The 144,179-nt window shown below is 34.6% G+C and overlaps 1 protein-coding gene across 1 annotated transcript; it reads left to right on the plus strand.

Annotated features, from left to right (window-relative positions):
- Positions 1 to 54,619: 54,619 nt before the first annotated feature.
- On the plus strand, positions 54,620 to 95,908 carry Ppp1r3a (protein phosphatase 1 regulatory subunit 3A). Its single transcript, XM_020179396.2, has 4 exons — positions 54,620 to 55,464; positions 87,495 to 87,553; positions 87,647 to 87,771; positions 89,686 to 95,908. The coding sequence occupies exons 1-4, from the start codon at positions 54,677 to 54,679 to the stop codon at positions 92,047 to 92,049; spliced, it is 3,336 nt and encodes a 1,111-aa protein (XP_020034985.2). The 5' UTR covers positions 54,620 to 54,676; the 3' UTR covers positions 92,050 to 95,908.
- The last annotated feature ends 48,271 nt before the right edge of the window (positions 95,909 to 144,179 follow it).

Below are 144,179 nucleotides of genomic sequence, written 5' to 3' on the forward strand. Positions count from 1 at the left end.
AATGAATAATTTTTTTAAAAAAAGGAATTTAAAAAAAAGAGAAAATAACAAGCTTTCCACTAATTCACTGTGCCATTAGTATTTAAACTGTGGTTATATTCCATTTAAATGAGATGTTTTCCAACCAGATGAAATAGTAGGCAATTGTGGCTCAGAAATAATGCAAGGCAGGAAGAAATAAAGAAATATAAAGATTTAAAACAAAAAAAGAGGGTTGTTATCCTCAGCTGGGCTGGGGCAAAAATTCTGCTAGATGCATTGGTTCCAGAGCTGACAAAAAAAAAAAAACAGTTATTGCTTCCCTGAACTTTTAAACTTCTTTTTTCCGAAATGCCTCTCCTAACCTGGCCCCTTTCCAATTAGCCAACTCCCTAGACTGTAAGCCCAAAACTTGCCCAATCCAGGGGTAGGAGAGGGACAGCATGGCATCATATAAAAGCCCTGTAGCCTTCCCATCTGGCGTGCATGTAGTCTTCCCATCATGTCTACTAGGTAGGCAAACATCCTAAAAATAAAAAGAACTAGAAAGGCTACAGAGCAATCAGAACTCTTCAACATTGGCAGGGAGAGTGGAAAAAGGTATAAAAACTCTGAAGAGAAATTTGGCAATACATGGTATAGTTGAAGATACATACGCCCCAAAGTGAAGAAGATCCCTGTTGATCCTAATATGACCACAATTAAAAGCTATTGCTCTCAGGGCACATTATTAGAGCTCGATATAGGAGGAGTTATTTGTAGCTTCAGTATCACACTGTGAACTGCTGCCAAATGAAATCACCATCAAGAGAAAGTATAGGAGCCACTTCTAAGATACAGGGCTGTCAAGGGAGCCATGCCAAAGGTCGTCAGCAGATCCTCTTCACATGGTGGTGCCTCTGGTGCTGCTAGAATAAGATGGTGAGGACTTGAGTCACCACCTCTTTCCTCCTTTTCATTCTAGTGAATGACACATATCAATGAGGGAAGACCAGAGATTGTAGGATTTCTCTGATGGCAGTTTACCTTGAGATTCAGTGACTACCTAGAGGTTTATATGAAATAATAAAAAAGACCTTGAATCATAAGCCAACCTTCAGCTTCCTGAAGGAAGTGGATAGGTTTGGAGAAAGTAAAGTAAATTTAGAGTAGATTAATTTTAATATTTAATGGAGTTATTCAGTATACCTATCCAATGGCTTACCTATAACTTATGATAAAATTATCTTCTAAGAAATACTTTATGTTATAGGATCCAGCTTTAGAACAATAATACGAAATACCCTATCTAGCTCATTCTATAATTTTCCCACTGATTTAACCTCTTCCTTTACCTAACAGGTGAAGCAGAAAAGGTATGTGTTGTATTATGAGAAAATGGGTAGTTACATTATGTTCTGGTTATGTATTGTTGTATAACAAACCACTTAAAATTTAATGGCTTTCTACCTAATTGTTTTCTCTAATTCTCCAGATTGATTGAGATTATCTGGGTGGTTCTCATTAGCATCTCCTGGGTTTCAATCAGCTGGACATCATGGCTAACATCTCTGAAGGCTGGACTGGGCTGGATGGTTCATCCACACAATGGCAGATGCTGCTGTTTGTTAGCTAGAAACTCAACTGTCAGTGTTGACATAAATGTTGATAATTGGCCTCTCCATGTGATTTGGTTTTTTCACACTATCATGGCTGAATTTTAAAACTGAGTGTCCCATGAGCGAATGTTCAAAGAGGCAAGAAATGGAAGATGCCTGTAATTTTTAAACCTGGGCTTAAATTCCCAGAATATCACTTTTGCTTAATTTTATCAACCAATATAGTAAGTCACCATCCACTTTCAAGAGTATAGAAAATAGTATTTGTCCATTGAAGGGGGGGAAGTGAAAAGGTCACATTGCAAGTCAGTGAGTGGGATAGGAGTTATCTTAGTTTTTGTTTTTTTTTCTGCTGCTATAATAGAATACCACAGACTGGGTCATTTTCAAAGAAAAGATGTTTATTTCTCACAGTTCTAAAAGCTGGGAAGTCCAATATCAAAGGCCATATTTGGTGGCGGCCTTTTTGGTGCATATAACATGGCACAGGCCATCACATGATGAGTGAGCACAGAGTGACAGGGTAGGAGAAACAGGTGAGCTCACTTTCATAACAGGGCCTGTAAGGGAGGTAGAATATCTGGAATGTTTGGTGGGATGTTCTATTTACTGTAATATGTTATTTTAAAAAAGATAAAATAATAATTGCAAATTAATTCACCCTCATAGCTTTCAAATCTTATAAAGTGAAGTGATAGACTAGTCTCAGATGTCTCTTTTTGGCTATAATGCATATTATTGGTAGCATGTCTTCTTGGTATGTAAGAGTAAATTTTGTTGGATTTATTAGGCCAATAATTGCTCCTGGTCAACTGACTAGTATTGTGGTATTTTATAAGTGATGGGAAGCTACAAAATTCCCACATAACTTCATATTATGATAAGGCTATGGGATGAAATATGTAATTGTTCAAAGGATATTCATACTTGTCAAAAGGAAGAAAAAAATGTAACTGAACTCTAGGCTATCTTTTTCCCACAGTCTCTATTTTGTTAATCCCTCTGACCAGCTGAAAATACTTTTTTTTAAAGTATATTAGGGAATGGGATAGCATTTTGGCTATGGATGTGTCAAAATGATTGTGATTTTAAAATGGCAGCTTATAGGACAAAAGGTTGTTTTCTGAAATAGCATTTGGAACAATCTGGGAATTGAGATTAGTAGATGGAAAAGTCTTTTGATGAATGGGAAATAGAAAATCATTCTGAAAAATAAATTTATTTGTGTTTGTTGTTGGGACTCTGGGGTTTGTCCCCAACAATAAACACACACACACACCCCACACTGTGTGTGGGGTGTGTGTGTGTGTGTGTATATTTATTTACTTTTATGTGTGTTTGTGAAGTCTAGACAGGCACTGTGGGAACTGGGAAGTCCAATCATAAGATGAGGAATATTTAGGCCTTCATAGCTTCATTTACTCAATAGGTTTATCATTTTTCCCTTAGCTCATATTGACTTCAAAGTATTGAAAAGTAGTTTGGCTGCATTGTCATTTACTAGATTTACCCTCATGTGGTGCCCTTGGGAATAACTAAAAGCAAGATGATACATAGATGCACAAATTCAAAAGCAGCGCTATTCCATCCTGTCTTCAGAGAGAATACAGACAAAAATGTTAGTAATAAAGAACATCTAAATAGCACATATGAAAAATAACCAAAACTCAAACTTTGATTAAAATATCAATGAATTGATACAGAAGAACAGTTCCCAGTCAACTTGAATTGGAATGGATTGGTTAGAAAAATATCGTGGGCTGGGTATACTCAGTGGGTAGAGTGCCTGCTTAACACATATGAGGCTCTGGGATTTGTCCCCAGCAATAAACACACACACACATAGGTGTATATATTTATTTATTTTTATGTGTGTTTGTGTGTTTGTATATGTGTGTGTGTGTGTTTGTATATGCACATATATAACTTTTAGAGGAGAACATAAAAATGAATTTTGTAGGCTAGTGTATTAAAGAGTTGTGAGTACATTAATTTTTTATTACTAAACATCTTAGCAATAGCTTTATTGAGATATTGTGCACATACTATGTAATTCACCTATTTAAAATGGAAAGTAGATGGAACTGGAGATCACCAGTTGACTGAGACAAACCAAGCTCAAAAAGTCAAGATCACATGTTCTGACTAACTTGCGAAACCTAGACCTAAAATGATGCTGATGATAATAATAAAGGGACATGAATGTGAAAGGCAGATGGTCTGGCAGGGGAAAGGCAAAAGGAAAGGATTCTGAGAAGAGAACCAAAATATGCTACATGTATATGTTTGAAACAACATAATGAAACCACCAAACACTGTATAAAAAGGGGGGAGGGAATGAGAGTACAATGTTCAAAGTATGCACTATACATGCGTGGAATTACCACAATGAAACACACATATATTATTAATATATACTAATTTAAAATATAATAGAATGACAAAAGTGTACAATTAAAATGGTCTTTGGAGCCAGCAGCTCATGCCTATAATCCTAGCTACTCAGGAGGCAGAGATCAGGATTGTGGTTCTAAGCCAGGCAAATAGTTTGTGAGACATTATCTTGAAAAAACCCATCACGTAAAAGGGCTGGAGGAGTGGCTTAAGGTGTAGGCCCTGGGTTTAAACCCCAGTACTGAAAAAAATAAAATAAAATGGTCTTTGGTATGTTCACAAAGTTATGGAACGATTAATTCCATTAATTTCAGAACATTTTTATCAACTTCCCCTCCAAAAACCCATGCCCATGAGGCAACCACTAATTTTCTTTCTGTCTCTATAGATTCGCATATTATGAATAATTTCAGGTAAATGGGAATCATACATTATTGTCTTTTGTGACTGGCTTCTTTTACCTATTAAAAATAATGATTTTAGGTTCCTCTACATTGAAAGTTGTATCAGAACTTCATTCCTCTTCAATGTCAAATGTTCATTTGGATAGCTGTACCACAATTTATTTATCTATTTTTAATTAATGAATATTGGTTCCTCCCACATATGTTATTATAAATAGTTTTATTATGAATATTCACTTACAAACATTTGCATGAACATATATTTTCATTTCTCTTAGGTATATACGTAGAGGTAGAGTTGGGGAGTCCAGTGTGAATTACATTAAAGCAATCCTATGCTGCTGTAGTGGACAGAGGACAGAGAGAGAGTTAGAAGTTGGGAACCTGGGAAGGGAGGTATATCAGACACCTAGGTGTCTGATGCCTGCAGAGGCACCAACAGTTTTACAGAGTGCAAAATATGAACGATAGTCTGTGATGCATGAAGGGAAATTCAGGAACTGAAATTATTTCCACTGGCTAAACCTATTAACTTCAGGCACCAAATAGATTTATTTTCTTTGGGAACATGAGAAAAGTATGAGGTTGAATGTCTAAAAGTATAGGACAAATGTCAAGGCTCATTTTTAAAAGCCAGCAAGGTCATTCATCAATGCATGCATTCATTAATTCCTGTGTATATTTTTAAACACATATACTGTGGTAAGTCCTTTCCTTGCTGATCAGGGTACATCATTAAACAATAGGCAAGTATTTCTGACTTCATGGAGCTTACTTTCAGTAGGGACAGGTGATGTGTTATAAACTCATTCCTCAAAACTGATGGTTGGAAAAAAGTGTGGTTTGTGTATATCAAGATACCTTTATTTGTACTAATACATAAAATTGAAAAAAGTCTCTAATCAAGAGGCAAATTATTCATTATGTAATTAATCAGTCCTATCGATCTAATTAATCCATATCTAATCTCACAATTAATCATAAATCATCACCTAACTAATAATTCATTTGTATATTAAATAAAAAATTTTGAATCCCTAATTCTTCTGATCTTCCTCTAGTCCATTTTTCAGAGAGAATGTTTTAGTCTATACATTTTCTTTCTTTCTTTTTGCAATGCTAGATGTCAAACCCAGGGCTTTGTGTATGTTAGCAAGCATTCTATCACTGAGCTACGTCCTCAGCCCTTAGTTTTTTGAGACAGGGTCTGGTTACATAGCCCAGGCTGACCTGGAACTCTCAATTCTGCCTCTGTCTCCCCAGTGCTGGGTTTATAGGCATCCACTGCTATGCCTGGCTTGCTTCTATACAAGCCTTTATAGACATAAACTATAAATTTTTGGTTCTAAGAGGCCACCAGTAATAAGATATAGTATTTTAGCAAAAGTATATTAATAAAAGAGGTATACTATAGAAAATGTACAAACACATCGCAAGACACATTTCAGAGCTTCTTGGATTTGAGTAACTGCTATATGAGTGACTTCAGTAGCCTCATCTTCTTCACCTTTCCTCTAGGTAGTTAGGGAACTCCAGTTCTCACACAGTATTTCTGTGCAATTCTTTTTAGGGTGTTACTGCAAATTATTTGTTCATACTGATTGCTTACCTGAACCAGCACTGTCTCAGTTAGTTCCACTGCAGTTACAGTTTACTGGACACTTCCTGCCAGTGTACTGATTTTTCTCATTCTCTTTATTAGGCTGGTAGCTTCCTAAGCTCTTTCTGACCTCTTTGATTTTTTGGGTCTCAGAGCTTCAACCCTTTATCTGTTAGAATCCTGGAAAGAAAAGAATGCTTTGGAATGTAATGTAGTTTAATCCCCTTCTCTGACTCAAGTTCTTTACAATGAGGCCTGAATAAGAAGTTCAAAGTATAGTTAGCTTTAAAAATATTAATTTCCCTAATTTACACATATAAAGGTTTATATGCATTAAAAAACACAAGTAGAATCATGTACCCAAATTACATATGTGTACTGTGTATTTTGTATAATTAAATACAGGATACAGGCAATTACATTATCTAGTTTCCTCTCTCTCTAGGTACAGAGAATTGAACCCAGTGCATGGTGCACACTAGCCACGTGCTCTAAAACTGGAGCTCCTGCCCTTACTCTTTGTATTTATTTCTTTATTTAGGTGATACTGAATGGTTGAACTTAGGGCTTAGCAGTTGCTAGGCAGTAGCTCTACCATTTGAGCCATGTCACCATCCCTTTTGCTTTGTTTATTTTTGAGATAAGATCTTAATTTATACTGGGGCAACCTGACCATGATCCTTCTATTTGTACTTCCTGGCATAGCTGGATGACAGATGCGTGTCACTTCACCCAGTTATTGGTTGAGATGGGATCTTGCCTACATCCATGATTCTCCCACTCTTTGCCTCCCAAGTAGCTAGAATTAGAGGCTTGAGCCACTATGTACAGCCTAAATTTTATTTTTGAGATAGGGTTTCTCTAACCTTGCCCAGGCTGGCCTCAAACGCATGATCTTCCTACCTCTGCCTCCTAAATAGCTGAGATTGCAGTGTATGCCACCATACTCAGCTATCTCTCCCAGATTTCTGGGTTGTATAGTGTTCCATTTCATGAATATATAAAATAGTAATGCACAAATATTTAGGTTTTTATTTTGTTATTAAAATATGGCTATAATGGACATCTTTTATAATAAGTATCATGTGATATAGATATTTAATAGCCTCTATTCATCTGACCTTTCCTAATTCTTTTCTCAGTAAGGATGTTTGCTTGTATACATTTTATTTATTTATTTATTTTGGTGGTGCTGGGTATCAAACCCAGGGTATTGCACATATTAGACAAGTGCTCTACCAATGACTGACATCTGCAGCACACAGATGTATATATATGTGTGCACACATTTTTGAACACTAATGCAAGTGTATTCATTGGTTAAATCAATACACAGCAGTGCATCTGTCAGATCAATGAATATATATATGTATTTGAAAATTTCAGTATTTTTGGCCAAACTAACTCTCATTTAACTCTGACAACAATTCAAAAGTACTAAAGAAGAAGCTGCAACCGGCCCTGTGACTATGTTGTGAAAAAAGCATGAGGTAAAGAAATATTTAAATATGTTTTTGGAACAAGATTAATATATTATTGATTAAAAATCATAGAGAGTGTAATAATTTTGGTTTAGTGATTTGGGACAACCAAAAGGACACCACTCACAAATACCCTATCAGAATACTTTTCTATGTGTCTTCTCTTAGTAGAATAAAAGGCTGCCACTGTCATAAGGAAATATTTTATAGCTGCTGATAAAATCTAAAAGGTGACTTGGGGCATGACAGTAATATTTCAACTTAAGATTTAAGGCCACATTCTAGTCCTATTTTCACTTATGGAACCTATTTTTTGTATTTGCTGTGATTACATATACTTATATACAACTTAGTAAATCCATTTTTTTTTCTGTTTTCAAGTATCTTCCTAAACATACATATAACGGCAGAAGATCAGCTTGACACAGATATCTGTGTGATTGCACTGCAGCGTACTCATCAAGCTGAGTCCTGAATTATTTCATGATAAGATAATTTTCCTTCAAGTCTTAATACCATAGAGGTCACATGGTCTGGTGATATTCATGAAGGAACTGTCACTTTCAGGCTCCTAATATCAGTCACTCTTCTATCTATATTTGGTTTATGGATTCAGGAAAGTGTGATAGCAATTATTAGCTGCTCTCAGAAAATTCTCTTGCAAGATAGACTTATTTTCTGATTAATGATGGAAATGATCCAGTATTAATTTCAGTTTTTCATATCAACAATCTTATGTTAACATCATTCTTGCTATGTTCACCTTTCAAATTAGTGTGATCATTGTAATGATTAAAAATGATCATTTGATTTTGATTCACTCTGCAATTACCAACCCAAATATGTCTGACATTTCTAGCTAAATTTAGGTACATAAGTTTGCAACTCCTGGACCAACAGAAGATTTTCATGTAGAGGAATTTTTTTCTGTGAATTCACATCAGATTAAAGCCCATAAAACCAGGGAAGTAGTATTCATCATAAATTCTATCTTACCTGAACATGATTCTGTATAGGTGCTAAAGAATATTTTTATTTCTTTTTACCTTGAAATCAGGATACCTTATTCAATCTTTTGTTTGTGAAGCATATTTGTCAATCTTTATTTCATAATAACACAGAATTGCTTTGTCTATTCCTATATGTTTAAATTGCATTCTTAGATAATTTGACCTTACTATTCTATGTTATTCCCTATGATTTATGAAAATGAAGGCTTTTAATTACAGCAGAAGAAAAGTACTTCTGGATACTGCCCACAGAGTATACTAATCACCTTAATATATCTTACTTTTATATCTGTTCTGTTGAAGCAAATCAATGAAGGCAGCACATAATTGCCAAAAGTTGTTGAATGTATTTGTTTAATATTTATCTACCTTTGCTTTAAAAAATTTGAGTTTTACCTGAAAAAATCATAAATATTTAAGGTATACAATGTGATAGGTTGATACCTGTATATATTGTAAAATGATTTCCATAATCAAGTTAATTAATATACCATTACCTCACAGTTACCATTTTTTGAGATGAAAATGCTTAGTATCTCCTCTTTTACCAAATTTCCAGTATACAATACAGATTATTAACTAGTCACTGTAGCACATTCATTCTCCCAAACTTACTCATTTTACAACTGAGAATTTATACCCTTTAACCATCCCTAACCCATGCCACAGATCCCAGCAACCACTGCTCTTCTTTCTATGTGTTTGATTTTTCTTAAAGATTCTATGTGTAAGTAAGGTTATACAATATTTTCTTTCTGAATTCAATTTATTTCTTCCAGCATAATACTCTCCCAAATTTTCAAAATTATCATAAGTAGCAGAGTTTCCATCTTTTTATGGTCACATATTATTCCACTACACACACACACACACACACACACACACACACACCCACACACACACACACACAAAACACCCTAAATTTTCTTTAGGCATTTATCTGTTGATGGACAGACAATTATTAGGTGTTTTTGTATTTTGGCTATTGTGAGTAGTGCTATAATGAATGAAGGGTCATGGATATGACTTTGACATATTGATTTAATTTCTTTTGGATACCCAGAATTGGGATAGCTGGATCATACAGTAGTCCTTTTTTAAAATTTTTTGAGAAGCCAAATGCCATACCATTTTCAATAATGGCTGTACTAATTTACATTCCAGCCAACAGGATTAAAGGATTCTATTTATATCCTCACCACCATTTATCTTTTGCCTTTTTGAGAATACTCATCCTAACAAATGTGAGATGACATTTAGTTGTAGTTTTCATTGTATTTTCTTTATGGTTAGTGATGCTAAGAGCTTGTTCATTTACATTTTGATCATTTGTATATCTATTCAGGTCCTTTGCACATTAACTTTATTTTTCTTTTTTTGCTGTTGAGCTGAATGAGTATTAACGATAATCAATTATATGGGTTGCAAATACTTTCAGCCATTCTGTAGGTTGCCTTTTAATTTTGTTGATTATTTCCTTTATTGTGCAGAAGCTCTATTTTAATACAGTCCTACTTATTTATTTTCATGTTTATTGCCTTTGCTCCTGGGTTCATATCCAAAATTATCAGTGCTAGACCAATATCAAGGAACTTTCCCCTATGTTTATTTCTAGAACTTTTATGACATCAGGTCTCACATTTAAGTCTTCCAGCTAATTTTTCCAAATTATGTAAGGTCCAGTATTGTTCTTTTTCATGTGAAGTCCAGTTTTCCCAGTCCTTTGATTGAAGAGACTACTCTTTTACCATTGTGTATTTGTGGCATCTTTGTTAAAGACTATTTGGCCATAAATACTTGGTTTGAAATAATTTCTAGATTATTTACAATAATCTGATTGCACTTTAATGCAGTTTAAATAGCTGTTATACTGCACTGTTTGGAGAGTTCTGACAAGAAAGATGTCTGTACATATTCACTACAGACAATTTTTCTTGAATATTTTCTATCTGCTGTTGGTTGAATCTAATGGATATCTAAGTGATGGATAACATGGTCAGCTGTATTTTGGTGAAGATTTTTGCATGTATATTATCATCAAGGATGTTGGCCTGTAATTCTTTTCTTTTAGTATCCCTGTCTGGCTTTGTCACTAGGGTAGTCCACCCTAGGAAAACACGTTTGAAAGTGGAACAATTTGAGCAGAACAGGAACTAATTACTTAAATATTCAACAAAATTAACCAGTAAAGCCATCTGGTCCTTGAATTTTCTCCCTGGGGAGGTTTTGATTATTGATTAAATCTACTTGTTTTTGGTCTGTTCATATTTTTCTATTTCTTCTACATTTTATTCCCCTTTCCTGTCTTTTCATGCACTTTACAGCACATATAACATTTTTCTATATTGTGTAGGCACTGGCAAATTACTCTCGCTACAGTTATTTTAATATCTTTGTTGTTTAACTGTAATACTAGGAGTTAAAAGTGATTATAATGCTACCATTATAGTATTAGAATAGCCTGAAATTGATTCTATATCTATCTTTACCAGTGAGTTTTATGTTTTATATTGTCACTTTAACATCCTTTTGTTGTAAGTTGAAGAATTTCCTTTATTGTTTCTTATAAGATAGGTTTAGTGGTGATTAACTCCCTCAGAATATATTTCCCTAGGAATATTTTTATCTCCTTCACTTCTGAGGACAGAATTTCTGGGTATAGCATCTTGGTTGACAGTGTTTTTTGCTTGTTTGTTTGTTTTTCCATTTCATCCCCTTGACTGTTTCTACTCTTTTCTTGCCTGCTGTTTCTGCTGAGAAATCCACCAAGAATCATTTGGAAACTTCTTTGTATATGACAAATCTCTTGCTGCCTTCAGTATTCTACCTTTGTCCCTGTCCTTTGGAAAGTTGCTTAAAATTTATTTGGGGATAATCTTCTGTGGGTTGATCTTGGTTGGTGATCTTTGAGTTCATGAATGTAAATGCCTGTATCAATCCCAAGATTGGGATTTCAGTCATTAATTATTTAAATAAAATTTTGACTCATTCTTTCTGAGAATTCCATACTTCATACATTACTTGATTGTGTCCATAGATCCTGTATATGTTCCTTGGTCATTTTGTTGTTGTTATTCTTATAATTGGATAGTTTCATGTTGCTTATTTTTTCACTTATTCTTTCTTCTGCATGATTGAATGTGCTGTCGAAGCTCTCTATTGAATTCTTTCATTTCTGTCATTGTATTTGTCAGTCCTGGGATTTTGGATAGATTCTTCTTTATGTTTTCTATTTCTTTATAAAACTTCCAATTTTTTTTAATTGTTTACTTATTTTATTTAGCTGTCTGTCCTCTTGTATCTCATGAGCTTCATTACGATGATTGCTTTGATTTCTTCATCAGCAGTTCATAGATCTCCCTTTCTTTAGGGTCAGTTAATAATTTACTTTACTGGTGTGGTGTTTGCCTGATTCTTCACGGTCAGTGTAAGCTTGTGTTGGTGTCTGTTTTAGTTTGTTTGGGCTGGTATAACAAAATACCATTGACTGGGTACTTCAGAAACAACAGAAATTTCAGTTCAGAAAGTCTGGTATCAGAGCACCATCAGTAGCTCTGGTTTCTAGTGAGGGTTCCTTATTCCTGATAGGCAGTACCTTCTCACTATGTGCTAAATTGGTGGATGGGAAAATTAGCTCTGTAGGGATTTTTTTTTCTTTTTCCTTCCTTCATTTTTTTTTGTTTTTTTTTTTTTTTTTTGGCAGGACTGGGGTTTAACTCGTCTGTATGCTTGCAAAACAGCCACTCTACCACTTGAGCCTTACCTCCAGCCTATGTAGAGATTATTTTATAAGACAAATAATCCTACTTATGAGGGCTCTGCTTTCATAATCTAATCACTTCCCATCCCCACTCTCACCTTATAATATCATCATATGAGTGATTTGGTTTTAACAAATGGATTTTAGAAGAATATCAACATTTCAACCATTGTAGTATCTGTGTATTTGAAGAATCAAGCACCTCTTCTAGCCTTTACAGGCTGGCTTTGGCAGGTGAATGCCTTCTGTTGGGTGCTCAGACTGATGGGATTCCTTGCTGGATCCCAGTTAAGTGGAGTTGAGCCTGAATATGAGGCTGCTGCTGTATCATGTTTGGTGGGTTTGTTACCAGGGGTTCATGTGAGTACTGATTATGTCTGATCTTCGGTAGATTGGCCTGCCTTCAGGACACTGGTCAGTAGAGCTGGCTATGGGATAAGACAAGAGTCTGCTTCTGGCCTCACATTTGGGTCTGTACATTGTGAGCTTATTACCATATTCTTGGGAAGATGTGGTTCCTTCTGGCTATAGCTATTTGTCAAATGGGAGTCTTTGAGCTGGCAGGACTGACCACAGACCACCCCTTAGTGTATCTGGAACCTGATCACAGAGCTACTTCAGGATCCATAGCAAAGAATGAACTCTACTGGCCTCTTCTGGAAGTATATGGTGGTATAATTCCTGCAGGATTCCTGGAGTGGCAGAATCACTTTTGTACTGCTATTGAGAGGGGTTAGAGGTGGGTTATAGGGCTGATTCTGATTCATGATCATGTACAAGACTAGGTTGGCAGGACTGCCTCTGTGGGCACAGATAGTCATGTCTCATAGGGCAAGGATGACTATTCCCAGACAGAAGCATACAAGGGCTGAAGTCAGGTTATAGAGAACTTCAGAATCTTCTGAGGGACTGAGGTCTGCAGGCTTTCTCTGGAGACATGAGCAGGTGTCTTCTGACATTTCCTAGTGTGGGAAGGACCAATCCCAGATTACTATAGGGTTGGATTTGAATTACAAGTCACTTCAGGGTCTGTAGTTAGGACTAAGTTCAGTGGGCCTGTCACTCAAGGTACAGGTTGTATGAGTTCTCCCAGGTCCTTTGGCAAATGGTGCTGGTGACAGGATGAAGACCAAACAAGGTTTTATGTGTATTTACAAGGACATGAGGCTGTTTCTAGGTTTGTTGCCAGGACCACAGTTGACAAACCTGCCATCTAGGAATGGGCCTGCACTTTCAAAGTTTTCCTTCTTGGTCCTGGGCTCTACCCAAAGTTTCCAGAAATGCACTTTTTGCCTGTGTTGTTGCTGTGAGGGGATATAAACTCCACATCCTGCTGGTCCCTCCTCTGAATTTTGTATTGTGATTTTTTCCTGTTATTCAGTATGCCATAAGATTATTTTACATTCTTTTTGCTTTGTGGAATTATGTAAGTGTAAATGGCTAATGTTTGTAAAAAATTGTCAAGTATTTAAGGTGGATTATATTCTACTATACCATAAAATATTCCTTTTGTTAGGCCTGATTCAAATTAGAACTCTACCTTTTTTATTTTTTGTTTTTTCCCAAAAGTGACTTAGTGACTGCCAATACTAAGGTTATTAATACCCATGAATCATTTACACTTTTTGATGTTCGAATTTTGAGTTATTTCTTTTAAAAGTTCATATTCTGCTTTCAGTGCATCAAATACATCACCTTCAGTGAATCTTCATTATGGGAACATCCAGGGTAACTTTCACTTATTCTTTACATGTTGGATTATAACTGAATTAAGAAATTGAAGTTTAGTTAAATAAAATGCTCTTTTAAGGGCAATGTGAGTCTTGTGATTTGCTGGCTGTAAAAAAAGCAAAGAACATGAAGAATTGCAACTACATTGAAATTTAAGAATAGAAATTATATTTTGGAAAGTTTGCTCTCTTATGGTATTTCCGCACAAAATAAATGAAGGGGTCATCAGTATTTATCTTTAATTTTCCTCAATGGGACCAGTGCCACCAACTCATAACCGCTTCCTGAAATACTTCCTGAGTATTGCTGACAGAAAGAATTTCTTAAGGTAGAAAACAGTCCCCACCCTACCTGAATAAACCTATATATATATATATATATGTGTGTGTGTATATATATATATATATATATATATATATATATATATATATATCTGTTATATTAAAGAGAATTTTCTATTGAAAAGCAGTATAGGTCAAATTTATACTTTTCCTTATTTGAATATACTTTTAATCGTCATATATATTTAAAAACAAAGTGAAAATAGCAATTCAAATCACACCAGAGAGGACAATTTAGGGAGAAAAATGCTCATTTAGTAAAGATATCACTTAATGCTCAGAACTCTCTTTCAAGCTGATTAATTTCTAAATTTCAAACCCAGAAGACAATATCCATCCTCTTACATTACATTCAGTTTATCGACTCACCGAGTGGAATTGGAGACGATTGCAAAGGGTTCATAAACTTTAATAGATGACAAGCTGGGTTAGCTGCTGAGTGGGAGAGGCAAGCCTGTGATTTCAATTCCAGGTTCTTAGTCAAGTGTTCTATTATAAAAATGCTTCTTTGACTCCAAAACTCTCCCTCCCATAAGGCTTCCTTGCTTGTTTAACACAGCCTCCTGGATCTCCAGCTTAGTTTGTATTTTAGCCATTAGCATCTTTTGTAAAAGGTTATACTTAATTTTAAATTCTTCATTTCATATTTAGAAACTTTATAAATATTGATTGTTAGTATAATCTTAAATATATTCTTTTACTCCTTAACCTAAATGATATTCTAATATTATTCTGTGATGCTAAGTTTGTGTCACATTGCTTTTACTTTCTGTAATCTTGAGGTCAATATAGGAAAGTTTAATAATTTTAAAAACAAAATAGTTCATTCTTTTCTTTTTTGTCTTTGTAAAATATGTATAAAATGAGCAATAAGTAACCAGTATATAATGTTTGTGGTAAGAAAATAATATATATAATATATTGCAGATTTTCTCTTTAATTTTTCTACTTTCTTTTGGCAATGACACAATACTGATTTTTATTCATTTCAGATATAGTCTCACTTCATTTCACCAAATTTTTCACTTGGTACATTTCTTCAAGTGGTCTCACTTTAGTTTATACCTTTTCTAGAAATTATTCCTTTTAGTTTACATTACTTGACTTTCTTGTTCATTGCCACATTAACATTTACAGACAGCTTACCATAGCATAATTGAATCTTGTTAAGTTTTCCTTTGCTTGCCTTCTCTTAGTGTGCAGCTTACACTGTGGTAAATTATACGACTGGTAATGTTGTTTGTACATTTTTTCCTTTACATCTGTAAGATTTGATCTTATGTGGATAATCTCCCTAACAAAATAGTAAATTTTAATTTGAAATGTTACATTTTTATATTAGCTTCTCTCTTTTCTCCTATCTACTCTCCTGTTACTTATTTTATTGCTCAAAATGATTAGTTTTTGATCTACTGAAATATAACTAGGAATTTCTCTATAGTTTATTATTTTGACAGAATATGAATGCCAGCTCCAGATCTGGAATGACTAGAAAGTAAGAATTAAGATGTACCAAAATGGATGCTAATAAATACCAATACAAAAATAAACATAAACAGTAACACTATTTTCTTGACTTTGAATTCCATAAAATAATGTAGATTACTTTTTTCAAAAGAATATATTTTGCTTTGATTTTAAATATATATATTCATCATATATACTTAGTGTCAGTTATATGACTGAAGAAATAGAAAAGGCAATTTGCAACATTGGTTCATTAGCATACATAGACTTCAAACTTAGATCTTTGCCTGAGTCACAGGTATTTTATCTGGGTAAGCCTCTGAAAAGATGCCTAGTCCAATTTGCAGGTAAGGTAGAACCAACCTTTTTTTTTAAAATCTGCTCAGTTTAATCAGCCTCTTATTGCCTCCTCAATCACAAAAGTGGCCCACTCACCTAAAAAGAGTTTTCATTGTCACTAGGCAAGTTTTAAATGTTTATTTTTATTAGCTTTTGCAACATTGATATCCCTTTAAAAGCAGTAGCAAACATCCCAAGGCACTGTTAAATCGAGGTAGTCTTCTAAGCAGCTTATGCTACACTTGGTCCAGAAAAGAGCACAGTGATTTAAAATTTTTATCTAACCATCTAATAGCACAGCTACTCTGTTTGTTACATATTTTAGTTAGTAACTTAATAAAAGATTTTATTAACTAACTTTATTGAATTAATAACATGTGTTCTATATAGGATGATCTATTTATTTGGGGTGTTTGAAAATGTTAATATGTAAGATTTGGTATTGATGAACCTAAGGCATGCACTAAATGTCCTATTATTTCTCTAAATAACAGGATAGATGATATTAAAAATAACCAAAAAATAAATGCAGTACTAATAAAACTAGCTTTATGTTTTCATCTTGTGTAACGTGATGAATTAGCATATTTAAAAGAATATGGTTATTAGTTTTATATAATTAAAAGGAAGTCATCTTGATTAAATTATTTAACTGCATTGTATGGTACACTGAAATTTTATTTATCTAGCACATTTTTAACAAATGATCAAAAGGTGTACATTATTTATATCTTCATATGCATTTTCATAGAAAGAGTATATGAGAAAGAGCAGAAATAAGATGTATAAAATTATACTTGTATTAATTAAAAAATATATTTAGTATGGTTAGTAGAATACATTGAATAATTTAAAAATTATTAGTAGTCTTATAAAAGTAAGCATACAAATTATGTACATCTCCCATCAATACAATTAAGTGAACTTTCTTTAAAAGACTATTTTTAAAAAATGAAATGTAATATACTGCATTTCAGATTTACCTTATGTAGCAGATTGTCAAAGAAAGATAACTTTCACGGTTACTCATAAAAGGATGTTTTACAACAGAAACATCACAAATGGCTTTCTTGTTCATACAGATTTAAATGGTTGGGGAAATTAAATGATTTGATTTTTTACTAAGTAGTATTAGGTTTTACAGCTATACACAGATCTTCATAGTAATAGCTTAATTGGTTTTTCTTACTCTTCATAGCTCAGTACTAATGATGATAATTTTGGTCCAGGTAAAATGTAGTTGTCATTATCCTTGAAACAAGTATTTCAAAATATTACATTCTCTTTTTTCTGGCAGTATTGGAATTTGAACTCAGGGCTTTGTGATGCTAGGCAGGTATTCTACCACTTGAGCCATACTTCCAGACTTTTTTGTTCTGGTTATTTTGGAGACAGGGTCTTGCATTTGCCAAGGCCAGTCTGGATCACAGTCCTCCTATTTTATGCTTTTTGCTGCTGCTGGGATGGCAGGCATATACCACCATGCCCAGCTTTTATTTTTTCCACTGAGATGGGGTATCACAAAAATTTTTCCCAGACTATCCTCAAATTATGATCCTCCTGATCTCGACCTCCCAAGTAGCTAGGATGACTGGTGTGAGCCACTGACAGCTGGCTTAAAATATTATATTGTTTGTTTGTTTTGAATTTGAACTCTGGACCTCACTGTGATTTGAACTCTGGGCCTCACACTTGCTAAGCAGGATCTCTTACTGCTTGAGCTGCCCTGTCAGCCCTAAAGTATTATAGTCTTAGTGCACTGTTAATTATTTTGCTGGGCATGTTGGCATGACCTGTAATCCACAGGTACTCAGGAGGTGGAGGCAGACTTTAAGATCGACTGAAAAGTTAGTGAGAATCACAATTGCCATTAAGGTAGGATTGCCTGTGTGACTTTTTTCATTTGTACTATTCAAAAATTATTGATTTGCAAAATATTCAAAAGTGACACCAATAAATGGGACTCTGGAAAGCTTGAAACACTTTTTTCTCATCAACCCCGACTGAATGTCTTCTGATCACTTAAAACTATATATTCAGGCTAGAGGAATGACCCAAGTGACAGATTGCCTGCCTAGTAATCAGGAAGCCCTGAGTTCAATCCCTAGGACTGCCAAAAAAAAGTGTATCTTCTGTCTTTACTTTAGACATCACTGATTTATACTGAGTTTTTTTTGAAGCATATAAAGCACAATTCTATAAATTGATCTAATCTGAAACTTGCATTTGAATACTAGGAATCTGTACTAGTAGTGAGTCATATTCTTTTTATGCCAGTGTTAAAATGATGTATTAAACAAATAAAAAAGAACTGTTGATATTAAAATTTTGAAACTAAAAAAACTACAATATAGTAAGCATAAAGAGAAAGTCAGTTCAAGATATTAATCTTCCATATTCTTATACTCTTGGAAAAATAATCAGAACCTTGTTAAAATCCTGAGATTAATGAGAAAAATTGTAGTAATGTCATGGAAGAATTTAATACTTCACTGACATGCACAACCCATGAAAGCCATTGCTTCCATTTCTGTTCTGTATATATGCAAATATCAAATATTTGCCTTACATATTTAAGAAAAACTTTAAGAAATGAAGTATTCTGCTAAATCCTATAACTATTGATAACACAGAATCATTAACTAATCATGTCTATATCTTGTAGGTATTAATATATTAGTTCTTCATAAGTAAAACAAACTTACTTGGATCATTGCACTTCAGGTCAAAAGTTTCTTGAGGAATTCAAGAAATAACTAATAAAAATATTTAAGGTCTAGTTGGTTTTGGAATTCATAATACTTTGGAGAAAGACATATGTAGTGGATAATTATGACTGACAAATTTATTGATTGAGAAACATTTAGAAGATTAGAGAAGCAAACTTCTGGGTATGTCTGGAGGAGCCCAGATGGAACAAAAAGGGAAGAAGGAAGAAGCTTGTTAATATAGGCATTCTCTCTCTCTCTGTCTCTGTCTCTCTCTCTCTTTCTCTTTGCTTTCTGACTGCTGTGACGTAAGCAGTTGTTATGTTTTGAATATGATATGTGCTTCATGGACTCACGTGTTGGGGACTTTGTCCTTAACTGGGGAGGTGGAGCCAAACTGTAGAAAGTAAGCTCTAGGGGAAGGTCCTTGGGGATACACTAACTCTGGTTCCTTCCTGCCACACTCCCTGCTTCCTGTTCGCCATGAGGAGAACACTCTCTGCTACCACATGTTGTTGTTCCTATGACTTTTCTGTCCAAGCATATGAAGCCAAGTGATCATGGACTGCACCCTCTGAAGCTGTGATCCAAAATAAACTTTTTATCCTCTTAAATGGCTTATGTCAGGTATTTGGCATGGTGATGAAAAAAATCTGACTGACACAGAAGTGGTGTTATGGCTGTGACTATACCTGCCATGTGGTTCTTAACATTTTGGAACTGGTTTGTTGAAGAAATTTGCAACAGTTTGGAAAAGTGGGCTAGAGAAAGCCTACAATGCTATAAGCAAAGTGTGTTAGGCAATTTTGGGGGTGTTCAGAAGACTAGAATACCAATAGAAAAGAAAAGAGTGAAAGCTAGGCTTTTATGGTTTCAGGCTGAAATGAGGATTCTATCAAGAATTGGGATTGAGGCCATTAACATTACATTCTAGGAAAGAATTTGTCTAAATTTTGTCTGTGTCCAGAAACCTTTAGTGAAACTGAATTTAAAAATAATGGACTAATTAATTTGGTGGAAGAAGTTTCAAGACAGCAAAACATTCAAAATATGGCATGATTATTGCTAGATGATTTTAGCCAGATATACAGTGAGAACTGAGACCAAAAAGCAGAGTGCAAAAATTTGAGAAACATGCAGTTTAGCCAGGAAAGGAGCATTTTTAAAGCTGGGACTAAGGAAGGATTTTTGAAGAGATTAGTTCTATTAAAAAGAAACCAAACATTTTGCATCTGGACAGTAGTAAAGATGACTTGATGACATCTCAAAATTAGACAGATCCTTACCCATTGAAGACTCAAGGTTATAAAGATTTGAACTTATTTGAAAGACTTTGCTTTGAGAAGAGAGATCTGGAGTACCCTGCTTGCACAAGGCCACCTGAGGAAATGTTTCCCTATGTTTAGTCATCCAGGCACTCAGAGGCATCTGCAGCTATAGTCCACTAGGGTCTGGTACTACTAGAATGGGTATAAGGCATCCACATGGTGCTTGTTTTATAGGTATGAATGCAAGCATTACAAGATCGTGGAGGTTTCCACACAGAGTTCAAAGAAAGCTTGAGTGCCAAGCAATGTGTGGCAGGGTTAGAGTCCCTGTAGGCATCTCCTAAGAGAGTAGTTCATAAAGCTGCAAGGGTAAAGCTTAAGCTACAGTGGAGACTCTGGGAAGTTAAAGGTGCCAGGAACACAGAAAATCTGTTGAGGAAAGCCACAAGAAGTGAGTGCAGCCAGCCTAAGAGAGAACTTATTGCAAGGCCACAGGAATGGGGAGACCCAAATCTGGTGGAGTGCTCACATGCTTCAGATGCCAAACGTGTAGCTATAAGATTTAATGTTTGCTTTGTTGTTCAGTCTGGCTTTGTTCCATACGCCATCTCCTTGCTTTTGGAATGGAAATGTTTACTCTGCACATTATATATCGGAAATATGCAATTTACTTTTTGATTTTAGAGGAGCTTACAGCTAAGTGTTTGTCTTGTCTCAGAAGATTTTGAATATGAACTTGTGAACAATATATCAGTGGTTAAGACTTTGGAGACTCTAGGAAATGTATTAAATATGTTTTGTAGTATGAGATAAACATTAGCCTTAGGGAACCAGGGGCAGAATGTTATGGTTTGAATTTATGTCCTTTTCAGGTTCATGTGATGAGGGATTGTGGACATGCACTCTAATTTTACATAGAGTGTCCAGCTTCCACGTGAACCCTTTCTTTGCCCAGCCCATTTCAATTTCTAATGCCACGTTGCTGTGACATCATTGCCTCAGAAAAACATTTCCCTTGTTTTTACTCCCAGACAGTATTGGGTGTCTTGTTTCTGTATTAATTCTATCTCATAGATTTTTGCAATTTATTATTTACTTTTTCATTAGTTTTTGTTAGGCTATGCTACTACAACAAAAGAATCTTAAATTTCAGTGGTTATTTCCTACCCATTATATTTTAGCTGTAACAATTGCAAGACAGTGGTGGATCTGGTTTTTCATTCAGGAGTGACCCATACTTGGGACATGCTTTTCTTATGGCAAAACGAAAAAATGAAATAGGCAAAACAGATAAAGTTTCTTGAAATTTCTCCTTGGGTATAGCATATATTTTTTTATGCTCATGTTCTATTGGAAAAAGTAAGTTACATTGCCAAGCCAAAGTCATAGTGTGCAAAAGATTCCCACAATAATCCTTGAAAACACACAAGAGATGTGTGTGAATCCTCTTTAGGAGGAAGAAGAGTCACTGTGAGCAATGCAGTCTACTACACTTGTATATCATATATAATACACTGTGCTACTCAAGTTAAATTTTTTGACTTTCATCATTGTATTAGTGTTGAAATACCTGAAATAATAGACTTATAAAGATAAAAAATTTAACTTTGGTACACAATTTTGGTCAATTTTTTATCGACCCTGTTAGTTTGGGTGAAGCAGCACAAGACAGCAAAAGCATTTGATGGAGTTAAACTGCCCACTTCCTAGTAGAGAAATGAAAGAAAGAAAGAGGAAAGGACCAAGGTGCTACAATCCCTTTCAAATGCATACTCCCAATGACCTAAAGGCATCCCACTGGACCCCACATCCAAAAGTTTCTATCACCTCTCAATAATGTCTCCCTGGATACCAATTCTCCAAAATGTGGGACTTTGGGGGACACTTAAGATGCAAACCATATCGTCACCAAGAATAGCTGCTAGTACATAACAGCAACTAGAGGAAAAAATAAGTAAAATTAGAAAAGAGAGAACTAAGACTTTCTTAGTATCATTGTACGAGATACCACCATGCTTTATTTCTTCTATGTTACAAACTAGATAAATGAGATTCCCAGGAAAAATGACTTGTGTACAACACACAATTAAGATTTTAGCTCCAGTCTGTCTAATCCTAGAGCTGCTTTCTACTTTACCATCCCATCTTTGTAGAACTGTATAAACTACAAATTTTATCCAGTGATTCATTAATATTAAAATAAAACTAGGAAATGGATATGGTATTACTATGAATGGTGATTCTATTTATGCTTCAAATATTACATTGGACTTATTTTTATTATATCTTCCATCATTTTTGTATTTCATGTTTGCTACATCACATTTAATTTTCCATAACGCATTAATTATTCCCTTCTTTCTCTCCATTCTATTCTATGTAAATAGTATTTTTAAAGCATATGTTTTATCATTCCTTCCTTTGCTCAAAAACATAACAAAGTTTCTAATTATCTACACTATGGCATTTGGCTTATACTTTTAACCCACGTGGTCTCACTATTCTTTCTCAAATACCTGCCCTGAATTATGCATATCCTTTTGACTTAATCTTTGCTTTTCCAAATAAATACTTCTCTCTGCTCACTTCACCTGAAGTAACCCTCTTTTTTGCCTTCATTTATATAAATATTTTTAATTTAAAGACAAACATTTATGCCATAAACATAGTCCAGTCCACTTCTGAAAATGATGCACTTAGTAGCTATAAAATTACTGAAATTGTCAAAGATATTTAGATTGTACAAGAGTGGACATCAATATGACAACTATCTTTAGATAGTTGATGGGCTGTCTGCTGGTTGAAGAATGCACTTACTGTTTGTAGTCCAGAAGGGAAGAAAGTCAAGCAAGGGTACCTTACAGAGGAATGGGTTTCTGTAATTTCAATATCTGCTTCAAGGGAATGTTTAGACAAAATTTGAATGCTCCCAGATATTGATAGTATGACTTGAACATATTTATTTATGTTCGAGACTCATAAACAAGTTCTTTGAGAATAAGGACTTTTGTCTTGTTAATATTTGTGTCTCTCACATTATTCATTATGCAAAGAATGTATACACACACATAATCCTAACACTAGATGATAACAATTATAAAATACATTTTATTGAGAGAAAACTTGCAAGCAAAGAAGTAGTAAAATGCATATAACCTCTTATCATCCCAAAGAAAGTAATTCCAAAAGCTTAGACTGTGAAGTTTGTCTGAGTGTCCCAAGGAAATTGCACTAGCTGAAGGGGCAGAAGTGGTAGGGGACATCTGGTTAAACATAAATTCCCAGCTAGAGGATCCGGTCATCTAAGAAAGGAGCTTCTAGATCAGTGTATCTTTTATCTTTTGATCTATAATCTAAGTGATCAAAAGTATTGAAAAAAACTAGTCATCAGTATACTACTAAGGTCTATTTCTCTTTACGCTTGAAATACCTTTGAATGAAAACAAATACTGTCCACTTGAAGTATTGAAAGAGAAAGAATATAAATAGCTGTCTATCATTTTCATATTTTTATTTGAACCAGAAAAGAGGGTAGAAAATAGGGGACAAAGCTCTTTTGATGTTTGTGTCTAGTTAGAAACTGATAGTTAATGTCACCAATAAGGAGGTGTTTTGATTCCTTATTATTTGTAATAAATAGAAAACAATGATTCTGGAAAACTACCAGAAGGAGACAGGTGAAATATTGCAAGAGAGCACTAATAGAATTGAGAGAATAATTAGAGGATTAAGCTAGTGAGGTGCAGAAACCAAGGCAGAGACAGAGAAATAAAAGAAGGGCAGATAGGAGTTCTCTGGGGACAAGAAAGTCTAGTCAGTAATGACAATGTTAAAACAAGGATGAACCTCAAAAACATTATGCAAAATGGAAGAAGCCAGACACAAAAGACTGAATATTTAATGATTCTATTTATGTAAAATACCCATCATATATAAATTCATAGACTGAAAACAGACTCATGGTTGCCAGGGCTGGAAAGCAGAGTGGATGGTGAGATAACTGCTTTACAGGAATAGGATTTCCTTTTGATATAATAAAAATGTCTTGAAGCTAGACAGAAGTAATAGTTGTATGACACTGTGAATGTACTAAATGCAATGAGTTGTATCATTTGAAATGGTTAATTTCACATTAATCTTATAAACATTACTTCAATCAGAAAAAAAGAACAGACAGGTTGGGGTTACTCTAGAAGGAATGAAATTCCAGCTTCTCCATTTTTTGGCTCTACTGGTCCAAGATCACAAGTGTTTAGTTTGGCCAAATTTAGGTTCATGTGTCCTTCTTACGGTGTGGGGGCAATGTAAGGTATTATCTCCTCCTTAAACTTCTTAGTGAGGAGCAGGCTCCAGGAGTTCATGGATCACCTATTTGATGGAGAAAATGGAAAAGATGTAGTTTCTGAAAATAATAACAATGTGTTAGGAATGGATAACAGATATTGGTTATATAAAAATACTCCTGAAAAATCCTGATAGAAAAGTCAAACAAGCTAACATTTTAAGCAAAACTGGTAAGATTTTAAAAAGAAACCAGAATCTTCAAACAAAATTACTACTATTTTTAGAGTGTAACCTTTTCTGAAAAATATATGTAGTTGCTCTGTATACAACAAATGCTTTAGAATATTTAGTCAGTTAAAATGAAATTGTAACTGGCTGCTGGTGGCTCACACTTGTATTCCTAGCCAACAGGAGGCAAAGATCAGGAGGATTGCAGTTTGAAGCCAGCCCAGGCAAGTACTTCATGAGACCCTATTTCAAAAAAAAAAAAAAACTCTCTCAAAAAAGGGCTGGTGGAGTGGCTCAGGTGTAGGCCCTGAATTCAAACCCCAGTACTGAAAAAAAAAAAAAAAAAAGAAATTGTAGCTCCCTGGAGTAGTTACTAGAATATATATTGTGCAGCATTCAGTGGACAAATTGAGCAGGCATAGGGTCTCTCAGAATGAAATACATATTTTGAAAATAATATGGAAAAGGGGCATAGTATTTAATTTACACTTTTCTATAATTATAGCTTTTAGACTTCTTTATGGTATTGTTTTGATTTAAAATTTAGGTATTTAGATGGGTTTCCTTGAGGTGTTTGAAAATCTAAAGGAGATCTACTGAGAAACAATAATGTTAAATAGCCATTTGATTTAGGGACACAGGGGTATAAAGAATTCATCTGCAGTTCACATCTGCTTTTGTTTCTGTATCTAGTATGTAGTGTGCTATGATATAATTCTCCATAGAAGCTGAGAAAGTTGCACCAGAGGAAACACTTAAATGTTGTATAAAACTGAATGTGGTCATGACAACATGCCAGGTTTAAGTGTTAACTAAAGAGCTTGGTTAGGTAATACTTCTTGTAATAAGAATTTACCTGAAATGCAGAAAACTGTACTGTAATCTTTTTATTTTAGTAATATGTCAGAAAAGCATTTATCCAAATAGGGAGGAGGTTAATTTCATCTTTCTAATGTACAATGCAATATTTTATTACTGACACACAGGTCAAAGTACAGATTTGGATATAAATATAACAGATTAGAAGGATGAGTACTTATAAATTCCAAGACCAGATTTGAGAACTGAGTGCTACTGACTATCTTTGCAAACTGAGATGGGTCATCTGATTTTCCCACAACATAGATTCCTGCCATAACATGAAAAGTAACCTGAAAGTGACATTTTGTTATGATGTACTTCTTGAGTTTTTTTGAATGGTATCTTCCTCAAGAGAGAGCTATATTTACTCAAAATGCTACCTTTAATACTGTTTGAGGTAAAATGAATGAATAATAGAGGCAAGTTAATGATCCAAAATACCAATTTTAAGAATAATATTATGCTACAAAGTTTTTGCTCTTTCCATTGTCAAAATTGTATATTTGTTACTATTATGGAAAAATGTAATGACATCACTAATATATTTGACCATGTTTTGTTACCAAACTTCACCTCTTATTGTCCTCAAAATATACTTCACAAATATTGGGCTCATTTTACAGTGGTTCTTGGTTCTAAACTAGTTATCTTCCATGACATAATTTCCAATATTAAAACAAAAGTGAAAAAATAAATATAGCATGAAATATGTGACAGGTTACAGTAACAGACAATGGACATGGGATCTGTAATATTATATAAGCACAGATGGAACATGGAGAGCCTTCACTTGTGCTATGGATGGTGATAAATGAGGTGAGAAGTGACAGGTGTGTGGTAAAGGGGAGGGAAAGACTAGAAGGACTGGGCTGCAGGTGAACAATGGGAGGACAAATAGTATCAGTATCCAAGCTCAATTGGCTCTACTTAGATTCTATTTTAGATTATTTCAAATAACACTCTTATCCATGTAGCTGTTGGGAAGCTTACATTTAATTAGTGAATGACAAGTAAGGAATAGCAAGGTGGTAGGGAAACACATAAGAATAAAGCCATCATTATTTCTTGCTTTGCAGTTTATAGTTGCAAAAGTTTTAGATTGTCCTTTATTAAACAATATTATTTTCTTCTAATTTAATATTATTAAACAAAAATATTATTGTCACAATATTACTGTGAGAGAGATGAATTACAAGAACTAACTACTCTCTTTTTCTTGTGGGCTAAACAAAAGAAAATTGGTTTGTAGTTAAGTAAAAATGTCTCTGCTAAAAAGACCACATCTATGCTAAAAATGAATTGCCTGTTTTAGTAAATGACTATTGAATTTACTAATTTTCATTTTTACAACAAGCCATTTTTAAGGCAAGGTGATTACATTATAAGACTCGAGATTGAATGTAGACATAGAAGGCAAAGTAATCTTCCTAAATTGTATGTTTAATACTCTTTTGCCCTCAAGTTTTTCTCCAAAGTACTGACACATTTCCTGAAATTTTTACAATATTCTTTTTTGGGGTGACGAGTCAGTGAAGCTCCACGCAATGTAAAATAGTATCTGGATTACAGTGTACATTAATGTTAGCCATCCACATTTGTGTTAGATAATTTTTCAAGGTAATTTCCAGTCATCTAGAAAAAGTACGAGGGAATGAGACATAGGACAGATAATTTTCAGTGGAATGAGAAAGTGTATCAAGAGATTTAAAATAAATGTTACTGGGTGAAATAACCTGGTGGTGGTTTATGAACATAAAAATCTCTAGTGAAGGTAGCCAAGCATTTGAGTTGGCAGAAGGCATAACCGGTAATTGGATTATTCAATCAATAAATATTAATTGAACCCAAATAAGGCACTAGGTGCTGTCATTGGTACTGGAATAAAGTAGCTCATAAAACAGCTAAAAATCCTGTCCTTATGGAGCTTAAATTACAGTAGGAGGGACAGACAACAAATAATGGAAACTGAGCAAGATGTATGGTATATAAAATATTGTCATGTGTTACGGAGAAAAAGACAGCAGCAGGGAAGGGGAGGGTATAAAAAGTGTGTGTATGTCCCAGAGAGGAGGGTTATCATATGTGAAGTTTAATGAAGCAAGGAAATGAGCCTTCTGAGAAAAGATCCTTCAAGCAGAGGAAACAGTCAAAGGTACTGAGTAATCTCAAAAGGGTAAAATAAAAGATAAATTTCAAAATGAATTCAGCACAGAAAAGACTTTAAAATTTTTGTTAAATGCGAGTCTTGCCTTCATTGAACCACCTCGTTAAATGTATAAACAGACAGATGGCTGACTTGCATTGTCTCTTCACTCACTTGGCTACTCTGGCTTTCACTTTAGTACTAATATCTATAAGCACTCTTTTAGAAATTTCATCTTTTCTCAGCCCACGCCCTCATCTTTCTTTGTTCATCATCTAACTCTTGAGTTCCCTATCTCCAGAAACAGAGTCCAGTCCTCTGTCAACTGTTGGGACCATACTACTCTCTCCCAATACCTTTGATTTCTATATCCTTTCTTTTTGGAAGATTCAGTTTGTAACTTCCAACCTGTAATCATTCCCATTACCCTCACTTTGGATTAGTTCTTCATCTATCCTCTGGATGATGACAATGTCTTTTTTTCCTGATCATTTCCATATCTACCCTCTCTCAACAGTTCATCCCTACTCTCATATAGCACCACTGTGCTCTTCTGCACAGCAGTTGCAGTGAATGGATTGGGTGGAGGGGCCTGGTCGAGACACTGGTATTGATTCTTGTTGTCACATGATACTGCTTGGATGCTTTTCCCTCTTCTCATTGAAAAACACACAGGTCTAGTATTGCTACTAGCTGTCCCAGATCTCTGCTTAACTGTTACTAAGCTGGGTAGGGTTCTTTTGCTCTATCCAGATAGAAATCATGGGTAGATGAGGAGACGCTCCTCCAATTACTCCAGGTTCCTTGATGGGTATTTACATGCAGTGGAATGGATGGCACATAGCAGTCAGCCATTTTGACAGCTATGTCAGTCACACAGGATTTAGGGCTTTAATTGTTACAGCTCCAGTGCCTCTTGGCTCTTTTAGGGTCCTAATTGTTACAGCTCTTTGTCCTTCAGATGACCTGAGTCACTAGTGTTATAGCTCTCTGCTGCCTGCTCTTATTCTCTACTTCCAGCCACTGTCTACCCTATCAGTTTTGCCCAGGTTGCTCTGCTTGCCCTCCTTACTGCTGCTTTGTTGGCAGAGCAGCTTCCTCCTTGCCACAGCTGCTGCTTCTCGTCTTTTTCTTTACACTCAGCACAGGTGGGGAAGACCACTTGAGTCTTTGTTGGGACTGGATATTATAATATCAGGGGGATAGCAAGAAGAGTTTCTCACAGCTACTCACAAATTGAGTTGATCGGCCTACTTTCAGCCTGAAGGAGTGCGACAAGGGTACCTGCACCAATCAAGACAGGCCTCATATGTTTGCATCAATCATATAATAGTTTATTATGTAAATGAAGGATTGTGTTTGTACTATCACAGGTATTCTGTTGGGCCAAAGTACAAACTCCTCCTGATGACCTGGATGGAAGTGGCAGTTATGGCCATTGGTCTTCTGTTGAGCCAAAATACCTTTCAGAAGGGTGTTTACAACAAGGACTTATCAGAAGAAATACTTTAATAATATTTCATAGTGCTATAAAAATACTTGACTTCTGTCCAGGTGTTCCATGGAGAGGTAGGGGACATCCCTAGTATCTGTACTATAACTTTGCTAAGCAAGAACAATCCCATTCCCTTCTAGGAGGTTTGGAACTCTTTATTGTCATATTTCTTTGCATTTTCAGTGTGCTGGCTGATGCCAGGAATTCTGGATAAGGTCTAATACCAGAGCAACATTAAAAATTATTTGAGTGTTTTAAAAAGAAAACACCCTAGCTATTGTGATGCTTGTCTACTTTTGTACGGGAGGCTACTCACAGAGACTATTCATCTTCTAAGGGAGATTCCAAGTAGGATGACTTGTTCAAGCATCCAAAAATATTTTCCTTGGCAACATTATCAGTTGAGACAATCCCCATCCTGTGCAAATTTCATGTCTCAGCTTCATCAATATTAAAAGTGAAGTGTTCAAAGTTTCCAGGGAGTTTATAATCTAGATGTGAAGGCTAGGTTATACTTACTCTAAGGATAGGGACACAGACTTAGGTTTCCTTAGAATCTCATCATTCATGGCTCTCAAGTATTTGGTGAGAATATTACTGCATAAAGTAACTAAGAAAGAAGACCATGTGTTAATTTTCAGATCTGTAAAATCTACTATATGCCACACAAGAGGAGATTTCCAAATAGATTTAAAAATCTGTATGAAAGGCATGGGCAAGTTCTTTGGACCTCAAGTACAAATTATATTGTCATTTATATACCAATGAGTGACTAAAAAGACTATCATGTTATATTAGAAGAAATTAGTTCTGAATGACTACCTGGTGTGCCATCAGCTAAAATAGTAAGTCTAGAAGAGAAAACATTTTTGGAGGGTGTGTAAAAAATTAACAATATAATTTTGGAAATAGCTTAATGTGAATTTGAGAATTAAAATAAATATATAACTCTTGAGTGTTTGAAAAGGGTAAGGAAAGAAATACATGGGAGTTAACAACCTATGAGTCCATGTGTCTATAGTGGCAGTGCAGAATGGCTTGAGGGAGCAGAAACATATGTTAATTCCCAATATTTCTATCTGTATCCCAAATAAAAATAATGGAAGAATTTTCACTTGAAAGATTTATACTTTCTCATTCTTATGTAAAGGTACAATAAGATTTTATAAAATATTGTTATTTTTACTAATATACAATATAAACAAAAGTAGTTACTCATTTAGCAAAAAGGTAGCTTTAACACATACCTCCTGGCTTAACCAGGTTTCTTTCCTTAATTCTCACATTTGTAAAATTTTGAAGCCACTGTATGTCTAATGGTGGAGTTGGAGTCTTCTGGACTATCATTTTCAACAAACTATTTTAAGATTTTTATGAGTTCAAACCAAAATGTTCAAACAGGCCGTTGTACTTTCATTGGCACTGTTAGGCAGTATATATGATGAATCATGAAGAAATTACTTACTTCATAAAATTACAGAATCAAAAGTAACAGAACAGAAGCAATGCATTATGTGTTTCTGAAACCTAATCATAAGCCCACATTTTGCTGTAATGGTAGCAGAAATTTATATTATCAATTTTGAAATTTTTTAAATGGTACTTTTAGTATTTCATTGACCAATTAATCAAACACAATGTTTGTATTTAGTCATAATGCATTGCTATCTCAGTTAATTTTTCTGCCTGTCTCAAATTCATTCATATTATCTCACTTTGAATTTAGCAAAATGAATTTTATATAAAAGTTAATGTTGATGAGTTAAAGGAAGAAAATATTCTTCTTACTCTATAGAGAATGATTGTTCATTATATGACGTTTTTAAAATTTTATTTTTTAAAAACTTTTCTTGGGGTGCTATCTGATTTATGAGTAATGACTAAATACTTTCTCACAAGTTTAAAATACCTACTAGTCAGGCAATTAAAAGTTGTAGTGATCTTTGTAAATTAAATTTTAGTAATAAAGTTTTATATCAAAATATGTCCTATTCCATGTACAATATTTCAATAAACTTTCCTGTACATCTACTTGTTCATCACTTTTAGCTTCTTTCTTCTCCTGTAGTACAATTAAGGTACTAGTTACGGTACCACTGTGACTATCTGTACAGCTGGGTTGTTAAGGCACAAGTATAGAGATTAATCCTGAATTTGCTTTGCAGTGATTGACTTTTATAATTTAGAATATTAATTTTTGCACTCCTTGCTGTTGTTAACGCCTTTATTCTCACAAAATACATGAGTCTTACTGCAAGCTAAAGATGCTTCATTGTATGTTTGTGACTTGCTTGATAGCAGGTAGTGTGTCATTTTTTTATAACAGCCAGCATAATTCCTAGCATGTAATGGATGAGAGTTAGTGGAAGAGTCTGATGTTTTTCACACTAATTGGGTATAAATAACAATTCTCAAATTTTCTTGCTATAGTTACTGTTCATCTCCTGTTGAGGAACTGGTCACATAAAAATATGCTTCATTTAGTAAGAAATCACTGTTTATACATTTTAAAATTGAGTCATTCCTAAAGATATTTGGACAAATATTCCTTTTTCTTTCTAGATTCAGCTCAAAGTTATCTTTTCTGAGAAGCATTTTGAAGTCAGAACTGATCATTCACCTCGATCTATCCAGCAAGCTAAAGGACTATATGTTGAACATCATTAATGTGACTTTCTCTCTTGCCTTTCTGAATTATATCTCATTTAAAAAGATCCTTTTGCAGGCAGGAAGGTAAAACAGGTCCTGGGAGGGAGAGGGAGAGGGCAAAAGGAGGGTGCAAAGGAGGGAGAATATGATGGATGTATTTTTTTTCATGTATGAAAATAAAACAATGAAACTTGTTGAAATTGCTCTAAGTGCGGGAGGGGAAATGAGGGAGAACATGGAAGAGCTGAATCTAATTAAGATATGTTGTAAGCACATATATGTAAATGTCATAAGGTATCCCTCCTGTACCACTATTATATGCTAATAAAAATGTTTTTTAAAAAGAGATCCTTTTGCTTTGATGTAGAATATGGAGGTAATAATTAGTATTCAAGAACAGAATTTGCAGCAGGGCAATAGTCTTGATTTTCAGACATTGTAAATTGGACTTTGCAAATCTCATTTTATCCATCATAACCATAAACTTGGGAGCCCAGTTCATAGAGTTTTACTAAGAGTTCTAGACAGGAAGGGAAGGGAGGAACGGCCTGCCACCTTCTAGTCCTGGGGAAATGTAGCAAGAAGAAAGAGGCATGGGAGAAAGTAATGAAGCTATAGATCCTTTCTATGGGTAAAGATATCACTGAGACCACAGCAAGGCTTTGCTCCTGTACCCACTTGCCATTTAGGACACTGGGTAGGAGTCTTCTCATACTTTTCCTTGTATTATCCTGGCTTGACTATTCCATAACAAAGTAATTTTGAAGCATAGCCAGACATTTTATTTTTCACAATTTGCCCTTACCTTTTCCTGTGTATAATAGGCCCTAGGGTAGCTAAGAGTTTGATTGGCAGCTAGCCAAGCCTAGGTGTGTTTTGTGGTGGACCACCTAGGCTGGCACACAGCTTAGTGTTTATAGCAAAAATATGGGCAAAGTCAAACTGAACCTGCTAGGGAAACACACTGGCACATGTGTAGAAGAAAAAAAGAATGGCTCGTGATTTTCTGGCTCAGATTTCAGTACTGGAGGACCACATAATATCCAGACATCAGGCAATTATGGAACATTATTAGTTCCTGCCACCTTTAAATCCTACCAAAAAATCATGTTGGAGAGAAGCCTGGGAAGTGGTAGAAAAAGAGTGAGAAATTTGAGAGACTGAAAACTGTTTCCTGGAATTACTGAATCTAAATATACTGCCTTATTGTCATATTGGAATAAGTTTTAAACTGTATTGGACAATTTATTAATTCTTTTCTCAATAAACCACAGATGGTGCCCTATGAAGGAAAGTTGAGCAGCTGCAGATGAAAATAAACTATATATTTTCATTTTTATTGAAGTTGAAATTTATTATCCCCAAATATTTAATTTTTTCACCTATTAGTCTTTTATATTTTTACATTTAAGTGATATGTATATCTATCTCTGTATCAGCCTTCAAGGGTTGTCATAATACTACAGCTTAGGTGCTTAAATGATAGTCATGGAGGCTGGAAGTCCAAGATCAAGGTACTGGCAGGGTTGGTTTCTGTTGAAACATCTCTTATTGACTTGTGAGTGGTGGCTTTTCATTGTGTACTCAAATAGCATTATTTTATGTACCTGTACTCCTGGTGATTCATCCTTTTCTTATGAGAATCCCAGTCCTACTGGAGTAAGGCCTCACAGTTAGAAACTTATTTAACCCTAATTGTGTCCTTCAAGATCCCATCTCCTATATTTGGAGTCATATTGAGACATGGGGCTTCAACATAAATATTTGTTTTTCAGTATTGGGGTTTGAACTTAGGATTTTGTGCTTGCTAGGCAGGAACCCAGCTCTTGAGCCATGTCTCCAGACCTTTCTGCTCTGGTATTTCGGACATAGGGTCTTGCTTTCTGCCCAGGTAGGCCTGGACTGGGATGTTTCTATTTTATGCTTCCAGCTGTAGCTTGACTGAGACGTGAAAGCCATCATGTCCAGCATTTTTCTGTTGAGATGGGGTCTTGTGAACTTTTTTGTTCTAGCTGGCCTGGAACCACCATCTTCCTTATCACAGCCTCTCATATAGCTGGGATGATAAGGGTGAGCCATCAGTGCCCAGCTAATGTACAAATGCTTGCAAGGCCACAAATGAGTCAATCACAGTGTCTATAATTATATTATTTCTCTAAAGACAAGGACCTCATCATTATGTCCATATTTTCTAACACGATAACTGACACATAATAGGTGTTTAACAAATGATGAATACACACCAAAGAAAGTAATATGTGTATAATATAGTATAATAAGTTAATTAAAGGATAGGCTTTGAGACTTTGGTTCCAGTTCCTTCTATCCCACAGTAGTGTCTATGTCTTTAAGATAACATAATAGTAATGTCTGTTTTTGAATTTTTAGAAAATTAAATGAGCATCTGGTAAGTTATTGATGTTCAGTAAATGCTACTTGTGGTTGTTATTTAACTTTATCAGCTTATTTTCTTTTGCTCATCAGCCAAACCTTTCTTGCCATCAATACCTTTCCTGTTTGATCAGCAGGATCAGAGCAGGTATTATCTAGGGTTCATTTCTATGAGCTTGGAGGGGATAATTTGGTCCTCATGATAGCAATATTTTTAGTGTTTTCAGGCAAAGTTAGGCTAAATTAATTTTAGAACTGACCCACTTACATATTTTTTACTTTATACTAGAGCAGCTGAGCAGTTAAATTGGACAATTTACAATCTTTATTATGGATTATATGGGGCAAGCCACTCTCAAAATAGGTTTAAGAGACCCAAGATTCTGAGTGAGAGGTTGCTTAAAAGATTCAAAATATCAATTAAATCCTTAACCCTTGGTCTTCTGCTAGATAGTTCACCAGTTGGATGGGGAAGAAGCGAGAACAAAGTGTATTCTGGTTGCAGGAATCAAGAGAGAGAAAGAGAGAGAGAGAGAGAGAGAGAATCAAATCTAGAATGACATTGAGTAGTTAATTAAATAAACAGAAATTAGAGCAAGCTTCAATTCCACTGAACTATATTTACTTGCTAAATTTAGATTGCAAAAATTTGAATTAGTTTGGTAAGCCTGCAGGCTCTTCACATGTACAAACAGTCATGTAGGATTCATTCTTAGCCTCAAATCAGTATTTGTGTAGTCTCTATCTCCTCCTTGAATCTTAAAAAAAATCCTTTAAACTAAAATGATCTTTTTCTCTGAGTTCCAATTAGTGCTTTTCCTGTAGCCTTTATGTGTCACCCTTATCATTTAGTGCAATATGAGGTGAGCTTGCCTCTACCATTTCCTTACTCTACTGTCTTCCTTGAAATCAAGATTTTTTCAAAAATCTGTGTATGTTTTACCACTTTGCACATTAAGATTTCCACACAATAGTTGTTGGATAAATAGTAATTAAATAATCTTTGTAGATCTCACTCCTTGCCTCTTACTCTTATGCAAGATTCCATTATAACATTTTTTTTTCCAATTGAGATGGAATTTTTCTCAACTGTGCTCTAGGGAGCCTCTGTCAGCTGTACTTGTGTGAGAATGAAATCTCTTGCCATTCTGGCTCTTGCATTTCCAGCCAGAGATTTAACCTTGAATTTTAATCATCCATCTAAATCCTTGCTGTTAAGGATAAATGACATGAGGTGTTTTCAAATCAGGCCAAAGCTATCAATGGCACCTAAAAAAACCTCCTTCCTATGCAATTGGCTACCTTCCCCATGGATTCTGCATCCTCAGATTCAACTGACAATGGACTACAGATATATAAATTGGAAAAAATTGCTCCCATACTGAACACATACAGACATTTTCCTTTTCATTATTCTCTAAACAAAACAGTATAGTCACTATTTACATGATATTTACATAGTATTAGGTATTATAAATAATTTAGAGATGATTTACAGCTTGAAGAGGATATTCAAATATGCAAATACTGCATCATTTTGCATGAGGAACTTGAATCTGCAAATTTTAGTATCCACAAGGGTCCAGAAACCAATCCCCAAGAATATCGATGGACATCCATATTGATAACAGGTCAAAAATACTATTTTAATGTAGGGTAGACAGCAAAATCCTTTCAACAATAGTTGTTGTGACTAAATAAATGTAAAATAAATACTGCTAAGTATTATGAGTTATAGTATGTTAAATCAGTTTTTTAATCATTAGATGTAAGGATTGTCTTGTTTTGATGGGTTTTATTTATGAAATAATTCCAAGATACTTGTTGTCCATTCCCATTGTAGAAGTTAGATTATTGACTACTATATTAAAGATTATAGACATTTCCATTATTCTGCATTTATTTTAAATTATTTTAAAAGTAGTTGGATAATATTATAATATTATAATGTTCTTAACAGTAGTTATATAGACTCTTGTTTATAATTACCTTTTAAGGATGGACAACATTAGTCTTGCTATCCATTTTTATGTGCATCTGTTTTTCTGTCCCATGTCAGGGACAATTTTATGACTCTGTGTTTAGCCATAAAAATGTTGGTGTTGGCTACACTCAAATGTACATAGAGAGAAAGACCTTGCGGTAGACTTAGTGCTCGCATTAGATCAATTAAGAAGGCTCATAACTAACATTATCCTATGTGCAAGTCAGCTGGGAGTTATGCTATCCTCTCACTTTCATGGAGAAGTCCACAGAGATGATCATTGACTTTTCTAATTATACGATGCCTTTATACTTGCATATCCTAATGATACTGCTGCAGTTACCAGGATCATTGATGCAGGAAAGAAATGAGGACAGATTATCTACCAAGAAAGAATAACACCAAAATAAATAAATAAATATTGATGATCAAATCTGAAAGTAGTACTTTTTTTTCAAATGACCAAGGCTAGTATAAAAAGTTTTATGTATTCTTCTTAGAACATACATTAAAACCATGCAACCATATAAAACTTTAAATGACATTAGACAATGTCATAAAAAACTATTTAGAAGGAAATTTAAGGATATTAAAATTTTTTTCTTACTATTTCAACTACAGAACAATATTACTTCACCACCTAGGATTTATTTATTGGCAAATAAATAAATCTTGTCAAAACTTTTAATAAGCTTAATAAAAATAATAGTAAAATCAATACTAATTTATTGAATGACTTCTTTCTACTTCAACTTCCTTCTCATGAAGTAAACGAGAATATTTCATTTGATCACATATTGAAAGAAAAACAAAGTCATATTTACATATAATCAGTGTTTGCTGCTATACTTTGGCCTTGCTATTTTTCTAAAGCAAGGAGACATTACCATGAAAAAATATTTGGTTATTATATGTTTTCTTTTAAATTAATTACTAAACCATTTTATTCAACTAAAGATGTTTTAGAAGGCATACTAAGGCTTCTGATATTTTTTAAAATAGTAAATACTTTAGTCAAAATCCTGAAGTCATAAAAATGTTTCTCAGTGATTATCAATAACATTGGATTGATAATCTGATTATCAAGCACACTTTGATAGTATGTCACTAGTAACCACTGTACATAGTTCTTCTAATATGGGGGAGGGGGATGCATTAAAATGTGCTCATTGTTATTGGAATTTATTGTCTTTAATCTATAACATGTGAGAAATACTTCCAAAATACCTTTTAGTGTAGATTGAAATCTTTATTCACTGACTATTGAGAAAATTAGATAAAATAACTTTTCAATATAAAATAAAAACTCTAAAATTCAGAAATGAAGCACAAATGATATTTGAAATTAAAATTACTGAAAAATGAATATAAAAATTTTGCATGTGTAGACTGTTTTCATTCTTAAAGAACAAATCACAAGATAACATTTTACCTCATTACTACAAAAACAGTGTCCCACATCTTTTATCACTCTCAGAAAAATAACTTTAAAAACTGAGATCACATTAGTTTTCAACTTTGTGTTTCTATAACTGTTGAAAAAAAATATAACTTGTAAACTTGAAACATTCTGAGAGTTTCAATTTATACTAGTTGTGAAACTATTTGCTTTTTGTTCCTGATCCTTTTAGCTCTTTAGGTAGATGAATTAAATATGTAAAAAGCAGAGTGATACCACAGGACGTTAAAATACCAAAACTCAGCTTTGCCTTGAGCACTGCCTTGTTTTTGAACCCCATTTTGTTTTCAGTTTTGTCTTTGTACTTGGGACATGTTTGGGGCTTCATATGAAGACCTTTCAAAGAGTCCATGCATGGTGCACGCCTGCCACATGCTGGGCACTATAATTATCTCTATTTTATAAGGGTTGAAACTGAGATGCAGAAAGGTTAAGTCATTTGTGAGAAAACACATGTAAGTAAGCATTCTTTGAGATGGAGACAGAAACCTTTAATCAAGAAGAGGTTAAAATGTCAGGATTCCAAATCTGAAATAGATGGTCTGAAATGGCAGATTCTTAAGAGAGAATAATTAAAGGAGGGGATACCTCATTGTCTTTAACGATATTCCTTGCTGTTCCATCAAACCATTGAAGAGATAAGAGGTGAGCAATAAGGTTCAGGCTGATCTTTTACGTAGCCAGATAATTTAGACAAAGCTCAGAGGGATGGTGTGTAAAGTAAATTCACCTACCTGGACTCTAAACTCCTCAAGTTTGAGCAGACAAAGTGATTGTGCATTTTGGTCACCTTTTTGTGATTTGTAGTGTCAGACCACAGACCGTGTATACTGTGGTGACTATAGTACTTTGAATGTTAGAAATGGAGATTAAAAAGCCACTTCTGAATTTTTAGACTGGGCAAATGAACTTTATTCATATTTTATTTTTAGTTCACTTATGCTTAGAATATTTAACCTATAATTTTACAAAATGGTTAATCCTCATAATTTACAGTGATGGTGATCATTTCCAGTATTTACAGGGTGGAAGAAAATGTCACATTCCAAGGTAGGGCATACTTTTTTAGAACCTTCTGTCCATGGATGGAGAATTTCTGCATCAGAAAACATGAGAGGCACCTTCACTACCCCTGATTTAAATTCTACTAGTCTTCTAGGGAAAGGAAATAGGCCATTCCTAAATTTAAAATCTTTATAAGCAAATGGAAGTAGTGACTGTATGTATTTATCACATCTTCTTTAATTCCCTATTAGTTTTTAACATGTCATCTTTCTTATATCTTCATATTTTATATAAAAATTAACTTGAGAACAATTGTTTACTTGTCCACAGATTCTGTTTTCCATTTGTGTTGTTTTGATAAGTCTATATAATTCACAATATACACTTATCCTATAGGGCTTCTCATATATGTAAATATATAAGCTTCATAATCATAAAACTTGAGTTGTGGATGCTTAGTACATTAAGACCTGTATAATTATTCTTTTAAAAGGTTATTTGAGAAAATAAGGAAAATGTTTTCCTTTAGTGTTTACAGTAAGCAGGGGAGAATCTCCTCCAAATGGAGATGCACAGAAAGACAAGTATCCCCTATAAACTGAGGAATTATTGGACCGTCTCCTTGACTTGGAAAAGTGATAGTAATCCCTTTGTGGTTTGCTAGGATTAAGTGGAAAGATACCACTTCCTTTCAGGAGACGTCCTTAATTCTTAGAGTTGATTTCATAGCCATCCCAGTCTTAAATGTGGTTACAATAAAAACATCTACAAAAAAAGATCCAATTACTAGTGTGTAGGAGGGCAACTTTTGGTAGGGACATATTTTAAGGAGTTGCCCTAATTACTCCACAAGTATCTACTTAATGAGTTCAGGGGAGAGATCTTTGAATTGTGAACCAGCTGACGAACTCCTAGCTTTGCTTATACACTAGTATAGTATCAGGACAACAAGAAACTTCCCTTCTTCTCTAAAATGAAGTTGAGGGACTAAATGATCTCCAGAGTCCTTTCTAGTCTGAGTATGTTGTAGGAGACAACATCTGCTGAGAAGGCTGGGTGATTGGAGCTGGGGAAGATACAGTATCACGTATTCATGCTTTTAACAACAAGTTCTCACTTCATCAAATCTAAAAATAAGAGACAAAGTTAACCCAAAACTTTGAGCCAATTATACAATTTATGGGATCACTGGAAGGACCCCATAATACTGTCTGATCTGGACCTGGTGATGCCTCTGACACTGTCCCCATTGGCTGTTTCTTGGTCACACAGATTGTGCCATTTGCATAATAACCCAGTGTAGGTCAATCTGACCCATCTTTAATGTAGATGACCTAAAAAGCATGTAGAAAGCTATCAACTAAAATTTCAAAAAATTAAAAGAAAACCACAGACAAAATTAAATCATGGAAGTTATATGTTATATTTTCTGGGATAAACTATGGTCCTTTTGAGAATAGGGGAAACTTTTATTTTCAATTTTTATTAGCATATATTAGTTGTACATAGTTGTTTCATTGTGACATTTACATATGTGCTTAAAGTGTATCTTAATTAGATTCATTCCCTCCTTGTACTCCCTCATCCTCCTTCCCCTTTTCCTAGAACAAATTCAACAGATTTAATTGTTCTATTTTCATGCACATATAAGAAATATATTGACCATTTTCACTACCCTTCACTCTCTTGGTTTACCCTCTTCCCTCTCACTGGTACCCACCCCCAGAAGGACCTGTTTTACCCCCCTGTCTTTCATTTTTTAAGTATATCTTGATTATTCAAGAGGGTTCTCTTTGGTATTTCAGAACTGTACACATAGTGCTGTAATCAGATTAACCTCTCTATTATTAACACTCTTGAGGCCAGGGAAACTTCTAGTCATCTTCCTGTGTAGAAGGTCTAAAATGGAAGTTTAGAGGGGCACACTATAGTGCCTGTGCCAAAATATGTATGTGTACACACACTGAACAAACAGGCGCAATTCACATAGAAATTCAGTCAGTATCAACAAACTTCTTGTGTTTTATAGGATTTTTTTATGTGGTTTGGGAGTATTGGTGAAAATATGAGTTGATGGTCTTCACTAGAAAAAGTATAACTGCAGCATATTTTTTTCTTAGTGTCACTGAGATTTGAACTGAGGGACTGTGCTTGCCAAGCAGGCAATCTTACACTTGTGCCACGTCTCCAGTCCTTTATTGTTCTAAAGGTTATTTTTCAGATAGGGTCTCACTCATACTTTTTACCCAGGGGTGGAATTGGACTGCAGTCCTCCTACGTAGGTCTCCTGAGTACTGGGATTACAGGTGGAGTCATCATGCCTGGCTTGTTTGTTAAGATGGGGGTCTCATTAACATTTTGACTGAGCAGGCCTTAAATTGTGATGCTCCTGATCTCTGCCTCCCAAGTAGATGGAATTTCAGTTATGAGGAACCATGCCTAGCTAATTATGAACACTGTAAACTATTGTCATTTAAAGAAAGTTATATCATCAGAAACTGGAGAAAGCATTTGCTCTAAAAGCAATAATAATTAATAGATATTGTACTTTAAAATGTAGTATTTTATACATGTTTAAAGCACTAAATTAACTCATCTCTAATTTCAGAATATGCTATTATTAATTGAACACTTGCTATGTTTTGGGTGCTGGACTTGGCTTTTTAAAAATATGTTATTTATGATTCATAACAGTACTTCTATCACCTTTGTTTCAAATATGTAAAAAGAAAATGACAATTCTTTAAAGAAGTCACATACTTGCTCCAGGTCACAAGGCTGATAATGCATTAGCCATAGTTTGAATAGAAATTTCTTGACTTGAATGGTCTTCTCAAAATAGGCTGCTCTCATCCCAGTGGATTTTAGTTGAATTGAATTTACTGTACAGGGCTGAGGAGATGAAGGGTACTGGCTCTGGGACTAATGCTATCTTTTACTAACTAGCTGTGATGGAGTCAAGATATTTTATGTTTCTGATTTTAATATGTGCATCTATTTAAGGAAAGGAAGTTTTAGCTAAAGTTCCTCAATTCCTGGAAATACTTTATTTTATTTTTAAAAGATTTTTTTGCTTTGCAATCATCTGGAAGATTATAATTTTTAATTTTCCCTTTATGTCTGAATGTTCCTTTGAAATCACTGCCTAACTATAAAGCAGTTTTTCTGGTGCTCATTCTCATGGATTATTCTTACATAATCACTGGAAGTTGTAGCTACACAAATAGCTGAGAGAATTTGGAAGTACTGTTCTAAGGGTCAATAACAAATTTAGATTTTACAAAGTCGTATTCTAGCTAGCAACATTTATTGTACCAAAGCTGAGTGCTATAACTAGTATAAGCTCTGAATAGTATAGAGGATGAAAGAACCTGACAAGGGTATCATGTTACATCTAAAATCGTAAATTTAACCACATAAATTCAAACTGACTGAAGAAGACTGGCACACTTTTTAAAGGAAAGAAATGGATTTCTCTTTCCTGTAATTATGGCACCTAATGATCAGGCAAAGCATAACAAAGATAGAGAAATGGTTATCAGCCATGGGTTTCAAATTCACTATGATCAATAAGTTTAAGAAAATAGTGCAAGATGGAGACTTTTAATGGAGAATCGGATTTTTAAAAAATGAGATATAGTTAATATACTATAAAATTTAAGATCGTACAATTCAGGGTTTTTTTAGTATATACACAAATTCATGCCACATTGCTACATAACTCCCTTATGCTTCCATCACTCCGAATAGAAACCCTGAATCCAGAGGCAGTCATTTCCCGTTCTCCTCTCTCTTCAGCCCCTGACAACAACTAACATTATTTCTTTCTCAGTAAATTTCCTCATTTTCAACATTTCACATAAATAGAGTCACACAATATGTGGCATTTCCTGTCTAGATTCTTTTACTTATTACAACATTTTCAAGTTTCATCCATGTTGTAGCATGTATCAGTAATTCATTGTTTTCTATTGTTGAATTACATTTCATGTTATCTATATGCCACATTTTGTTTATTCACTTATCAATTGAAAGACATTTGGATTCTTTCTACTTTTGTACTATGATAAATATGCTGCTATAAACATTCCTGTATGAGTTTGTTATGACTATTTGTTATCATTTTGAACCATTTTTACATTCCCACCAACAACACATAAGGGTTCTGATTTCCCCAATACCCAATAAAACCTGTTATTATCTGTAGTGGGTGTGAAGTGGTACATCATTGTGGTTCACAACATTTCAAACTGCCCTAAGCACTAATAATGTTAAGCATATCTACATGCCTTCATTGGTCATTCCGTGCAAAATGGTTATAAATATGTATAGAATTTTCTATTTGTGTCACCTTTTTATGCATCAATCAAAAGTTGCTAGGTTCTTATAGGTTATAATTCTGAGTTGCTTGTTTGATATGTAATTTGCAAATATATTCTCTTCTTTTATATGTGGTCTTTTTTGTTTTCTTTATAGTGTCTTTTGCAGCATGAAACTTTTGCATTTTGATGAAGTCTGATTGATATTTTTTCTTTGGCATTTGTGGGTTTTGTGCCATATCTATCTAAGCAACCATTGTGTACTTGAAGGTCATGAAGATTCATGCCTACATTTATGTCTAAATGCTGTATATGCTGTTCTTACATTTTACATCTATGATTCCACCTTGAAAGATTTTTATAAATGTTAGAAATTGAGCTCAACTTATTTTTGTGTGTGTGTATATCCAGCTTAACCAAGACTAGATGTCATACTAAATAATGAAACATTGACATTTTTAATTTGTATATGAAGACTTATACAAGGATGCCAACTGCAGACTATTGAACATTATTGTAGAATCCTTTGCCAGTGCAATAAAAAAGAACAAAGTGCAGTTAATCTAAAGATGAGAAACTAAGAAATAAACTGTCATTATTCAAAGATGACATGATATTTATACATAAAACACAAAATAGACCATAGTACACTACTGTGAAAAGTGAGTTCATAAGCTCATAGATTAAGGTCAGTATGCAAAAATCACTTCTATTTTTAAATAATAACCAAAGAGAAAAAGAAAATGATGTTTAAACTGACATTATCCTATATTAGCATAACAATTCAAATAAAGAGAAATGAATTAATAATAAATGTGTAAGGATCATTCGTTGTACACAGCAAAATATCATTGAGAGGAACTAGAAAAAAGGCTAAAGCATGGAGGGCTATACAATGTTTATAGATTGAAATGCACAATAAGCAAATATGCTAATTTTTAAGGATATTATGCCTCTTCAAATTTTTTGCAAATGTTTATATACTCAGTATATTCTGAATAAAATTCTAGCAGTAGTGTTGTGGAAATTAACAAGCTAATTATAACATTTAAATAGAATTGCAAAAGGCCAAAAATTTTGAAGAATGAACCTGGGACTAACTTTGCAGGGTATGATGACATTATAAATCTATCATAACCAAAATGATATGAATACAAGACATCATATTAGTAAAACAGACCAATTGTCTAGATTAGAGAATAGAGAAATAGATCCCACACATATGGTCACTGTTTTGACTTCAGAGGTGACGCCACAATGTAGGGAGAAAGAGTGATGTTTTCAATGAGTGGTAGTGGATGTAGTGGAGAGTCCCATGCATCAAAAACAAATTTTAACTCTCCCCTACCTTATTATTCTCATAAATTCACACCAGACAGTCCACATATCTAAATGTAAAAAGTAAATTACAAGAATTTGCATAAAAACCTACAATTGGGTTATATTTAAAATAAATTTTATTCATCAAAAAATACCATTAAGAGTGAAATTGTAATTCATATGGTAGAAGAAATAATATAGATAGGTAGACAGATAGATATGGACATGTATTTATGACAAAGAGTTCATATCTATATATGTTTATAGATAGTTATATAGATGTCTACCTTACTCACATGTTCACATCATAAAAGCAGATATCCAAATGGCAGAAAATTTAAATGTGCTCAAAATTATTGGACATCAGGAAAACTCAAATGAGAACCATAGTGATTTCTAGAGTGATTCTCACCATACAACTACCAGAGTTGTCGACAAAAACACTGACAATACCAAGTGCTTACAAGAATGTGAAGCAATTCCAATGCATTGCTGTTTGGGAATATAAGTTTAGACTTTCACTTTAGAACACTGCTTGGTGGTACCTACTAAAGCTGAGTATATGCATTTCCCATGACCCAACCAATCTATTCCTTGGCTAAACCTAATAGAAATACATATACCTATGCATTGACTGTCATATGAAAGAATGTCTACAGAACTACCTTTAGTGTTCCAAATCCAGAGGAAAAACCAATGTCTACCAACTCTAGACTAAATTATTACCACACATATAGAGTATGATACAGCAAGGAGAATTGATATATTTCATGAACATTATTTTAAGGAAAAAACTCTCATACTAAAGAGCTTTGTTCCTTTTATATGAACTGCAAAATATAAGCAAAACTAATCAATATTTTCCTATCAATGATAAAAATCAAAACACTAAGAATGAGTATGAAACATTTTTAACTGGAGGGTTGGAATGTATTTTTTGGACTATTTGAGTTACATGGATAAATTCACTTTGGAAAAATTTCACTTAGGATATAGTTATGACTTGGATAAGATACTTAAAATGTTTTACTTCAGTTGATACTTTTAGCTTTTGTTAGTACTGGGGTTTGAACTCAGGACCTTGCACTTTCTAGGCATGCAAACTACAACTTGAGCCATTTGTCCTCCTCCCACCGTAAGCTTTAATGAAGATTTTGGATAACAAAATTAGATCTTAGAGTTTTATTCATTTTTTAAAAAATGAAACATGTTATGAACCATTGACTACCTATCATCAAATACATCTGAACTGCAGATTGAAGATTTCTTAGTAATATATGTCAAAGATGAATCACTCAAAAGTGGGTGTTGGATTAAATGACTTCCAAGAAGTTTATCTCTCTAAAAATGCATAAAGTTAAACCTAATAATGTCATACAATAAAACATTCAAAATAGTTATACCATATGATTTGCCAAATACTGTTCTTCTGTCTGTTCATCAGTGAGAACATTTAAACTTTCAACCTGATTCCAGTCAATGGAACATATATTCTCCTTATGCTTTCAACAACTGTGTTTTACACACACATATACACACATTCACACACATTTACGACATGATTAAGCCACTGGAGTAAACAAGAGAAGTGCCTGTATCTCTGTTTCCTTTAAAAACAATCTTTTATTCTTAAGAAAATTCCCACATTATCCAAAGTCATTCGACTTCTATATTGGTAAAAGTTGATTTATCATGGGAAAAGTTAAAATGATACTAAATATATCTACTCACTGTACCAGAAAGTACCTTATGAAATATTAAGCAAGTTCTATTTATTTCTCACCTAAATATTCAGATTAGGTATGCATAATGCGTGTATGTATTCATATAAACATTATCATGTATTTTTAATATTACATAGCAAAGAGACTTTTTATAATGGATACTGGTTCAGTTTGGGTTGAACAGCCACTTTAGGTGCATAAATAAAAGTAGACTAGCATAATTTTTACTTTTAATTCATAAGACTAATTCCTCCTGATTGTCAAGTAGTCATTTGCAGATATCAATAATAATAATAATAATTTTTAAATTTTCAAAATATTGATTCAGGGATCTGGGTTGAAAATTTTGTATACTCTACACAATAAAGTGTAGACATGCACAAATTTAACACATATTTCAGAGGGGTTTGCTTTTCATCCAGAAACCCTGAAAATTACAAAATGCAATTCCAGGGTACAAACTCTCAGCCTAGTAACTCAATATACAGTTTAGACAACAAAGTAATGCTAACAATGGTGTCCTCCTCTTTAGAATATCAAAGAGGGGTAGACTTCCCACCCTGCCTGGTAAGTTCAGTTGATTTGTTAAATTGTTACAGAGACATCAAGTATTCATTATCACCCCAGATTGTGCCAAGCAGTGCATACATAATCTTCAAAACTTTGGAGAAACTCAGTTACTGCTGAATTTTTAGCTATATTAAGTAACCCAAATAACAGAGTATCTTTGAAAAAGTAAGTCACATATCTTACTTTCCCATAACAGATTGGGAAAAATGTGATTTCTTGCATGTTGATTTATGTAGGATCCCATAATAAAATCTCAGGAAAAAAATAAATCTTTTTATTTCCTACCATGCCCTAATTTGTTTCATTCCATCTTTAAGCCATTTTCTTAAACTCAGTAACAATAAGGAATGACTAATGAGGATTTGAGAAGAATTAATTAGAATAGTCCAAAGAAAGAAAATACATATCTGTAAAACAGGGCATTATGAAATGAATCTAAAACAACTAACATTGCTCTTTCTTCTACTCTTAATTGGATGGATGTAGTAAGACATAATAGAGAATCACCAAGCATTTACCATTTATGGTGAAAAATATGTGGCCTGAACAAAACATAGTTTTCTGTTCAGCATTGTATTTTTGAAGATGGAGAATTGTCACATATACTATACATGTATAATTATTTTTAAATACAGAAGTTACTTTAGTAACATATATTATGAGCATTAATTATTACTTTATTGTCAAGTGTAGAAATAGGAAAAAACTGTATTGTTAATAGAATACTAGTAAGATGGGGGGCTGTGTTATCTTCTGCCTATGCAACCCCCATTCTTCAACCATCTGTTCATCCTTCCATCCATCTAAACCTTTAAGGTAGAAACTGTTAATGTTCTTATTGTATATATGGAAAAACAGAAGCATGGAAAGATTAATTAATTTCTTCATTTCACTTGTCTAATAAATAGAAGGATTTGAGCTTAAGCAGTACATCTCCAGATGCTATCCGTCAAATCCCACAGCTGCATTGTCTCTCAGAAATGAAAATATATTAATGCACCAAACAATATTGCAATATTATCAGTAATAATATATATATATAATTTTACTGCATGTGATAGACTTATCATTATTGATACTGCTTGTAGACATCTTCCTGTTTTATCATAACAACCAAATGAATTAGTAATCATTATGCTTCATGCACAGAGTAAAAAAGAGGTACATAGAAGTTAGCTACCCTGTCCAAGACCAAACAGCTCATGAAAAAAAAAAAAAACCTGGTATTTGAACCCTGTTTGCTTTATTCTAAAACCCACAGTTATAAAAAGGGGTGGGGGTTACCGGCAGAACTGGAATGTGAACTCAGGGCATTGAACTTGCCAGTCCTGGTGCTCACCACTGAGTCAGGCAGGACTCCAGCCTTTTTTATTTTTGCTTCTGTTATTTTTCAAATAGGATCTCCTATTTATGCCATGGCAAATCTGGACTGCAATTCTCCTATTTACACTTTTGATGTAGCTAGGATTACAATTGTAAGCCACTGTACCAGGCTGCAAAATCTACATTCTAGACCACCTTATTAACTTCCTTCAGTTAAATATATTCAATAAAATAAATATTTGTGTCCAAAAATATAATGTATGTGTCCAAAAATGAATTCAAATGAGTATTATCTAAAATTTAACTAGTGGATATCATAATTTCATGCATTAGGTCAATATTTAAAACGATCTTTTGATAATTTGCATTAGTGTAAACACAGAAAAAACTGATTTTTACTTTTTCCTTAATTGTGTAAACCAGTGATTTTACACTATACCAATATGATGCTATGGCATTGATTCCTAAGTCTTTCTAGGCAGGTGCTCTACCACTTAAGTCACACCTCCGGCCCTGAAGTCTTTCTAAACTGATGCTGTCATCTAGAATTGAAGTGAGGAATGAAAAATTAGTGGATATCTTTGGTTAAATTCTAACACTAGAGTCCAAATTAACAAAAGAAATAGCAGTTAGAAGAGAATATTTTGTATGATATAGAGTCTAGCTATCTTTGAAATTGGAACAGATGATGCTTGACTGCCAATAAAAGATTGAAAAAACCTGTCTAACAACAGTCTAATTCTCACATGTTAAAGAGGAGAATATGGGCAGAACACCTGAAGCCAAGTTTATAAGGATTACTCCCAAATTTCCCAACCAATGACTAAAGCTATTAGAACAAGGGAATGGCACACATCATGATAGAGAATTTTCAGTATTACTTGTCTCTCTATCAGGTGTTAGGCTATCAAGAACAGATCCTATAGTCTACATTTAATTAGAAAAATTAAAACTTAACACAGTGCCTGAAAGGGATAAGGAACTCAATGTATGTTTGCTTCTAAAATAAATGACATCTGTGTTGATAAATGGCTCATATACATACTGATTTTCTAGTTTTATGTAGATTTTAAATGATAAATATTCAGACATGTACAAAGCACTTAAATGATTTCCAAAGTCATATAGGTTTTTTATGGTTGATATTACTCTAGAATTCTGGCCTATTTAGTCCTAATACACTGTGTTTATCTGTATTTTTTAATATCAAAATATATATGCTATGAGTATGAATGTTATTGATTAATTCTCTAAGATGTTATCAGGTGATATCGGTATTTAAGGGTGTATAGTACATTTTCTTTAAGGGCTACTATTGAATCATCCACAACACAAGGTAGAGTACTATTAGCTATTTAGATTTCAATTTTCTTATGTCAGGGTCAGACCCTATTCTTGCTTGCTAAGCATCCTTTAGAGTTTTCCATAACTCTATAGTTACATGCATTTATGTTGGCCAAAAATTTTAAAACACATTCTACAATCCATATAAAATAAGCACTAGGTATTTGAGTCACTTCTGTTTTATAAGTTAAGCTAAGGAATTGGGATGCTAACCTTGATGGCAAAACTCTTTCGTATAACCTGGCTGATAATCTATAATGAATCATTCAAATTTTCAATGAATGAATGACACCTCTCTAAAAGTTTACCTTGGGGGAGAAATGACCCAAACATTGTATGCATATATGAATAAAAAAAAAAAATAAAGATTTACCTTATCTGGCAAAGTTTCCATTCTCTGATGACTTAGCTATTCATGTTTTATTGGTAGATATTAATGTTTCAAAGGAAATGTTTACAATGATTGGCACCTGATGAACAAATCTACATCTCAAACTTTATAAAATGCTGTATCAGTATCAGCTCTAAAGAGATTACATAAGTCACTTTTGTAGCATAGTTATTCCCGTACAGAAATATAGCAGAGTCTCTGCGGGAGAAAAATGATGGTTTGAGATCTTATACTCATCAAAGAGGAGATGTAGGTTGAAAATGCTGAGAGATCCTGTCACAAAGAACAGTAGTGGTAGTATTATTTGGACACCCCCAGAGATCTTTCATCAAATGGAGAAAATAAAGTTCACAAAAGTTAATTACTGAAAAAATAAACTATATGTAGTATAGTTTGACTACTTTCAAAGACTGAATGCTTTGTTCATTATGAATATTAAAACAAGAGGTCAGCATATATACGGTGTAATGTGGAGAATGCTCAACTAAAAGCAAAAACTGAGTTCATGTCTTATCTCTGCTGTTAAATGATGGATTTTCATGTTTGGATTTCAACATTTTTATGTGAAAAGATTAGCCTAAATGATTGGTAAGTGCCCTTAAAATTCTACTACTCTATAATTTTAATACACTCTATGCTATGTTTTTGTCTAAAGCAGTGCATAATTTCCATAGCAAAAAGAACACAGGTCTGTGCACCAAAATCACTTGGAGCATCATCATCCAGGGGATCAGTGTGTGTGTGTGTGTGTGTGTGTGTGTGTGGCAGTATTGGGGGTCGAGCTCAAGACTTCGTGCTCGCCAGGCAGGCATTCTACCATCTCCAGCCTTTTTTACTCTGGTTATTTTTGAGACAGGGTCTTGTTTCCTGCCTGGGTCGATCTGAACCACGATCCTCCTGTTTTATGCTTCCCACTGTAGCTGAAATAGCAGGTGTACACCACCAGGTCCAGCTTTTTCTGTTGAGAGAGGGTCTTGTGAACTTTTTTTCCAGGCTGCTCTGGAACTGCAATGCTCCAATCAGCCTCCTGCAAAGCTACAATGACAGGTGCATGCCCCAACCCAGCTATTCGTTTAGATGAGGTTTTTATCAACTTTTTGCCCAAACCATGGTCTTCCCTTTCTCAGGCTTCCAAGTAGCTAGAATTACAGGCAAGAACCACTGTACCCATTGAAAATAGTACATCTAAGTCTGTATGATTTGAACATCTCTCCTAGTGATTTTGATAGGCATCTCCAGTTAAGAGTCACTCTTCTAGAGTTCCTTTTGAAACAATATTTCTTGAGTTTGAGTTACAGAGAAAGAGCTAAGCTAATAAAGGAAGCAAGTACAAAGTTATAATTAATCTCAAAAAAGGCCACTTACTTTCCACCCATTTGCAGATAAATGCAATCATTTTGTAAACAATGCTTTTGTAAACAGTGCGTTTGTTTTTTCCTGGCAATTCTAGAAATTGATGTCAAGGCTTACATTTGCTAGGCAGGCATCTGCCACTTGAACTATGCCCCCATCCCAACTCAATCTTTATTATTTGTGACTTCTACTGGATCAGAGCTTGTAGATTTTTAATTTTTAAGCTTTTATGCTTAAACTTTGACAATAAAACAGCAGATAACAGAAACTCAATTGGCACAGAGAAGGAATATGCACAGAGAAGAGGATATGTATTTTAAGTTCTGTATGTATGCACATATAATATTCTAATATAGTACAGTATAATACAGTACAATATAATATAATTTAACGTAGTATAGTATAGTGTAATATACTATAATATATATAACCTCTGGTATCTTCTGTTTGCTCCTCAAAATCTACTCACTGCCTTTTTTTAACCCTTTTTCTCCCTGTGTGGTTCTCCAGGAGACTGATCTGAATGAACATAAGCCCTATGCCTTTGGGTCAATGATACCATGTAGGGTATTATAGGAAAGGGAGATTATGAATTCAACATACTTATGATTCTAGATCACTTCTAGCAAGGTTATCTTCAGCTGGATGTATCCCTTGGCCAGGTCTCTAACTAATTAGCTCTTTATTAGACTATGGCACTTTCTGCTTACAAGTTCTGAGTAATAATGCCACTTCCATATTCCTTGAAAGATGGTAATAGTTCTGATTATCTGGCCTCAGTTTGTCATACTAGTCCTTGTGGCTTTTCTGTATTTACAGTTTATAAATAGATCCTTATAAATGAATTGTCTTGGAATTATCTTATTTGAGCATGCCATCTGTGTCCTATTTACTGGGATGCTGACTTATCTTTCTTTTATGTTAAAGTACTTTTGAGAATCTTTGATTAATAGAAAAAGAGGGTGTAGGATGGCTAAAGACCTGAGCCTTAGTATTAACAAGCTCTCCCTCTGCTTAATGTCAGTCTACCTAAGCAGTTGAGGAGTACGGTAAAAGTTGTGTTGAAATTCCGAAAATAAATGTTGATCTATTATGCAGAACTGAAGCTGGGAATTGTAAATTTTAACTAAATACAAACATCGAGGCACAAGGATGAGGATGATAGTGTCTTCATGCTTCTGAGACATTTCCTCTGTGCTATTAAATTTATCATGAGGTAGCTTATTAACAGAAAAATAAAGGAAATCTGGAAGGAGATCACTGACAAGTAGCAAGATGATAAAAAATGCTGGAGGATTGACATGTGAGAAGAGATTAAAAGATGAAATCACTTTGCTTTAGCTAAGTGGTGACTAAGGGGGAACATGTCAACTGTCTACAATTATATGGAGGTTATAAACTCCCTAAGAAAGACAGTGATTACTACAAATCAAGGAAGTAGTGCTCTGTATAAAGAGACACATTAAAAAAGGAAAAGTTTGGATCAAATTATAGGAACATTTTCTAATGTAGAGCTATTTTCTGTTTTGTAAAAGTAAATGTTACATACTATAGTCTTTGAAAAAGATGAATATGAAAATTTACAGAAAGCTTCTTACTGTTATATGGATATTATATGTATATTGTATATTAGAAAATATGGAGTCTTTAGCATAACTCTATTATGTAGTGAAATATCTTGTAAGTCAGTTTTTCACATATATAAGAATAAGTAATAATGATTACTACTATTACTATGGGGTTTGTGCTAGACATTTTATAAGCATCTTATTTGTTACCTTTGCATTGAAACAGGGAAACTAAGGGTTAGAAAATTTGAGCAACATTTTGAAGGTCTTCCAACTAGTAAGAAGCAGAGCCAAGATACAGTCCCAAGGTTCTTTGTCTCCATGAATCACTGGATAGTTAAATTAGCTTAATACATTATTGCAAAGTGAATTTTCATTATTCTACTATTTAAATGCAGTATGACTTCTTTTACTAAGTCTATGAAGTATTTTGTTGCTAATTTCCTTGACTAGATATGTTATATTTTACGTACATTGAAACCTGGCTATCCCTAGTCATCAAGTTTGAAAGAGATAGCCATTTGTCATTCTCAAACAATCCATGGAATCATCACCTATCCTAGTTATGTGGATGAGGTAAAGACGAAATAATTTCATTTCCTTATTCTTCTCTACAACATCCTTTTTATTTTGAAAATTAACTTCTCCTTCTACTACTTTATGCAATTCAAATTATTCAATAAGTTATAACATATATTTGAAGTTGTCAGCTGAAAGAAATTATGCCGCTGGACTCTCTGTTTTTGAAAAAGACCAGTCATCTCTCAAACTTTATATTTTTCAATTTAATTTTGTTCAATTTACAGATATTTGAAAAGAACACTAGGCTCATGTCTAACATTTCAAACAGCTTAGAAGACTATGAAGTGAAATAAATGAGAAAGCCCTTTTCCCTGCAGACTTCAATGCACATGATGAGTTAGAGGTAAGTACTGCTAATGTTTTCTCTTGCATCTTTCAAACAATCTCTAGGCACATATTCTTTTTCTCACTTAGCTATTTATTTTAGTTATCTATCCATATTAGTTCATAAAGTGCTACTTGATTTGCTTAAAAACTATAAAATATAATATTGAAAGGGTGTAATATTATTCAGTTCTCTGCTGATGACACACTTAAATAGATTTTACAGATTTTAAGTAAACGATTCTGTTACGAACATATACCTGTATTTACCCATATTGATAAGACAGACCTGTAGCTCTTGCATTTCTGGGTTAAGGCATTTAAGCATTTACATTTTTAATAGTTTTTTTAAATCAAAATTCCATCCCTAATGTGGGCTTTATATTTGCACAAAAAATACTGTGAAAATCCAAATAGACTGTTCACACTTAAAATTCACATTGAACTCCAAGATATCATGGTATCAACTTTTTTTTATAGGCATAAAATGGCAATTTGTCAAAGATGAATATATTATTTTGCATTAATATTTTATTTCTTGGTCAGTCTCACCTTTGCCCACTTATATTTTCAGGTCAATAACACAGCTTAATAAAAAAAAAAAATCCTTACTAATGTTTGAAATAACAGCTTTGGATAGTTCTTTCTTCCACCTGGAAAATCTACCTCAGTTCAATCCTGCACATTTAGAGCTACTGGAACTTCATGGTTTATCATGTTTCCTTCCTCAGAACTTTCAGTGTCTCTGTTTAACCCTTTTACAGGAAACATTTCACAAGGCAAATCGCTGATGGTGATAGCTAGCATTATTAGGCTCCACATCTAAGTTTATAAATGTTCTCACCATCTTCAGTCTGCCCTTGCCTGCTTCATGAATCAGTTTATTGTAAACTACACATTCATTTCCCTTTAAAATATGATTTAGGTTTTTATTCTTAATATCAACTGATTAAAATAATATTTTTTATCCTAAGGTTTCAGAATTTCTAAGAGCAAAAATGATTTTGAAATGGCTTTGAAACTCAACACATAAACAAATGAAACTTTTAAAATTGAGAGTTAAATCTGAGACATACTGGTGAGAGTTAGCCTGGGTGCTATCATATTAAAGGCCTTTGGAAACAGGCTAGCATAGTTTACACGCCATTGGGCCTATTTATAGAGCTGACTCCTTTTTGCAATGTCAACTGCAACATTACACTTATTTTAAGCCTCAGTATCTCAAATATCAGCTCCTACTAGTTGTACAGTTCTCGCTTATTTGATACCAGAGAGACCAATGGAGCCTGCTGAAGTACCAAGTCAGGTTAGCAAAGATAATTTTTTAGAAGTTCCTAACTTATCTAGTTCTGTTTGTGAAGATGAAGAAGTTAAATCTACCTTCAAACCTGGTTTCTCCCCTCAGCCAAGTAGACGAGGTTCTGAGTCTTCTGAAGACATGTACCTGGACACACCAACTTCAGGTTCCAGAAGAGTTTCATTTGCTGACAACTTTGGATTCAATCTTGTATCTGTTAAAGAATTTGATTGCTGGGAATTACCAAGTGTTTCAACTGATTTTGACTTAAACAAGGATTTTTTTCACACAGAAGAATATGTTTTAGCTCCACTCTTTGATTTGCCTTCTTCACAAGAAGAACTTATGCAACAACTTCAAATACAGAAAGCAATCCTGGAGTCAACTGAGTATCTTCCTGGGTCTACAAGTATGAAGGGGATTATTCGAGTTTTGAATATATCTTTTGAGAAGTTAGTGTATGTGAGAATGTCCTTAGATGACTGGCAGACATATTATGACATTTTAGCAGAGTATGTTCCTAATTCATGTGATGGGGAAACTGACCAGTTTTCTTTTAAGATTTCATTGGTTCCTCCTTACCAAAGAGATGGCATTAAAGTTGAGTTTTGTATACGCTATGAAACTTCTGCTGGTACATTTTGGTCAAATAATAATGGCACAAATTATACATTAGTTTGCCAAAAGAAAAAACAAGAGCCAGAGCCTGTAAAGCCATCGGAAGAAGTTTCTAGTAGACAAATAAAAGGCTGCTTAAAGGTAAAATCAAGGTGAGGCTGTATCTTATATTCTTTAATATTCATATTTTTTTAAAGTTTTAAAAATGCCATTCTTTCACGTGTAAGTTATTCTGTTTTAAAATGTACTGCTTGATAAAGAAAACAGAGTGGTGTCAGACTTTAACAGCTCAATACTATTCAAATAATAACACTATGGTATTCTTTCTCCAAATGTGGGGGGAAATAAGGGTATGATGTAATAGATGGTGGGGGAGACTGCAATGTGTCTATTTTTTGCCTACTAAGTTATACATTGCTTAATTTCAACCCATGAAATATAGATTCTTCATGTATAAAACTAAAATATATATCTATTCAGTGGTTTTTAAATGTTTATGCTGTACCTTGGAACACATTTGATTAACATAAAACTACATTTCAATGTGACTAGCACTCAGAAACTTGTAGACTTCCTCCCAAAAGTTGCAACATTTTAATGACTGATTGAGTCATACAAGGATATTTGGAGTGATCCATGCTAGGTTAAATCTTAAGAGATAGGAATTTAATGATAAACTAACAGATATGAGTGATGTATAAATTGCACATAAAACCTTATAATTATAACCAAATGCAGCATTATAAAACAGAAATTAATATGGTTTAGTAAAGGTAAATGGAGCAGAATTTTTAAAAAAAAGTGACCCACATCGAAATAAGGATGTTCGGCTATATAGATCAGAGATTTGGGATTGGACCTCTCATTAGTAATCTTGTTCTCCTGTTAATGTGAAGAAGTGGGAGGTCTGGGGGAAGCCAAGGTATCCAGCTCTCTATAATGCAGAGTTGGTTAATTTCCATGACACTAAGTTAGTAGCTAAAACATTCAGGAGTGAGACCCCTTCTGCTTCTCACACTGTCCCAAAGAAAAGAGTCCTCTAGCGAAGGGCAAATAAATGTTTGATTATTTTCTGAGTAATCCATCATAACCATCCACAAACCCAAAGATTCTAGCAACTGTGCTAGGGGTAATGTGACATTGGGAAATATTAACCTTTTATGTTTTACTATATAAAGCAATTCTAGCTATGAAATTTGTTGCAAGTGAATTAAATGTAATATAGGTTAAAGCAATTCAAACCTATGAAATGTTTCTATTTGTGTAGTCTTTTAAAATCATTTGAGAGAGTAGCTTAATCAATTTTGTGAATTAGCCAACTTTTTAAATTCAAATAAAACTTTGCCAGATCTTAACTCTTGCTATTAAGAGATAATATAATCATAATCTTTACATAAGCTAAAATAATAATTTAGATATCTGTGAAACATTATCTACACAAACTAATTTTATACATTAGCATAATATATAGCACTTTACAAATGAGATGGTCATCATTGAAGATCTACTAAACATTCAGCAACTTGCTCCATGTGACAAGGAAAGCAGAATTTGGAAAGGTAAAAATTTTTGACAAAAAAGCAGCAGTATTTAGCTCCGTGGTCTTTCCTGCAAGTTAAAGATGCAGTTTCACAATGAGAGGCAGTGTGTGTGTAAACTAGTGTTTACATAGGGAATTCCTTTAATAGACCAAATTTGACTTGGTGCCAAGAGTAGAGCATGGGCAACAGATAGGCTTAATCTTTCACCTCAGCTGCGATATTATTGCAACTTCTGGTGGAAGATCTCTATAACTGTACATATACATACACATTTATATTCAGAACGGTAATCATTGGATTCAGAGCGGACACCACTCAAGTTTTAATATTGCTTTGGGGAAAAACCTGAGAAGAACTAAACCACAAAATGGTCTAAGAGCCTGTAAAGTTTCCTAATGAGTTATAAAAATGGAAAAAAATCTCTCTCCTTCAAAACCACAAATATATTTTCTGCACTTCTATAACTTAAAAATGACCAACATAATTCAAACCACATTTTGAAAAAAGCACTTGCCTCTGGAGGAGGCTTTCTGTGCTGAGTTTCAGTCTAACATGAATTTTTACATCTGATTTATATACCAATCAAAATGGAGTGTATAAAGGAAATCCTGACAGATCCTTAGAACAGCATGTGCCATAATAGAATATTTATACAGCTTTTCCATGATATAATTTATATGCAACAGGGTTTCCGATATTCTTAAAACTCACACAAGAGAGCATTATCAAATTTCTAAATGAATATTGCAGTTGGATTTCATTGGGAAGAATTTAGTTGGAGAAAAATAGCACACCTTATTAGTGTTATTTCACAAAATATGTACTTGGCTAAGATAAAAATAAAGTAATACTTATTTGATTAAACAGTTATAGCTTCTAAAATATCTTCCCACCTCCAAATAGTTACAATATTTAGAAAATAATTTTTTTTGCATTTCCATACTTCCTATGTAGCTTAATTTGGGAGTTAATTATTTCATAAGATAAAAACAGAATAACAATGTACATGCATTTTTGCTTTATACGTGTAAATAGGCTAATAATAATGTAATACAACTCAGTTAAAATGAAAATTAAGCTGTCCTAGTGCACAGAGTAACATCTAACTTCAATTACTCTTAATACCAAAGTTAATTTGCTATCTGGGTCCCTGAGATTGTATCTTCTGAAAGTGTCAATAATCCCTTCTAATAAGTATAGAATGAACTGTGGGAACACATTCAGTGTTTCAGGATTTCAGTTATGTCAATCACCCACACAGGCATTATGTTTTCTCTAAGGAGGTTTTTCTCAGGTCATAGTTTGCAAATCACCACATTGGTATGGGTTGTCTATTTTCTTTTGATGCTTGTTAATCTATCTGTTTTGGACAGAAAGAAATATCTAGAGGGAGAGGAAAGTAGAGCTTGTAACTCATAGGCATGTGACTGAGAATGACCCCCAAAATATTTAATTGCACTGAACGGCATGCATCATGAGATACCTGTTTAATGTCACCACACAAGCCACACTGATGTATGTGTTTAGAAAAAATTTTGAGTGGATTTCTTAGCAGAAAAATCATTGATATAAATCACATGAAATGTCCATAGGGAAATAAATTAAAAATAGCACAGAAAAACAGTATACTCTCAAAGTTAAAATTACAGTTCATAGTTAAATATACATGAGTTTTAGTTCCTGATTTACAAAAGAATAAATTGGGTGAACTTGGGCAAATTAATATGGTTTCCTCAGCTGTTGATTGTGAATAATAACAATTGCTCTATCTCATAAGAATTGTTTTGTGATTTGAGGTAACACAGACAAACTTTTGATATAGTGACTGGTAATTGGAAGTTATCAGTAAATGTTAGCTGCTATAAAGAGGACAATGCTATTCTACTTTAGGAGTATGTAAGAAAACTCAACAAAGACTCAAGCTGCTCCAAACCCCTTCTATTTCCTCTCAGAGCTCCTGAATAGCCAGGTTTGGAAAGCTATTCCTTTGTCTCTTGCAGGATTTTAATCAATAAATGAAACTGAAACAGAAATGTAAATTTTCTTAAAATATGTGTGACCTTATGTCTGGAACATCTTAAATGTGGAAGAGAACTTAGTGACTGCTAAAATTTCCACATTTAATACATGAAAAATTAGGGGCCAGACTTGACAGGGTAAGAGCGGCATTAATTTTGACCTTGAATGGACATGCATATTAATCACAGTAAAATAATTCGTAATAGCTATATAGCTATGGAAATCTGACTTTTTCTTCTCAAAGTCTCACTTTATTCCTCAAGGAATTAGGGATGCCATGTTGTTTGATATTGTGATGATTAACTAAAGTAAAATGATATTATATCTTTAAAGCTTTGAATAGAGTGCTGGGTACATATGAAGTAAACATCAAAAGCTTACTATCAGAATTATAATAATCAAATCTTGTACTTCTAAGTAAGTTCCTGATTCTTGGACTTGCATTGCTTCTCCAGACATCATAGATTTCCTTATACAAATTCCAAAACAAATTCAACAAATGTTTAAGGGCCTGTGCGTTGTGTCCTGTGCTGTTAGGAGTCAGTGTCTAACTGAGATATGTGGTTGGAGACCTGGCCTAGGAAGACAAGAAGACCCATGAGAAAAGGAAAGAGAGAAGAGTGGAAGAGAGAAAACACCAAACCCAGGCTCAGATTCTCTGAGCATATAGTAGAAACCACATATTAGGAACTTAAATAAGAACTATTCACATCTTAGGATTTTTAGAATGTATGATCTATAACTTACACTGGTTGCCAACCTGGGAAGTGTTTTTGATTTTTTTTTTTCCATATCACTGCTAAATGTATGTTCTCCACTATTAAGTACACAGGTTGACTTCATCTGGCTTTGTATTAAGTGAAACCAATTTATTATTTCAAGTAAAGAAATAGCATGATATAGGAGCTGGATGGTATAACTTGGCCAGGTGAATGCAAATAGAGCCCTCAATAACTTTAATGACATGGAAAGAAGTTAATTTGTCTTTTTTAAACTGGAGGAATAGTACCAGGCACATTCAGGAAAGAGAAAGACAGAAATCCTTTCTAAGGCATGAGTTTAAGAATACAAAGTTTATCTTTAAGGATAGTAAAATTTTTAAAATGAGACCAAGAAAAATACTGGAAAATGGGACATAAGGTCTGGCCACGTTGCATGTTTCAGGTAGAGTCGAACTGTAAGACTTCCTTAATTTACACGTGCAGTATAATCTGGGGTCCTGGAAATAGTCCAAAGAGGTGTAAATTGTGCTACGAGGCCTCTGGGACCTAAAATATTCCATAACTAACTCACTTTGAGTCCACACTAATTGTGGAAGCTGGGTCTGTCTAAGGGGAGGGACTCTGGCTAGGCCACACGGAAACATAAAACACAGCTGCCCAGGCTCATCAAGAGAGTGTTGGAAGCTGCCTGCTGGTTGACAGCAAGAAGCCAACTTGTTTAGTGTCTATGGACTTTCCCAGGGCTTCATGCCTTCCTTGATTTGTGGAAGTCCAGACCTTCATAAGCCATACTATCATTAGATTAGTACGAAACTTGTTTGAGAGAAGAAGAGCAAGAGGTTCTCATCTTTCAGGGGTTCATCCAACCCTTAGCTGAAATGAGCCACTAAGAATGTCACACCTCAAATGACTGCTCTGAGGCCTCGATGAGTCTACTTCCCACCTTAAGACCATCTGCAGCCTGTAAAAGTACAGCAGAGCCCAAGACCTCTGAGCCAAAAAATGCTCCAGGCAAAAAAAAAACAGTGGCACCATTGTGAATTGGACTAATGTAGTTTTTCACTTTTTTTCTAATTCTGTTGTGATTCTTGTCCTTATCTAAGTTTTACCCCAGTCCTCAACAGGAATAATGCAGGGGAAGTGACTGGAAGACAGACTCCTGGTGGGTCTGATTGGCCAGTGTCCTGTATCTATATATGTATTCATGTACGCACCCACACACCCACCCACCCACCCACACACCCACCCACCCTCACACACACATAAGCTATCTCTGTCTTATGCCAGTTGAGTTTACTTGCCCATAGGGGCTTTAAGCTTGGGTTTAGACTTTGAAAATGGATAATTTTAGAGCAGATAGTCCTATAGGGTGTAAGATAAATTTGAGTACATAGTTATGATAAGGGTTCCATTGAAGTGCCTGGCCTGCAGGGGTCTATAGTATGCCTGTGTATTGGGGGTGTTGGATTCCAAAACAGTAAAGCATAATGGAAATAGAAAAGGTTTTTAAAGTAAGGAAAATTAGAGCTTTAATTCTAATTATGAACTGTTTGACTTAGATAAATTATATTTTGTGTCTTTTTAAAATTGTTTTTACATTTACTTACAAGTGAATACATTATTTGGACATTCAGATGTGAAATAAGGTCAATAATGTCCATACGGTAGAGTTTCAATGAGGAATACATTAGCTAACACATACATACATCTGTCGAAGTTGCTAACACTTGGTTGGTAGTCTCAGTGGCCGTGGTGATGAATTCCACCTTTTATCATCTTGTATATGGCAGCTCTATGACCAGGATTAATGGAGAAATGCTTTCCTCCCTCACTATTGTTCCTGCTGCCAGGATACATGCTAATAGAAATAGTTTAAAAATTAGTCACGTTCAATAAGTTCTTGGCACTAACCAGGGAATGTCAAGTTTATGCTTCTGTGGGGAAACATGATTTCAAACTCCAACAATGTCTAGGTTGCAAAACAACTTTGGAATATTACTTGTCCATAAGTTGGAGACTGAGTATATTTTTTAAAGTGAACTGCAACATTTTTCTTAAGGTAGCTCTTTTTAAGATGGTCTGTTTGGACTAAATAACAGAAGTGGCTGTGCACAATTCAGCAGATCATCCCTTTATGACTTAATAGAAGATGAAATTGAAGTTTATATAATTCTTTTTCTCTAAGAAAATAAATTATGCACCACTGCGTTTTGGTCATTCCTCTGTTCTAACACCCACTGTAACCCACCACTATATATGAAAAGAAAAGTTTCCTCAGCACATATCTCACTAATATTTTCAGGTTTCTGTTCTGTTGCTCTGATATCTTATTCAGTTAATTAGTATATTATTATCCAGTATATGAATAATAACTGGTTTTAAAGGCTTAATTGTACATTCTGTTTAAAAATTTCTAAAAAAAATAAAAATAGATTGCTAAATTGGTATGTTACTCTATACTGTTTGATGACAGAGACCAATTTTACATTCAAGAAACCTGTCAGAAAATTTTCAAATTCTCTCCCCCTCAAGTTACTCTGAAAATAGTCATCTGTGGTTTTGATTAGTGATATACAAGTTGCAACATAAATAACATTCTAGCACCATAAGGCAATGATTGTGCTATGTGAGTGGATTTGATTTAACTTGCCTCTTGAAATTTGCAGTGATAAAAAAAAGATCAACTCTCTCCACAATGATATTTGTAAATCATACTGAATAATGACATGTTTTTCAGGTTGGCATATCTTCACATAGAATCTTAAGTAAATGCATAAAATTACTGTATTTAGTTTGTGAGGTATAATCATTATTTCCAATCTTAATAGAACATTTGGGGGTGCTAGGGGTCAAACCCAGGACCCTGTGCATACTAGATAAGTACTCTACCACTGAGCTACATCCCCTGTCCAGAGCACTTAATTTCTGAACAATTTTCATTGAATCACATTGTACAAGAGACCATCTACTTCACTATCCTTTGCTTTTAGGTAGAATTATTGGGAAAAACCACCCAAGTCAAATGGTTATGTAGGATCTTCTCAATCCTCTTCAGGGAAGATTGTTTTTATAAGGAAGTTCTATGTTTTTAATGTAGCCATTTGTATGCTATGTCTTTAATCTAGTTGTTCATTTTCTCTGATTTTCAGTTGAATTAAGTGTTGAAATTCCTGTCCTTATACCGTGATATTGAGTAGAATTATATGGTTTCTGTCACTGGTTTCTATTTTCCATGTCAAATAGCCTCAATAACTTTAGTTGTTTCCTCTGAGGACTAAGCTAATAAATTAGTAAACTAGTTCAAAATGATTTAATGCAAAAGTCATAGAATTAAAAAAATACCCATCACCAATTTGATTCTCATACGAGGTGAATGATATCATCATTACAAGGAGTTTATATTGCCATTTCTGAAGTATTAGGGGCAGCCAATAGGTTAGTGATAGATTGGCTAAGAAACTCTTCCAGTCTCACATTCTAGCTGAGTTCTGGGCATCACAGGTATTATGTAAATGGTACTTCCTCTGGAAGCCAGAGAAGGCTAGGAGAGTTTGTTTTGCCAAATTAGATAGTTAAAAGTACTTCAGAAGATCACTCAGTTTATTCTTTAGTCTATCTAAAAAAGAGCTAGCCAGAATTCTTGAAAACCTCTTAGACAAAGTGGGAATAATTTATAATAATAGTTATACTAGTTTCTACATATTTAATTTTTATTTATTTATTTATTTTTTCAATAGCTTCTTTTTTTTCTTTCATTTTTCTTTTATTATTCATATGTGCATACAAGGATTGGTTCATTTCTCCCCCCTGCCCCCACCCCCTCCCTTACCACCCACTCCGCCCCCTCCCTCTCCCCCCCCTCAAAACCCAGCAGAAACTATTTTGCCCTTATCTCTAATTTTGTTGTAGAGAGAGTATAAGCAATAATAGGAAGGAACAAGGGGTCTTTGCTGGTTGAGATAAGGATAGCTATACAGGGCATTGACTCACATTGTTTAATTTTTAAATGAAATTTCATTCAAGAATGTAATTATAGCCAGGCTTCAGTGATTTGCACCTATAATTCTAGCAGATTATAGAGGCAGAGATCAGAAGGATTGCAGTGTGAAGCCAGCTCGGGCAAATTGTTCACCAAGACCCTCTCTCCAAAAATATCCAGCACAAAACAGTACTGGTGGGGCTGGTAGGAGTGCCTCAAGTGGTAGAGTGCCTGCCTAGCAAGTGTAGTCCCCGAGTTAAACTCCAGCATCACCAAAAGAAAAAAAAAAAAATGTATATATATATATATATATATATATATATAATTATTTAAGATGTTGAAGAGGAATTTTGAATAAATTTGTAAAAATCAAATCTAATGTAGATCACATGAAATTTAAATTGGCTTAAGTATATCTTTTTGTAGAAAAGGTTAATATCATTTCCACAAGCAGAAATCATTTAAATATATTTAAAAGCCCCCCTCCCTTTTCTCCCTCTCCCTCTCTGCACAATTTTAACTAAGAATACATGCAGAGGACTGGTATATCCAATGTAGCTGCTTATTTAGAAATTGAACATAGAAAGTAGTGCAATACTGCCAGTCTGCATTGAATTCAACTTTGATGCAGTAGTTTTGCTGTAGAAAGCACAATCCCGCTTTCACACGCACCAATATGCATACATAAGCCTTTTGTTGAAACCATATCTCTTGTGTGTGTGTCATTTCTCAGATAGTTCATATTTTGGCCAGCAGCCGGTATTTAGTATTTTCAGTATTACTAACATCGCTTTGGACTGATGATATAGCTCAGAGGTAGATAGAACACTTGCTAAGTGCTCTATTCAAAACCATGGGTTTGATGCCCAGAACCACATAAAAATAAACAAATCAAAAAGAAAAATCTTAAGCTAACCTTGGTAGACTGTGTTAACTTTGTAGATAGCAACAGTTATTCAAACATTCAAGGCATCTGTTTAAAAATCTCATAAAATTCATTTAGTTCAACAGGAGCCCTCATCCCATTATTGATTTGTCCATATTATAGTATTTACTTTTGACCCCTCCATCACTTTGTTATACCTCCTTTAAATTACAAATATTTCTGGCAAGTTTTTCCAATGCAGAAGCTGCTCATTCTTGAAATGAAAGGGTTGCTGTTTCCCATTATTACATCTCACACAAATTATTTGTATGCAAAGAAATGAACAATTATGAAGAGATTTGCTGTTTAATCTCACATTCTGGTGTCTGGAAGGAAGGGCCCTTTGTCATCCTGTCCTCGGTACCAATCTAGTCAGAATGTTTACAGTTGGTTACATTTCTAGGAAGTCCCCATCCAGAGACGATTTTGTGTTTTCAGACTTTCACATTGTATTTTATCATTTAGTGTTTTAATATGTAGTTTTTTTCCTTTGTGAAAATTTTACAAAGCATTTCATCTTAAGGTGCTTTAGTCAATACTTAAGCTATTTTTCAAGAAAGAATTCACTACACTTAACCACCATTAAAAAAATAATCATGAGGCTATATTGTGCTGATCATAACATGAGCAGGGTAATAGAAACAAATATTTGTACTAATTTAGTTAAATTACAAAAGTGCATTCCTTTAAGTCTTCAAGGTAGTTATTATAAATGAAGAAACTCAGAAACCAAAACTCAGACTTTGCAGGTAACCCTGAAAAAGGGATTGGAAGTTCTTATCAAAGCCCCTTTCCCCTTCACTATGAATCCTGCCTCACTAACTAACCATACACAAGCTAAGAATATTAAATGCCCATAATGCAATGGACTGTCAGCATGCTGAAATATAAATATTAGAAAGCTTCTCAAAATTTATGAATACAATTCAACAACTGTACTCAGGCTTTGTGGCTTCTGAGATTTTAAAGAGCAGTAGTGGCACATCACTACATTATGGGTTTAACAGTTCTCTGTCAAAGACTCCAACCAATAAACGTGGACATACCTACCTTCCACCTGGGGCCAGCTCAATTTTCCCTCTTATTTGAAGCTTGATGTCTTCAATTTATTCAGGTCCTTCCCTTACCTAGGCCAGCATTTAATGTCTTTATAACATTCACCTGGTGCCTACTCAAGTCTTATCCATGTCTGCACTTAAAAACAAAAACAAAAACAAAAAGCCTTTGCTGCACTTGTGACTCATGCCTGTAACCTGTGGAGGCATCAGTAGGAGTATTGTGGTCTGAGGCTAGCCTGGGGAAAAAAAACACAAGGCCTTATCTGAAAAGTAATTAAAGCAAAAAGGACTGGGGATGTGGCTCAAGTGGTAAAGAGTCTGCAAGCACAAGGCCCTGAGTTCAAATCCTGTACTACCAAAGAGAAATAAAAACAACTTGTATGTGTACCTTTCTTGCAAATTGGATTTTAAGTTCTCTGAGTTTAGGAATGTTGTGCAAATTCAGTGCTATTCCACACAAATATTAACACAGGACTTTTATGCATACAACACATGGGAGAAAGTAACTAATAAAGGAAACTTGTTTTCTGGCTGATATCCCTAAGGCCTGGTAAAATGCCAGAGTTTCTGCTGAATAATTAAATAATGAATTACATTGGTTATACTTTAAGTAAAACAATTCTTGTTCTCATGATATTTAAAAATCATGATCCCCCCTGGCCATCTCCATCAGGATATCCAGGTGACAATGTTATCACCTTAAGTCTCAAACTGAAGTTACATATTCCCCAATGCTACTAATGTTCCCTTTCCTTTTGTATTTTGTTTAAAATTAGTCATCATTCTTGTCATGAAATAAGAAACTTTACCATCAAAACTGATTTCTCTTTTTCCCCATTCTGATTGATTCTATACCCATATGATATCCTGTGTCTATGGCCATAATGTTTTATTTGATCAAAAATAAAGATTATTTAAAAGAATGGAATATATAAAGGCTATTATATAACAATTACAAAAAACAACAGACAAAAGGAATTTTTCCTATTAAAACCACATATCTAAATTGACTCAAAATTAAATATAGACTTGAACAATTAACCATTTAACTATCCTGCTTGTCCAAATTTAGGTAGTTACCTTAGAATATTAAGATATCAGCAAATTACCAAAGAGAGAAATAAAATTAATATGGTCTTCTAAAGGATAATTATTCAGACTTTTCTTCTTTTCTCTGACTTCTAAAGAGTTGATTCACTAAGAAATTATAATTTTACTTTCCAGGAATATCAAGTAATCCTAATATTTCAAATTAGGGAAATATCGTTGATCAGTCTCTGGTTTCCTGTATACCACAATCCAGACAACTAGGACCAGAGTCAGAAAAATCCAACAGGCTGAATAATAAAATCCAAGGCAGATATTGTACGCCTGCTGATCTGAATAGATTCATTCATTCTTTCTTCTTACCAGTGCTCATGGTATTGATGCTCGCGGCCATGTGGTCTTGCTGATGCTAACCCGACTCTTATTTAATCTTGTCCTGTTTGTTTTCTTTACCTGAAAGACTTCCTTTGACTGGGCCTTTGCCTTTCAGTATCTTTCTCTGCTACCAGATTCCTCTTGTGTCACTAAACACTCTACTAAATTGTGTATCATTGTCATCTTTATCTTGAGATTGCAAAGAGTTTTGGTGTTTCCCTACATGAACCACCCCCATCCAAACATAAAAGGGTAGTGTAATGCATCTGCTACACTCTATTGAGTACTAGTTAATTTTTAAATTTTTGATATACATTTTGATATTGATTTACAGAAATGTTATAAGATGACTATATGTGTACATAAGTGTCTTAAAACTGTTTAAAGCTGTATACCTATGCCTTGATGCTTATGAACAAAAGGTTTTACAAGAACTTTGAGGAGTGGCAACTTTTTTTTTTCATTCTGAGTTTGAACTCAGAACTTCACACTTGCTAAGCAGGCACCCTACTCCTTGAGCCATGCCTCCAGCCCTTTTTTGATCTGGTTATTTTGTTCAGTTCTTGTGAACTTAACCAAGCTGACCTGGAACTGTATTCCTCCTGATCTCAACTTAAAAGTAGCCACGATTATAAGCATGAGCCACCAGGGCCCAGCTGCAGTGGTAATTTTCTGATTTGTGATTGATTGCTGATATTTCTGAATATAAAATACACTTAAAAATTTATAAAAATATTAACAAACAAATGGAATACTCAACATTATAATCATCAGACACAATGCTTTTAAAACTTCTAAAATTATAATTGTATTTCCTTTTATGATAATTAGAAATAGAAACAAGCACACACATTTTAGGAAGTTGGCGTAAAGTCTAAATAGTTATATATTTCATGGGAAAACAATCTAGGCAATTTACATGGATACATCAATTAACTTACATCACCACCTGCACTTAACATCACATTAAATTTCTACTATAGCTTTCCTATATGCCTAGATAACACTACTGTACAAAACCTGAAGCCTCTATCCAAGGTATGAATGTATTGTGTGGCTCACGTTGATTGAGGTAGGGAATGCATGGCACTGGCAAATATGCCTTTGACTCCTTCAGATTAAGAATACCAGTGAAATTATCTAAAACAAAGTTTTACTGCGTGTGTTTTCCTACTAACTTTCAATAGACAAATATGAATGGGTTCCTACTGAAAATATTATTTGTTAAGTTGAATTTTGAATTAAAAATTTTCTGAGGAGGATCAGGTATTGACTTAGCAACATGGTACAATAGAATATACTTTTTTGTAATGAATTGTAATCTGAAAAATTATTTTTTGGAATTTTTTTTCAGAATTACATTGGCATGATTATAAGAGACAATAGCTATATATATGAATATTTAAATATATTTTTCAATTACTGGGTTGGGGATAAAACTAAGTAGGATTCTTATCTCATATAAAATGAACAACAACTTTAGATTTATGGTATTTTCCTACATTAATAAATTAGCTTTTCCTTTATCAATTTAGATATTCTATTTAAATGAGTATAAAAAATGTCTGTTTTTATCACACATTAGATTTATACATTTACATTTTATATTTACATTTATACACTGTAGTAGTAATCAAGGCCAGTCCCATTTTGCATAGAAAGAAATTTGGGTAGAAGGAATTTATTTGTTCATGTCCAGTAAACGTGTAATAGGAGAAGCTGAGTTTGTGGTTTAAGGTCTATAATTCACTATAGCTTGAACCATAGAGCTACAAAGCAAATATTCATAAAGAGTTTATAGAGTCTTATTTTACCTAGAACTCTTCTAGCTAGCTTCTCTCTTACAGTTACATGCAACAGAAGTTGTCTATAGATACAACATAAGCCAAGTGGAATGAGATGTCCTCAGAGGGATTCATAGGTGATATAGAGCAACAGGCCTTAGAGAAATGATTATAATGCAGGCTATTCTGTTGAGGGACAGCACCACAGAGAAACTGAACTTGACTTTAAAGTGATAATTTTTGTTTAGGTGGAGAATGGGTAGAAGCACATTTACATAAGGTGAAAAATTCTTGTGGAGATAGCAGCAAAAAATCGAATGTAGGTTTTGTTGGTCAGTCAGACTGCCAGAATGGAAGGAATTTCAGCAACCAAACCTGAAAATCAAGGTTGAAGAAGAATTGCCAAATCTTGTTAGGCTGAGAAATTTGTACTGTAGTCTCAAAGACAAAGTATTATTAGTTATATTAAATCAGAAAGGAGGCAGGACACATTAGAGTAGAGAGAAAAGGATAATCCAAATTGTTAACTGTTAAGAAGGGAACATTTAATTGTAAATATTTAGCATTATTTACCCCAATTTTCTCCTATGATGTTTTTCAATAGTGATGTTCTATAAGTAGTCCTTTGCCTTCTTATGGCATTGATGAACACCATCATACCTATTGGCTGTGTTTTGAGGATGCCAGATCCTCATTTGCTCATATGAACACATCTGTGTTCATAGCTGTTACTTGCTATATATCATATGTTTGGGCATGTGTAGAACACAGATTTCATTCTTTTCTCATTGATATTAATTGCTGAGTTATATATAGTTCATTTTAACATAAATAAGCAGATATGCAATAAGGTAAAGATTTTTGGATATTTATATCCTAATTTCATGGATGATTCTTCTTTTTATAATAGTCATGCTTAGTATTAGGCATGGTAATAAAAAAGATTAGTTCAGCCAACTCTTTTTTGTTGTTGATATTTCTTAGTGTTGTGCTGGGGGTACATTATCAGTCATATCAGTCTTTATCATTTTGGATGGATACATGAAAATTACTCTAACATGATTTCTTCTATAATATTACCTCAAGGTTGAGAAGTTATAGATATTGGCTAACATGCAAGAAAAAATCAATAGTAGAGCTCTTATTATGCTACTCAACTTGTATATTGAGAGAAAATGAAAAAAGAATAAAAAAGAAAATCAATGATAAGAGGTAAAGAATTAAAGAAACTTCATTCATTCAATAAATATTTATTGAACACATGAATAGTTGTAGTTGCTGTCCTAAGCACTGTGTTATTATCTCAGTGAAGAAATAACTAGTGTAACTTACATTCTAATGGAAGGAAAGCTTATAATAGATAATAAATTAGTATAAGTATGTATACTTGCTATAATTAGTATAATTAATAGAATAAGTAAATTATGTCATGGTAAGTTCAATTGAGAAAGTAAAATACAGAGAAGCATAAGTAGAGTAAGCAGTATTCTTTTCTTTACTTTCCTTAAGTGAAGAATGCACCTCACTGAAAAGGGAAAAATTGATTTGATCTAAGGCTTGAAGAGAGTCAGCCATGAAGACATGGGAGAAGAGAGTTCCATGCTTAAGGAGTCAGTCAGTGCGCACACTCTGAGGAGAAAGTGAGCAAGACTGTTAAGAGTAACAAAGTAAGGGGCCAATATGGCTGAAGCAGAGTGAGGGAAGGTGAGCACAGTAGGAGATCAGGTCAAGGAAATCACAAGGAACCAATCACAAAGTGTATGGCCCACTGCAAGTCTTTAACTGTTAATCTGGAGGCAAGTGAAGGGGATCACTGAAGAATTTTAAGTTTAAGAGTGGCAAGATATAACTTTCATTTTAAAAAGTCTCCTCTAGACTCTTGAGCTTATTAACCACAAAGATGATGCCTCTGAGAATAAGGGAGAGTACAGGAAAGGCACAGATGAACACATGTAATTGGTGGTTTGTCTTTGATACCAAACTTGTTTGGAATAGTTCTCTCCTTTCCTCTGGCTGCTTTGTGGATGTTCCAGATCTTATCATTTAAGTCCATCTTTGCCATTGAAGGGCCAGTTACTAATTCAGTTTGAGAGATGGTAGAGTTTTTACAGTTAATCTAATCAAAGAGGAAGTTCCATATTTGACTTATCTTTAAAAAGCACTAAATCAATGTGTTTATCATTGTTTTGTTTTCAAAATGTCTTCATTATCTTGAATGCAGATGATGAATACTGTACTGTATTGGATAAGTTTATGTAAATTGGTACTTGCAAAAAGAAAATATTTTCCACAAAAATCAGCATTTTTTGCATAGAAATCAAGTTAACCAACGGAAAAGTGGTAATTCTGAAAGACATTAAGTATAGTCTTGCAAAGGACTTCATTTATGAACCATATCAAGAAAAAAGAAAAGACTAGAATATATGTGATTATGATATTTGTATATGAAATATTCTTTTATATATGACAAAAGCCAAACAAATGAAATTATCAGCATTATCCATGAACTTGCATTTAAACCACTATGCTGCACATTCTGCCATTTTAACAATTGTCACTTTATATCTAATTTTCACTTCAAAAACTCTTTCTTTTTATGGGATCTAAGCTGCTAGTGTCCTTGGACATCTGTTTTATGGTTTTTGCATTTATAGGAATTGGGAGGGCACTTTGCTACTTAGTACAGCTGGAAAATATTTTCCTAGCCCAAGTACAAATCTTCATAAATATGGTGAATTTTATAATAAACAAAAATTGTTAACACAGAATTGATAAATGTCTTTTACCCTAAACAACATCTAGGTTTCCTTACAGTTAAAAAAAAATAAATTCACTGAGCTATCAATATGCAATTATGGATGAAATGAGAGAGAGAACCAGAGAGAGAGAGAGAGATCTCAAAGAGGCAGAGAAATGATTCACAATTACAAGCCATCGTTAGGGTCCTATCTTCAGATTTTGGCTAGAACAAACAGTAAGTTATTCAGGCAGGCTTTTAAGACAAGCTAGGGTCATCTGATTTGCCGTTGAGCTATTAGGAAACTTTGTTAATACTTGCTTAGGTCATTTAATCTGGGGAGGGGGAGACAAAGTTCTCTACTGCTTATCTGGCTTCATGGTGTTCCATCTGCCTGGAATAGTCTGTTCCCTCAGGTCTTAGATGAAATGTTTTCTCCTCTAGGAAGCCTTGTCTGGCTACCTCCTTTCCCTGAGTTTGGGTTTGGGTTCATTTATTTATTTATTTATTTATTTATTTATTTATTTTGTAGGACTCCATGCTACCCAGTCATTAAACATACAATTATGATTTTAAGTACTGGTTCATGTTTATCCTTCATTAGATTGTACACTTCATGAAGACACAATTTGATCAACCTCTAGCCTGTGCTAGTAGTGGTTTAACTTCTAGCCTCATATCTAGCACATATTAAATTTTAGTTGAACAAACACTCATTGAATTTTATCTAACATTATTCTGAATTAGCATCAGGACCAGTAAGACTGAGTCCTTTACAACCTACTTGCAGTGTTCTTCTCAATGTTAATTACAAAGTCTTGTGCTGCTTTGTAAAACCATGTGGCCAAGATCCAATATTTGCCTACATAAATGTGTCTCAGAACAACTTCCTTTCATACTGACACCCTTAGTATTTTAGCATATAGCCCAACTTCCTCAATTACCCACTCCTTGTTTTTCCATTCATTTGATTCCCAGATTGTCTTTCCCTAGCACCATATTGTTCTTGTACTGATTTCCAACCATAGTCTGCCTTTGCTGTTCTCACTTTATTTTAAGATTTCCTGGTAATGAGCATGACTTGAATCAGGGACACTAAGCCTTCACCTGGGTCAGCCATCTTGGCACTATGAGCTCCTTCTGACCAGCTCCATCACCTCCTATGATTGATTACAGAAAAAATGAGATGGTGTCTGTGCTGTAAGCTTCCTAAATCAGCTGGATGTCTGTCCTTGAATCCACATGTTCAGTTGCATCATGTCTGAATCTGCTTTCAGCCATTCCAGTCTAGAACATGGGCCAGACCCATAACTCTGGGGTGTTTTCTGGCATTTAGTATTGAAATTAATATTAGCCAGAATATGAAGTGTAATTCACTGCTTATAATAAATATATCAATAAATTTCATTTGTATTAAAAATAATATTGCTTCCTATTCAAAGAATTTAAGTCAAATAAAATCTATGTTAATTTAAAATTTCACTAATGATTTTTATGGGAATATGAATATTTTATTATAAATAAACACAGACTTCTGTAGACTCACTGAAAGAGTTTAGGGCAAATAGAATTTACAAGTTAAGAACTAATGGTCTGCTTCTCCTGAAATTTAGTACAAAATACTAATAAAATAGTATCTTAGATTAGCCTAGAAGTTATAAAGTATAAAATCTCAGATTGAAAGTTATGCAAAATATTTTCTCAAACATGGTTATGTGGATAAGCTTCAAAAGACACCTGAAACCATGTGCCAGTGGCCCACGCCTATAATCCTAGCTACTCAGGAAGCAGAGATAAGGAGGATCATGGTTCAAAATAGTTCATGAGAACTTATCTTGAAAAATCTCAACAAAAACAGGGCTTAAAGTGTAGGCCTTGAGTTCAAGCCTCAGTACCGAAAAAAAAAAAAAAGACACCTGAATACCTTTCTAAGAATTCTATAACTAATTTTGCTGTAGGAATATTAGTTTGACCCCTTTTTATAGGGAATTAGTTCAAAGAGTAAAGAATAACTATTACCCTGTAACATTTTTCATATTATTCCAATAAGAAATATGGGCATTAGCTTCATTATTTTTGCATAAATGCAAACTGCCAACATGATAATAAGGACTGATTGCTTGTTATGTGCTGGACAATGTATCATTTGCATCCATTTCTCATTTAATGTATTATATTAATAATGAAAATGTACTCTTACCAGGTGTAAGTATCCTTGTTTTCTTGTCTTCTCTCTTTTGAGCCATTGTCTGCTCTTGTTATTTTTTCTGCTATACTACCATTTCCCCATTCATTTTCAGCCCAAATTATGCAAGTGCTGATAATAATATTCATGTTTCAGAATTTCAGTTTTTAAAAAAGTGCTTTCTTCACTTTGTTCTGTCATGAGCCCAAAACCAATTTGACATTGAAGAAAAATACAAAATCATATTTTACACTAAATTTTGATGGCTTTAGTCAAAATGCTTCAAGTGGTTTGTATGTATTAAATCAATGAAACAGGAGCTGAAGGGAAGAGGTCTTTGAATGTGAAGTGGTAGATTCCATATAAGTAGAAAAGCTTTTGTGAAGAAATCTGTGACAGAGGATGCAGAAAAGAAAATAGTTCACAAAAGATATGGGTAAGCGGTTGGCAAAGACAATGTGTAGCACAAAACGTGGACATTGTGAGGTATGCCTCAGTGCTCTGCATTTATAATTTGCATATTAAGAAGTCACGAGCCTTCACGTTAATGAATCCCTAACTAGTCTCTGACACAATAGACTGATATGTCCCTGGAGGAGTCATTATGGCCTATCATGTCAGTGATCCCCACGTTAATGACTCTCTTACATGCTCATCAACAGGTAACCTAATAGGTTTCCATTGAGTTCTTTTTCATTTGCTTTTTAAATGTATCCTCTCTCCCTTCTTTTTATAATACTATTGTGAAGAATTGACAAAAAGGTGCATTAAGATGATTTTAACGTGTGACGTAAGTTCACAAAAGCATTGAATTTAGAAATAATGCTTTAAGACTTACTGAGGCTGCCTAAAAAAAGTTTTCAAACTCAATATGATAATAGGCGTCTTATTGGGATTTTAATACAAATCAGTTAGCCCAATTTAGCCTATTTCTGTTTTCTTTGATATATTAATTTATTGTATGATTAGCGTAAGTAGAACTAACGTGAAAATATGCTTGTGAAATGGGACTACTTGTAAAATGAAAAAATGAATTTCAACAGACATCATATCATATAAGCTGCTAAATAATTATTAAAATTGAAATTAATACCTAATAATATAAAAATTTTCAAATGTACAGGGATGTTAGACATATATTTGATTGCGGCAATTCAGAAATGTCCCATTATTTAAAAAAATGACTAAACTTTTAAATCTAATATTTAAATAAAAGCAATCACAGCGAGATACTGAGTATCTTAACATTTTAACTTTTTTTCATGCGTTGATTTTGTTAATCCTGATTATTATATTGAAGTTATCTGTTTATTATTTTTGAAAACACGATCAATGATCAACCATGAAAAATATTAATGACTTGCTCTCCTGCTACATTTATTGAATAATGCAGCAACTTTCTAGGAAGGGGAAAAATACTGATAGATGTTTGAAATTCTTTGTAAAAAGCTATGAACCTGGGGAAAAATTTAAAGTTTAGTGCTTTGTTCCCTATTAACAACAACAACATCAACAACAAAACAATCAAATGAGACCACTACCATCTCTTCAAAGAATAGAGGGCACAGGTGCTCTGCTGAGGAACTGCATTTTGATGCTCTGCCCTCACACCTGCCATCCTCAGATGGGCAAGAGATCTCCCTTCTGAGAGGCATCACATCAGAACAATTTGATGCCACAGTCTGGACATTTCATGTCCCTCTCCATTCACTGTCTCTCTGAATTCCAAATATTTAGTGGGAATATCAGTATACATATTAAATTGCCTTTTCTTTAAAATGTTTTCAAAACAATAAGTAATACAAAGATTGTAGAGCTTGTATGTCAGAGCTTATGATTTCACAAGTCAAATAACTTAGATGATGGTTACTACAGATTCCATGGGCCTGGGGCAGGGGGAGGTTGGGCTTTTAAAACAGGTTTTCTTTAAATTTAGTTAACTGGCCCAGTAGTTTTAACTCTGTGATAATGACTTTTTATATAACCACAAACAAATTAATATCATTATGATGAAAATAATGCTTAAAATTTATTAACCTTAGGACAAAAATATACATGGCAATATTCTAAGACTTTTGCAGGATGGTGGTATTATAAAGCCCTTATCAGTCCCTTAGGGGAATTATGAGGCATAAGGATATCAGACTTTGAATAGCAAGGTTCTTAAGTGGACAAGGACTACGTTTTTGTCATCTACCTAATCCAAGGGTGAAATTTACGTTCTTTAAGAACATGGATAAAATAAATAACTAAGGCCAATAAGCTTAGGATTTTATTCTCATATCTTACTGACATATATTGTTTAACTGTTCCAATACTTTTCACTTAAAACATTAACAATTCTCTCCATAGGACATAATTGGAACGCTGTGATAGAACAGTCTTTTAATTCAGAGCCTTATAGTTTATATCCATGGCTTATGATTCCATTTTAAAAATAATAAATTAACTACTTTAATAGGTGTTATCCACTATCTTTGTTTATCTTAATTGATTTTAGATATTGACAATGGTTCAATATTTGAAAAGTTTTATTTGTGAGAATAAATCATCTTATTATTCATAGAAGAAATAAGACCAGCTCATAAATTGTGCAGATGTGATTGCTGTGGAGTTAAGCTTGAATTGGTAATGTTGACCATAATATTTAATTAAGAATTTATCTTCATCTGTATTGAAATTTAAACTTATTTCTATCGATTCTGCCAGTACTCATGTCTTTGAAAAATAATTACGAAATTTTCAAATTAAGCATTTCTGAATTATATATATAGAATGCTCCTATTAGTTATATAAACATAGAGCTCTAAATTTGGAAGACATGTTATTTAATATCAAAACTGAGAAAATCACTTCAATTTTAGGAAATAAAGCGGTTGGTGGGTACTGGCTGCTTGCCCTTTGTAAAGGAAGGGTCCTAGGGCTCACTGTTCTTAGCAAGGAAGTTGTCAGTTTTGTTTACTTGGTTGCTGAACAGGGAGGTCAGCACAAGGAAATTGTACTTATGATCCCTAAACTAATACAGAACATTCACTTTAAAGATAAGAAATGTGACACCCACAAAAAATGTCCTGTATCGTATTAGTTATTAGTCCACAGATTCAGCAGGAAAAGGGAATATAAAGTCATTTTAAAAATTCTCATGTTTTGCCCTGGAGATTCTTTCTTTCTTCTTTCAATGACTGCTAATAATGCAGAATTATATTCATTTTGTTATCTTTTCTGGCATTATCATCAAGGAACTGAACTTAATGCATCTTTTCATCCGAAATTCCTTTTGCATAATGGCTTTAATTTTTTTTTCTTAGACACTTCTGTTCACAATTAGACATTTATCTCAATTATCTCTTTTTTGATCAAATATCTCTCCTCTGTTTTCAGTTTTATTCCTGATCAAGAGAAGACTACTGGTATTATGACACCAAAGGAAAAGACATTAAGCTACAGTAGTTGGCTAATGTTTTATGAACTTTTCCTCTCATTATGTTCAGCCTTTTCTTTCCTTTTTCCTCAAATAATAAGTGGTGATCAAAAAATATTGCAATGCTAGAAAGTCAATTCTTAGGGAAACATCAACATAACATCATGAAAAGAAGTAGTATGCAATGTAATTTTTTACCCCATGAAAATCTTATTAGCATATTTTTATGCATCTACTTAATGCCAATGTTGTTGCCCTGTTCTTAAATGACTTTAGAAAATGCCAAATAAGGTTTATATTATTTCTGGTTTAAAAGATCATTTATGGTGGGGTAGAGTGAAGAGGATCAAGAGTTCAAGTCCAGCCTATATCTCAACCCGTCCTTCCCTCCAAAATAAAATCTGGGAACTGGTGGCTCATCTCTAGAATCCTATCTACTTGGGAGGTAGAGATCTGAAGGATTGTGGTTTAAGGCTAGCCAGGGCTAAAAGTTCATGATATCCTATCTCAACAGAAAGATCTGGGTGTAGAAAAGCCAGCTATAATAGGAAGCATACATAGGAGCATTGCGGTCTAGACTGGCCTGTGCAAAAGGTATAACACCATCTCAAAAATAACTGGAGCTAAAAGGGCTGATGATGTGGCCTAAGTTATAGAGTGCCGGCCTAGCATGTATGAAGCTCCAAGTTCAAACCCAATACTGCCAAGAAAAAAAATAAACAAAAAAAAAGACAACTTTTTAAAAAGATCGTTGATTTTCTTTTCTTTTTCAGAGAACAGGGTAAAGGGAATCAAAGGTGACTACCAGCTTGGAACAAAAATGACTGGTCTGAATTTCTAGAGCAGTTTAACACGTACTTTTTTGCTGCTTATCATAGAGCAAGAGGTGATATCCAAGAATGCTGAAAATGGAAGCACTTTTGGCAGTGTTAAGGTGAAACAAACCCAGCATTTGTGACTCACTTGGGAAATGTCCTTTGTTTATGACAACATTCTGAATACCTTTTGGAACAGACTTAAATTTTTACAGCTAACTGCCTAATCTTGCCACTAACCCTGGCTGGTCAGGTAATTTCAATCATATTAAATTTGGATTTTGTGGAGCATGTCTCTGAGAAGTTTAACTAATATTTTAAGGACCATATGGGGCTTTAGTACAATGGCATTGCAGGATAGTAGGGAAATCTATATTATTAATTATACTAAAAACTGTTAATATTTGACAGTGTTAAATTAACCATAGCTCCAAAAATGGAAGTACAGCATACCCAGAAACTGCAGTGATATTCACATGATGACTAAATCCTGACACTGAATAAATCAATTGCATAATGAAAGAAGGTATGAATTAGCATTCCAGTGCATACCTTATTTGGAGAGGATATTTTTAAACGAAAAGTTAACTTTTACTAAAGATCTTTTGGTTTTTTCCTTGGAGTGTGTGCTTCTGATAAAAAAGAATATATTTACAAAGCCTAAGCAAGTATATTACCATGGGCTGCAAGTTTTGAAGGTAGCTCCTAAATTGAAGGTATATGAGAATATGATATATACTAATGTATGGAAAACTCCAAGTAAAATGAGAAGGATTGGAATTGATTTAAAGGTAAGATAAAAACAATGAACAGTGTAGTATTTACCACATTTTACTAGTACTTCTAGTAACAATGATAGTAATAAACTCATTAATCCATCCATATGTTGAAAACAATGCTAAATAATTACTCTGTATAAGGAGTAAGCAATATTTTAGAGAAAATTAAAGCACAGAGAAACTAAGTCTCAGGCTTGAGGTTACATGGTTCATAATTGGGATAGTACAAGTTAAACAGCAGGAAAGACAGATATACATGGAAGTTTTTCTTTTTTTTCCTGTTTTCATCTGCGTGGATCCACTAAGGAAAGAATACTGACATGGGGATCAAGACACTTGCATCTATAGTTTTTGTCCTTAGTTACCTTATGGAAGTTTTACAGTATTGTGTAATTTGGCTTTCTTTCTTTCTAAAATGATGGGTGGGGACTACCCAAGAATGAAGCCCCTTATAGATTTGAGATCCTATGTGAATTACAGGTTTTTGAATAAAATTTTAAATAAACTTTCTGTATATTACTATGGGATTCAGAAGTAGAGTCTGGAATTCAAAAATTGTAAGTGATGAACATCTGACTCAGAATCACTAATTACTGTTTACTCATTAATTTATTAGGTGGATTGAAAACACCTTTCAATTCCTATCTCATCAGCGTTTTTTTTATTGTTCATTTATTCACATGTGCATACCTTGTTTGGGTCATTTTTCCCCCCTGCCCCCCTCTCTCATCCTCTCCCCCTTCCTCCCTCAGTTCCAGGCAGGTCTTGTTCTGCTTTTATCATTAGTTTTGTTGAAGAAAAGAGACAAGCATAATAAGGAAGACAAAGTGTTTTTGCTAGTTGAGTTAAGGATAGCTATCTAGAAATATTCTTAGCATTGCTTTCGTGTACACGTGTTACCACCCATGTTGATTCATCTCTAACTGATCTTTACACTGGTTACTGATCCCCTTCTCATGATAACCTCTGTCACTTTAGTGTATTAATTCCTTTGGAGTAGGGACATGAAACGCTTTCATGTTTTGGGTTTTCTGTCTATTCCTATATCTCCCGAATGTGCTCTCCCTTTGTCATGTGATCCAAGTCCAACCACATTGCTGCATTTGCCCTAGATCTAAAATCTGCATATGAAGGAGAACATAAAATTTTTGGTCTTCTGAGCTTGGCTAACCTTGCTCAGAATGATGTTCTCCAGTTCTATCTATTTACCTGCAAATGATAAAATTTCACTCTTCTTCATGGCTGAGTAAAATTCCATTGTGTACAAGTACCACATTTTCTTGATCCATTCATCAGTAGTGGGGCATCTTGGCTATTTCCATAACTTGGCTATTGTGAATAGCGCTGCAATAAACATGGGTGTGCAGGTGCCTCTGCATTAATCTGTGTTGTATTCCTTTGGGTATATCCCCAGGAGTGGGATTGCTGGATCATATGGCAGGTCTATGTTTAGATTTTTAAGAAGTCTCCAAATTTTTTTCCAGACTGGTTGCACCAGCTTGCATTCCCACCAGCAGTGTACGAGGGTTCCTTTTTCCCCACATCTTCACCAACACATGTTGTTGGTGGTGTTTTTGGTGATGGCTATTCTAACAGGGGTGAGGTGGAATCTTAGTGTGGTTTTGATTTACATTTCCTTCATGGCTAGAGATGGTGAGCATTTTTTCATGTGCTTTTTTGCCATTTGAATTTCTTCTTTTGAGAAAGTTCTCTTCAGTGTTTTATCATTTTATTCTTCATAGTACATGAGATTTCTCTCTTCAATATGTTTCTTCTTTTCTGGGTACATGTAAGATACACACACAATTATTTTCTTTTGTATATAGGGCTGCAACTGTCTTTAGAATGACTGAGTGCATTTCGTTGAAAAGTCTCAGCCATAAAGAGGTACTCCCAGGCACTATGTCCTGTAGTCTTAGAGGGTTTGCCTGTTGCCTTTTCGAAATGCTCAGTTAGAATAGTGCTTTTAAATACAAGGTTCCAGTTAAAATGCAGAACCCATTCCTTACTTCAAAGATACCCAGCAGATCTAGTTTCAGGTTCCTGAAGAAGCTTTTGAAATAAATAACAACTAGCTCACTATCAATTGGTGCCCTGGGTATTTATCTTTATTTTTCTTAAATTGTATCTTGCATTGGCATATTTAGAATAATGCTATTTTACTAAAGAAGTATTTGAACAGGATACCTTAACTTTGGAATTGCTACTCCTATTTTCTCTAGCTGATGCTATATCTTGGTTAGGTTTCAACTTGCAGACCATGTCTTCTTGGAAGGTATTTTTAGCCTACTCTGCTCCTCTGTAAGCATGCCATTATACTTTGGGGTTCTTGCTTTATTCAATTCTTGGCTCTCCCAATTAGCTTGTGGGCCTTTGAAAGCAAGGACTCCTGCCTTGTTTATTTTGGTTGATATAGTGCAACATTTGGAAATTTGTGAATACTTGGTAAAATATTTGTTCAATGACAGTTGAGTGAATGAATGGGTATACATTACAATAAGTTTAAAATTACTGCTATACTTCTTAAATGTAACTGTTGACTAGAGGTCATTTACTTCTTTGTACAATCAGTGTATACTTATTTAAGTCTCAATTCTAGGTCACTACAACAATTTTGATATTATGTCCAATTTCTTGAAATAGGGAGTAAGCTTACCTCAAATTGCAAATAAGGTGCAAGTCTAATATTGTGAGAGGTAAAGATAAAAAAATGACAAACATAGGCATTTTTCTTATAGCAGCATTAGTTTTTATTTCTCCTTTTGTCAAAGGACTTCCAAGTCTAACACATTTCCTTCAATGAAACTTATTCTCTTTATTTCACCCATGTGTGTCTTTCTAAATTCTCCAACTAAAGTGGTGGTGGTTTCATCCTTTTATATTCTCAAATTAGAAGCCTCTGTATCATCCTTGATTTCACTTTCATTCTACGTATTGTGTAAATAGTGGCAAACCATGCAGCAAACTCACATAAAACTAGTAAGAAGTATGGGGACTGGGTTGGGACCAAACAATCCATATAAACAAATGAAATCTCTGAAGTGGCTGTCATCTTCTGGAGGAGTCTACAAAACTAAGTCCAATGGGCTTGGTGCACTGAGATACTATTGTTTTTGTGTTAGGAGTTTACAAATCCAGCTTCACATCAGAATTGCCTTGGGAGATTCTTAACCTCATCATTTCTCTACTCCCCATCATCTTCTCCAGGCACAGGTACATGAATTAGCATTTACAGAGCTAGTCATGTTGTTTCTGATATTAAAAGTAATTCTGGGAACTGTTATATATTTGAGAACAGAGGGACATGGTAGCAGGGCTCCTGGACAATTGTGATGCTTGAAGTTCCTTTATGGGTTCAATTTATAATTCCTTAGAAAGTCACCGTGTAGAATGTCAAAATCTAGCAAAATAAACTTGCAAGCACTATTTAGAGTATGGATGGGGAAGTTATTTTATCTTCTCTAGTGAAGGACTAGAATGCAAACCAATGGCCAGGTAGGAGTATATATCAAAGACTGGAGAGAAGGCTGGAATAGATTACATGGGCATCCAACAAGCAGAACACCTACCCTGTAAGACATCAGAGGCCAACCAGCCCACTAAATCCACATCTTGGTGACTTGTGGTGAAGAAGACTTCAGTTACTAGTTAACCATCAGACAACTCTCCTTGCCTTAGGTCTTGGAAGATTTCTCGGTATTTTTGCTTTGTGTTTGAGACAGGTCTCACTAAGTAGTCCAGAATGACATTGAACTTAGATCCTCCTGCCTCAACCTTCTAAGTGCTGGGATTATAGGTATTCACTCCACTGTAGATTTCTAATATTCAAAAAAGTGACCAAGTTTAGGTAGAGAAAGGCATTAAAAATAATCTATTTACAGGAAACTGATCAGCATGTTATACTGATGCAACATCAAAATTTGTAACTTAAATTACCAGTGGATCACACCTATAAATTTAGCTACCTCAGAAGCATAGATCAGGAGGATTGCGGTTGGAAGTCAGCCCAGGCAAATAGTTTGGGAGACCCTATCTTGAAAATATCCAACACAAAAACTGGCTGGCATAGTTGCTTAAGTGGTAGAGGGCCTGCCTAGCAAGCATGAGTCTGGGTGTTCAAGGTCCAGTAATGCCCCACCCCTCAAAAAACGTTCTGACTTATATCTGGTTCTTACTATCAACATCCATAACCCTCATCATTTTGTGCCTGTAGTGTTGAGGAGACTCAGAACTGGTCTTCTTGCTTCTCTGTGGCCCATCCATCCTCCATCCACCTTTACATTACTTCCAGAGACAAGTTCTTTAAAAGTAAATCAGTCATGTCTGTCTCCCATTTAATCTCTTTGACCCCTACTCTGCTGGTTAAAAAGTAAAGAATTCAGTCATTTTGCTTGGCTCAATCCTTTACAGTTTAACTCAACTACCTCCAGTTGAGTCCCGGATTTTCTTCCTCCAAACCCTCATCTTTGACCACCTGCTGTTTCCTTGTCATTCTCTTCTAAATGAAAATCTCTTGCTTGTCCCTAAAAGCTAACTCAGAGTGTTTCTCACTTTGTGAAAAATTCCCTAACTTTCCTGACAGTGTCTATTTTGTCTTCTTATCTTTAAGGAGGTAGCTATCATATCTCATTTGTTATAACATTTATAACTTATTAAAATGATTACAAGAGCCTGGTGATGTATCTTTCCTTGAGGTAAGAATTTAGAGATTATTCATCTTTGATTCCCAGTGCTTATTATAGTTGATGATGCATAGCAGATCTCAAAATATCTATTACAAGAATGAATGGCCCCTCTTATGATTAAATATTTTAGAGAACTATATTATACGATTTAAGGTGCACTGGAAATGAACTGTTGCTCCCAAAATATATATCCTTTGTACTTATATTTCTAAATTTAAAACAATTTAAAAATTGTGTTTAATCATTTGACCACAGAATTAAAAGCATTGTCCTGAACTTTGGAAGGGGTCATACTTTAAGTCTTAGAAGGCATGTGAAAATGTACATGCTTTAAATTATTAGATCCATTTCCAAAATTAGATTTTAATGTGGAAAGAAGAGGGGAACAATGTCATGATAATGTTGGCAAGACATAGAAAGGAAAAAGGAGCAGTAGAAGGATGGTGTGCGCTCAATCAGCAGCTCTTACTGCACCTAGTTTGTGCCAAGCACTGTTAATCACTGGAAATCCAGAAATATAAGAATATCTCCTGATCAAAATGGATCCAAAGACTATAAGAGGATGTGAGAAATATTTTTAAAAATTCATTGACTTACATCATAAAATCATATGTAGTTCTGGACACTATTCTAAACAACCAAGTTTTTTGTCTTCTTTTTCAAATTTTCTAAATCTATTTAATCTCTTTAGATGTAATGGTGGTATGACTCTACTTTGAATTTCAGACTTGTCTCTTAGTTATAGCATCCTGCAGTATAAACTAGAGAACAACCTACTTGTCTTCATAAATTATCTCAAACTACCATTGAACTACTTGTATTTTAAATAGTGTAATAATCCCCTGAAATACAATCACCCAAAGAAATAAATGATGTTTAGTCATTTCCAGTACTGATGGCTTCCCCTTAACTAGTCCCACTTCATGTAAGTATAATCCTAAAAATTAAGCTCTTTTTCCTATAAATTTTTTATTATAATCTCTTTATTCTTTGGTATATACACATATTTATATTATTTTAGCTTTATTAAAAAGAATATATAGCTTTATTTAAAAAATCTCCTTTGATAGAATAACTTAATACCATTCATTTCATGTTAGATTTCTAAGATTTATCTGTATTGTACGCCCCCTTGATTTGTTAATTTTGAGTGCTACATAATATTTCATAGTTTTGTATTTGCTCTTCTGTTAATGGTCATATCCGTTAGTTAAAAGTGTAACAGTGCCATCACACATTTTCCTGTAACTGTCTCAGATGGTATGTTTTAGAATTTATCTTCAGAGTATGTCCAGGAGCAGATGTAGTGGTTATGGATTATATGAATGTTAAATTTTAGAAAAGAATGCTTCAAACTGTTTTTCAAAGTTGTTTTTGCTGTTTATTTTCCCAGCAGCAATGGACAAGAAAGCCTGTAGCTCTGATTCATCCTGCACTTTTGGTACCAATAAGCTTTTAAAATTTTACCAATTCAGGGAGCATACATGCTATCACTTGAGGTTTTGATTTTCATTTTTCTGTTATCTCTTTATGTGCTTGTTGATCATGTGTTCCTTTGATTTTTTTTTTGTCTTCCTTCTCCCCATCAAATGGATTACTTCCATTTCCTTATTGAGTTATAGTAGTTTCTTATGTATTCTCAGTTCTTATTTTGTTGATTTTCTGTAATGCAAGCATCTTCTCCCAGTTCACAATTTCTGTTTGTATGGAATTTTTAATGAAGAAGTTTTAAATTTTAATAGACTTAACTGACTAATGTCCATAGTGTGTGTTTTCTTTTCACTTATTTAAGGAAACACTTCCTAATCTGGGTTTTGAAAGGTATCGTGGATATTTTCTACTAAGAGTTTCAAGATTTTTGACACTCCGGCTTGAATCTATCCGGAGTTGTTTCTAAACATGTACTATGTTCACCTTTCCCCGTATGGGTCACTATTCTCCCAGCTCTCTTTCTGAGAAGTCCTTTATTTTCCTATTTTCTGACATGTTAATTTGCCCCAGTTCTAGATGTGCATTATTCAGTCACTAAGCTCTCAGCCCTGTTTCATTGTTCACTTTATCTGTCCCTTACCAATATAACAACACTGTCTTCATAGCTAAGTCTTCATAAGAACTCTTATAATTAGCTAAGGCAATGCCTCCTCTCTCTGCTTTTTCTCAGAAATATTCCTGCTATCATTGACTCTTCATTTTTCTCTGTAGAATCTTATGTTCAAATTTGGAGAAGAATGATTTTATAGTTTTGACTAGAATTGAGTTGAATGTGTAGATCAATGTCGAAGAGAATTAATACCATAATATTTCCTTCTTATCTATGAACACGATACAGTTCTCGGGCTTTCTAGATCTTTTTAAATATTGCTTGATATAATTTTATTCTTTTCTCTTTAGGAATTTTGCAAATGTTCTGTTACTTTTTGTTCCTATGTATTTGATATAATATTTGAATTTCATTTAGTTCTACTCTTCTTCCTTGTATATATCTCTGAATGCAAAGCTCTTCCTCATCTCTCTGCATTTATTACACTTTTGTAAGACACAGTCACAATAAAGCACACTAAATACCTAATCGACTGTCCCAAAAATGAGTCAAAAAAGTTTCTATTTGATTCAATCATTTATTTAAAAATTGAAGTATTTTTAAAAATTGAATTAGAAAAATCATTGTATTTTGACTAAATAAAAACAAAAGGCTTTGAAGGGGTATGATTTTTTTCTCTACAAATAAAATTCTCAGTAATGTTTTGAGAATAAAGATGAGATAGGAAAAATTAAATGTTGCTTAAGTGGTTTATATATCTTAAACATCTAGACATTATGCACTTGGAAAATAAAAGATTTATTAGCTTGTACTTGTATTCCATAAAAATAAATCTTTGCATAGTTATAGGTCTCATTAAACAAAATAAATTTATAGATTAAACCAATATCAATTATGCAAACTATATTTTCCATGAAATTATATTCATTAGAACATTATTTTCACCTGTGTGCCCACTGACAGTGCTGAATGTTTTTAGTAAAATTTACAAAACATTATGAATATATACAAAACTGAATTACCTTCTAACATAGTCAGAGTGAAAGAATTTGCAAATTTCTAATTATTTGTTGAAATTAAATTGGTCTTTCTAGGATTTTTTTTTTTCATTTTTCCTGTGCAATAGACTCTATTATACAAATTTATCAGCCATTGCCAAATTTTCAGATTTCGTTTGTTGCAGAAAAGTCATTAAGGAATGTCACTAGAAGGAAATTCAGCTGAGACAGTACAAGGAAATCTGAAAACTGGGCCAAATATTTCTGCTTAATTGACATGCAATATAACTATGCACAGTGGGTATTTTTGCTAACAATATTTTTCCTACTGAGTGTCATGAAAAAACCTAAATACTAAAGATGCCACAAATCCACCTACAAAGATTGCATTTGAAAGAAAGAGATGTTTATCTTTTGCAATGAGAATGCAGAATCCACTGGAAATGGAATTTTAAAGAAGATATATGCTTGCATTTGAGCGATCTGAAGTCTTGCTTATAAAATTGGCCAGTGACAATTCACATATGAAATCTTTTGGCTGAGCATAAATTTAGCTTTGGGTTTTGGTTGGCTTGTTTTTCCTCCTTTTCTGAAGAAAGAATTAATGTTATATTATTTCAACAGAAAGAATTTTAAGTAAACTGAAATACCAAAAATAATAATTACAACATTAGAAAGCCATTTAATGATCACAAGTGGACTATCAGCTCATAAAACTTTATCATTTAAACAAAAAAAGTTGTCACTTTCAAAGATTAAATTTGTGAATAATAGACTAGTCTACATTTACATGTATTTTTCCTTTTCTTACATAAGTTTTAATGTGAGCAATATAATCTCATATTTAAATATGGCACTGTATGAATCATTAAAATTTTTCTACAGCCAATAGTATCTACATCATTCTAAAGGATCAAATTTGCTTTAAAATATACAGAGTAAAAGAAGAAAATATGAAAGGATAAATAAGGTTTATTTGGCTCATTATTGACTTGAATTTCCCCCTATCTAAAAATGCTTAAAATATGTAGTTCAGAACAAATATATAACACCTTATTTTAATTTTTACAGTAAAGAAGACTCATCACTACCATCAGAAAAGGATAATTTGGAGAATGCAAAAATTGCAGGTAATACTTCTTATTTAATTTTTAAACAATGTTTAGTTTAAAAGTCTACAATTAAAAGAATCTTACAGAGGTAAAATTTTATTAACTTTTCAGATACCTATATCCCAACAATCATTTGTTCTCATGAAGACAAGGAAGACTTGGAAGGCAGCGATCAAAATGTAAAAGATGTGAATAAGGAACATGACGAACATAATGAAAAAGAATTAGACTTGACTGTAAGTATTCTGGTGGCTATGGTATTAGAAAAGATGAATCCATTTATGCTTCAAAGATGCTGTAATCCCTGCCTTTCAGTAGCTTCAACTAATATAATTTGCAAATGTGAAAGCATAGTCTCGTTTGTCCTTGCATCCCTAGCTTGATCAACAAGGCACTTTGATTTCAGTGTGTTGCTTCTGGTCTCTTCAGTGGTAAATTAATGACATTCATTTCTTATCTCTTTACCCGTGGCTCTGAGTAATAGTTTGTAGGAATTACAAGAGAGGTAGTGCTATCCTGATGTGCATTTCTAATCTTTATGACAAGTGTACACTTAGCATAAACTCATCTGTAAAATGAGAGGGCTGAACTAGATTATTGTTAGAGTCCTTCCTGTCTAACTCAGCAAGTCTATAATTCTTGAGTTTAGAGGGATTTTGTTTTACTTTCATCCTTGTGAGAATCTCAAAAATTCTAGATCATTGTAAAATATATTATTGAGTGAAAAGAAAATAGCTCATGCCATAATTTTTTAAACAGGAAACAAATTCAGTACTGTACAATTTATTATTAAATTTGTTACCATACGTTTCATACTTGGTGAACATTCAATTTATTTTGAATTTTGTGGGGGGGGAAGGTTTAGGTAGCACTTTTAACACAAAGGAAGAAATAGAAATAAATGAGTCACATAATGCAATTTAAACTTTATTGCATTTGGTTGGAGTTCATATCATTGGGATACATGGATTCGTAATCATCTAAGATTAAAATGACATTTGCTTCTTCAAGTGTCAGTGCTGAAACAGAAAAGAAATGGAGCTCACCTCCTTCCCCACATATTTCACCTTCTCTATAGTGATGTGGCAACTGCATCACTAAAGTATGCAATTTACTTTGCTCCAACTTTAAGAAACTACAAAGTTGTCACCCATTGTGAGAATTCTCACCAGCTGAAAGTTAACATCGCACTTTTTTTCAAACCACAGAATATAATGAAAGGGCCCTGAAAAATCACATACTTCACCAATATACCTCATTACAATGAGCAGGCTCAAATATAAAAGTTTGTTTAGAAGTTACTGAGATTGTACATCCAATAAATGAACGGGAGCTGTAATTTAGATGCTAATTTGCTCCATGCTGATGTTAATGCATAAAACAATGAAGCTCTATAATAGATGGAAATACAACCAAATCTGTGGAACCCACAGGCATTGGCTTACAAGACAGCTGTGCAGTTGACAAGTAACATGAGCCTTATGTGAGAAGAAGGGGAAAACGTAAGATTTGCATATAATTATTGAGATCATGCAAATGTCAGTTATGAGGAGAAAAAAAAAAACACAGGCATCTCACTGTTAAATCCTGACAGTTGGCATCACTGAAGAGCTCAAATACATTTGAGTACCAGTTGGCAGAGGGTCATTAAAACAGAATTTGCAGAGACATTAACTCCCTCACTTTTCTTTGAGTGACGTTTTGCTATTAATAGTTTGCAGAAGCTTTGCAGAAAACATATTAATAAGAGAAACTGTAATGGGGGCACCTCTGCAGCAAGTGTAAATGCAGCAAGGGGCACCCAGGAAGCTGCTTTCTAATTGATTAGCATGGAGCTATCAATGTGTATATCCTAAGTGAGGAGAAAGAGCGATGACAAGCGAGAATAGTTGAATAATACAATGTGATATTTGGAAGCTGGGAAGAAGAATGATTAATTTGGGCCCCTTTTCTTACTAATCTCATTCCCAAGTCATAGCCTGCAAGGATCTCCCCAAAACATCCAGCTTCCAGAATTTGTATGAAATCCACAAATGGAATGAGTTAAGGAAATCTCCCAGATAATTAGAGTTAATAAAACCTATCAAATGCATTCTATATATTTTAAAAGATCATATGGTCATTATTTTCTATTGTTTTTATCCCAAAAGATAAATCAGCACTTAATAACTAGAAGTGCTGCTTCCAGAGATGAAAAGAATATACTTCCAACAAATTCAGACAATTTTCCAAATAAAGCTGAAGGGTTAGAGAAGAAGGAAATCCACGGTGAAATATGCACTAACTTGTACAAAAGGCCTTTGTCTCCAAGTTTATCACCAGAAAGCTCCTCAAAGGGAGATTTTTACCACCCTGAAAAATATTCTTCAGGAAATGAGTGTAGTCATCAACCTTCAGAGGAAATTGCTTCAGATGTAGGAGGGATCAAGCCATCATTGGGAGATTCTTGTAGTGACGAATTAGTGCAATTACACATCAGCAGCAAGCAAGTCCTGGATGATAATGCTAATCCAGCCCGAGGAAGCAGTCGAGTGCAAATATCACATCCCTCCTCAGATCAACTAACAGCAGGAGGTCTTAATAAGAATTATGAAGGAGGAACTGAGAAAATTAAAGTAAAAGATTGGGAAGGTTTAAGAAGAGATTTCCATTCAGATGTAACCACGTATCTGGAAGAAGCAGAAAATGGATCCTCCAAGGAAGATTATGGCAAGGGTAAAGATGGAAAGGAGCAAAGAATATGCTTAGGTGTTAACAAAAAACGAAACAAAAAGTTTCAATCAATCTTATATGACCAAGAAAGAAAAATGGGCCACTCTGAAATAAGTGTGGAAGGAACTAAAGCTAGTAACAGAGACCTAACTGCTCTGTCAAACAAAGATACTGCAATTTCCACCTGGGCGATCACAGCAGATACACTTCCCTCACCAAGGACAAATGAAAATTGGGATGAAGCTGTGTTAACATCTCCACAGAGATATCTGTCACCTGGCAAAGGCACCACTTTAGAAGGGATAAGTAGTCAAGTTGGTTCACCAAGAAATGGGAATGTTTTGAAGGATGATTATCTTTTCCAAGTTGAAGGAAAACAATCAGATTGGATTAATCCTGAAGATCAGAATAAGAACACATTGCATAAACGAAATTGGAATGGTCCGGAAAGTGAGGGGAAAGAAAGAAGGAGTAAGGCAAATATAACAGAGCAGGTGAAAGAACAAGAAGATTATAAAGACATGAGGGGAAAAAGAGATAACATGAGGAGTTTGAAAGCTACTCCTACAGAAGAATTGTTTACCTGCCAAGAAACACAGTGTTATGAACTGTCTTCTCTAGCTGATCATGGTGTTACTGAGAAAGCACAAGCAGTTACAGCTTATATAATTAAGACAACATCAGAAAGTACTCCAGAAAGCATGTCTGCTGGAGAAAAAGCAATAATTGCTAAGCTACCTCAAGAGACAGCACGAAGTGACAAGCCCATCGAGGTAAAAGAAGCAGCTTTTGATCCACATGAAGGGAGAAATGATGATTCACATTATACCCTTTGTCAACGAGCTACAGCAGATGTAATCTATGACAATGATTTTGAAAAGGAGTCATGTTTAGGTGTTTGTAATGTACATGTAGATGAAATGGAGGAGAAAGCCACGTCTATGTGCAATCCTGGGAAGACACATGACAGGGAGAAACATGGCATTGGAAATGGAACATCGATAGAAGAATCTTCACAGATCATTACAGGCAATCAAAAAGCAACATCAAAACTGGATTTACATTTTGAAGTGCTATCAGCAGGCAAAATAATAGTCCCAGAAAATAGAGATCAGGGGCAGCTCCAAGAATTGTCAAGGAAAACAGACTTGGATGCTGTTGCTCTTTTTGCTTTTAACTCAGACGCTAACAGAGCGTCTCAGAATGGTTCTCATGTTTCCAGTCACCATACTGAAACTTCAGTGCCATCTTACAAACAGGCAATTGCAGTGGAGAGTACAATTATTCCTACCAAATCAGAATATAACTGTAATCCCACAAATGAAGTCCAGGATCATTCTGGGTCTGAACTGGAGGATGTTTCCAAAAGTTCAGAAATAATGACACTAGGAAGTAGTAAAGAAAGATGCATGGGTCAGATTTCCCAACCAGAAGAATGCAGTGTGGAAAAATCTGTAAGACCAATGATTTTAATCAGTGAACCTCTTGATCAAATGGATGAAACAAGGCATGAAAATAAAGGATTAATAAACTCTGGACAGTCACAATGTTCTTCAGGTGACAAGGAATCTGAGAGCTCTGCTTCTGCTAGTGTCCCTATCCAGGAAAATCAAGCTCAAATCAATGATTCTCTGATTTCAAAATACAGCAACTCTAAAATACCTTATTTCCTGTTGTTTCTGATATTTCTTATAACCATCTACCATTATGACTTAATGATAGGCTTGGTGTTCTACCTGATTTCATTGTACTGGCTATACAGGGCAGGGGGGAGACAAAAAGAGTCAGTCAAAAAGAAGTAACCCTGGCATTACTATTGTTTTCTCTTGAAAGATAAGCTTTTTAGCCCCAAACATTTGGATTGGTGAAAGAGACTGTTCATTGTTCAAAGAGCCAGTGCAGTTTTTCTCTTGAAGGATCATTTAAAAAGGAATGCGTATGGAGTTTGCTCCTTCATATAAGTAATTATTCTATATAGGACCATTATGTTTGGATCATTAAATACCTATATGAATATAAGATCTGAAGCACGTCAAGTTGAAATTAGGTACAGCTGTTGCTCCTTAGCAAGCTATGAAGTTGCAATGCTTCATGTCTCTTCACTACTTAAAGTGCTATTTCTTGCGTTCATTTCTTCTGCAGTAAAGCTTCATTTTTTTTTCCCTGAGAGCACTTCCCCCTCCATACAGTTTTTAAAAATAGATAAAACACGGACAATGGCAGATGATTTTTTTCATCCTTTAGAATTGACCATGAAATTTGTATTTTGTACTGTATCAGTGTATATTGATAGAGCAAATATTTCAACCTCTACTTCATACACTTAGGAAAATATCCATGTATACTGAAATATGTAAACTTAACTTAAAGAAATACATTCTGTTCACTTGAATTATAATTTATACACATACAACTTATATCTCCATTATACCTACAAAGTCAGGACATTCATAAGCCAAATTTGACAAAGACTGAAACAACTGGGAAATTATCTTTCCATTCTACAAAATTTTGTGGATAGCCTGTGTTGAAGCAATGTTTTTCTCTTATGAAGAGAAACCGTAACACAGCTGAATAATTTCAATGCCAACTATTATTCAGACTTGAAAATTTAAATTAAAAGTTCCACAAGTATCACTTCAGAATGACTTTGTACCTATAAAGCATAAGACATTAAGTGAAAATAATAAAAAAAGTATTCAAATGAACTATTTTTCTATGTGGTAACATTTTGCCATCAAACAAATTTTTAATCTTTTCTCATGGTAAAACAATGAATTATGCTCCAAGGTGCACTTAGAGTACAAACACCTAGTCTTCAGTGATACTTCTTATATAATTATCAGATTGAGAGATGAAAACTCAAACTTTAAAGTAGGCAATAGGTATATGTAGAAACCTACTGAAGAAAAAATGAATATCATGGATAGCAGAGACTTTGAATGCAATAATTATGTATGGATAAAGGTGTGAAATAATAGAATTAATCACTTTAGATCATAAGGATATTAGAAATATTTGTTTCAACAATTATTTATTAGGTGGCTTGTAATATGCAAAGTCCTGTTCTCTGTTCTATGGCAGAGCAGTTCCTTTGATTCTCTGTATAGCTAGTCCTAGGTATAGAAATATAGTGTGACACTCTTTAGTTTGCTAAGAGTATGGAAAAATGTCCCACACAAGAAGCCTTTTAAAATGATTCTTTTTCAAGAGAATTTCTTTCATAAAATATGTAACATTGATCCTTTAAGAAGGTAATCTTTTCATTTACCTGTAATGACAAATTCAACAAGTAAAACAAGCATATTATTATCTCTCACATCTAGGATATATACATCTATGAAAAGGTAAAAGAAGAATGAATCATATAAGTGGACTTTCCTCTGGTAGTAAATGATTTCCTTAATTTTCGTTAGATACATAACCTTTTTCCCAATCCCCTGTTTGCATGCTACTCTTAAACCCCATTGAAAATGAATGCATGAATTCAACACTTTAGTTGACCAAATATAAACATCCTGAAGTAGAACTTAGGGCAAATATTTGATTGTTTAAGAGAGCCAAGTAGAATACTCTATGCGGTGCCTAGAAATTATCTCTAAAATTTCTGTCTTGATAATTTTGTTGACCGGTCTAAATTACAAAGGAGTTAGCATTGGCATTTCTTCAGTTCTTCAGAGCTTGGTCTTTAAGTTCTACATTTGAAGAGTTTTAGTCAATATGTCGTATTTCATTAATGCAATTAGCACTGTATGACTGTATAAGCACAGGTGCCAGAATGGGAATTCTTCCCTTAAAAAGATAACATAATCTCTTTTATCTCTATTATTTGACTTTTCATAGCATTAATTTATCAGACTTTCTCATACATTTATTATAAAACAATATGAAGTTCCAAAGGATTTTAAATACTCATCTTTGTATGTCTTTGCATGCAATACAGAAATCCTAAATGACTAAACTGACCAGGAACTAGAGAAAAGGTGAGATCAAAAAGAATTAACCTAGAAGGTAACACACATGCACAGGAAATTAATCTGAGTCAACTCCCTGTATAGCTATCCTTATCTCAACCAGCAAAAACCCTTGTTCCTTCCTATTATGGCTTATACTCTCTCTACAACAAAATTAGAAATAAGGGCAAAATATTTTCTGCTGGGTATGGACGGAGTAGTGGGGAGAGGAAGGGGTCGGAGTGGGTGGTAAGGGAGGGGGTGGGGGCAGGGGGGAGAAATGACCCAAGCCTTGTATGCACATATGAATAATAAAAAAATAAATAAATAAATCTAAAAAAAAAAAAAAGAACTTGAAATAAGTCATAAGAATTTGTGACACTATTGATAGATGGAGAGATAGACATTTGCAACCAATTTTGGTCTCATTATTATGTTGAACAAGACTGGTGGACCTTAGGAAAAGCTGGCAGCCTGTGACAAAGATTTTGCTGTAAATCATCATGGTAAGGTAATTTTTGAAGCATAGCTGCCTGCATCTTGCCAAGTATTGGTTAAGGGCCAGTGAGGGTGTGGCAGAGAGTTAACCCAGAGGTTCTTTATACATTTTCTTCATATATTGAGTGAAAAGGTGATATAATAACCATCACCCTCTGTCTTGCTAGACTTCTATTAGAAATAAAATTCTAGTAATTAACTGGCAAGTTGAGCAAGTATAGGTATAAAAACAATTGTCTCTAAAAACCATATATGTATAGGCACCAATATCACAACAGATTTCTTGACAAAGAGGAAGTAAATCAATGAGATGACACTCACCCTTCATCATGGAAGAACATCAGGTTAATGGAGACATGGTTTCCAGGTGAGCTCCAGTACTTCAGTAGTGAATTATTTCACAGATTATCTACATCCATATATTTGTCACCATTTTGTGAGATAAACAGTATATTTTTTCATTTTCATACTAAGTCTGTCTTCTGGTTAAATGTAAAAGTTAACAATATCCAGACCAAATTTGGGGAAATAACTATTTTTATTTTACCCCAAAAGCATTTGTAGTGCTTTCTAAATATTTTTCTAGTTATGAATATTATTTTGTATCACCAGGCCTGTTATCTTCTTTATTAAATTCTTTTTTCACATAAATAAACTTAAAAAGTAAACAAAACAATAAAATCTTGTAAAACTAGCAAAACTGCAGGCAGGACCATCTACTGGTTTCTATTATGATAGCTGATTTTCTTTAAATTTTCACTGAGTGGCTATGGAACTACACTATGCAATAAGGACCTTCTTTGTTAAGCGAATCCTGTCTTACTCAGTTCCCATGGATCTGGGGAATAACTTTGACTTTAGTTCTGCAACAAGGTCTGCTTGAGCCATCTTCTCCAGGCAATTTCACAATTGTGTACTTGTATGAAGAGAACAGCTAGAAAGTTTACTTTCATTTATTTGATTTACATTTATTTGCTTTTTTATGTGTTCATGAAATTTACAATAAAAAAATCTTAGCAACAGAATTTACTTTTCATCTTTTAAAAATAGATTTGAACATTAATTTCACATCACTTTGCTCAAACCTCTGTAAACAGTAAATTAACTATTCACTGTGTTTTCAACTTAATTCTAAATGTGCACATTTTACAACAAATGCCTTATTGTAGTACATTAAAACCTTATTAAACAAACAAGTCTTTAAAAAGTACAGGATTTTTAATTTGTATCATTTCTATATTTGTTAAAAGCAAGCATAATATATTCATTTTTAAAAATATATAACAATACATCTTGTGAAATTTTAATTTAAAAGCCCAAATCTTTCTCTAATATATCCAATTCTTTATATCCCTGAAAATAAATTTAGAGTAGGCAAGGGTAAATCAGTAGTGGATCACAGAACAATCATTTTTATTTGGCTGTGAAGCCTCCAAGACCTGATTTTGTAACACATTGCAATGCCTAATTAAATTTCTACTCTTGGTTGAAATTGGTATATCTTTCACTTTCGTATTGTCTCCCAACTTAAACCATCCAACTTATTTCCCACTATCCTCTGCCTTAAGTCCTCTGTCAATCAAGCAAATCACAGTGACCCCCTTACATGCCAGGTTTGTCTGTTTCTCTGTGACTTTGCATGTGCACATTCCTCTGCCTAGAGGACACCTTCAGTCATCTCTGCTGCCCTCTTCCTATCCAGTTCTGCACATTTTTCTATGCACAGTACAAGTCTCTATTCTTTTCTAATATTCTACTAATTCAGTTTGTAGGGTCTTTCCATTTTCATATCTCTCATGACATTAATCTTTTTGCATGCACTGGGCATTTTACTACTTAACCTAACTGAATTGTCTGCTTGTTCAGGACAGGGACAGGTTTTTCTCCCTCTTTGGTCTAATTTGTAGGAATCCTCAGAAAATACTTGTGGATAGAATTGAGCTACAGTGATGACTTCTTTCTTTCCTGTCCCTGAAATGCAGACAGGATTGGCTGAGGTCTGATTTTAAAACTAAATATGCTTAACCAAATCAGACCTAGGATGTTTTAATAAACTCCTGAAGATAAGCTGAAAAAGCAAAGAGAATGTGGAAAAGCAAGAGAGAGTGATGATGCCTTTGGATGTAGAAGGAGAGAAACAACCCTTTCCATTTCTATTAACAAATAAATTGATTTTTCATAGTTATAAATTCTTCTTAGTACATGAAACATTTGCTTAATTCTATTTCATGGAAAATAATATACCTATTATACATTGAAAGAATCATAATGTGCATCTTAATTCACTGACTAGGGTGAAAATTAATAGAACAAGACATGTTTTCAGATAAAGTAACTCAGTAGTTTAAAAATCAACAAACATCACAAGGTATAAAGTGTAAGAAACTCTATCTTCCCAGTCATTGCCATGCCCTTTGAAATGGCTGATCTCTCAATTTCACACCTGTTCTGCATGTCAACCTTTAGGGTAAGCAAATAGAACTAAAAAAAAAATAGTCAGTGCATTTTAAAAATAGAAAACAGTTACCTGATTAACATATAAGAGAATGAACATACACATATGCACCAATAAACGATGGTAATGAAGTAACCTGAAACATTATGTGTTGTGATGTATGTACTATGTGGAGAGACATGGCTATTTTTGAGGCTTAGTCCAAAACAAAACAGTATATGGGCTAGAAATGTCATAACATGTCATATAACAGCAATTAGTCTCTTAAGATTTAAAAGCCAGACACAAGTCTACTATATTATAGAATTCATTAACATCATGTATTGGTTGACTTGATTCTGAGTGCAAACAGATTTAAAATTTCATAAAGACACTCTATCAAACAGCAGAGAGATAGCACTTAAATATCAATATAAGAGTCTAGAAATTCTTTCTGTAAATAGTTAAAAAGCATATAATCTCCTTTTAGAAATTTTATGTAGGAGGCTTTTATGTTACAGTATCAAATATTTTTGGCAAAGAACATTTATATAAATATCAAACATTTAAATCATCTAATAACTCTGAAATGTCATATTTTGTTTTTACACATTAGGTGAACTCCCAATTAATAAATCAACATTTGGGAAATCCAATTGTTTTTTTCTCATGATAAATACAAATTTTCTGTTTTAAAATGAAATAATGCTGAGCCCTACTGGGTCAAGCCTACAGTTTACAAATTAAGTCATTTGATTCCTCCCATGTGAATTAATTGGCCTACCTATTCCTATTCTCATCCTTAAACTATTACTAAAGTGCAACAATTGAATTGATATTACATAAATAAGCAAGGTATTGTCAAGTCACAATTTGAATCTTTGAGTATAAAAATGATCTGTACATGAGAAGTTCAATCAGTAATAATAACAATAAAAGAAGCAAAACTATAGTCAATTCTTGAGTGTTTGGAGCAGTTTTAAGCTCTTGTTTTTCACAGCTTCATATCAAAATTACTATTACTTTTTTGTTATGGATAGAAACAGATACATAGAAGTTAATCTTTCAAACACTATGCAGCTTGTAAGTGGCAAAGTCTTTTCTCCAGAGTGGATTCTAAAAACTGCACCATGTTTTCCCTCCCATCCAGGTATGCTGAAGTAGCTCATAACTTGTACAATTCTACATTGGCATACCACATGGTGCTATATTCATACATAAGTACATTAAATGTAACACATCATATCTCTTACACAGGTAGTTCTCTCTGTATTAATGCTTCTAAAAATTTAAAGTTCCTAAAATATTCTGTTTCATTTTTATTCACATCATTTCAATAAAAATGCACTAGATTCCTTGCAGTCATAAGCAATGTGCTAGGCCCACATCTTATGTAGGCTGAGTACAGTAAAGAAAATGGGATCGCAAACCAATAATTTGATGTCTTTTTTTTTTCGACAAATTAAACATTAGAGATAAGATTTAGAAACAAAAACAACACAAAGGAAGGACTCTTTGGTCTGAAGAATTTTACTTCTTACTTCCAGAGATGGGCCATCTTTTTATCACTTATTTCAGGATCAGCAAATGACAACAAAACTTTCCAAAGGTCTCACTGCAACCAACTTTTGCCTGCATAATAATTAGGTAGGGGGTAGATCTTGGTGTGATTGGTAAACTGCTTACTTATGCTGGATGTCCCAGTAAGAAGGATTGGATGACAAATTATAAGTTAAACCTAAACCTCAAAAACAGTAACAATGAAAACCCAACCCAAGACAGTAGATGTAAATAACCATGCCACATGAACAAGAACAGTGGTTTCTGACTCAGATGCCATCTATAACTGACATAGAATTCTCATCTTCAGGGTCATAGACTACAACTCAGATATATCTGCCTCTGATCATCTCAGATGAAGCAGAATGACCTATACCAATAATTTATATACCAATATCAGCTAATTACTATTATCTGACGAAACCAGGTATGAAAGCCCATTTAGAGGGCTTAGGATATGATAATTCAACAGTCCAGGATACAAAATGTGGAAAAAGAACTTTTGCAAAATTGTGGAGTCCCTGTGTATTATACAAAAGTATAATGATGTAGGTTTTTTTTGGCAGTATTAGGGATTGAACTCAGTGCCTCCCACTTGATCGGCAAGCATTCTACTAATTGAGTCACGCCCTTTTTGTTTTAGTTTTTTTTTCAGATGGGGTCTTGCTTTTTTCTCAGGGTTTGCCTAGGTCTGTAGTTCTCCTACCTACCCCTTCCACATACCTGGGTTTACAGGCATGCACCACCAAATCTGGCCCTCTAACGATATATATGGCTGGAAGCTATATTATTATACATAGTCTGCTTATCATCAGTAAGAGGAACAAAAATTGGGGAGGGAGTGAGTAATTAGATGATAATACTGGGATATAACAATCATGGGGTAAAACAACACTGTTAGAATAACAAAATAAATGAAGATGCAAACAAAGACCTAAGACATCTTGTAAGAGACAAAGATATTTTAAGGCAGAACCAGTGTCACTCAACCTCATTTTGGCCTTTACAATAATCTTACCTCCTGGACTTCCTTTATATAGGTTTCACTATGGTGAAACTGTCGGTGACTATGGATTGCTTTTCTTTCACTTATGTTTAAGGGCTCTATGTACTGGAGGTTTATTTAAAAGCTACTGTAATTACTAAAGGCTACAGAATATGCTCATATTGATATGCTAGCAAAAGTCTACACGGTTACCCTAAAAGCCTTCAGCTATGCCTGTACTGGCTTCTGCAATTAGTCTGTTAAGACTTAAAAACTAGCTATAGTTTATAAGAAAATTTATAAAAACTGCTTTCTGTATCTTCTCTTGGATCATTTAAAAAATCTCATTAGCATCAATTTTATATATCTATAAAAGCTATTCTATCATTGACAATATAAACCATTTTATAAAGTTGTATACCATTGTTTTTAATTGGTAAGGCCAAAGATATTTGAGAATAGCCAAACTATATCACTCAAAACTCTTCGGTTAGAAATAACACCCCTCAAAGTAGTTTAAGAAAAAATAAAGTGGGGTGGGAGATATATGATAAAGAGCAACCCCACAGGGAGAAGTGAAAATAAGCATGACTGGGAACAGGAGTCAAGGATGAAAGGCAGGCAAAACGGAGTTTCTCCTAGCTTTCATCTTCCCTCACCTTTTTTTCTGTTTTCGGTGTCCACTTTATTTTTCTGGTTTTGTCAGTGAGTTTTCTCTTTCCACTTACTCTTCAAGACATGTGAGCCCTAAAACAGAGTTCCCCAACAGTGACCATATATATGTTGGTTGTACACATCTAAAAGCTAATGAGTTAGATTTTTCTAGGTCTCAATTCTAAACTCCTAGGGGAGAGAAATTCATTGGCTGGATTCAGATTAGCTGTTCACTGTTTTCTGAGAACTAGGCAGAGGGTTTGGTACTTTCCCATGAGAATGGGAGGATTCTTCCAGGTTCTCAAAGGACTGGTGGGGATAGCAGGTTGATGAAGCTGTCTGCAGTATGAAAATTCTCATGTGTTTATGGATATGCCTGGGTCTCTCTTTTTTCCACAGGGCCCTATGTCCTATAGATATATATATCAGACCTTTATCCAGACAGGGCAAGTTTCTCTATCTTGTTCATTAAAATTTTCTAACTCATGCTACTACAATTGTAGTGTCAGGATATAGCATGAATTATAAAAACTTAATTTTATGGAAATTTTAGTGAATGTGTATATTAATTTGAGATTAATATTATAAAAAGTATTTCCATCCATTCAAATAATTTATTTTTAATATATTCTTTTTGTTCCTTTGATCATAATTTATAATTTTCTCCTCAAACACATTGCATTTTTATTAGTTTATTTATTTATTATTATTTTATTTTTTATTCTAGGTACCTTATGGTGTTGTTGCTATTATGAGTGAATAAATGTTTCAAATTATATTTTCTTTGGTGAAATTATTCATATGTTATAGTGCTATTAATTTTTATGTCATTTATTTAATGACTTTGTTAAACTATTTTATTAGTTCTACTAGTCATTAGCTCTATATTTTGGTAAACGTGCCAATAATGTATTAAAAACATTATTAATTTATATATGTTATTTTGTGCAGATTTCCAAAGTCTGTTATTAGTTCAAATAGTTCATTTTATTTTTAATCTACTTACTATTCTCTTTTCTTCAGCTTCCTGAGGTGAATATATAGCTCATTTATCTTCACTATCTTTTAAAAAGTCCATATAATGCTACAAAATACAAACATCTTAGAAATACTCAATTGGTTTTGAGGTGATTATATTTCAGAAACAGATATACATACATATATAAAATATATTTTGAATTGTTTCACTTCTATTACCATCCAATTCAGGTTATAATTCACATATACCTGGAAATTTCACAAGGAAACTCCCTGTAGAGCTATCTTAAACAAACAAAACTTTTTAAAAAATGGAGAACAGAAAGGTAAAATAGGTCCTGTCTGGGGGTTCATACCAGTGGGAGGGGGGAGATATAAGGAAAGGGTGAAAGAGATTGAATACAGTGGAAATATTGCATACTCATGGATAAAATGGAAAAATGAGACATGTTGAAACTATTCAACGAATGGGGGAAGAAGGGGGATAAAGGAGAATGATGGAGGGGGTGAATTCAACTATGATTATTATAAGAACTTTTGTAAATGTCACAATGTACAACACAGTATAACAATAATATAATTTTAAAGGAAAAATATGAATAAAAATGACTTATGAAGACAAAAAAATCCAATCTGTAATTTGCCATGTAATAGGGAAATTTGAGTCATTTATACTATTTTGATTAGCTGATATATCTGGACTAACTTTTACCATGTGATTTTTGATTTCTGTTTATCATCTTTGTGCATTATTTTTCTCTTTTTATTAGTGTTTTGGGGAGTAAAAACTTAAAAATATTTCTTTTCTCTGATGCACTTAGAAGTGATATATATTCTTTTAATTCTGTTAATAGTCACTCTTTTTTGAAATATACATTTAATGATTTTAAGCAAATACAGTTGTTTTCTCTTCCATCATAAAACTAGAAATATAGAATATTTTAATTTACTTCATATAGCTATTGTTTTCTAAAATTAATTAACAAATTTATAGCTGTTGTGTTTAAAATCAATCATTAAATATGCACACATTTTATCCACTTTGGTATTCATTCTTGACTCCTATATCTCCTGCCATCCGTCCAGGTTTTCTCTTTTTCCTGTGGAAGTGCAGTCATTGTTTTAGTGAGGGGCTCTGAAAATTTCTTTAATTTTTGTAAATCTAAAAATTCCTTGTTTGGTGATTTTTTTTCACCATTGATGTGGACAGTATTTTTTCATTAGCATTTTGAAGATCATCTGTCATATTCATCTATCATCTTCTGGCACATGAGCAAGTAATGTGTTTTCTCCTGGATAACTTTTAAGATTATTTTCTTTAATTAGATGAACATGCTAAAATCAAAGTGATTATTAATTTTTCTCCTTCCTAAAATTCCATAAAAATAAGGTTAAAAGGATAAAATAATATAAGGAGCTACAAAAATAAAAAATACAAGGGAAATATTACAGCAAACATTTTTGGAAGTTCTAACATAAATTTATGAGTGATAATTTACTTAAAAGTCTGAAGAAGTTTGAAATTTATCTTAGCATTGGAAGAAGCTCACAATCAATCCAACTTTGCCACATAATGCTAGAAATGTTCAGAAATTAGAATCACTACTTTTCTCTGAAAATGACAATACAGTAAGTGCTAGAAATGCAAGGAATGGTTGAAAAACCACACAGGATGCATTCAGACTCCCAGAAATGCCTGCCTTCCAACACAGCCAATTGTGCTTCCCCAACTCTGGCAGGACTAGAGATTTATAACAGAAGGATCTGATCAACCTCCCAACAAAGGAAGAAAAATACCCTTTAGGAATAGTGAAATCTAGAGATTCGTCATTTGAAGACCCTCCATTGAAATAGATCAGTTACATGACCCCATTGTGAGATCCATTGTCAACAGTTCTCCCTGCCTTTCCTAACATGCATAGCCTCCACTTCACTCCTCAGTACTTTACTACACCTTTAAATATGTGAAAGCGTGTATTCACAGCTCTTTTAAGAAATTCTTAACTTAAAAGCAGAAACAAATGGACCAAATGAATTCAAATAAAAGAAACAAAATCGAGAGTAGAAAAAAATTTCAAAATAACTATAACTGTCATCCTCAAAGAGATAGAAGAAAATATTGTAGACACTAGAAAAGAAGGCTATGTGAGGTACTAGATGGTGTACAAAACAATTCCATTCCAGAGGGAATAAAAGTTAGAAAGGGATGCAAAAGGAAATTGAGGAAATTTCTCAGAAAGTAGAATGAAATGAGAAAGAGATAAAAAGAAACAACAAAAAATGATCAATATCAAATCAGAAGACGTAATAGCCAAGTGGTTCAATGAAGACACAAAAAAATGAAATTGAGTAGATAAAATATATTCAATAAATAGTTGAGAAATTGTTCCTGGATTGAAGAAAATGAGTTTCCATATTTGAAAAGTTCACCAGCAATTCCCAGTTAAGAATAAAAATTGATGCAGATAAAAACACAACACAAAATTTCAGACCTCTAGAAACAAGGAAAAGATATATAAAAGCTTTCAGAGAAAAATGTATACTTGTTGATTTAGCTTCTTAAGTGCTAGTGTATAGTTGATTTAAGAATTTCTGTTTTTCTTAAAATATGCACAATTTTGAAAAATATTAATTCATTATCATTCCCTTTCTTCTAGAACTACTATCAGGTTTATCTTGAAGTATTTTCATGTCTCTTCTATATCGCTAATTTAATGTTTTATAGTTTTCTATTTCCTTGCTTAAAGAATTCCTTCAAGTATCTTTCCAATTCACTAATTATCTCTTTTATCATGTCTAATGTAGATATTTTCTCAAATATCAAAGGTTATAATTTTTATTGAAGTATATTTAGTTGGTTCTTTTCATACATATCCATATTTTTCTTCTTTATTTAAAATAATTCATTGTAATCCCTGCTATTCAAGAGACTGACACAGGAGGCTTATAAGTTCAAGGCCAACCTGGGCTACATAGCAAGTTTGAGACCAGCTTGGGATACAAAAGAGCAAAACCAAATAAACAAACCAACCAACAAACAAACAAAACCCTCCTTGCCAATTCAAAATTACAAGTTGCATTTTCATTATCAATTTGAGTATCTTAAATCAGAGTCTTCATTGGAGTGCTTCATAAAATATTTTATTGGGGCATGGATTAACTTTCCAATTTTTGATGATTGCCTGTTCTTTGGTATTTAGTATCTTCATGTTTCATAATTTTGTTTATAATTTCATTATCTTGTCTCTTTATCTGAATTTTTTTCTCCCTATTTCAACTCTGTTTTTAAAGTAGTCTTGATCCTCATGTGGAGAACTGAACCATAACATGGACTGGGGGCTTATGTGCAGTAAGGATAATAGAGATGTTTTAGAGTTTGTCAATTGCAAAGTCAGTTGCTTGTTCCCCTGATCTTCTTAGAAGGGAGGCTGAGCTTATTTAATTTGCAATCTAGGACTTAGTCAGTTTTTTTTTTTTTTCTTGAGAAGGGACACACCAATCCAGTCTTGGTTTCACACTGTGAACATGCCTTGAGTCACGTTATTAAATGTTGTTTTTAGTTTTCTCAGTATTGTATGTTAGTTCTACCAAATGGCAGGAGTAAGGCTAGTAGGGGAGAAAAATTCAGCCTTGACATATTAGCTAAAATGAACATTAGAGGGAGAAAGGTAGGCTAGGTATAATAACTGTCTTGATTTCAACATTATGTATTTGGTATTCTCTCAGTCCAGTTTACTCTAAAGCAAAGCTTTATTTAGAAGGTCTAATTAATCAATGCCAATTTTAACAAAAACAAGTGACATTGGTTGAGTACATTGTCTTTTATTTTCTACAATGAATACTAAGAGTATTTAAAATGAATAAGAATTTAGAATTTACATGATACTTATTTCTCAAATATTTATGAATTTAAAATAGATAGGGATCATGTTTGAAACTCATTATCTTTACGTGAGAAAGAAATTACCTATTAAGAAAGTTTCCTAGACATTTGATAACACCTGTTTTCATTGCAATCCAATGTTTCCCCTGGGCTTGAATGGTATATGTCCCAATAATTGATAAAATGAAGTTGCCTTTGCTATAAAACAAGTTCAAATCTTTGCATTTGAAGTTGTCACTGTTTTCTCATGTACCTCACATTGTAGCAGACAAAAGATTCATGGCCTGGACATGTGTACACAATTCAATTGAGTAGCCTGAGAAGAAATTCAGTTTTAGGGCATCTCATCTTTTTTTATCCCATTTTCATTTTATATCCTGTTCTCTTCTCTTTTCCTTCTAATCTTTGCCACTAAGAATTTTTTACTGTTACTGTGAGATGGTCTCAAACAATTAAAAAATAAAGTATCTCACAAAAATTCCAGACTAGGTTAAAGCAGACTAGAGCTTACTATTACCCCACTAAATCATAAAATAATTAAAATAATGAAATAATACCCAATGTTATATGGATTATTTCCAGTAGAAAAAAGGTATGAAAAAATATTGCAGTTTAAAAAAAACACACATTAGCCAATAATTAAATTACTATTATGTTTCATGACCAAAATATAGCAACATCAAAATACCTCATTGTGACCTCTTCTCTGGTTATTTGTGTCACTCTCCTGTGTCACGTCATGAAGTACAGCTGACCTAACAAGCTACCAAGTCCTGACAATAGTTGTATAATCCCTTTGATCTTATTCAGAGAAAATTCCTGGTATATATTTACTTTTCATTATAGGAAAATATATCCTTATGGATTACCTCTTTAAAAACATGGTTTAATATAACCTAGAAAATTGAGTAGGGTGTCTCAGATGCAAAAATAATTCCTGTATGGGAAAAGATTGAATTAAATTGGGATTTTACTAGCATGTTGAGTAAACACTTCATCTTTGATATGCTAACCCTACCTGAGGACCTTAAGAGATTTTTTTATTCCAATTTATACCTGGGAATTCTGCTGTAGGTGTGACCAAGTACAGAAATTTTATTTTATATATTCTCATTCAGGTATTTCACAGTATCCTAACTACTACAAAAATATCTGTTTTATGTATATGTAATTCAGTGGAAAAACTGAATCTAAAACAAGAAAGGTAGGTGTTCCTTTTTTTGCTATTATGAGAGAAAGTTCATAACTCGTTGTAATTATGTAACACATTATGCTAACTACAGCTGACCATAGCTATTTCCTACAACTAACATATATGTAATTGCTGTGGACGGAGAAAAGTAAGCACAAAATACTGTGAAAGAATAATCCTGTTGGCATTAGAAATGCTTTCACAGAGTAGTTGACTTACAGGCCATGCCTTGAAGCTAGAGTAAGATTGTGACAAGAAGCAGGAAAATAAGAAGTGTTTGACTCAAGAAGACTGAATTAATTAAGTCAACATATTCTCTAATCAAACTATAGTAAACAGAACAAACTCTGAATCTATACTGTTATGTGCTAGGTGCTACTGGAAGAATTTAAGATTAATTATCTAAATTAATCTATTTAAAACACTACAAGTCAAATATTTTATTTTATAAGTGAAACCCTGAGGTACAGAAATCATTCATTTATTAAGAGGAAGAATTAGGATTTAGTCCAAAGCAGCAGACTCCAGAGGGTACACTGCTAAAAACAAGGACTGTGGAGATGACTGCCAGGTTATAAATCTTATTTTTCTACAATAGTTAGATTAGTGTTTGATCTAATTAAGTGACTATGCATAATAACCATTTTAATTATATAGCTACTATTAATAATACATTGCTATATCATAGCTACCTCTCTGTGGCTATGTAAAAGTTATGACACAAATACAAGTTTAAAGTCTAACTCCTAAATGAACTCCCAGTCTCCTGGAAAAAAAATAGATACATACCCTAGAGATACAATGGGTTAGTATGAGAGAGGTCAATTCTATCCAGAAGAGAAGAGATCAAGGAAGTCCCACAGGTGGTTAATTAACAGAACATAGGATAGATAAGTGTGCAGTTGAAACAAAGGAGAGGGTATTATGGGGGAAGGACTGTGTGCACTAAGGTATGTTGTTTTAAAGACATTCAACTATATGTTTGGAGAATATCTTGATTTGTGTTTGGTTTACACAGGGGGTAGGGTGGGTAGTGGGGGTAGAAGCTGAAAAGCAGCCTTAAGTTTAGATTTTGTGGAGCCTTCAAAATGTCTTTAAACAAGTCAGTGAGAAATCAAAGGCACTTTTGGGAAATCATTTGAGTACCAGGGCAAAGAGTGGAAGAAGAGAGCATGGGAGGATTACCGTGGGCACGGTAACTAAGCCAATCTTGCAGCAGGTTTACTTCTACCTACATAATTCTGACAGCACACTAAATGATTAACTTGTCTTTTTGTTTTTGTTTTTTTTCTTTGTGACTTACGGAAGCAAAGTTTAATAATCTAGTTGAGACATATTCTTGTGGACAAAAACTATGTATTAAACAGCAAATAGGTGCTAGTAGAGCTTAAGTGGTAGAGCACCTGCCTAACAAGTGTGAGGCCCTGAGTTCAAACCTCACTATAGCCAAAAAAAAAAAAAAATATGAACAGCAAATAGGAAGTTTGATTTCTCTGTCTCTCTTTCTCTTCTCTCTCTCTTACTCATACGCACAGTAAAGCTTTAAGAAAACCAAACAAAAACAAAAAAGAAGAAACAAATGAAACCACCAAATCCAACAAAAACAAAAAATACCTGTGAAGTTGTCCCAACTTAAAATGATAGCCGCTTCCATTCTCAGTCTCAATCCCCCTCACTGCATAGCACCTGTGATTTTCCCAAAGCACTTGATATTTATTTCCTCACTAGGTTTTGGTTGAGGATGTACTTCTTGAAGACAAGAAATTTAAGTTTTTAAGTTCCTTCTCCAATGTCCATTACTTGGAAGAGGTGCTGCACACCTACTAAGTACTCAAGGAAAATTTTTTGATAAGTGAATGATCACCCACTTCTCTGGGGCAAGTGATCAAATTCATTTTTGAAGCTGACTAAATGCTGAGAAAATTTAACTTTTTCTGGAACTACGGGTAAGTGGAAAAATACAATAGGCACTTTAGTACTAGTATTATATTGCCTTAATTGCTTTCAGTCATTGGTCCATTAAGATGGTAAATTTTCCTTGGAAGAATAAAAACTAAAAGTTCAACCTGAGATGACTGTCTCCTTCATTTTTAGACAAAAATAAACACAAACATGCAACTTCATAATGTGGTGTGAATGGATTTAGACTAGTAATGAAATGAATATTAACTTGCTTTTTGCTACCTTGGACAACACTTACTATTTTGATCCTTTATTTCCTAACCTCAAAATAAGGAAACCAAATTGATAAGTACAGAGGATCATCAGTTTATTAAAGTCATGAGCTCTCTGGGCTTCACCTTGTGCTTAAATATTTTCACAAATACTTCTTGCTCATGATGGTGGTTTACAGGTATTAATATTTTCCCTTTTTAGTATATTTTTAATATTTGCTAATATTTAACATTCTCATTCATTTGGTATGTCATATATTATTGAAAATTATTTTTACCTTATTTGCATTTTACTCAAGAAAACTATAAGTTAATTAAAAGAAAAGCCACATGTATGCCTTTTTCTAAACAGAGAAAAATACTATATAGTATATAGTATTATATACTGTAGGCACAAATAATATTTACTTATTAGTTGACTAATAATGACATGAAATTTTGTACTTTGATTCATGGTCCTTTTCCAATGGATTGGAATATTTACCAGATCCAATTTTGGAACAATTCTGACAGGTAAAATTAAAATCATGATTGCTTTTACCACCACAGCTTCAATAAATTAAAATGCATTAATTTTAATTGTGTATATTTTTGCATCTTATATCCAAAACCAAAATATGTACCACCAAAAAGGGGTGAATAGGATATTTTCTGATCAAAATAAGTATTTTAACACATACTATAAGAGACAAGTGCACTGTTTTCAGAATATGAAATGTCTCAGTAGATTGTATTTTCCAAATAAGGAAAGCAAACTAAAACTAACTGGCTTTTATTTGACACTTTTGTTGTGACTGCTACATCACAGTTTTACATTGCTCTTTAGACCACAAACATATCCCTTGATATTTGAGCACTGTGTCCTCTCAATACGTTGAATATGCTATAGCAAACAAAGTCCGGTTGGTCTGAGAGGCCATGAGAAGTAAATCTTAAAAGTAATTACGGTTCTCCTTCTGAGAGTATCTTTAAGATCCACTTCCTAATTTCTGTCAAACATTTGCACTTCTAGTCCAAATACATTTATATGTTTCAGAATTAATTCACTTGCATTTAAACTTCAAGGTAGTGTTTGCTTTGCATTGTGAAATAGAGAAAAGTTATGAAGAATCTTCAAGGAATTAAAAATTCACTCTGAAATCCTTTTTTTAATTTTGCAAAAATTAAATGAGCTCAGTCCTAAAAGAAATTGAGCTTGCACAATTTTCTTATGGAGTTGGAATGGTCCCATTGCTAAGTCAGACTTTTAAGAAAAAAAATCAATTCCTAAAAATAAACTCTGAGTTGATTGTATTTCCAAGCTAAACTTTAATGGAAAATAACCAACTGTCTTTTCTTCTTTTGGTCACGTTTATTTTCTTTCCCCAGGAAAAACAAACCCAGCAGTAAATGAATTTCCCATAGTATTCACTGATCGACGCAGATCCAGTGTAACTGCCTATAGAGGGCACGTCCTCCGGAGCTAACTTACATAGAGAGGCTCTTTACAAGTGTAGTGTCTTCTTTCCTGGCACCATTTTTTTTTTTTGTCCTAGAAAAGGATCTGAATTTGATTTAGTTCAATTTATCTCTAATCTCTTTATCATAACAATTGTTCAGAGAGAAGAACAAGATCAACCATAAGTCTAACTGGACTATTTTCACCAGTTAGAAACCACTTCAAAATCAACAGTTGATACTAAGGTAAATTGTATACAAATAATGATTAGTTAGTTATATGAAAGCATATACTGAATTAAATTATATTGTAAAATACTACATTCTATTGTCATCTTCTTACTTAAATAATTTACAGAAAATGTCTTTTCTATCTTCTAATATATGAAAAACCTGAATGGAATGAAGGCTACTACTTAAAATTTAGTAGCAAATCTAAAAACATGTGAAGTTAGTTTCATTAACCAGGTTTACATAATGCATTTTTCTTATGACAATCATACTCACGACATTGAAGGATATGACTGTTTTAAATTTTTTTAAATAAATTACTCACTTTTCCTCATGGTTTATTGTCATCTGGCTGAACCCCACAGTTACATCCAATAAGAAGTTAAAAATGAAGTTACTGTCAACTATTTTCCTCTAGCAAACATAGTGACTCACCTTCCAAATAAAAGCATATCAACATGAAAGTTTCCCAAGGGTATATTCTAGGTCATAATCTTTATGTTAATGAATTCCTTACTGAATAGTAAATTGTAAGAATATATTACTTTATTCCGATAATACATTACCCACTATCAGGTAATTACCCATCAAAATCTAAACAGAGAGGAAAATTGCCCTGTGACACCAGTGACCCCTGCAGGTAAAATTACAGAAAAAAGGACACTGTTATGGGACAAAAGATCCTACTGCAGATTAGAATGTAGCTAGATAATATCAGAGCATTAACAAAAATCTGTAATTCCCAGTGAAATTTGTTATAATTATTTATTATTGTTGGAGATTTGTAACCTACAGAATAAGTAAGAATATGTTTTGGTATTTTCTGGGCTATTGTTGAACACATTTAAGTTTTTCATATCAATCACAGCTTCTAGAGAACACTGTGCAGGTAATGTCTTTAAAAAACTGATTAATCAAAAAACTATTTGATTAAAGAATTAGAAAAGATGGCAAATAGTCATCTGGTTTATTGAAGATTAATTTCAATAGCTAGCTAGCTGGGTATCAGGAACTCCCCATGAGATAAACATTAGTGGCCACATAAATAGAAAGAAGGGAAATGGCAATATGAGTGCCAAAGCTGGGAGGCATGTCCCTAAGCCTCTATTACTAAGGGCAAAGGTAATGTTTAGGAAAGGTCACAGAATGGATGCATATACTTCAATTCTCAGCTTACTAGTATGTATTTATTAGCCCTCATTTATTTATAACCTCAACAGCATGGAAATTTGTTTTACAAGAACAACATATCAAATTAATGATTTAAACAAATGCAGGTTTGATCCTCTGATGATAGTAAAGACAGTGTCTACCAGTTCAACCATTTCATATATACAATATATAATTGAGTCATTATTTGTAGCACTTATATCTGTATTAAAATTCTGTATCAACCTATGAGAGGTCTGAATAATTTTTATAGCTATACATTCCTTCCTGATTTTTACATTGTTTTTCCAGAAATGAGAGAGAGTTATCTTTTTAAATTTTTTGCTTTGGAGCTACTGGCAAGTTTATCTTCATCATTTATATTCCACACTAATATTAAATACTTATTCTTTTTCCCCAGAAACATTTAATGGACATATAATGAGATAAATACTGGGTATATTACTGTCAACAAAACATATATTCTGTGAATCCATACAGCTTATAGTCTAGAGGGCAAACTAGCAATTACAAGCAAATAAGTAGTTAAAGATATTAAATACTCTTGAGGAAACAAACAGAGCAGGAAGTTAGAGAATTACATGGTGTGAGGAAGGGAGAATATATTTTAAGAGTAATGATGGAAGGCATTTTACTTACCTTGGACAGTATAACAAATAACATAGATTGGGTTTTCTAAACAGCAAGTATGTATTTCTCACAGTTCTGGAGGCTGGCAGTCCATGAACAGGGTGCCAGCATGGTGTGGGCCGTCTTTCTGGTGTGCAGAAGGGTGATTTTATTTGTTTTGGTGTTTCTTTTGTTGCTGTTTTGTTTATTGGTTTGTGTGTGTGTGTTTGTGAATGAGAGAGAGAGAGAGAGAGAGAGAATGAACACAATTCTCTGGTTTCTTGTAGAGAGGACTCTATCTGACCAAATACAGAAGGGATAGGTTTCAACACATAAACTTAGGAAGGACGTGAACATTCAGTCAACAGCACCAGTCATGAACTATTCTAAACGTGAGCTGAGGTTTGAATAATTACCCCTGAACACTGTAGGAAGAGCTAAGTCGAAGATTACAAGAGGCAAAAGACACATAAACATTGTAAGAAGGCCACTAAAGTGCTGGGGAGCATAAGGGCAGAGCTCAGAGCAGATAGTGCTTTTGAGATCCCGTGAGAGGAAATCTGGATCTAAATAATTTTCCACACAATGGGTTTCAGGAAGAAATAAACAGGACCTTATCTCACTGCTATGTAGTGAAAAATCACAGAGGGAGATTAGAATGAAAAGATAAGAAGGGAGGATATTGCATTAGATAAAAGCCAAGTCTTGCATTGCAGAAAAGTCCATTATTTCCTTGGCCTCCTACAAATAAAGCAGATTGGAGAATATTGTCTTGAAAATATCAAATGGTCTTATTAGTGCTAAAATAAAAGTTTTGTGTAGATTGAGTTGCACTAAATATTGGTTACACTGGGTAACGCAGACATTGTTATATGATAATGCTTTAAATCTTGGGTTTGTGCTTTACAACTAACTAAAATAAAATTGTAAATCATAAATAGACATATTTTCTTTATATCAGCTTTTAAAGTAGCAGAGAAATAAACTTTCAAGAAAGTAAATTAAGGGTCTTTTCCCCCTTCTAAAATAAGCACAACCCAAGTATAAAACAGTAGTGAGTCAATCTATACATCGTGCCAAAAGAACTGGTTAAGTCAATGAGGAAAATTAGTCATGCCACTTATTTTAGCTTTAAGGAATATTTTAAAGGGTGCATTTTCTACATGTAATACTTACATGAAGTTGTTGGCCTCATGTACCTATAATTTTTGTTCATTTATTTGTAAAATGGACACAACAATGCCTACCATAATAGGATTTTCGAGAGCCCTGCAGGACCTGGCACATAGTAAGCATCTGGTTTATAACCCAAGTTACAAGTCTTTCTATAGATAATCTGAGTCCTGGATAGAATTAGGGGGTTGGAAAACTATGCTTACTCATTAGTAATTAGTTGGTAAACTGGAATACCTAGATTCTGACAATTTTTAGAAATTCCTTCAAATAAATCATATACTAGGAAACTATACTTCAAACATTTTAAAATTTCAAAATGTAACAAAGTGAGAAGAATGCTTTTTTTTAAATTAGCTTGCAAAAGTAAGAGAGTCAGTGAATTTCAAATGTAAATTCCATTTCTCTTGCAATTTTGCTCCTTACTGGGTTATGCTTTATATGTAATTATATCACCTAAAACATACCAGGTTGAGGAAAAACAATTGAGATTTGCCTCGGGTTGAATTATACCAATCAAGATGTTAGGTTTAAGTCTTAATCTCTGGTACTAGAAATTGGGAACTTATTTGGAAATAGGATTTTCATAGATGTAATTAAGTTAAGATGAGGTCATACTGTAGAATGAGCCCTTAATATAATATTGGTGTCCCTATAAGAAGAGGAAAACACCGAGACAAACACACTCAAGGGAATGGCAGACATGAACTGAAGGAGACAGATTGGAATGCTGTTTCTATAAGACAAACAATGTCAAAACTGCCACACACTACCTGAAAAATTATAAAGCATAAAAAGACTAAGGTGTGGCTCAAGTAGTAGAAGGTCTCTGCCTAGCAAGTGCCCTGCCCTCCCTCTAAAAAAAGGGAAGAAAGACAGACAGAAAGAAAAAATTTTAATACATAAGAATAGCTACATGGTTATCTAATTGATAACTGATTTAGTCTCCAATCTATAATTTTTTACCCCATTGGAACAAGACAGAAAAACCACATGTAATGAAATGATACCAATGAATTCCATTGTTAATCTTAATTTTGGTTTGACCAACAGAATGACTTAGCAAAAACAAAACAAAATAGCAAACTAATTAACATGCCCACCCTTAATTTTTTCTTCTTTTCTGAGTCATCTATGTATCACTTAAGTGATGGACAAATGTTACTACTACCAGACCTCCAGATCCTCTACAGCTGTAAAGAAATAAGGCCTACTCCACTGACTTCATGCATCTTTAACAAAGGTGCCATTTGTGGTCCAATACCAGAAATCTCCTTTATTGGTGGTGATATATGAGACTAAGAACACAATCTGATTTTCATTTTGAGACCCAGTATGTGAAATTGAGCTTACAGCACTGCAAGTTAGAAAAATCTTGTTTTTAAGGCTGTAAACTACATATAACTTTGTGAATATATTCATATGCATGTTTTAAAATAGCTTATGTGTGCCTAAAATCCAAGATTATAAAAATAGCATCTAGCTAAAAACTGGATTTTTAGTCAAGGCTCTCTCCTGTGACCATTATAGTTTTCTGTCCTGTCTTTCCTGCACAGTCCTATTTGCCTTCAGTCTTAATGCATTTTCACAAACAAATTAAGGCAGAAAGCCAGATGAGGTATGCAACTCCTCTCTATCATTCATTTCCCTATGCCTCTGTCAGAATCAATAAATGCTCATTTTAAAGGAGGGGCCTAAGCAACTCATTAGTCCTCCTGCTCACTGCTTGTTAGGTGTCCTCTGAAATCCACAGTTCAAAGTTTAGGACTTGAGCACTGTTAAAGACCTAGCAATGCAGTCATAGACCATGTAGAGGCATTTCAGTAATAATTACACTGGTGAATGTTGCTCTGGACTCATACACTCACAGCATTTTCCAACTAATATCTTCTCTTCACCCAAGTTATAGATTGTCTTTGTTTTCAGAGACTTGCCCAAGCCTGGTGTCTCCCCATTGTTTAAATCTGCCCTTGAACATAAACAACACTCTGGAAATTTCCAATTTTATACAACATTTTTCAAAGCACAGGAAAAGAAAGTGATTCTAACTCCAAAGAGTCACTAGTGATTATTGTTGACTTGTTTAGACTGAGTATGATGCTAGATGAAATCTCCTTCAGTAATTCATGTAAGGAACATGGATATCAGCACTATAGAAATTCACATGTAATATTGGGGGTTAAAAGAAATTAGACAAACAGATTTTGAATGAATCTATATGCCTAAGTTTCTCACTGTCTTGGACCTTAAAGTTAGAAGTGCAATATCTTGAGCTTATTCTTATTATTTTGTTCTTGTCTCAAATTTAGAGGATTTTATTGTTATTCTTCTTGGATTTTCTAACTTTAAGAGAAATGATGTGAAAAATAACATCAGTCTGAACTCAGTAACCTCTACTTTATTTTATTTTTTTAGTTTGACTTGGCTAAGAGCCATTATAGCTGCTGTTTATTATTTCAAAACACCGTTCATGCTTAGTATGTGATTCATTTCCATGTAAATTTATCTTTTAGAGAACTTTGATTTAGAGCAGTGTATGCATTAGAAAGAAAATATCAGATAATTATTTACTCAAAAAACAAGAGAGAGGAGGTTTGGAGAGAGTACATCCCATGAGATTCATGACTGACAGATTAGCTGCAGAAAACCTTTTGTCTGGAAAGTAAGGAAGTGATCCTGAGAACTAAGCACAATATACCTCTCAACTTGTCAAAACCAAAGAAGCTTTATATGTGCAAAGTGTCCAATTCTCTTTTCTCATACACAACTAACTAACTCAAAAATTCATCTGACTTGGAAAGTAACCAAATTGAAAATCCAGTCTGCAATCATGAACACAAGACATTTATAGATTAAAGAATGAAACCATTGGAGTCTTCAGAAGTAATACTTTGCTGCTTCATAACTTCACATATGTATTCTAGGGTATTATCTTATTGATCACATATATCAAAGTGATAATGTATCAAAATTTTAGACTAATGAAAATGACAACTTCCAAATATAACATTATGTTCCTTATTAAAATTTTTCCTCTCATTTGCACAACAAAACTCTGGATTTAATTGTGTTACTTCCATTTTTTTAAATAAGGAATCAGAAATTAACTAACTTGCCAGGGTGGCATATCTGAAAAATGGCTGTGCTGGGGAAGAGGGATCACATCCAGGTTTATTTACCCTAGAGTAGATATTTTGTCTACTGGGTCCAGGTAGCCTTGCTGACCAGATGATAGAAATAATGTTAAATTATTAACATTATCTAGTTAAATAATGTTAAATTATCTACTGAAGGCTAATTCACTAGATCTCCTAAATTCAAAGTCATTTTTCCCTTATGACGAAGTGAACACAATTCACTTAGTTGTGGACTTGATTACCGTAACTTGGAGGTGTTGTGGTACTACTTATAAAAGTAAATGAAGACAACTTAGATTATATCAAATGAAAATGATTCTGCCCTGAAAAGAACCCAATCATCAGAATAAAGGGGAAACCTACAAAATAGGAATAATTTAAAAATATATTCTTTTTTTATGTAGGACTGGGGTTTGAACTCAAGGTTTTGCACTTGTAAAGCAGGCACTCTACTGCTTGAGTCACACCTCCAGTCCAGTTTGCTTTGGTTATTTTGGGGTTGGGAGTCTCTTGAACTACCGCCTGGGCTGGCCTTGAATTGTGATCCTCCTGATAAGAGCCTTTCAAGTAGCTAAGATTACAGCTGTGAGCCTCTGGTTCCTGGCTTACAAATTATACTTTTAACAAGAGATTAATATCTAGAAGGAGCTCCAAAACTCAACAGAAAAAAAAAAGATTCAAATAACTTAATTAAGAATTGGACACTGTAACTAAACAGACATTCTCAAAGAAGACATACAAATGGCCAATGGTATGTGAAAATGTTGAATATCATTAGTCATTAGGAAAATACATATCAATGAGAAATCACCTCCCTCCAGGAAGGACAGCTATACCCTAAAAGACCAAAAACATTGGCGAGGATGTGGAAAAAAAGAGACCCTTCCACACTGTTGGTGGAAATGTAAATTTATACAGGCATTATTGCCAAAATATTGAGGTTTCTCAAAAAAATTTGAAGTAGAATTATCATGTGATCCACCCATCCCATTTCTAGTTATATAGCCAAAGGAAATGAAATCAGTATGCTAAAGAAACACCTGTACCCTCAGGTGGATTATAGCACAATTCATAATAGCTGAGAAATGGAAACAACCTACATGAGAATCAACTGATGAATGAATAAAAAAAGTGCATACATACACCATGGTATGCTATTCAGACATAAAAATGAATGAAATCCTGTCATTTATAACAACAACGTGGATGAAAGTAGAGGTCATTATGTTATGTTAAGGGAAGTAAGCCAGATATAGACAAGTAATGCATGATCTCTACCAAAGTTGATTTCATAGAAGATAAGGGTAGAATAGAGGTTGCCAGAGGCTGGGGTGAGTAGGGAGAAGAAGGGTTGCAAAAAAACGATTTGTGGATACTAAGTTGCTGTTGGTGAGAAAAGAATGAATTTCTAGTGCAATATTCACTTGTCTTTCTTTGCCTGACTTACTTCACTTGACCTAATGAATAATAGCCTTGTTCCTGCCATATGTGTGTGCACTTAGTGTTCCCTCTGTTGGGAACACCCAGCCACAGATTACCTGGTGCCTTCCTCACATTACTCACAATCCAGCTCAAATGTCATCTCCTCAGAAAGGCCCTCCAATTTAAAATAGACACTCCTTACCCAGCAGCCCCCCTTCCTGTATCATGCCACTCTGTTAAGTCTTCCCAGTACTTATCACTTTCTGAAATTATCTTGTTTGTTTATGTCTTGTTGCCTGACTCTCACTTGAGACTATAAATGTTTGAGAACAGGGCTCTTCATCTTGCTTGCTTTCTGTCCTCAGTTCGTAGAACCCTGTCTAGCCAGTGGTAGGTGTTCAAAAATGAATTTTGAATGAATAAATGAAAGAATGAACTGAAAAGATGATGGTGCAGAGACTAAGACAGGGCCTCTGCCTGCTGCCCTCTGACACAATGAAAGGAGTGAGAAAAAGGAAATACTATGGTATACAGAAAGTCTGTTCAGGATGGAAACAGACCTCAAGTCTGCCATTCTATGACATGGAAAAATTACATACTCTTTCAGAACTTCTGTTTTCTTAGCTACGAATGGAGATAGCTGTGGTATATGGCCAGTTTAAAGATTAGATTAAGTGAAATATAAGCATATAAACATATAAATATGTAGTCATGCATACAGAAGGTGCTCAGTGAATAATAGCCATCATTTTACTCAATATTGGGACAAATATATTTTGCATATTTAAGTGTGCTGATATTGTCATTGAGAAACCTTAAGAACTCCCTATTCCATTTTCTTCATTTCACAAAGTATACCTTATATAGTGTATTATATGTTTGTAAAGGTTATAGGGACATTAGTGTATTTTACATATCAAACAAAATTTTCCTATAGGCAGTATTTTCAGATGCAGTCAAATAATAAATTGGACCATAAAGCATGAATACTCTACCTAGTGATGAAAGAGTAGTGCACATGAATAGAAAAGACATAATGGTAGGTCATAAAATATGATTAACCTAGTTGAAACAAAAGGCCTTAGTACCTCACAAGTGGTGAACTCATTAGTGGGTTATAGGGGTTCCACATGAGTGAAGAAATCATGTATAATGGTTGATCATTACATACCCTATTTATTTCTAGGGTACCTTTTGTGAAGCTTGTTTTTTTAATTAAATTTAAGCAAGAAGAGAGAAAAGCATGCTATAAGAGTACAACACCCATATTTAAAAATATTATTATATGGAGTTGATCTGTATTAATAAAAAGAACCTTAAATCATATTTTTTAAAGCAAGTTTGACATGTATCCCATGTATTACCAAGCCATTTAACACTGCTTTAAAATGAAGACTTTTATGAAGCAGAACCTTTTGATGGACTATTTCTGTGAGGATCATAAGGGCCTGTTACCTTTCTCCTTTTTATTATTGTGATTACTGCTGTTGAGTCCCAGTTTTGCCACCATATCTCTAACTTTAGGAGCATAAGTAACCATGCTGGCCCTCAATTTCTATATTTGATAGATAAAAAAGACACTAATGTTGCCTATCTCATAACTCAAAACAAGACAGTACTTGTGGATGCTGGAAGCACTTTAAGATACCACATACATGCTATTAAAGAGCACTTAGAGCAGTATCTACATATCATGAACGTTCAATAAACATTAACTGAAAGGAATGAACTATTGTTTTATAAAAAAGCCAGCCTTTTTATAGAGAAATTGGTAGGGTAGGAACCTGGGTTACCTCTTGTATATGCCTTATGACATGTGGGGAATGATAGACTAGAAACTCACAAATGCTTACTTAACATGTTCACCCTTTAAAATAGTATAAGGAACAAAATTTTCATTAATTCTAGAGGTTTTTTTTGTATCTAGTGGCAATTATTTAAAGTATTTCTCCATTTGAAATTTTATATGCTTTAAAATGTCTTTAAATAGAAATCACTTAGTAAATTTCAAAATATATTGTAGTATTTTAATATGCTGTTACATCTACTGAAAATATTCATATTGGACTATAATTTGGGGAATACATTTTGAACATTATTTTGTTATAAGAATGCCATGTCCTTAAGTTTTGAGTTCAATTTTGGACCCTGTTAAAATAATTATGTGAATAACCTTTGATAATTTATACTTCAAAGGCACAAGTGAGAAACTAAGATAATTAAATTAATAATCATTTTTAATTCAATCAAATAGATTTTATCTATTATTAATTATTAATAAATTAATCTATCCATATGATTAATTTAGACCAGAATATTTTATTGTCCACCAAAAACAAAATTTCAACCTGAAACATCTAGTTATCTCAACATTTCCTTTAATTTGCCAATTTGTTCCATTGGCTAATGGGATTTTTTTGAGTGTGTGGCAAATAATATCTAAAGTTCAAGACAACAGAAATGGTTAAAAATGGTCCTTTTGCTAGAAGAGGTCATATTCTCATAGGCTAAGGGAAAAAAATGTATCTTTTTATAAAGGCAAGAAACACTTTGAAGATTAACTTCCAAAGCAACCAACCAAACTGAAAATAATGTTCTTTGAGTTCAGCTGCTAGTTTATCTATTGATAGTTTAAGTGGCTTCATTTTATATAGCAGTTTAACAAAGACCAAATAGATTAAGATTTAAGAGCATAGACCTTGTAGCCAGGCTCTCTGGGTTTGAATAACAGGTGTATATTTAGAAACAGTGAAGAACTTTTCCTTATCTACTTCAGTTTTCCTTATCTACTAAAAAGAGACAGATGAATATAACTACCTCATGGTTGCAAGGCTTAACTGCCAAGCACTAAGTACAGTACCTAACAATGTGTAAGCTAAAGAAGTGTTGACTATTACTAGAAGAAATAAAATGTTTACCTAATGATTCATGGTAACAGTATTAACAGTGCAATACATAATGGTGTATATTACATACTTATACAGATGGATAGACAGTACACAAATATAGAAATGCCAGGATACTGGTAAACTGAGTTATGTCTTAGATAAGAAACATTTTGCTTATGTTGACATGAACAAGAATTCCTCCCTCTGTCTTTCCAATAAAAAGTTAAAGTTTACCTTTTGTTATGGTTCTGGGTTGGAACAAAGGTCTGTTAATGTGGACTGGCATCTCTTCGTAATTAATATTGTGCTCTGTCAATATTGAGGATATAGGAAGAGAAGGATTTAAACTAAATAGAATAATTCCTAGCTATAGACATGTATACTTTAAAAAATTTAACTTCATAGGACTAATGATCTAGTATTACAACCGTTGGATTTATTCATAGATCTTTAAAAAGTTCTCCAGCTTTAAGAGTGTGGGAAAAATCTTAATGCTTTAATGAAAACCTTTAGCAAAATTCAGGACCTCCCTTATTGAAATAAAAGAGGAAAGCTTCCATGAGTGAGTCAGGTAATGTTTTATTTTAATGGAATTATCCTTGAGTAGAAAAAAGAAAAACCAAAATTCAAAAAACAGAAACAACAGGACAGCTTGCTTCTGAACCCGCTACATGCAAAGAATTCCTTAACACATGCTCAGATCTTAGAGAAGAAACAGCAGGCACTCCTGCCAACTTCATGGTGCGGTGACTGAGTGACTGGACATAGAAGATCATAATGGGAAAATACAGCTCACAAGGAAACCTTCTCAGAAGAGTGTCCTTCCTGTTTTATAGTCGCTGAAGCCTCATTTATCAAATGTTGCCTACAGTTTCAGTAAAACTCTCCTTAGTAACCTCCTGTTTACTTTTTATTACTTAGGACATAGGAAGTGTTATTTATTGTGTTTACCTTCATTTCTCACCCTCTCATTGCCTTCACTTTGTCTTCCTGCATTTTTTCAAAGTAGGTAATTGAAACTCATTATTCTATATTCAGTTGCAATTGCTCCTGCTATATAGTATTTTATGGACAAAGAATATATCACAGCTTTGTTATCGTTCTCCTGGAGTGGACATTTGGGCTGTTCAAAAGTTTATTTATTTTTTCTTTTCTCACTTTTAGACATAACTTTTCTATGACCATAATGAAAACATAATATTGAATGATTAAAAAATCTAGATGCATACATATGGTTTATATCATTTTAATACAGTGCAAAATAAGAAAAATGTCATATCTTGCTTGGGGATAAATGCATGTTATTATGGTGAACAAAGAGAAGTCCACTAACCGAACAATATTTGTAATGTCCAATTTTATATGCTTATGATGGAGTCAAGAAGACTCTTTTTAAAATTATGCATAAAAATTTTGTAATTTTTATATTGTAAAATGTTAAATACTTTCAAAGTTAGGAAATACGTGATTACATTTTTCAAACTAGCCCTATGAGTTAGACTAAATAGATACAATTGCCCTTGTGTTGCAGATTAGAAAAATTAACTTTAAGTAATTTATCCAAGGCCTAATTGATGCTAAGTTTTGGAAATGTGTTAGAACTTCATTTTATTAATCAATTGATTAATTAATTTGACAACCATTTCCTATATTACCCCTCTTCTAGGAAGAGAGAGATACTGCTATTCATCTAGTGGTTCCTCTACAAACCTGAGAGTCATTCATAATACTTTTCACTCTAATTAGTTACCGCTTATTAATATCATCTCCTTTATAGACTTGAGTCAATTCCTTTTTCGTTATCGTTTAGGCCCTGGAGAGATCAGCCCTCCATCATCTCATCCTCAAACTGACAACTACCTTACCGCATTTCTGATCAATTATGACAGGTTTGCCCTAACCAAACACAGTTCTAAGTGAAAATCAGAATGCCTTTTGTTATTCTGTGACATGAGATTTTATCTTCGACCCCTAATATTTTTGAATGATGGCCATCTTCTCTGTAGAGCATTACAAAACCCTCTGTAACCTGGCTCCTGTTGAGCATGCCAGATTCCTTTCGTATTTAATCCACTCTAACATGCTTTCTAACTATTTAATGGATTCCAAGACATAGACCTTTTTAAGCACTCTCACAAGGCCTGGGAACAATTCTTAAAGGTTTATGTCTTACCAGACTTATTATAATAAACTCATACTCCAAGTTAAGAATGATTTGCATATTAACGTACAAGATTTATAAAGACTCATTATTGTATATTCAGTTGCAATTATGTAGCTGACCAGTTGACATAATACTATGCTTTAATAGATGAATTAAATCCATTCATTCAGTACTTATTAGGTGGATACTGTAGGGTAGGCCCTAATTTTGGTACTAAAATACCTCAACAAACAACGTAGATAACCTACTTTCGCAGAGTCTATAGTATTATTTTATTATTATTATTATTACTGGTAGTACTGTTAAGCACGCTCACTTGAGTCACACCATAGATCTTTTGGTTTTAATTTTTCACATAGGGTCTTGCTATTTTTCCTGGAACTGCTTTGGACCATGACCCTCCTACCTCAGACTCCCAAGTAGCTAGGATTCTAGAAGTATGCCACCATACCTGTAACCTATTCCATTTTTAACTATATTTTAATAAAATTTGGCATTGAGTGATTGGATTTTAATTTTGCTTTCATATCATAACAATAAAACAACAAAAAACAACATACAACAAAAAAAGAAAATCCACATATAACAAAACAACATATAACAAAAAAGAAAATCCACATATTTTTAGGTCTCAAGAACTTTCCTTGCCAGCCTCTGAAACCTTGTAGAGTCTTGTCACTTGACCTCTAACACTGTCCACTGGGGAAAATAGCCCTGCCAGGGAATTATTGTTTCTCCAAACTTTGCCTGTGCAACTCATATCAGAGGTGATCAAACTGATTTTGTTGAAAAGCACTGACTCCTTCTTGAATTAACTAATAGCAGGAGAAAAAAGCATGGCATCTGTCCTCCATTTTGTATCTGTGTTTGTTCTAAGAAATTCTCTTTGCGATCACTTTGTAATCACCTTGGATTCCAGGAAAGAAAAATAATAATATCTTCATGACAAGAAACAGAAACTACACCTAATAATAGACTTTCCTTTGGATGGATCACCTGCCTGACTCCGGATTAACAACCCCAGAACCTCTTCCAGAACAAAGACTGAGCTGAGGACCAACCACACCTCACCTGTGACTGACTTTAGCAATGCATACCTTTTGTCCCCTGACCTTAGTTCTTATGACTACTTAAAACTATAACTCATGTCTGTACCCTGAAGATGGCTGAAGATGATCTGAGTGCTTACTCTGCATCTTCACATGACATGTCTGGAGCCATGTAATAAATCTCTTTCCTCTGCTTTCACCATGCCTCTTTATTTGGTGTTTAGGGGCAGGTGGCCAGACCTGTCATATGGAATCTCAGGAGTTTGGGTGTTGGGTCTAAACCTCTAATTTCAATTCCTTCTTCTCTAATTCCACTGACTTTCTTGCTTTTCTGTTGGATGTTGAATATGATTCTACCCTGGGCTTTTGCACTTGCCATTGTCTTAGGTGGAGTGCTCGTCCTCCTGTACTTGCATGACTTCTTTCCTTACTTTGTTCAAGTATCTGCTCAAAACTTGCTTCTTTACAAAGCCTTCCATAATTCACCTATAAAAAATGGGAATTCCCTATTCCTCTCTTTCTGATTTCCAGGCTCTATGCCATCATTGTGTTGGTCACTTTTTGACAGCATATGGCATATTTGGTTTATTTATTGTCCTTTCCATTCACAACAATGTAAACTGTACAATATTATACCTCTTTGGTTTAGTACTAAGTCCCCAGCACCTAGAAGAGGGTCTATAGATACTCGATAATTATATTTGAATAAATGAATGGTACTTGCCACAATAAACCACTCCCTCCAGAGGTATTACCATCAGGGAAATATTTGATCCTGTATGTCCTCTTATGATAAATTAATGACAATCTCTACTTGTTTGCCTGTATTTCCAACTTCTCCACTAAAAGTCAGAAGCCATGTCTTATTCATCTCAATGGGACTAGAGTATGTTTAGTATTTGCCATGAGAAAATTGATTTGAGTGTTTTTGTTAACAGCGCTGGTGCAGTCTGTGGTTGGAAGACTTCCAAATTCTTCATATACCACCAGGAAGAATCCATGGCAGGACACGTGGGTGTAAATGGAGTTTATTAAACGTTAAGTAAGCATATTGGAGCCCAGGTAGAAACCAGAAGAGAGATAACCTATGGAAAGAGGAGAAGAAGATTCCCAAGAAATAATCAATGATTGGGGAGGGGCATGGGTAGTTATCAGTCAGGTGAGGGTCGTTCCTTAGCCAAAGCATGGTTAATCTAAATACAATGTTTTGTTTTGTTTTATTTTTCTATGACTCCCTAATTTAGCCTTCCTCAAATCCCCCCTGAAACACAATATTCCAAAAATTTCTTTTTGGGAGTTGATGAAGGAGGGCAGTCCATCTTCAGTATTGTTTTGAGCTGACAAGGGGCAGCAGACCCTGCCTGTAAGGGGAAATTATCTCTCCTATTTTTCCCTTGGGACTCATTTGGACACAATGTGTCTGAATTGTTGTTTATTATAATTAAGGTATCTCATGGAAATCTGGGTTATTCATGGGATTTCATTCATTTGTAGAGATTGATAGCCTCGTTGTCTCATGATTTGGGGCCTAAAGACCTTCATTCTGGAAGAGATAAATTTGGTTTAGAAGACTTGACCTGAACATTAACAGTGATAGGAGCATTGGAAGGACCCTGCCAGGTGTGACAGAAAGATAGAGAATCTAACTTTTCATCTTGAAAAGTGACAGAGAGTCTTATGGTTACTTTGCCTATAGGTGTTTACATCTGTAGTTGTTTTTAACTCTTAGATGACCCTCTATTTTGAACTGTCACTATAATGGGCATTTTTTTTCGTTTTAGAAATCACTTATAATTATATCAAGAAAGTACACTTAAATGAGACAATATGAACAACAGTGGGCAGTTAAGGGCTAACTACATCAGGGGCCAAGTGTACCAGAGACCAGGTGTCAGTCCAATTAGAGAGTAAACATCAATGAACCAGTTCCACACAAAAAGACTCACAAAGTCCCTGAGCAGAAGTTAGATACCATTGAAAGTTATATTGCCTTTGTTTAAATAGAAAGCCTTGGCCAAAGACATGAGTTTGCCTTTTGCCTAAAGCCTAATAAGTTTAAATACTAGAGCACATGCGTAAGAGCCCCTTTTAAAAAATCTCTCAGCTTTGGTTACTTTTAGAAGTCTGGCATAATTGACTCCATCTGGACCTGGAGAAATCCCCTCATTTGTGCCGTCCTTTTGAACTGTCTTGGGTGGCCAAATACCACTTGTTCCTCTAAGAAGTTAGGGGACACTCACCATTTGGGGGTTGCATCCTCTTAAACTGTTTCTCTGAAGGGTTGTCTCTCAAAATTTTGTCAATTTGGCAGTTTTGCCCATCGATGTGGAAGTGGCTTCTCCCAAAAAGTCAGATTTTGTCCCACAGAGGAGAGGGAGTCAAACAAATGGGAAGTCAACACCAATGACTTGCAAATTGAGCAACAAAGAGATTTATTAAAAAGTTGCCTTTAGGCTAGGCTTAATTAAATCTAATCTTCTTTCCCATAGGGGATTTATCAACACATTTAAATTGTCTTAACGTGTCACTAGACAACAGCTATGAAACTTTAGAAGGAAAATACAAAATGACCCCAATACTTAAGAATGTCTGTCCTGGTTGATGAATAAACACTTGTCAGAGTCATTTTCCATGGGCTTGTCTATAAATGTTCCAATAGGATTAGAACTATAACAGCAAAATGTAAAGTAACTGTGGTTAATAGTTTAGCAATTAATATAATAGTATAGTACTCTAAACTCCTCTTATTACAATTGGGAACATTCACACAAACTTGTAAAAGGACTTAAGACACCAACTTGGTACAGTGTCTTTTCATAACTATTTTATAAGACTCAAAAGGGCCAGTCTCTTAAGCATGCTAATGAAAAGAGCAGGTAAATTGAAGCAATCTAAGATGGGATTTAAAAGTTTTTGCTAGCCTCCTTGGATGTGACATCACTTGCTAGTTTTGGAGAATTAGTCATAGGTTGTAGAATTTTTTCGCTTTGAATATAATGTCCTGTCTTTTATTTTAAAGGCTTATCTAAATTTACGATTAATAGGGCTAGAGCAAATGGCAGTAAATCTTTAAGCTTTGAAAAACTTTGTTATTGTCCAGTTTACTCCAGGGGTTTATAATTAGATCTTGGGTTGCCTCAGAAAGGAGCTTTGTTACTACCTGGAAAGTCAAGAATTCAAATTCTATGGAACCTACAGTCTGGAAAGGACCTTAAACCAGCTTAGAATCTGGCATACTGCATTGAGCAATAGAGAACAGAGTTTTATTAATTTTAAAACAAAAATAGTTAAATGTTTAAGAATAAAACTTCTAGTTAAATTGCCTATTTAAAATACCCATACATAAGGACCCATTTCTTAACCTCGTCACTGTAAGTAACCCTAATTTTATCAACAGTGAATAGTTAAAGTTTTGTAAGGAATACAAAACAAAACCACTGATTAATTAGTACCATTAAATTCTCCTTATGTTGAGTATATATTTTAAAAAAAGAACATCTTATTGATAGAATAGTTTTGCCTTTGCAATAAATGACTTATACTTTATAGGCAACCAATGTCCAATTTTTTATTAAATTATGCTGTTTTTACTTAGAGAATTTAAGTACAAACAGCAACCTAGGCTGGCTAGGTGGGACTTTTTACACCCATGCTGAGAAATGGGGCTGGAGTGTCAGCCAGTGCTGAGAGGCGGGCTTCTGGACCCACACTGAGGGACAGGGCTGGCTCCCAGGCATGGCTCCCAGGCTGAGCTGAAGCTCCCAGGCTGGTGCTGAAAGATGGGGCCAGATGCTTAGGCACAGGTGCCTACCTGGTTCCTCTTGTTATGTGCAGGTTTGAAGTGTTGTGAGCCAGTGTCCAGGGCCCTTGCTTTCACAGAGAACTGACTCATGAGGCAGTTGATTGATTTGTGAGCCAAAGCTGATATATGAACTAGGATTTATTAGAGAGAAAAGAAAGGCTACACTAGAGCACTGCAGCAGAGTCCGGAAACTGGTAGCTGCCTGCTCAGGTACAGGCTGGGGTTTCTATGGATGTTGTATCTCTGGGTTAGGTGGGCTCTTCTCATTGGCCATGGATTGTGAGCTTTCTTAGATGAACTGGTTTGTTTGCCCCTTATAAGGGGGGAAACAATCTTGAGAGCATTTTGTTCATCAGCTCTGTGGCAGATCTATCAGACCCAGTATCTCCTCTTCAGGATGCAGGAATGCAGATTTACAACTCCTCAGTATGCAGGAATCATAGTGCTCTCCATGGAGGGATGGGATATCCACTTATCTGGTCTGCAGACCCTACAAGTTTCCCCTCTGAGACAAGTACCCAACTGCTGTTGGGGATAGAGGCAATGACTCATCTAGCTGCTTTGTGCTGACAATGGGGGGATAGAGATGGTCCACTTGTCTCAGGGGTTGTCCTGTATAATCTCCAGGGGCCCCTGATAGAACGGGATAGAGGGCTCATGCATAGGCAGAGGTGAGTATTCCTTGTCTAAGAGATGGAGTTTGATCCATTGGACCTGTTGAGATAAGAATCTGGAGAGAGCATTTATTATTCAAGGCCCAAACTGGAATGTTAGTAGGAGCATAAAAAGGGATCTGGCAAGGGCTACATATCTAGGGGTCCAGATTCTGCAAGACCCTGTAACTCCCAAGAAAACTCCATGCTGCTTTATGGTATGAAGGAGTGGGAAACAGAGGATTGGGTCGATCCACTCATGACTGAGGGAGCAGGTCTCTCCCTTTAAGATCATGCCTAAGTAGGGACCTGAAGGAGGCATAACTGAGCCTTTTCCTTAGAGACTTTGTAGCCCCAGGAGGCCAGAAAGTTTAAAAGGGACTCAGTTGCCCTGCAGATGAGGAGTTCTGTGGCTCCCACAGAAGTAGGTCATCAACACATTGAAGAAGGGTGGCCTCTGGGTAGAGCCAAGCTAATAAGTCTCTTGTTAGGGCCTGTCCAAAAAGATGAGGGCTGTCTCTAAACCCTTGTGGCAAAACTGTACAAGTTAGTTGTTGTGAGGGGTTAGTGAGATCTTCAAAGGCAAACAGAGGCTGATTGTTAGGATGCAGAGAAATGCAAAAGAAAATGTCCTTTAAATCTAGTACAGAGTAATATTGGGATTTTGAGGGTATTTGAGCCAATACAGTATAAGAATTGGGAATAATTGGTGGAAGGGAATGAGTGCTTCATTAATGAGCCAGACGTCTTGAACGAACCTCCATTTGTTTGGCCCCTTACAGACAGCAAGAATAGGAGTATTATAGGGGCTGGAGCAACTAATTAGTAACCCTTGTTTTTTTTAGGTTCTGTCATCCCTCAGGCTTGAGAGGATATTGTTTTTGATGTGGAAACTGTGAGAGATCTTTGAGTTTTATTTGAATTGGGAGGGCTGTTTTGGTTCACCCTACAGTCATATCATCAGTCCACATTGTGGGATCTACTAGTTCCTGAAGAAGGGAGCAGCAGAGATAGTCACCTGGGGGGGAGTAGAATTGATCCTTTAGTTGAGATAGTAAATCCCATCCCAGCAGGGGCACTCGTGTGTCAGGAACTATGAGGAAAGAGTAACAGAAGTGGAGGTCTCCCCAAGAACAGACCAGTGGCCAAGTAAAATAGCACTGTAGGGGCTGTCCCAAATGATAGCCTTGTTATTGGACCAGGGACTGGGAGAGAATGGTAAGACAGAGAAATGGACTTCACTGTCTAGGAGGAAAATGACCTTTTGCTTCTCCATGGCTATCCAAGGCTCCTCAACATTGATGCTAAGAAGTGAAGCCTGGACAGGAGGCCCCAGAACCCATCAATCCATAAGAGGTGGCACCCCACCTTCCATCTGGAGATGGGGACAACTAGACCTCTAGTGGTCACCTTTGCAGAGAGGGCAGGGTCCCAGTGGGAGCCAGGGCTGTCTCCTGGGCTGTCCCCCTTTTGGGCATTCTCTGTGGAAGTGCCCTTCCTGTCCACAAGCTCAGGGTATATTCCCCAGTCAGGTGGGTCAGTCTCTGAGAGCTGTGATGAGGTCATGGTGTCTTTTATCTTTTCCTTTCTTTTTAGATGTGGATTGCTCTTGGGTAAAATGTGAATTAGGCTTAGAGTGAATTTAGGCTAACTTTAGAATTTCCTGTGATGACTTCTGGGATCTGGCTACCTAACAAAGATTAGTGGAGTTTGAAAGTGATCCTTTGGCTGCCATTTACCTGCTGCCTATCAGAGTGTTGGGTCTGGAGACCTAAAGCAGATAAGTGAGTATCCCATCCCCCCATGGACAGCACTATGTTTCCTGGGTCCTGAGGAGTTGTAAATCTGCATTTCTGCAACCTGATGAGGAAATACTGGGTCTGATAGATCTGCCACAGGGCTGATAAGCAAAATGCTCTCAAGATTGCTTCCCCTCACCACCCATGAGGGACAAACAAACCAGTTCATGTAAGAAAGCCCACAAATCCATGGCCAATGAAAAGAGCCCACCTAACACAGAGTTAAAATGTCCATAAAAACCCCAGCCTGTACTTGAGAAGGAGCTACTGGTTTCTGGGCTCTGCTGCACTGCTCTAGTGTAGCCTTTCCTTTCTGTCTAATAAATCCTAATTCATATACCAGCTTTGGCTCAGAAATCAATCAACTGCCTCATGAACCAGTTCTCTGGCCAGTGAAGACAAGGACCCTCGACACCGACCCGCAACACTTCAAACTAGCACGTAACATTTTGACGACCACAAACAGACTTGAAACCCCCAATCTTCTGATCCAGAATCAAATGCCTTATCCATTAGGCCAGGCAATCCTACTGCTACACCCTCTGCCTTATCTTCTAAGTCTCCCCAATATTCAGAACCTGCTAATGGACTTTTCCCCCTTCAACAGGCAATGGTACGAAGAGGGCAAGTCTATGTCCCCTTCTGGTTATCAGATCTAAGAGAGATTAAAAAAGATCTGGGTAGCTATATTGATGTCCTGGACCAATACATTAGAGCAGGAACCAGTAGATTACTCAATGTCTCTCTTAACAAGACAAAGACCCAAACTTGGAAAACCACCACAGGGCCAAAAGAATCCAAAACTAAGAATTTCTTAGTAAATATTTTAACCTTAAAATCTGACTCCATTGTTCTCAATTTAGAGACAAGGCCTGAGGCTTGTTGGGTGGGGTGTGTCTTCTTATTCGCAGGCCTGGCCACCTTGGCTGAAGTCCACCATTGCTAGCTTGCTTCCTGGAGCCCGTGGCTGCCTGGGTCTGGGAATTAGAAAGGGAGCAGAGAGAAGGGAGAAGAGGGAGGAAGAAGGAAGGTGCAGATGTATGGCAGCTGGAGGAAAGAGGCAGCAGCTAACAAGGACAATAGACTCATGGGCAGTCATGACTACCCTCTTCACCTGGGCCAGATGGTGAACTTGTGCTGGGCAGCATTGGACACCAATCAACTTTGCCCTTCCTGGCTGCATGTCTATCAGGACTGGCCACAGCAGCTTGTGGGTGTACTAGGCCCCACATGCCTTGTGCCACATGAGGCTGGGCTAATAAAGTGCATCCCAGCATCTCCCAGCAGCACGCTCTGGGAGAGATGCTGATGCAGAAGGGGCATAGGGCCAGAGGTCAGGGAGGAATGGCTTAGAAGAAAACAAATCAATAAACACAGCATTTTACCTTTTTAACTCCTGGTTGGTTCACCAAAAATGTTAATGGCACTAATGCAGAAGACTTCCCAATTCTTCATACCTCACCAGGAGGAATCCATGGTAGGATATGTAGATATAAATGGGGTTTATTAAAAGTTAGGGAAGGGAAATACAAAGGGAAGCATGTAGGGGCCCAGGTGGAACCTGGAAGCCGAGAGAGCATGTTTCTGCCTTTCAGTGCTTTAAAAACCTATGATAACCTGTGGGAAGGGGAGAAGGAGATTCTTAGGAAATAATCAATGATGGGGAGGGACATGGGTGGTTCCCGGCCAGGGGAACTTTGGTTCCTGAGCCAAAGCATGGTTAGTCTAAGATGCAGTGGTTTTTTTCTGTGAGTCCCTGATTTAGCTGCCTTATTTTCACTTTGCAGGGTCCTGGATTAGGTGTTCAGAATTTAAATTTTTTGTCTACAACTTTTCATGGTTGCTGAGAAACATTTTGTTACCTTCCTGTAACCAATTCTCCATCAAGAAGGGTCTGTGTTGTATATGCATGGATTATCAAGTTTACTTAGAGTAAACCTGTATTTGCATTTAATAGATTATTTCCATATTAATATTTTCTTATTAAGTCATTGTACATACTTGCAGACAGAAAAGATAAGTAATTCTAGGTTTTCTTTTTTTTGTTTTGCTTCATTTTGTTTTGGTTTTGATTTTGGTTGTTTTGTTGATCTAAAGCAAGAGTATGATTTGTTTTTTACTCATACTTCATTATTGAAGGGAAAGAAAAAAGCAGTTAAGGTTTCAGGATAAATCCACAAAGATGATGTCATCTGTTTCCAGGGAGACTAATCTATTCATTCACTTATTCATTCATATTTTCCCTTATTTATTTAAACACATTTTAAAGTGCCTACTTTGCAAAGATATATCAAATAAATTGTTTATGGACTCTGTTTATTTATTGTCTTCAGGCTTTGTCTTTCTTCTCTTGACATGTTGCATTTTCTCTCTTCTGCTCCTTTGTAAGGTAAAACCAAAACAGTTTTAACATTCACCTCAACATATCTAAATTTTAGATTGCTTTTTTCCCTCAATCTAAGCACCTAGCCTCCCTTATTCTTAGAACACTTACTATAGAAACCTTATAGTTACAAATGCTTTCTCAACTTCTTTGAGATGTAAATTGTCTCCCACCCTTTGGCCAGTTTTACAACCTCGAAATATCTTTCTCAAGGACATGGGAGCCATCTCTTTGAAATGTAATAATCAAGAAAAATAGTGCCCTCTCTCTCTCTGCCTTTCTGAGGAGGACTACAACTTGAATTTAGATAATCATTAGCAAACAAAAGTGGCCTTATCATATTGACCAACCTCCCCTCATAGATCCTTTTCTACTAGGTCACCCCAGTGCTAACAAAACAAAACAAAACCAGGCTCTCTCCAGTTTCCCTTGTCTGTTTAAAGGTGTGCCTGGTGCAATTTTTCTTTGAGAGTTCCAGTCATGTGTCTTTATTTTCTCTTCAGTTTTGTTGCTCTGCAATGCAGTTGGGACCATATTTATATAAGACTTAAGTCTTATATAAACCTCTTTTCATATTCTTTTATTAGTATAAATTAATTGTACAAAGGGATTTTATTGTGATATTTCTATACATTCTTATAAGGTACTACTCTTTCTGGATTCTCCCTCCCCAACCCCCCACTTTTCCAATTTTAACAGCTTTTAATGGGTTTCATAGACGTCTTTTTTAAAAGACAGGCCATACTTAGCTTTGTGGTAGAAGGCTTGCCTACTATGTGCAAGGCCTTGAGTTTGATGCCAGGCATTATAAAGAAGAGATGGGGGGATAAACTTTTTGCAGACCTCTGAATACATGGAAACATCTTTTTATTTAAAATTTATATCACAAAATAAAAAAATTTATAAATGGTAATTTAAAAAGATTATTTTCATAATTTAAATGTAAGCTGCTTGTAGTGGCTCACATCTATAACCCTAACTACTCTGGAGGTAGAGACTTGGAGGACAGCAGTTAAAGATAAACCCATACAAAAAGTTTGTGAGACTCCTGAGCATCTCAACTAAGAGCTGGGTGTAGTGGTGAGCACCTGTCATCTCAGATACCTGGGAAACATAAATGGAAGGATTGTGGTCCAAGCCAGCATATGCAAAAACAAGAGACCCTATTAGAAAAGTAACTAAAGTAAAAAGGGCTAGGGAATGGTTCAGGTGCTAGAACACCTGCTTAGCAAGCACTACACCCTGAATCCAAACCAAAGTACTGACAAAAAGGAAAAAAAGAAAGAAAACAATAATAATTTTGAAACATATTTGTGGAAATTTTGACTCTGGAAATGTATGTCCTATCTCCTTTCAAATTTTCCAGGCTCCCGGAAAACAAGGAGCTCTCCTAGAACCTTGATCAGTTCTTTTCCTGGTGTGATGCCCCTTATTATGCAAAATGTGTGATAACAGTCCATTTTGAATTTTAGCTTTCTATTTTAAAAGGATAGTACTTTTAAGAGCCAACTATATGGATGAGAATCACCAACCCACAAGGAGAACTTTTTGTTAAAGAGCCTGACCTTTAACATGTAAAGCTATAATTTCAAATTTCATTTATTTGTTTATTTTACCTACTCTCTCGTGTACATATTTAAAGCCCTATAATTTTGCCTTCTTAGTCTGTTAAGTTGGCCATGGATGCAAACTGTCACTCAGTCTCTCTGCTCTCCTTTTAGAAAGGACTGTTTCTATCAAATGGCTTTGACTTGTACCACCTGGCAAAAGACCACCTGGGATTATTGCATGCTGCTTAAGTGAAATGATTTTTCTATATATCTTTATGGGACTCATGGTTTTAAAGTAGAGAGTTTTCCTAAATAACAGGAAAAATGTCTACTAATATGTCAATTTTTCTTATGTTGAGTTATTAAAACTACTTATTTAAAGTGCCATATTGTGTCTTAAATGTTTTTTATCAGCACTAGGCATTTTTGGCTTATCTGTGTATAATATATAAATAATATTCTTGAAAGCTTATTAGGATGGATCATATACAATCTTAGGGACACAGAACAAATGAACAAAAGCAATATTCAAATAGACTTTTCTCCTCAGATATATGTTACTTCTTTATAAAAGAAGTCACTCAGATAAGACACTGAACAAATCAATAAAGTAGTGCTTAATCACTCATTATTTCTGAAAGTAAAGCACAATGCATATATTATTTACAGAAATGTGGACATATTAAAAAAAAAAGCATGCAGAAATGTATCCAGCAAATAGGGCTTTCTGTCAAAGAAGTAGCAACAGCTGTGAGGGGAGATGCAGGTGAGGCAGGAGAACATGACCACAGGAAAGCAAAAGGAACTATAATGTATACTCTGTTCCAGATTATAAAAGCCAAGAACGCACAGCTGAATGAATTCCTGAGATGCCAACTCTTGAAAGATTTGTGAATGTCAGATTGTTGATATTACACTCAAATACGACAGGATGAAATAGTTAGTGGATATTTTCCCCCTCTGCAGTTTGGTCACACTTTTCTGATCCATGCATTAGTATACGTCCCAGCAATGTGGATTAACTAAAATACAAGAATCTTCTGTTTTTAGCTGCATGTGTTTGCTTTTCTATGCTGAAGAGAAAGGTAAAAGCTGTGTCCTTTTCAGCAGCTCAGCGGCAAGGCTTTAATGAAAGTGAGTCATACCACTCAGGGAGGCAAACCTATTTATTTTTATTACACAACACTTTTAACTGGGACCATTTTTAAAAGGCCAAATGACAGACAGGGGCCAAGATTAGATGCATCCTCAGTAGACAGCTGGCATGCTTCTGCCAGAATCAAGATTTAAAAGAGTAAAGCTGATAAGAAATAACCAACAATCCAGGGCAGAGAAAAATAAACTCCCTAAAGAAAGTTAAGAAAAAAGAAAAAAAACAGGTCACAGTAATTTCCCTCAAGACTAAAATGTGTTACATGAGCTTTTGCATTAAATCAGAAATTTTAGAATAAAAGGAAGGAGGAAAGAACACAAACCATTGGGAATAAAGTTGTTATTGTATTTGGGAGGGCTCAAATAAAACCTTTTCCAAATCCACCAGCTAAATGGTGTGTTATTTCTGAAAAAAGAGCTTGCTTCTAGGAAAAAGGAATTAGACTTATTTTCCCACTTCACATTCAATTACAGTAGGGAATTTAGAAGAAACTCCCTTGCAGCATGGCAAAATGAATTCCAAGTCTGATCAAGTGACAGAACTTTATATTGGACACATGATATCATCGAAGCAAATTCATTGTTGACCATTTGCAAAAGTTATGATGCTGTTTCTAGCTTCTAAAAATGACAGTCCTGTCTATATTTAGCCTTTCCAAGTGTCACACTCTTGCTCTTAAGCTAAGCGATAATTTAGTTCAAAAGTTTGCATTAGGGGTTGAACATCTTTTGATGAGCACATTTTATTCCCCAGAAGCAGTGTAAAAAGGCTCTTGTCTGTTAGAAATGGAAGAGGTAGCTTGAATACCAGCACAGGATTTATTGTTTGGGAAGAAGCCCTGCAGAGGGGGACCCTAGCAAGAGCTGAAGCAGACTTGGAGTAGATATAGGGAGCGATCTGGAGGGGAAACCCCACTGGGTGGGAAAATTCTTCCAGAGTGGAGTCAACCTTCCCTAGAGGAAGCTAGAGAAGGTAAGTGGTAACTAGGTAGATAAGTTGCTCAGGGAAGATAGAGGAGGTGAGTGGCGATTAGGTAGATAAATTGCTCAGCTTCAGACCCCCTGGTGAGGTAGCTGCTTGAGGCTAGATGTGGTCCTTCCAGTGGGTGGTGGGGTGTCAGTAAGCTGAAAGCAGAAAGTGTGGAGGGTCCAATCTAACATGACTTCTTTTTGATCACCCTAACATTCCTGCATTTATATATATACACACATGAATGGGGCACTGATGTCCCTCTATCTGCTTCGTGCTGAATGGGGCATGGAGGTCTCTTAAGGGGAGTGGGTAGAGGGTACCAGCAGGGTCTTCTTGCTTTAGGTGACTGTAGCAGGCCCTGTTGGAGGAACAGAACTGAGTTGATCTGTTTAGGAGTAGTGTCCTGGACCAAAGCCTGGAGACTCTGGGAAACAAAGTGAGAAAGTGTTTGAAGAAGGCAAGGTCACAATGGGAAAAAATAAGGGGTCCCAGTAGAGGGACAGCCCATGGCATCCACTTAGCCAAGGATGCCACTGTTCCCAGCTGTCTGTTGTTCATTGTTGGAGATTGACAGCATGTTCCCAAAGTCTCTTAGGGGCATTGTGAATGGTCCTGGACTGGTTGAAATAAAAGCAGTATTTTTCCTGTAGAAGTGACATGGTTTTGAGTGGTGACTTATATAAGAAATGTAGCCTTTGGGAGATAAAGTGAGTCATGTAGTTAAAATGCATATGGACTAATGGTTATCAGCATGAGGAGGAAAGGGATCTTGGGGTTGCAGGTTTAATAGACAAAAGAACTGGGGGCAAGGGACAAAGGTATGCATAGTAAACCATCTCAACCACAGGTGAGTCTGGGTTGGTCCTTAATCTCAGTTCTGATTTTGGCAGAGGTTCCTGAGTTATTATCTGGAGGGTACACCCTGAGCAGAGTCTATTGTTGGGGTTAGCCTCAGTCCCTTGTTGTAAAGATGTTATTGATCATTCCTGTGCTTTCTTGATTCCAAGGTGACTGCAGGAGATAATGGCTCAGATCAAAGGATAATAGGCAGATGCCATGTTTTTCCTGTTTTTAGTTAATCTGTGGGCCCAAATAAGGAGTCAGTGCTTTTCAGCAAAAGCATTTAAGTACCTGGGGAATTAGGGAATTTGGGTTTTTGGCAATTGATAAATACAGGAGAAGGAGAGAGAATAACTGGCAGATTAATTAACAGTACCTGTTATTTAAGTCTAAAACTAGAAACACGTTTATCAAGTAGAATACAGAGTAATACTCCCAGTATACTCCCAGTTAAATATCCTGCGTAAGGGAAAATAAATTCATGAGCATTGACTACTAAAAAGATAAGTTTGGAGCCAGCAAAAATAATTTGTTTTTACTTAAATAGAAGGCCTTGACCAAAAATGAGTTTGTCTTCTGTCAGAGGTGCCTGCAAGGACTTGGATGTCTAGTAGCTGTGCGTAAGAGCACTTCTTTAAAACCCCTTGGCTTCAGTAACTTTTGTGAGATCTGGCACAGGTGAGTCCATCTGGATTGTGACAGTTTTCCCCTCTTGTTTCCAAACTGTCACCAAAGAGTCTCCTCTGAAGATTTTGTCAATTAACCACTCTGGTTAATGAAATTAACTCAGTGCAGGAACAGCTTTTCCATGATGTTTTCAACATTGGAGCGGGAGCTTCAGGCAGGTCAAGTGGGAATCAGTGCCAGTTAAGATCCATTTAGCCAAATTATAAGCAATGAAAGAGGTTTAGAAGAAGTGGGGTTACCTGGCATCCATTTTTAGTTCTGTCTGGAGTGTAGATGATATCCTGACAACTTAAAAATACTGCAGAATGTCAACAGACAACAGTTAAAAGTTTTGCAAAAAGCCAACAAAAGTAAACATCTAAAAGGCTGACTCAATTGAAAAATAAGTACTTGTTAGAGTCATTTTTGGGTTTGATTGCAAATCCTCCAAAGAAGGACACAGACTGTGAATGATAAGACTTAGAATAGCCATGGTTAAAATACTGAAAAATAGTTTAGGAATTATCAGAATATCTAGTTATAGTTATAACTAAGAGCATTATGCCAGCAATACTAAGTGCATCTTGTCACAATTAGGAACACATGGACACAACACACCTGCTTGGTAAAGTTTTTTTTATTTTTTCCTAAGCTTTGCATTTTAGAAGGCTTATATATTTGGGGAGTATGAATATATTACAAAGGAGCTGGCAACAATTAGCATAACATCATCATAGATGCTATGTAGTATCACAGCTACATAGATGTTAGATATGCATATTAATTTAGCTTTTTTTTCTTCTTTGAAGTAAAATTTAGGATTTTTGGCTAGTAAGATAATCGGTGTACAGCACTGACAAAAGTCAAAACTTTAGATCTCTTGATCTCTTACAAGTTAGGGGAACTGTGACTGTAATCCCAAATAATCTTATTTTCTAATGCACAAGTACATTTCATATATATACTACCACTTATTTGGCTAAGTCAAATATAGGCCAGGTTTTAAATGACAGGATTGCCCAAGTGGTAGGGTTTTTCTGAATGTTACCGATTACAAACAACAGAACTGCCAAAAATTTCATTAACCATTTTATATGTCAAAGGTTTAGATGTAACACTTTTGGATAAAAGAGAGCTTTAGCAGGTCATTTTACAAATATTAAAGTGACACACTTTTAACTCTGCAAATGTTTGTACAATATTTAGATAAAGTCTAGACATATAGCTCTACATACTTTTAGTCACAAATCTATATAATACCAATTATGCCAGAATTACCCAAAAGCACAGTTGTTCTATCACATAGATATGAGGTGGTCATTTAAGAGACTTTTACATGAACAGATACTTAAATAACTCTGATTTAGTTAAGGTTTAGTTTTCTAAGTATTTAAAAGTTTTATAAGATCAACAGAAAACACAAATAATTATTTCGATAGAATCTTTTCTTACGATAGTTTTTTTTTTTTTTTTTTTTTTTTTTTACAGCTCTTACTCAGAGCAGAACAATGTTAAGATACCCTTGTCATTTTATGGATATAGAGAATCAGGTTCTAGTTTAACATGACCCTAGAAACTCTTTCAGGAAGCTCTTAGATTATAGTTAAGTTAATCATATACCTAAGCTTTTACAAGTTTCATCTATTATATACTTCTAAGACCTAAACCAGACCTTTATCTGACATTCTGAACCTTCTGGTGGTTTTTCCTTACTCCTCTTCCATTAGGACAAACCTTCTTATAATATCCTTTTTTTAACTTAATAGCACTTTCTTTTTCCTTTAACTTTTTCCCCAAAATATACCTAATACATTTTATATCCTTTATACCATGAACAAAGGCAATCTTAAACTGTTTTTCTATATAATAAGCAACTTATAAAGGTACCATTTTAAATAAATCTAATTATAAAAGAATTGAATGTAAATTACACTTACACAAGATGAAACAGATCAAAGTTACTGTCCATAAAATAATGCCTGTATTCTAGTTAGACCTGATTGACATAAAAATTTGAAAAACTGGTTTGTCTTAAAAGTAGCAGCAGAAGAGGTGGGAGAGAGAAGAAAACAGAAGGCTTTCATTTCTTTACATTAACTCTATATAATAAGAATCATCCTAAAGATGTTCAAACACGCACATATGCAAAAAGTTTTAAATTAGACATGCCATAAATATCAATTTAAGCGTCCATAGATTCAAGAGCTCAAGAACATGTGAAAATTAATTAAGTGGCCACAAGTACATTGATGAGTTATATTTAAAATTTTTAGGAGCACATTGAGATGTATCTCATTCTGTTCTTTTAGGATTCATTTTGGGCAGTTTGATAGCTGAAGCAAGAGTTAATTCTAGGAAAGTGTTTTGAGTCAGTCTTAGTCTCCAATAAGACTGTTGTCATAGCTTTCAGATTTTTGTCTCTAATAAGTTAATCACACAATAGACATACACAAAATTCACCCAATGACACACAAAACAATTACATTAATTCTGAATGTACTCTTAGATATTGAAGGGTTTAGATTTACCTCTAGAGAGTGTTTTTTAATAGTCTGTAACAACAGCTTAACTTGGACTACAGTAACTTTGTTATTAGCCAAATTTTTAAAGTAAATTTAAGGAGCATAGTCTTGAGTGTAGTGCTGACATCCCATATCCTCATCTGGACAAAGGATAAGGGATGCACAAGGGAATGTACAAGTCCACCCTTTCATTTTGTACTAAAAATTTGTTTTGAAATTAGAATTTGCATGACAGGCTAAGCAAAGGGCAGACTTGCAGTAAAAATATTACATCTTCATCGAAACTGGTGATAGTAAGCATAGAAAAGGTAGAATGAATTAGCCCCTCAATACTTAATTTTAGGTAAGGGGTCTAGTGAAAAAAAAATCTAAATGCCTTATTGAATCATAGCAGATTCAATAGATAATGCCATAACCTAGAAACTGAGATTTTAATTTTAAATACATGGGGCATTTTAGACAGAGAATTGAAATTCTGTCTTTGGTGAGGCCGAAGGCGTGGGTCCATAATCCCGACCACATGGTACCTTGGCCAGGAGAGTGACAAGGTCACCACCTGCAGTGACCTGGATATGCCCTGATCCCTTCCTGGTCTTGACATGTCTGCAATGGGATAAGGGCCCATCTCAAAAGCAAGACATGGAGGAGAAAACTGTTATTAAGAGTGTTTAGGCAGACTTAGAGGCTTAGTTTTAGGTGAGTGACCAAGGAGCTCAGGACAGAAAAGTACCTCAAATCATTAGCCACATGTCATGTAGATGTCCCATTGATTTTATGTTTGTATTCCTGGGACATGTGAGTCACTCAGGATGCTGAGAGAACTAACAATGTGACTTGAGCAGGACCTTTCTTTCCTTTTCTCCTGGTCATTTTCTGTCTCTGTTGTACTCACTTGGATGGCCAATCCAGGACAGGAGACAAGAGTCAATTATGGAGGAGAAGGGGTGAAAGTAACCTCCATCATGGCTGAAACAGATTTAGAGAGAAGAGTTTCAAAGTTGAACACTATTTATACCTTGTGAGATGAGAAAAAAGTAAAGGATGACAGACCTCAGATGAAGTCAGAGGAGGAAGTTGTTAATGAAAGACAGAAAAACCTTCAAGTGGGGGAGTTGTTTAGAAGAAGAACAGAGAGAGAGAGCAAAAGAGAGAGAGAGAGCGAACAAAAGACAGAGAGAGAAACAGAGAGAGAGAGAGAGAGAGAAACTAGGACATAAAATAAACAGAGTCCTAGATATAGAGAGACCTCGGACCATGTCCCATCGCGTTGGAAGTTTTCAAGATCACACTTAATTTGGAAATTGAAAGTGCCCTGTTCAGGCCAATGGTTATCGTTGTCTCAACTTATATTCAGGCCAAATTGTGTTACAATAGAAATTAGCTGTATGGGTATAATGGTCTTTGTGAGCCCCAGAGTCTGAAGGTTTTGGAGGAGACTTGTCAATGGAGCGTCCTTCAGGGGCTTGGATAACTTTTGAGCCATTTTTGTGGATTGGAAATTGAGGGTCCAAAATTGAAAAGGTTCCAGTGGGACTGAGCATCTGAAATTGAGACAATTTCGGTGGACCTTAAGGTCTGAAACAGAGACGATTCCTGTAGGACCTAGACTAACATCAAGGGTTTAAAACTGAGACAGTTTCAGTGGGACTTAAGATCCAAAGCCAATATAATTCCCATGGGACCTAGACAGCTATCAGGGGTCCAAAATCGAGACAATTTCAGTGGGACTTAAGGTCTGAAACTAAGACGATTCCTGTGGGAAATAGACTGAGATTGAGAGGTGGTGAGGAATCCCCACAGTGGACCTACCTAGGACAGGCATGTGAGAGGTCAGGAGCATCCCCACTGCCAACGGATAGCCTACATGTGCATGCACCTGGATATTTTTCAGATGTCCCCAGAAAATAGCAGGTGAATCCACTCGGTGGATGGAGGGAGTCTTGCTAGGCCAGTGCTTCTGCGGCCTACAGTAGGATGTCCACAGTAGGAAATAGAGAGAACCCGGATGGAGGGGAAAGCTCACCAAAATTTGAAGTCCAGTGTTGGGTGAAAGTCCAGTGATGGGAGATGGTCACTGGTGGAGCCATCAAGGAAAAGAAAGAGTAGGAAAGTGGGGAAAAAAGGGGAGAGACGGGGGGGATGTGGGGAGGAAGACTTCAGCCTCTGCTCAGGGTCTGAGGATGAACCTGGGAAGAACTGTTGCTGTTCACTGCTTTCCAGGTTGTGACAGTGGAGAGCTGGTTCTTCTGGGTTTTTGGCACTATTATGTTAGAAATGGAAGAGGCATGGAAGAGGCAGAGAAATGGTTCAAATGACAGCACAGGATTTATTGTTTGGGAAGTAGCCCTGCAGAGGGGGACCCCAGAAAGAGAGCCCCCCAGCTGCTTACAGACTTGGAGTAGATATAGCGGAGCAGTCTTGAGGGGAAACTGTGCTGGGTGGGAAAATTCTTCCACAGTGGAGTTATCCATTGCTAGGAGAAGCTAGAGGAGATAAGTGGTAACCAGGTAGATAAATTGCTCATGGCAGCTATCAGAGATAAGTGGCAATTAGGTAGATAAGTTGCTCAACTCAGGACCCCCTGACAAGGTAACTGCTTGTCATTTCTTTGAGGCTAGATGTGGTCCTTCCAGTAGGTAGTGGGGTGTCAGTAAGCTGCCTGCAAGGGTTGGGGAGTCCAATTCTAGGATGACTTCTTTTTGTCCTACCTAACGTTGTCCAAGCCTAAAATAAATGAATACCTCCCCAGAAGTAAACAGTATCCTTTTCTGAGAAATGTGCATTCTAAAAATTTCATGGTTTCACACAGTACACCAACATAAGAAGGAATCAAAAATCTCCTGATCCCATCTACACATGCTATATGGAAATTGGAGTTGCATTTTTTTGCCATGTATCCTTAGAGCAAAATGAGACTCTATCAGGAGATCCTTAGATACAGAGAAAGGAAGTGCTATCAGTATTGTGAGAAGCTAATACATTATTTGGAATTCAATAAATGTTTGTCCAATTCATAAAAATGATGTTTAATATGGTAACTGAATAATTCTACACAGTATAAAAATTGCTACAGATAACAAAAGTTATCTATAAAGTCAAGGGAAAGTTTTCTAGTAGATTGAACTTTGTATAGTCATGAGATCTTAAAGATTTGGGGGAAGATTGAAGAAATAAAATTGTGGAAAGGATTTAAAGTTATTTTTTCTGAATTAAAGCACAAGATGAGAATTTAATTATCTGTTATCTTGTTATGTGATAAGCTTAATTCAAAAATACTTAAAATAGTTGTTTCTTTGATAAATATTTTCTTATACATTATATATTTCCATGAATACTTTCTTACATTTTTCCCTTTAGGGAAGTGAGTCTTTAGAAATTTAAAAATTCAAACAAAAATGATATAACTTATTCCTTTCAAATTGACTCTTTGATATATGAATTGTGTAAGTCAAAGAACATATGAAAAGCCTAAGATGTTGAACATATATATATATATTCATGTACTTAATACATGAAGCAATGAACATATGGCACAGAAGATTGATTTAAACTTATGAGGGGGGACATTCCTTGAAAGGAAAAACTAAGGTTACTTTGTATGCTGAAGGATGCTTCTCAGGGCAGTCTTTTAATTGGCAAGAAATGAAAAGTGAAAATTTACTTATTGCACATAAAAAAAAATCTCTAAACTTAGTTTCTAGAATAGTTGCTTAGAGAAAGGTTGATGGAATAGAGAAAGTAAAGAACAGAGAGGACCTAGGGAGAGATTCTTCTAGTTTAAGATTAGAAAACATTGTTTTTCATGTTGCCTTCCCATTTCCTAAGTTAGAAGTTATTATGCAGTTCTGTAACAATAAATCTTGTCTTTATTCTGAGACTGTCAAAGTTTGGTTCAAGTGGTATATTTCTCTGAGACATGTGAATTCCAAAAATTTAATGGTTGCACACCCTACACCAACATAGGAAAGAATCAATAGCATGTTCTTGAGCCTGTCTACAGA

This window comes from Castor canadensis, chromosome 2, assembly GCF_047511655.1.
Source record: "Castor canadensis chromosome 2, mCasCan1.hap1v2, whole genome shotgun sequence".
In the NCBI taxonomy this organism is placed as follows: Eukaryota; Metazoa; Chordata; class Mammalia; order Rodentia; family Castoridae; genus Castor; species Castor canadensis.

Coding starts and splice junctions, on each gene's coding strand:
- Ppp1r3a (XM_020179396.2), top strand. CDS start 54,677: ATGGAGCCTGCTGAAGTACCAAGTCAGGTTAGCAAAGATAATTTTTTA. Junction 55,465..87,494: donor TGCTTAAAGGTAAAATCAAG/GTGAGGCTGTAT, acceptor TAATTTTTACAG/TAAAGAAGACTCATCACTAC. Junction 87,554..87,646: donor GGAGAATGCAAAAATTGCAG/GTAATACTTCTT, acceptor TTAACTTTTCAG/ATACCTATATCCCAACAATC.